Source organism: Abramis brama, assembly GCF_963993115.1.
Source record: "Abramis brama genome assembly, chromosome: 1".
NCBI lineage: Eukaryota > Metazoa > Chordata > Actinopteri > Cypriniformes > Leuciscidae > Abramis > Abramis brama.
Genome location: NC_139963.1, coordinates 64,570,083 through 64,676,484, shown reverse-complemented (window position 1 = coordinate 64,676,484; position 106,402 = coordinate 64,570,083). Strand labels below are relative to the sequence as shown.

At 37.6% G+C, this 106,402-nt stretch overlaps 4 protein-coding genes across 10 annotated transcripts; all 4 read right to left on the bottom strand.

The window, feature by feature from the left end:
• Positions 1 to 10,971: 10,971 nt before the first annotated feature.
• Positions 10,972 to 39,075, bottom strand: LOC311078396 (uncharacterized protein). 5 transcript variants are annotated; one of them, XM_084107162.1, is made up of 4 exons: positions 38,387 to 39,075; positions 17,574 to 18,921; positions 11,612 to 11,708; positions 10,972 to 11,334 (listed from the first exon to the last, which is right to left on the bottom strand). In XM_084107162.1, exons 2-3 carry the CDS (start codon positions 18,914 to 18,916, stop codon positions 11,639 to 11,641), a joined length of 1,413 nt encoding a protein of 470 aa, XP_083963288.1. In that variant the 5' UTR covers positions 18,917 to 18,921; positions 38,387 to 39,075; the 3' UTR covers positions 10,972 to 11,334; positions 11,612 to 11,638. The 5 variants fall into 5 exon arrangements, with proteins under 5 accessions (XP_083963288.1, XP_083963289.1, XP_083963286.1 ...); XM_084107163.1 differs by having other exon boundaries at positions 11,612 to 11,705; XM_084107160.1 differs by lacking the exons at positions 10,972 to 11,334; positions 11,612 to 11,708 and adding an exon at positions 16,019 to 17,418.
• A 3-nt stretch (positions 39,076 to 39,078) lies between these two features.
• Positions 39,079 to 55,116, bottom strand: LOC311078365 (uncharacterized protein). The gene is made up of 4 exons (XM_084107124.1): positions 55,007 to 55,116; positions 45,335 to 45,474; positions 42,927 to 44,490; positions 39,079 to 39,130 (listed from the first exon to the last, which is right to left on the bottom strand). The coding sequence occupies exons 2-4, from the start codon at positions 45,390 to 45,392 to the stop codon at positions 39,097 to 39,099; spliced, it is 1,656 nt and encodes a 551-aa protein (XP_083963250.1). The 5' UTR covers positions 45,393 to 45,474; positions 55,007 to 55,116; the 3' UTR covers positions 39,079 to 39,096.
• A 6,250-nt stretch (positions 55,117 to 61,366) lies between these two features.
• On the bottom strand, positions 61,367 to 76,562 carry LOC311078442 (uncharacterized protein). 3 transcript variants are annotated; one of them, XM_084107241.1, is made up of 3 exons: positions 76,002 to 76,562; positions 73,053 to 73,149; positions 72,357 to 72,568 (listed from the first exon to the last, which is right to left on the bottom strand). In XM_084107241.1, exons 1-2 carry the CDS (start codon positions 76,523 to 76,525, stop codon positions 73,080 to 73,082), a joined length of 594 nt encoding a protein of 197 aa, XP_083963367.1. In that variant the 5' UTR covers positions 76,526 to 76,562; the 3' UTR covers positions 72,357 to 72,568; positions 73,053 to 73,079. The 3 variants fall into 3 exon arrangements, 2 of the variants coding, with proteins under 2 accessions (XP_083963367.1, XP_083963368.1); XM_084107242.1 differs by having other exon boundaries at positions 73,053 to 73,146; XR_014605168.1 differs by lacking the exons at positions 72,357 to 72,568; positions 73,053 to 73,149; positions 76,002 to 76,562 and adding exons at positions 61,367 to 61,578; positions 61,852 to 61,984.
• A 98-nt stretch (positions 76,563 to 76,660) lies between these two features.
• Positions 76,661 to 91,572, bottom strand: LOC311082028 (uncharacterized protein; the record flags this gene model as incomplete). The annotated part of the gene is made up of 3 exons (XM_084112774.1): positions 76,661 to 77,751; positions 84,951 to 85,078; positions 91,505 to 91,572. The coding sequence occupies 3 exons, from the start codon at positions 91,570 to 91,572 to the stop codon at positions 76,661 to 76,663; spliced, it is 1,287 nt and encodes a 428-aa protein (XP_083968900.1).
• Between the last annotated feature and the right edge of the window lie 14,830 nt (positions 91,573 to 106,402).

Genomic DNA, 106,402 nt, shown 5'->3' with positions numbered 1-106,402 from the left:
CTCTCCCTTTTGTAACACTGGTATCAATTTTCTTTTATATACCCCTGACATTCTACGTACAGCTGACCACAAATGCCTTACTGGTGTTTCAGGACCTAACATACCACAAAACTTCCTCCAACTATTTATTTTTGCATCCTTTATAACTCGTCTTGCTACTGCCCTTAGATGTTTGTACTCTATTGCATTGACCAACATTGGATACTTTCTTAATCTTCTATATGCTTTATTCCTACTCCTTACAGCTTCATCACATTCTTTATTCCACCAAGGAACCAGCATAGGTGACCTAGGTTCCTGTTTCACAGGAATAGTATAGCAAGCAGCCTCATGTATCATGAGACTAATTTAAGTATTCCAGTTATCTACAGAACCCTCACTATCAACATTTCCAATTAAGCTTTGAGCATTCTCCTGGTATTTATCCCATTTGGCCTGAGAAAAGTTATATCTAGGGATATTCTTTTCCACTTCTCTTCTCAAATCCCTACCAAACCTGCATAAAATTGGATAATGATCAATATTGTATATGAATCTATAACTCTTCTTCTTCTTCTTTTTCATTGGCAGCTTGAATTAGCACCATCTATTGTGGGTTTTGGATCAGAGACTCATTTTACTCCTTTTTTTTCATGTGATGCATGATGAGGAAGGAAGCAGTTTTTATTTCAAAAAGTACAGCAATTACATATTTATTATATACAACTTTGTGTACAAAATATACAAAATGTATTAACAATGTGTTCAATGTCATCAGAATACAAATGAGAAAATTAGAGTGAACAGTGATTAGCTGAAAACTGAAAAATAAAAGACAAAAAAGAAGATAGAGAGAAAGTACACAAGAGTAAAATTCTTACAAATACTTGCTTTCATATTTACTGAAGATGTAGGCCTAATTTGTAGTAATATGTATTTTAAATTCTTTCAAAAACACAGAAAAAATGGTTTGTTAATGGCAAACTTACATTTATGTATATAACATTTTCCAAGAAGTCAAATTACATTTATAACAAAGCAAGTCAAATATTTCTGAGCTGAAGTCACAAGATCATCCGAAACAACAAATATGAAATGTAAATATTAAACCTCTAGTATGTCTGAAATAAAAGGCAAAGCAAACGATGAGGGAGGGAAGCACAGGCATTTGAAAATACTACAGGTTTTCTAATGATACAAAACTTAATGCTAATCGGTGAAGTATCCCTTTAAGTCTACCTTTTTCACAAGAATTTATAACTACAGATTTTCTAATATAGTGTTTATAATTTTTCCAAAAGAAATTAAATAAACATTGGTGAACTATCCTGGAAGTCTGAGCATCAACATAAAGAGATGTAGCAGAGTTAGCTAGACGTGAAAGACCATCTGTTTTGGAAAGTAAAGTTCTACCCTTGAGAGACAGATCTCTGTGTAACCAGAGATTTTGTGTCTTTCTGTTTATTTTTTTCCAGAATCAAGAGAAAAGTAATCAACACATCTGTTCATCATATCCTAGAAACGACTCTCCCAAATAAGTAACTTTCACTGGGGTGCCTTCAATGTTTGTTAAACAACAATTTTTGATTGATAAGAGTTCACATTTATGTATATTTAAAAGTAAGCCTGATGTCCTGGAAAATAACCTAATAATACTAATAGCTAAATAAACCTGAGCAGAGTTGTGTAAAACAGTGTAGTATCATCTTTGACTCAATATGATCTCTCTATCCACGATATTAATGCCCTGTATAGTACTTGTCCTAAGACGAACAGAAAGTAATTGACCAGCTTCTAAAAATAAATACGGTGAAATTGAACAGCCTTGTCTAATTCCACGTAGTAAATTAAATCTGGTGGATGAGCCCGTTTTCAATTTGATTGTAACGAAACTGAGGAAAGCAGGCGAAGACGTGGATCTAAACGCAGGGTGATTTAATAAAGTAACACATAAAACAGAGAACACAGAACTCGAAGAACAAAGGAACAAAACCGGGGGGATCACGGAGACAGAGGCAACTATTACACTCACAACAACTGACAAAGTAACAAGTGAAACACAAGGGCTATACACTCACCTAAAGGATTATTAGGAACACCATACTAATACTGTGTTTGACCCCCTTTCGCCTTCAGAACTGCCTTAATTCTACGTGGCAGTGATTCAACAAGGTGCTGAAAGCATTCTTTAGAAATGTTGGCCCATATTGATAAGATAGCATCTTGCAGTTGATGGAGATTTGTGGGATGCACATCCAGGGCACGAAGCTCCCGTTCCACCACATCCCAAAGATGCTCTATTGGGTTGAGATCTGGTGACTGTGGGGGCCATTTTAGTACAGTGAACTCATTGTCATGTTCAAGAAACCAATTTGAAATGATTCGAGCTTTGTGACATGGTGCATTATCCTGCTGGAAGTAGCCATCAGAGGATGGGTACATGGTGGTCATAAAGGGATGGACATGGTCAGAAACAATGCTCAGGTAGGCCGTGGCATTTAAACGATGCCCAATTGGCACTAAGGGGCCTAAAGTGTGCCAAGAAAACATCCCCCACACCATTACACCACCACCACCAGCCTGCACAGTGGTAACAAGGCATGATGGATCCATGTTCTCATTCTGTTTACGCCAAATTCTGACTCTACCATCTGAATGTCTCAACAGAAATCGAGACTCATCAGACCAGGCAACATTTTTCCAGTCTTCAACTGTCCAATTTTGGTGAGCTTGTGCAAATTGTAGCCTCTTTTTCCTATTTGTAGTGGAGATGAGTGGTACCCGGTGGGGTCTTCTGCTGTTGTAGCCCATCCGCCTCAAGGTTGTGCGTGTTGTGGCTTCACAAATGCTTTGCTGCATACCTCGGTTGTAACGAGTGGTTATTTCAGTCAAAGTTGCTCTTCTATCAGCTTGAATCAGTCGGCCCATTCTCCTCTGACCTCTAGCATCAACAAGGCATTTTCGCCCACAGGACTGCCGCATACTGGATGTTTTTCTCTTTTCACACCATTCTTTGTAAACCATAGAAATGGTTGTGCGTGAAAATCCCAGTAACTGAGCAGATTGTGAAATACTCAGACCGGCCCGTCTGGCACCAACAACCATGCCACGCTCAAAATTGCTTAAATCACCTTTCTTTCCCATTCTGACATTCAGTTTGGAGTTCAGGAGATTGTCTTGACCAGGACCACACCCCTAAATGCATTGAAGCAACTGCCATGTGATTGGTTGATTAGATAATTGCATTAATGAGAAATTGAACAGGTGTTCCTAATAAACCTTTAGGTGAGTGTAAATACACATGGACAAACAAGCTTAACTAAGTAATGAGGAAACAAGATACACCTGGGAACAATCATGAACTAATCAACAGGAAAAACTACAAAGGACTACAAAAACAGGAAATAATAAAAGTCCACACAAGACAAGGGGATGTAACGCAAAGAAGATGATCAGATTGTCAGCTCTCCCTCTACATGATTAAATTACTGAAATTACCCCTATTGTCTCAATATTCCGCCGCCAGGACGTGTAGACCAAATGGCGCCACAAACGGCGTAAATCAGTGACTGGCTATCTTAAAACACAGATCTCTCACTTTTGAATCAACAAAACCCTTCTGTTTCATTGCTTGGCGAACATCCGCTGACCAATAGAGCGATCTCGAAAGCACCCCCTAGGGATCTTCTTAGACACTGATTTACACGTCAGAAAACAACAAGACTTTGTTCGACCAGATGCGCCGGCTGATAATCTCATCAAATCCGACACACACACATAGGCAAGAGAGCAAAAGTTCAGCTGCGAGCGTGAACTCTCAGCCTCGGTCAGCACACACACACACACACACAGAAACACACACGGATCCTACCACGTGTGATCAAAATCATTTGGTACAATGTTTAAAATGTATTTTCTTGATGTATGCATGATCCCTTGTCCCAAATATTATGCCTATATAGCTTTATTGGTTTGTAATCAATTTGATGTGACTATAATCGCGAGAAATCATGTATCTGTGTGTAATTAGGTCATAGAATTGCCATTCGTGGTATCGTCTTGTTCCAGAAATCCCAACGGTCTTGAATTTTTAACACAACATATCAGAGGATGCATTGTTTTATTAATACCAGTGATATTAATGTTACGATCGAATCTATCGTTCCAATTTCTAAGAGTAAGGGGCGTATAGATCTCGAAACGTCAGGAGGTGGGCCCGATCCGTTGTTAAAGACGATTGGCCCACGTACGTGAGAGGGCGTGAGTTTGGCCCCTTCAAAATATCATGCTTCCCTTCTCTCTCGCTCTTCTCTCATCGATCGCTCTGACCTCCTCCTCTCCTCCCCGGCAACGCTTCTCCAGGAACCTCTGGAAAGGCTTTGGCCTTCTCCTCGGACCAACACATGTTCGAGTCGTAGCTGCCGGTCTTTGCAACTAAGCTCATCCGTGCCTTTCCCCTCCAAAAGGGAAACGATCTGAACTTTCTCGGTAACGTTAAATTCAAGTGAGCCTTTACATCGTCTTGCGAAACGACCCAGAAGACGAAGCTAGATGCAAACCAGCCGCACGCGCGCGTCCCTTTTACAGCATCGCACTGAAAGAGTACAACATCTCGCAAGTATCTCTCCATCTAAAAGCTGATTTCCTGGTGTCTATCTCTTAGGTCTGTGAATTAAGTTACCCTTTTTCCTCTTCTCTTTCTTTCTTTCTTTCTTTCTTTCTTTCATTTCATTTTATTCTGATCACGTATTTTCTTGTTTGGTTAAATGTGTGTTTGTTTTATTGTTTGCATTTTTACGTACGTTTGTATTTGTAGCTCATATAATCTCTAGTGTTACATTTATTAAAATCCATATATCCTTTTAACTGTCTCTGTATTTGAAAGCCCGCTTTTATAAAGTCAATGAAACAAAAGATCTAGCTACAAGCTCGATATTACAGACTACATTCAGTAGTTTTAATTAATAAACTCAGAAAGTTTGATGTTCGTGGCCAGAAGATAAACTTTCTTGGAGTTTGTAAAGGGATACCCCTTCTTAACTGTGATAATCTCACATTTATTCGCTGGACGAATGACTGATGACCAAACCAGTTACAGAACAAGGTAATCTCGACAATTGATAAAATAAATGTACATGCGATTTCTGAATTATTATGACCATGAGTTATAATTATTAATATTTCCAAAATTCCTTATATTCTTGAGCTAATTCACAATGACCCAGAGTCGTATTCGCTACAGGGAACACAAGGCAGGAATCATAACAGAGCCCCCCACTTAAGGAGCGGATTCCAGACGCTCCTCAGTGAACAACAGTCCAGGAGGGTGGTGGAGCAGAGACGGTCTTGGGGGAGGGATGGAGGGCCAGGTCCATGGAGAGGAAGAGGGCCTGGAGATTGCAGCAGGACGGGAGGCCAGGGCGGAGCAGGCGACATTTTATTTGTCGTTTTGATGATCTAACATAAAATAAAAAACATGAAAAGTGCTTCTCCCCATTTTTTGGACACAACTGTCTCCATTTGTTTATTATGTAACAAAGATTGCTAAAGTCAACAGATTTTACTAACAGATTTTACTAACAGGGGCCTGTACCATGATGGTAGTTGAACAAACTCGGGGTTACAGTATTGGTTTTGAGTCGACAAAACCAAACCGATGCAATCAGGCTTTATTGGTACCATGACGTAGCTCATCAACTTTCTCTGTCAACTCAGGCTTTGATCCTTAAGCTATGATTACTCCACGCGCGCGTGCACATAAAAGAGTGACGTCGACACTGAACAACCAATCGCGTTTGATATGGATAGAGCGAGAGCTATATATTTTTATTATTCTTCAGAAATACGAAGAATATAGAAGTGTTTTTCAAGCACACAGTAACACTGTATCTGCTACCAAAGCAAGAGAAAAATCTTGGAGGAAGATTGCTGATTGCGTTAAACAATTAATGTAAATTTATGTAGGCTAATCATATTAAAATTGTATTAAATGCTAAAATGAAAATGTGTGTATTCGTGTTGATATATACATACATATGTGTGTGTGTAGATGTATGTAAAATGTGAATGTATAGGCTATTACATCCTAAGAAATATTGATATTCATTGATTTTTAGATGCAACTGTCACCGCTAGGGCCGAGGACAACCACCACTCCGGAGGAGCTACACCAAGACACACCAAAAGGCAGACAACGACGTGATGTAAAAACTTGATTCTTTTTATTGAATATAAAAACACTTTAAAGGAATGTCACTGCCCCAGAACTCCTCATAAGGGCCACTCATCGGAACGGGGCTTCAGTGGAGGAAGGCTCAGGTCAGCCGCCAGTTGATCACCTCCTTGCACGGATTGGTTCAGGGGGAAGGGGAAGGGACAAGGGACGAATGCCTTCGGTTAAGCAACAGCAGGGACTGGGAAACTCTGCTCACAGGACCACAATAGAAGGGGGGAGGGGAAAAAAGGACGAGGGACAGATTGTTCCAAAGGCCAGGACCTTCAGATGGCAGACAGCAGGCCAACGTAAGTAATGAGTAGGACACAGGAGGCTACAGGTAAGGATTGACAGACGGTGGGTTTTCTCTTCTCACAGGACAGCATCAGATTACTGAGTGTCACCTCTTTCACAGGACGACGGGGATTGGTCGGAGGACCAGGACCTTTTTGGTGGGGAGCAACGAGCAGTATATGGTAGGCAGAAGGCAATAACCGTCCGATTAAATGCAGTAGTCAGCAGTAGGTGACTGGCAGGGTACAAGGGACTACAGGTGGGTGGCAACAGACAGTGGGCTTTCTCTTTTCACAGGACAGCATCAGCTAACTGGGTGTCACCTTCCTTTCACAGGCCAGCGGCAGTTGGAGTGCAGCGACGGATAATAGGATCCCTCGCAGGGCAGCGATGGCAGAATGCGGTGGCGGATAGCAGTTTCTTTATGTTCACAAAACAGCAGTGGAGAGTACAGAATCCAGCAGTTAACAACTGAGTCTTCTTACCACAGGACAGCGATGGCAGCATGCAATGGCGAATAACAGGTTCTCTATGTTCACAGAACAACAATGGTGAGTACAGAATCCAGCAGTTAACAACTGAGTCTTCTTACCACAGGACAGCGGCAGTTGGAGTGCAGCGACGGATAATAGGATCCCTCGCAGGGCAGCGATGGCAGAATGCGGTGGCGGATAGCAGTTTCTCTATGTTCACAGAACAGCAGTGGTGAGTACAGAATCCAGCAGTTAACAACTGAGTCTTCTTACCACAGGACAGCGATGGCAGCATGCGGTGGTGGATATCAGGTCCCCTATGTTCACATTAATTCTTGGTACTCCACCAGACTAGATGGTCTCCGACTAAGTTTTCAAAGTGCTGGTAACATCAAACGTTCAAACACTCGTGCATGTATCAAACCACTTTAAATATTCAACGTGCTCACTTCAATCGTCAGACACTGCAATGACACACCACTTAACAGTGAAAAGTGTACCTTCACTTCAGCTCGTCGGGGCCGGCAGATCCACTATGAGGATACTTTCAAAAGGGAGACACCGAGTTCGACCAACGAACTGCAATTCAGACCCCACTCGTTTCCCTCGCCACGCCAACCGTCTTTACTTCCGCTGCCGTCCTGCCGTCCTGCCGCCTCTGCCTCTCGTCTTCTCGTAACCTCGACTTTGATCACAACTGCTCTGCTTGCCTGCGCACTCCTCCCTTCAACCTGCCGCTTCTCTCTTTTCAAACTGCCACGCACACTCACCTGTTCCCAACACACGCTCAAATAGCCACTTGATTATCCACCGCAGCTGCTGCTCATCAATATGGGCGGCCATCACAGGCCACCAGAACCGGCCTGGTGTTACACCGGAACTGTTTCCCCAAGGGAACTCGTTCCGTTCATCGTAGTTCCTATTCGTCACCCGGTGACACAACCACAACTCCAAACGTTCTTGGCAGCAGATCAAGACAAAATATAAAAATATATAATTCAAAGTGGTGAGTATTTACCACAACCTTTTATTATTTTTGTGAACATTTAATCACAAACACTTGTTTGCAGCAAATAGAAAAAACTGTGAAATAAGGAAAACTGGGGGATTGCCACCTCCTCAAGATTACACTGTGGCGGAGGAGTTGGTGCTGAGTAACAATAAGGGGCGGCCGATTATGGATGGGATTACAGGTGCTGTACAGTCTAACCCTGGTGCTGGCTCCTCTAAGCAAGTGACACTGGGTATGTGTGTGCAATGCATTACCAATGTTTTAAAAAAAAAAGTTAAATATGGCTGACTCCGTTCTGCAGTAGAGGGAAATACAGTATCCCTGTTGAAGCCAGCACACATGCACACAGTCTCCTGCACAGAGGTCAGTATGCAGCAGACAGAACACAATGAACATAACCTGCTTTACAACAGTTATGCTTTACATTGGCCTTTTATTTATTAGGGTGAACCAAATGACGAAGACACTCTGTCTGTGTGTTCTGAGACAGTTGCTGAAGTGAATGCACTGGGCTTTTTATTATGGCACACATTTGAATGTCATAATTAAGTGACTGGCCCTTACACATCTCATTTATTGTAGGATTTTTCACAACCTGCCCCAGAAACTGAGGCCTCTACTCAATGGGCTTCAGAAGGAATGTGAACAAGGTAATGCTTTAAACCCTTGACATAAATTACAGTCAGTCCTATGTTTGTAGAAAGTCATGCCACTTTTTGTGATTTGATCAACCTCCAGAAAACGTGTAATGATTGTTTGTGGTGGAATTGTTTTTAAGGTGGAAACAGACTCAGTCAGGGCCTTTACAAAAGGAGTCTAGAACTAACCCTTTAATATGAACACTATGAATGTTTATTAATGTAATTTTTCTTGCTCTCTTTCTTCCTCCCTAGCCACATGACCAATAAAACAGTTTGAGACCTATCTGCAGTGGCAGTGTGCTTTTATTAAGTAAAATATTGTGTTGTGATTGCATCTCTGAAAGCTGCACCAGCTGGGTGGTCAAGTGTGATGGGGTCAATTTCATCAGGGAGAAGCTGGTTTTGTGGTGGTACTCGCTCCTTTCTGATAGTGGCTATATTATGCAGAATGGCACATGCATCTGTGATGCCCGCTCTGGTGACACTCTTAAACACCTAAGGCAGTTGAAACGTGCCTTTAGGATGCCAAAGGTCATCTCGATCTTGACCCTGGTTTTACTGAGGGCCACATTGAAGCGGTTTTGTGGCCCTGTCTGAGGGTCAGGATAGGGGGTTATCAAAAACCTCTGGCATGCATAACCTCTATCTCCTACCAACAGGCCATCAAAAACCCCTGTCATAGAACAAAAAAGGGGAAAATTGTGTAAGTTTTGCTATTAAAATTAAAACTTTAAAGTGTACTGTACCAAATTTAACTTGCCTTCTTCAAAGCGCTGACACAAAAATAGACTCACGGAAAATCCGTGAGTCATGCACTGAGCCAGGCCATTTGGCATCCAAAACTTGTGATCATGTCATTGGCATCCAAAACTTGTGATCATGCAACTTGTGATCATGCATTCATGATCACAAGATCACAAGATGAACTGTACAGTAAATAATTGTCCTATCTGTTAGTTAATATTTATTTAAAGATTGATCTCAATGCAAATAAAAATCATTTCACATAGGCTTTATAATAGCCCTACCTGAACATTAAGGCTGTGAAAGGACTTTCTGTTCACATAATCTGCCTCATGTTCTCCTAGAGAGCTGTGGAGATTGCAACACCTATCATAGGAATTAAAAATATACATTTAAAATCATTCTTAACAGGTAGCTACTGCAGACTATTAATAGATTTCTAAGTGTGAAATATGCTTTTTTGAAGAAGAAAAAAAATGAGTGTGAAAGGTTAAATTTGTTCATGTGATGTCACCCTATCAAGATATCTTACTGGCAATTTTAGAAAAGCCCTCTTTTATGGACATGGTCGATAAATGTCCAGGGAACACATTGAAGCTATTTATGTACCCCTGCAGAGTGAGGACCACCTTGCGAATGGCTCGACAGACCGTGTTTTCCCCTAGATTCTCTGCATCACCGACTGCATACAAAAAAACGCAACGCAATACATACCATTTGCGGTACAGTAAGGCCATGGCTTTGACGAGTCACATTTGTTATGTGCGGCTCAAGAAGTTCACAAAGATAAGACATTCCTTCCGCGGAAAATCTGTATCTTTCATACAAGTAAGTATCAGGAAAGTCAAATGGATTTTGTCTGTCCCTAAAAACTCTTTCTCTACGAAGTGCTCGTCTAACAATTTGCGCGGAGATGTCCAGAGGATTTGGGAGAAAAGGTGAAGCCATTGCAACAGAGAACAGACACTTTGGAATAAGTTACGTCACCTATGTGTTTCTTTGCTCACAGCTGATTGGTCAAACTTTCGTCTGAGATCTTGAATCCAGAACATAACTTGCCCCGGAGCAGGTTAGCCGTGCAGTGTGAGATACCATGGCGACGAACACCGATTAAAACCAAGCTACTTTCATAGTACCTAAAACCCAGGGTTGTTTAGATTTATCTAATAGCTACATTTTATTAAATACTGCATAAACTAGTTTCAGAGCTCTGTGCAGGTCAGTATACAAGAACATCTGCGTGTTTTAATTGGAAAGTTAGTTTACATATTTATATTAACAATAACCATTGGGTAACGTTCTATATTTGGTAACTATTTCTATGTTAATATTAAAAATGTCTATGTTGTTAAAAATAACTATCCTGCAACGTTTTGGGAACATTATGTTATTGTTGCAAAAAATAAATAAAAGAACATTCCTAGAACATTATTATTTAGTTCCCAAAACAATAACTAAACAGGAACCAAATACTACCATTATGGGGTCTGTTCTGTGTTTGCTGGGAAGCCCCAGGAGAAAACGTAATACTTGGCTTTCAGAACTAAAAATTATGGAATTATTCCTGAAACAAGAAGAATCAGCAGACAATAAAATTGGACAATAACAACAAGCTGTTGATAAAATTATAAGTTTAATCAATCATTACATCAAGTACAAAAATGTATAAAAATTAAAACTAATGAGACGAGTTACAATTAATATCAGATTCATGTCTCTGTTAAAAGTTTTACAGCCTCTTCTTCAGCTCCTGAATATGAAAGTGTTTTTTCCGGTGTAATTTTTCTGGTGCTCTTCTTCTGAATGAGAAGGCAGAAGTGATTTCAGAACGAAGGCCAGAGTGAAACTCTTCCCGCATTGATCACGTGTGTAAAGTTTCTCTCCGTTGTGGATCCTCATGTGAACCTTCAGAATTGATTTACATGTGAAGAGTTTTTTAGGCTTCTGTTTTTGCTTTCTCGTTCACGTCCATCAGGTCTAAAAGAAACATTAAATCAAGTGAGATTTCAAATGAGAGGCAAATGTGAAATGAAAAGTGAAGCTCAAAGTCAAGATCACTGATGAGTTCAATAGTCATTTTAATCCCATCAAATCTGGTGGACAACTGATGTGCACGATTATGATCTATTTTAATGTCATGAAGATGATTTGTGTTATAAAACACTAGTTTGGTCATGAAACAATGTAAATCTGGTGAGCATCAGCATGTTCTTCATCATGAAGAATGAATGAGGAATCAAGAATAAACACCAACCTCTTTGTTTTTCAGTATCATGATGTTTCATTCTGCAGGTTCTGGATCACTGGCGTTCTCTCTGTCCTCTCCTTCCAGATGCTTTCTGGCAGTTCTGCTAAAAACAAACAAGTTTAATTTATTACAGACATGATACGAGATGAATAATCAATATTTTAAGTACTAAGGCTAATCGCATTGTAAGAAAAAATGATGTGGACGTCGAAGATCTCAAAAATGAAGTTTATTACAGCTTAGCAGTGGCAAGGTACACAAAGCACCTTGGGTTCACCGGCGTCAGAATGAACCCAGAACATCCAAATCTCAAACCTTTTATCCTGTTACAGTTTACAACTCTTAATGTAAATGAAGTTGCTCTTATTGTAACAGCTGTGGTCTGTATGTTAATGAAGTTGAGACACCCCAATTTCTGAGAAGATTCTCTATGTCCTAAACCCATTCCCATTCTACAATTGATTACCATTTGTTCAGGATGTGTTCAACCCAAATGGTCAACTCTTAATGTAAATGAAATGTTGTTAATATGAATATGAATATGAATTGTTAATAAATTGTTAATAATGCTCTGACATTTGTGCTTATTTCTGTTACTTGTGACATTTTCATGGCTAAAGTCTAATTACACTGTATTCAGCACAAACTCTGCTACAATAATATATCAGCAGCATGTGTGTAAAAGTTTGTTGTTTTGAGATAATGACATTTATGCGTGGTTTGTGAAAATACAAAAAAAATTCTCACTGAAATAAGGTCATGAAACCCATACTGATTATTTCTTCACAAGACTTTTGAAAATTGTATGATGTAGCCTAGAATATTTGCTCTAAAACTATGTGAAAATCACCCTGACTGCTCATTCAGATAAGACAATATATTGATTTAAAAAATTTACGACATGTTTTGTGTGAAAAAGCTTTATGCGGGAGCTCATTAATATGTAAGCTTTTCACACCTGAGAAAGACAAAGACCCTTGCACAAAGAATGAGGAGATTTAAAAAAGAATGGCTTTTAGATTTTTTGGATTTATTTACAACACAACATAATCCAAAGATACAAAACAAATGACAAAAAAGAATTCATTGAAAACAATTATCCAAAGACAGAGACCTTTGTGCCATTCCTAAAAACATTGTACATACCTTTCATTTCCAAGGTGTTTGATTTTCACTTTACCATGTTCATGTACAGAGACTCATGTGAATGTTGAAGTCAGCAGGAGTGGCATCTGGGCCCTGAAAAAAAAAAAAAGTGAACATTCTGATATCAAGAGAAACTATAGGCCTGCACGATTTTGGGAATAAATTTTAGATTTTTCTGGTTAAAATTGCTTTTTAAAATTCACAGAATACACTAAGGGTGTCACGATTTCGATTTTAAATCGAAATCGATCGAAATTAATGCTCAATCTCGATCATCGAATCAAAAAATGGAATCGTCGATGCTGCCACGCCCCATATGTCACGCCAGCTCGGCTTGCCTGTAATAGGTAAAACTCCTTTTCTCGAGAATATTGAAGCCTTTATTTTAAAACGCATTGCAGCTGCACAGCGAGAGCATCATAGCTCGTCTGAGCGAGCTGTTTGCCTGTGCTGCGGCAACTGCACGAACCTATGGCAAGTTAGCAGTGGCGTGCGGTCCAACGGGAGCGCTTGGCGCCCTGCCAACCTCGAGCGCACCAATTTGGACGCGGCTGAAGTGTATACATTTAGAGAAAACTCGCCAAAGGACTTTAGGTTTAAATCGACTCAAGCGAAGTACCTGATATGAGCGAAATAGCACGGCAAGGCAACGCAGTACTCGTTCCCTTATCTCTAAGGGAACCGAGGTTACGCAAGTAACCAAGTACGTTCCCTCACGAGAACGTTCTCTCGTACTGCGATGCAAACGCTGTGGGAACCCAATTTAAAACACCGTGCTATTCGCCTGTGACTGCTCTGAGGAGTCCAGGGAGCCCCGGGACTATAGTAGGTAATAGGTTATATTGTTTAAGTTTCCAATTGACTTAAGATATAAGTTATTGTTACATTATGTTGTTAATAAACGTTTTAAATTTGACAATGTAGTGTGTGGTACATTGCGAACAAAGGTCAGATATTATTATATTGCATAAAAGTCTAAAAATGGCATAGCTTGTGCTTTCAATTTTTATTTTTTTTAAATCGAGAATCGAATCGAACCGTGACTTTAGAATCAAAAATGTAATCGAATCGAGGATTTGGAGAATCGTGACACCCTTAGAATACACACATACACACACACATAAATGTTTCCAACAATATATAATATAATGAACATCAGGTTTGTTGTGCCTTGTAGGCATTGGCTATGCACAGTGCTGCATAAAATAATAATAACAATAACCATATCAGCCTATAAATCTTCCAAAATATTTCAGTAACAACTAAGCTAGAGAAAAATATATTGATTATCATGTTACTTCAATGTTTCCATTCGTTATGATGATATGAAATGAGATAATAGTAAAAACATGAAGCCGTTTGGTGCTTTTCAAACGCGATTACGATCCAAAATATGATGCATTAAAACGCGATCACGCTCAAATATAAAACATTATGGTTACCATATACATATCTACATTTGAGCAGATATCCACAAACACAGTAACAGTAAACACGGGTCTAAATATTATAATATTCACCATATATCTAGCAACAGTTCAACTGCAATGTGAAGTTTATGCAACAATAACAAACTAATATGTAAGAATTTCTTACCTTACATCTTTCTTGTCTTCAAATCGCATTCTTCTTCTTCTGAGGTAAATCCAATGTAAGCTCACGGCGCGTCTTTCAAACTCGACGAAAAGCAGAGACTTGTGAAGTGTTTTGGTGTTTTGTTTTTGAGGTAATGAGCGCGATCGCGTTCCATGTGGAGATTTGCATGTGAATCTCTTTTGCGCTTTAAAAATAATTAGGAAGCGTTTGAGAAGCTGGACAGCTTGTTGGTTTTATACAAATTACTTAAACAGAGAATATTTGTTTTCAGTTTGAATCCGATCATTTAAAAGTACACACTTAAATGTTTATAAAGATATATGTCTCATAAATGTGTGACAAGTATTTGCTGAGTTCTGTTTCAGTTTATAGACGTGCTCAAGAAAAAAAAAAGTTCACCGCGACGGAGAGGCAGAACGCACACCCTGTTTATTTTCTTTATTTTACAAAAGCTCAATGTTTTGATTTGATTGTAAGTGGACACATACAAAAGTAAAAATATCACAGATTCTTTTTTATATTTCTTTTTTCTGTATGACCATAAATGACGGAGTAATTTAAGTTTATAGTGCTACAATGTGAAGAAAATCCAGCAAAATGCGCCGGCGCGTTTGCCGACCTCAGAGAGTTAAAATAAACTACTCGCCATGATCTAGGGGTGCACGATATATGGACTCAATATCGTTATCGCAATATCAAGTTGCCCGATATGCGTCCCGTCCGACATGCACCTCTTAAAAAATTGTTGCTTGGAGAGTGTTAACTTTTCATGCTACAGATTTCCCACAGTGGTCAGAAAGAACAGGGGATACACTTTGTTTCTCTCAATATGACTCTCGAGTCGCTACTCGCTCCAAGGCTAATCGCCATCAACAACCAGATGCATTTACACTTGTCCAGTTTCATCTGGAATGCGGCCCAGACCTCCTCCTGAAGTGGTGTGAGTGGATCGCATTCAAATCCGCCTCGAATGTGTTTCGGAGGGCACTTACACCTGGTCTTTTCACGATCGGATAGCTATCCCTTCACAGAAAACGCGTGAAGTGGCCAGGTGTAAACAGCCCCTTCCATACGGCCAAACCTCTACCTGTGAATTGCCGGGGAAAGTGCAAATTGCCTTCTAAAGGTTACACGGTTGTTTAAGGGCCCTGACTTGCTCTTTATTTATAGTTTTTATACTGTAGTGTGCATACAACCAGTAAAACATGTCCTGTTCTGTAGACATGGTTATTATGTATTTATTCATGTTGTACCAGTCCATGACTGTCAGTTGAAATAAACCTTGTGTTGTAAGAAAACTTATTTTATTTGTTATGAATCTATTTTGATGCGTTTTCCCATAACTTTTGTAATTTTACATATTCAATATTATTTAATATTATATATAATATATTTTATTATAATTTTAATGTAAGATATTTGTAATTTGTAGTGATTACAATTTAGCTCAAAGGAATTATTAATTAATTTATAGGGAATTCAAAAGAGTCACTTGTTACAACCGAGCAAATGACTCGTTCGCGGTTCATTTGAACTGGCTGCAACTATCAACTCTGCAACGGATATAAATATCCGAACTATAGTGAAACACTATATAGTTAGCAAGGTAACTTAGATCAGAAGTTTAAGACATTAAATTTTGTAAGCACAATAACACAAGTAATATTTTTCTTTAAAATACAAACAAGACTTTATTGATTATTCTAACACATAAAACTAATATCTAACACAAACACACACATACACATTCATACGCGTTGCAGAAAGAAAAGAGTAAGGAAAGATTAAGTTTTAAGAGTGAGTTTAAGAGTGAGATGATGTAATCCCAAGTTTCTATGCACTTATAAGACACAACCTGAATGAACCATCAATCATTAGTTTAACCCTTTTATCGTTTCCTAGGTTATTAAATCTGTATCAAATACACCAGTTCAGGTTAAGAGTCTGGAGGCAGTACTTGCTTGTCTTTGCTTTTGGGGATTCCCTTTGGTTGCATGAAAGGGGTTTTCCCGGTCCGTTCGCTGGTCTCCTCGTGCCTGATGTCTGGGTCACGTGGTCAGTCACGTGGCGTGCTGCCGGAATGAAAGTCTTTGTTTGAAGCTGGCTTTGCAGAAGAAACGTGGCTCGAAATATTGTCGCAAAACTTAACTTAGAACCGAGACTCACAACGGAAAAGAAAGGAAACTAAGAAAAGAAAGGAAATTGAGAGGAGTAGATGATGGCTTGAATGAAGCTGTTTAACCCATGTTCTTCAGATCTTGATTTGGGTTATTTCGTCTGCGCGTTTACATGGTTCCTAGTCTGAGAGAGCGAGAGCAGAGAGAGAGAGCTTTGTTTCTGTCTAAGATTTTTAAACTCAAAGTTTGTCCCCCCTCCTGAAGAGATCGGACCAATTAGACACTGGCTTTGTTTGCAAAGTCATAAATCATGCGTTATCTGGGATCTCCTTACTAGCAGAGAGAACAGAGGCTACAGTTTAGACATTATTACTATTATAAGAATACGAACATTTTACACAGATTTCAATCAAGCCATCTTTTGAATCATGAGCATACGATCATATTGATATGAAACACAACACACTTTCATTCAAACATCTAACAGTTATAACAATTAAATTAATTATATGGGATTAAAGCATATTAAATGGACACATGTATTGTAGAAACACCTAGAATGATGTATGATAATTTAAGTCCATTGAAAATTGTTCTTGAATGAGTTTTACGTATACTGTAGGAAGAATCTCAGTTTTCTGGTTTAGAGAGAGAAAGAACTCTGTTTGTTCGTTCAGAGGTCCTTAAGGAGGAGGGGGTCTGGAATGTTGGGGCTCGAGCAGCTTCTGCTGAATTATCTTGATCGGGCTGAATTGTGCTATCTCTGAGCCAATCATTCTTTTCCAAGCTATCTCACATTGACCAGTTCTTCCTTTAGTTGGGCTCATCTTCTTTGAAGCTTGCATGGCCATAAAGTTCTTAGCTGGGGGTTTTCGTTGGTCAGCGGAGACTGGCTGGCTGGAGCCTTCTTTTATGGCTCTGGGGTTGGTGATTTGGTGTCTGGAATGTTCAGTTCTGTGAGAAATTATGTTTGAACAATTCACCTGGAAGATTAATTTGTGTTTGTTTCACACTCAATCCTACATTAATATTATTATCATATTAAAAATATAAAAATTAATATCGATATCACAATATCACATTTGGTCAATACCATACACTACCCCTACCGTGATCTCTGACTGCGGTGATGTGGTTTCTCCACTGCATGGATCCTCATGTGTCGCTTCAGGTGAGTTTTAACAGAGAAACTCTTCCCACACTGATCACACGTGAATTGCTTCTCTCCAGTGTGGATCCTCTCATGTGTTTTCAGAGATGCTAACTGAATGAATCTCTTGTCACAGTGTGAACACTTGTAAGGTTTTTCTCCAGTGTGGATCCTCTCATGTGTTTTCAGATGTGATGACACACTGAATCTCTTGTCACAGTGTGAACACTTGTAAGGTTTTTCTCCCGTGTGGATCCTCTCATGTGTTTTCAGATGTGCTGGCTGACTGAATCTCTTGTCACAGTGTGAACACTTGTAAGGTTTTTCTCCAGTGTGAATTCTCTGGTGCTCTTTTAAACTGTCCGCTGTAATAAAAGTCTTCCCACACTCAAAGCACATGTACTCTCTCACACCAGTGTGAATTTTCTCATGTTTATGTAAATTACCCCGCTGTGAAAAACTCTTTCCACACACAGAACATGAATGCGGCTTCTCCTTCGTATGAACTGTCAGGTGTGTCTTCAGGTGTGATGCACTAAGAAATGTTTTGCCGCATTGATCACATGTGTACGGCTTCTCTCCGGTGTGGATCCTCATGTGAATCTCAAGACTTTGTTTGGTTGATAAACTCTTTTCACACTGATCACACATGAATAGCTTCTCTCCGGTGTGGATCCTCATGTGTAATTTATGGTGTGAAGATTGACTGAAATCTTTCCCACATTGATCACACTTAAATGGCTTCTCATCAGTGTGAACTCTCATGTGAACATCAAGAGTCTGTTTGGTTGTGAAACTCTTCCCGCATTGATCACATGTGAACGGTCTCTCTCCGGTGTGGCTCATCATGTGAACATCAAGGTTTGATGATTGTGTGAAACTCTTCCCACACTGATCACATGTGAACGGCTTCTCTCCAGTGTGGATCCTCATGTGAATCTCAAGACTTTGTTTGCTTGATAAACTCTTTCCACACTGAATGCAGGTGAAAGATTTATTGGCCCTTCTTTTCTTTAAAAATGTATTTTTAGTCTTTGAGCGACTCAAAGGTTTTTCTCCAGGTTTAACATGATGTCCCTCCTCCACTTCACTCAGTTCTTCTCTCTCCTCCTTCACTTCACTCAGTTCTTCACTCTCCTCCTCCACTTCACTCAGTTCTTCACTCTCCTCCTTCACTTCACTCAGTTCTTCGCTCTCCTCCTTCACTTCTCTCAGTTCTTCACTCTCCTCCTTCACTTCACTCAGTTCTTCACTCTCCTCCTTCACTTCACCCAGTTCTTCACTCTCCTCGCTCTCTTCCATCAGGTCTGACATCAAAGAAAAAAAATTTAAATTTCATTTTCAGTACATTAACATAATTAAAAGAGAAATATAATGTGAAAGGACACGAAAGTGAGCCCTGATGTAATAGTAGAAAGTAGACAACTGTTATAAAATATTATGATAATTTGATGCCTTTTTATAAATGTATTATATTTTCTTGAAACTTTTCATGAATGGGGTAAATTTATCTTCCAATTATTATTTTTAAAACATTATAGGCACAAATCCCATGTTTATTTAGCAAGACCTATTAAATATATTTGATCAATGACAATTATCTAACATAATATTAACCCTCTGAGGTCGGCAAACGCGCCGGCGCGTTTTGCTGGATTTTCTCCACATTGTAGCACTATAAACTTAAATTACTCTATCATTTATGGTCATACAGAAAAAAGAAATATGAAAAAAGAATCTGTGATATTTCTACTTTTGTATGTGTCCACTTACAATCAAATCAAAACATTGTGCTTTTGTAAAATAAAGAAAATACACAGGGTGTGCGTTCTGCCTCTCGCGGTGAACTTTTTTTTCTTGAGCACGTCTATAAACTGAAACAAAACTCAGCGAATACTTGTCACACATTTATGAGCCATATACCTTTATAAACATTTAAGTGTGTACTTTTAAATGATCGGATTCAAACTGAAAACAAATATTCTCTGCTTAAGTAATTTGTATAAAACCAACAAGATGTCCAGCTTCTCAAACGCTTGCTCATTATTTTTATTTTTATTTATTTTTATTTGACCATGGCCACGCGCGCAAAAGAGTATGCAAATTCTAGTAAAGCGCAATTCACATGCAAATCTCCACATGGAACGCGAACGCACTCATTACCTCAAAAACAAAGCACCAACAAACTTCACAAGTCTCTGCTTTTCGTCGATTTTGGAAGACACACTGTGAGCTTACATTGGATTTACCTCAGAAGAAGAAGAACGCGATTTGAAGACAAGAAAGATGTAAGGTAAGAAATTCTTACTTATTAGTTTATGTTATTGTTGCATAAACTTCACAATGCAGTTGAACTGTTTTTAGATGTATGGTAAATATTATCTTATTTAGACCCATGTTTACTGTTACTGTGTTTGTGAATATCTGCTCAAACGTAGATATGTATGATATGGTAACCATAATGTTTCATATTTTGGAGCACGCTCTGCGTTTGAATGCACCATATTTTGGAGCACGCTCTGCGTTTGAATGTATCATATTTTGGAGCACGCTCTGCGTTTGAATGAATCATATTTTGGAGCGCGCTCTGCGTTTGAATTGTTACGCTCCACGCGTGTTTTGTTTTCAAGTGGTATCAGTGATTTCAAGCCCAAAAATATTTTTATCACATTTATCTAATCTTTCCTAACGATCCGCTAGCTGCCTGCCCCATAAGCATGCCATCAAAAAAACGCGTCTCTGTAGGCAGCCTAGGATCTGAGATCTGCACACAAAAACAAATGGTTTAGCCAAACAGTGTTCCAACCAATCACCGACAGGGGGAGGGTGTTGTGAGGTTTTGTGCTTGTGCACGGCTGCACGCGAAGTCAGAACTGAAGAAAAAGCTGGCTCAAAACCTCACAACACCCTCCCCCTGTCGGTGATTGGTTGGAACACTATTTGTTTTGGTTTTGAGTGTTTGGCTAAACCATTTGTTTTTGTGTGCAGATCTCAGAGCCTAGGCTGCCTACAGAGACACGTTTTTTTGATGGCATTCTTATGGGGCGGGTAGCTAGCGGATCGTTAGGAAAGATAAGATGAATGTGATAAAAATATTTTTGGGCCTGAAATCACTGATACCACCTTTAATATATAAATGTTACGGTACATTCCCTAGACTCTAAAAGTTCGTAACAGAATGTATCATATTTTGGAGCGCGCTCTGCGTTTGAATGTATCATATTTTGGAGCAAGCTCTGCGTTTGAAAAGCAAAATGAACCAAACAATAGGCTTCATGTTTTTATTCTAATCTCATTTCATATCGTCATAACGAATGGAAACATTTGAAGTAACATATGATAATCAATATATTTTTCTCTAGCGTAGTTGTTACTAAAATCTTTTGGAAGATTTATAGGCTGCTATAGGTTATTGTTATTATTATTTTATGCAGCACTGCGCGTAGCCTATGCCTACAATGCACAACAAACCTGGTGTTTATTATATATTGTTGGAAACATTTGTGTGTGTGTGTGAGTGTGTATTCTGTGAATTTTAAAAAGCAATTTTAACCAGAAATATCTAAAAATCTATTCCCAAAATCGTGCAGCCCTATAGTTTCTCTTGATATCAGTATGTTCACAGTTTTGTTTTGTTTTTTGTTTTTTTACAGGGCCCAGATGCCCTGAGTCCTGCTGACTTCAACATTCACATGAGTCTCTGTATATGAACATGGTAAAGTGAAAATCAAACACCTTGGAAATGAAAGGTATGTACAATGTTTTTAGGAATGGCACAAAGGTCTCTGTCTTTGGATCATTGTTTTCAATAATGTGCTTTTTTGTCATTTGTTGTGTATCTTTGGATTATATTGTGTTGTAAATAAATCCAAACAATCAAAAAGCCATTCTTTTTTAAATCTCCTTATTCTTTGTGCAAGGTTGCTCAGAACGACAGGGCCTGATAGCTCCTAATAGGAGATGGTCCTCACAGCAGAACACAAAATCCAGGGGGAGGAGTTGGATCCAGATCCAACTCCTTCCACCTTACATATACCTAAACCTACCCATCTCCACCCCCTGATCCCTAAACCTACCAATCTCCACCTCTTAGATGTGGATCCAACCCCGCCCCCTGGATCTTGTGGACTGCATTGAGGTGCTACTGCCTAATAGGGCCATTAGGGGAGGGTCTTTGTCTTTCTCAGGTGTGAAAGCCATACATATTCAGGATGTGTTACGCCTCTTTGCATAAAGCTTTCTTACACAAAACACGTCTTATAAATTTTAAATCAATATATTGTCTTATCTGAATGAGCAGTCAGGGTGATTTCCACATAGTTTTGGAGCAAATATATAATCAGTATGGGTTTCATGGCCTTATTTCAGTGACAATTTTTATTTTTTTTGTATTTTCACAAACCACGCATAAAATGTAATTATCTCAAAACTACAAACTTTTACATACATGCTGCTGATATATTATTGTAGCAGAGTTTGTGAATACAGTGTAATCAGACTTTAGCCATGAAAATGTCTAGCCTGACTACGTCAGACTTCTTACTTCCGCTCAATTTCATTTCGCTTCTGTACTCAGTCTGAGACAGCGTAATAGCTTTCCGTTTTCCTCCGGCCTGAAAACAGCCGGGCCAATCAACGAACAGAGGGCAGGCTGAGAGCCGTGACGTAGACGCTGATTGTACCGTGGATGCGTAGATTTTTACTTCACATAATCTGCAAAAGTCGTTGACAGCCATGTTCACTCCGATATTTCGCTCGATGGTTTTGTTTTCGCATCATACATGTGTTTACAGTGGAAGTTAGATGCGGCTGAGCATGCGCATAACACACGCCATAACCAAACGTTATGTGATTGGCTTACGGGTAACCAATGATTTTAAACTTCAGACAGCATGTCAGAACACCTCCAGGGCCAGAAAACACCTCAGACACGAAAGGGTTAACATTAAAATATACAATACTGGCATATTTTAACACCAACTTTGAGATTGATATTTATTTTACTAAAACTTTTGAATTATTAATGGCCGTTCACACTAGACTTTTCCTTCCACTGACTTCCATTCATGCGCATGTGAAAGTGGGACACCAGAAGCACAAGCTCAAGTGAATTACCCTGTGAGAAATAACACAAACGTTTAGCATTCAAGTGGAGTGGATTGTTTATTTTTTAAATTTTTGAATTATTATTATTTGTTATATGTTGAACTTTTATCTGTAAAAAAGCTGCCGCAGAATGTGACGTCATTTCATGACTGTTGCAGTGTGTGTAGAAACTTCACATGCTCAAAGTGTTGAGTGACCGCAGCTTTAACTAGATTTAAATTAACTATTTTATTAGCATTATCTGTGTCATGTTTCACTAAACCTTGTTACTCCTGACATGATTTTCCTCCTTTTAAAAACAGAGCATTTCCTAAAACTAGGGCTGCACGATATTGAAGAAAAATGCGATATCTGATATGCGATACGATAATGCTTAAAGTGAGTAAAATAAACTTAAATTATTTTTAAAATTGATTTAAAATGATATAACCAACGAATGTGTTTCACATTATTTTTGTGACAAGAAAACATCCCTACAGCTTCAGAAAGTGAACATCAGTGGGGGGGGGGGGGGGGGGGGGTGGGGTGGGAATCCACTGCTGCTTCAATGTATATGTAATGAGTGATTATAATCAAGGTATTAATCATTATTTTTTCCTTCTAAATATCAAAAGAGTTGAATGACTTCTGTGAGGATTTTGTTATAGAAGTTACTAGTGTGATTACTGAAATGTTCTTTTCATGTATTCTCTAATGTCTGTATTTGATATCTGAATGCAGTAACAGTGCTCGCTCATTCAGCCCGGCTTCCAGAAATGAAATAGGGACATGTTTTGTGTTTGAGAAAGGTCTTCAACATGTTAAAACATACAGTGAGGAAAATAAGTATTTGAACACCCTGCTATTTTGCAAGTTCTCCCACTTGGAAATCATGGAGGGGTCTGAAATTGTCATCGTAGGTGCATGTCCACTGTGAGAGACATAATCTAAAAAAAAAAAAATCCAGAAATCACAATATATGATTTTTTAACTATTTATTTGTATGATACAGCTGCAAATAAGTATTTGAACACCTGACTATCAGCTAGAATTCTGACCCTCAAGACCTGTTAGTCTGCCTTTAAAATGTCCACCTCCACTCCATTTATTATCCTAAATTAGATGCAACTGTTTAAGGTCGTTAGCTGCATAAAGACACCCGTCCACCGCATACAATCAGTAAGAATTAAACTACTAACATGGCCAAGACCAAAGAGCTGTCCACAGACACTAGAGACAAAATTGTACACCTCCACAAGGCTGGAAAGGGCTACGGGGAAATTGCCAAGCAGCTTGGTGAAAAAAGGTCCACTGTTGGATCAATCATTAGAAAATGGAAGAAGCTAAACATGACTGTCAATCTCCCTCGGACTGGGGCTCCATGCAAGATCTCACCTCGTGGGGTCTCAATGATCCTAAGAAAGGTGAGAAATCAGCCCAGAACTACACGGGAGGAGCTGGTCAATGACCTGAAATGAGCTGGGACCACCGTTTCCAAGGTTACTGTTGGTAATACACTAAGACGTCATGGTTTTGAAATCATGCATGGCACGGAAGGTTCCCCTGCTTAAACCAGCACATGTCAAGGCCCGTCTTAAGTTTGCCAATGACCATTTGGATGATCCAGAGGAGTCATGGGAGAAAGTCATGTGGTCAGATGAGATAAAATATAACTTTTTGGTCATAATTCCACTAAACGTGTTTGGAGGAAGACGAATGATGAGTACCATCCCAAGAACACCATCCCTACTGTGAAGCATGGAGGTGGTAGCATCATGCTTTGGGGGTGTTTTTCTGCACATGGGACAGGGCGACTGCACTGTATTAAGGAGAGGATGACCGGGGCCATGTATTGCGAGATTATGGGGAACAACCTCCTTCCCTCAGTTAGAGCATTGAAGATGGGTCGAGGCTGGGTCTTCCAACATGACAATGACCCGAAGCACACAGCCAGGATAACCAAGGAGTGGCTCTGTAAGAAGCAGATCAAGGTTCTGGCGTGGCCTAGCCAGTCTCCAGACCTAAACCCAATAGAGAATCTTTGGAGGGAGCTCAAACTCCAAACTCCATGTTTCTCAGCGACAGCCCAGAAACCTGACTGATCTAGAGAAGATCTGTGTGGAGTTCTGCCGTGCAAAGGCAAAAGACCGTAACTTCGTTTTTGGTCGAAAATGAGTTATTTATATTTTTGGCACATTCAAGACCTCCTTTATCATGTGGATAAGTATCTTGAATCAATTCTGTTGTTTTTTCTAGAAAATAATGAATTGTCTTAACAGTAACTTCCAAAAGCCCATGAGAAACAAAGGCAGAACACCGTAACATCAGTTACCGCTCTTTGGCTTTGTTTTGGAACGCTCGAAATGGAGTTACGGTACTCTGCCTTTGTTTAGACGCGCGTCAATATGAAGTTACTGTGCCGGTGTTCTATCAGATAATGCTACCTACCAGATTGTACGCTTATCAGTCCCTCTAACTTCTGATGTCCTCAGAGCTTTGTCCTGCACAGTTGCGGTCAGAACATTTGGTATGGTCTGAACCCGCCGTCGACAAACGTGCGATATCGATCGCGAAGGATTATGCAGAGTTGACAGAAAAAAGTTACACATTGCCGTATCAGATGAATACAACCAAGAATTAAAGCCCCGCCTCACTCAGTTCGGGTACAGGACCTGGTTGAAACACTCATGCATCTAGCTGGCAGAGTGCCAAAACTTCGCTGGCGCCTTCAGCCCCGCCCTAAACACGGTCGAGCCAATGCTCGACTAATATCTATGGAGGTATTTTGTCATGTCAAATGTATTAATAATGCCATCAGAATGCAACCAAAGCCCATGCTAGCAATAAGTAGATTGCTATAAATAATTGTAAATCATACAAAATAAATGCCATGATCACTAAATTTTATACAGGTGTTACTATAATGATTTTGTTAATGGTGATCAGCAACCAAATATTGATAATGTGGAAGTTACTGCCTTTTGCCTTGGCATGACTTCTCACTTTTTGCTGACAATACAAGGGCAGAGTACAGTAACTTTAACCCTCTGAGGTCTGAGCTGTTTTCTGGGCCCTGGAGGTGTTCTGACATGCTCTGACATTTCTGGTTATTTCTGTTACTTGTGACATTTTCATGGCTAAAGTCTAATTACACTGTATTCAGCACAAACTCTGCTACAATAATATATCAGCAGCATGTATGTAAAAGTTTGTAGTTTTGAGATAATGACATTTATGCGTGGTTTTTGAAAATACAAAAAAAAATTCTCACTGAAATAAGGCCATGAAACCCATACTGATTATTTCTTCACAAGACTTTTGAAAATTGTATGACGTAGCCTAGAATATTTGCTGCAAAACTATGTGAAAATCACCCTGACTGCTCATTCAGATAAGACAATATATTGATTTAAAAATTTTACGACGTGTTTTGTGTGAAAAAGCCTTATGCGAGAGCTCATTAATATGTAAGCTTTTCTCACCTGAGAAAGACAAAGAACCTCCCCTAACGGCCCTATTAGGAGCTATCAGGCCCCTATCATTCTGAGCAACCTTGCACAATACTGTAAATGAGGAGATTTAAAAAATAATGGCTTTTAAATTGTTTGGATTTATTTACAACACAACATAATCCAAAGATACACAACAAATGCCAAAAAAGCACTTCAAAGACAGAGACCTTTGTGCCATTCCTAAAAACATTGTACATACCTTTCATTTCCAAGATTTTCACTTTACCATGTTCACGTACTGAGACTCATGTGAATGTTGAAGTCCTCAGTGGCATCTGGGACCTGAAAAAAAAAAAAGTGAACATACTGATATCAAGAGAAAGGCCTGCACGATTTTGGAAATAAATATTAGATTTTTCTGGTTAAAATTGCTTTTTAAAATTCACAGAATACACACACACACACACGTTTCCAACGATATATAATATAATGAACACCAGGTTTGTTGTGCCTTGTAGGCATAAGGTATATGCGCAGTGCGGATAAAATAATAATAACAATAAATAACCTATAGCAGCCTATAAATCTTCCAAAAGAAGCTAGAGAAAAATATATTGATTATCATATTACTTCAAATGTTTCCATCCGTTATGATGATATGAAATGAGATAATAATAAAAACATGAAGCCGTTTGGTGCGTTTTGCTTTCATCCAAAATATGATACATTCAAACGCGATCGCTTGCAAAATATGATACATTCAAACGCGATCGCTTGCAAAATATGATACATTCAAACGCGATCACTCTCAAATATAAAACATTATGGTTACCATAAACATATCTATGTTTGAGCAGATATCCACAAACACAGTAAACACGGGTCTAAATATTATAATATTCCCCATATATCTAGCATCAGTTCAGCTGCAACGTGACATTTATGCAACAATAACAAACTAGGCTATGTAAGAATTTCTTACCTTATCTTTCTTGTCTTCAAATCGCGTTCTTCTTCTTCTGAGGTAGCCTAAATCCAATGTAAGCTCAGGCACGTCTTTCAAACTCGACGAAAAGTGAAGTGAAGTGTTTTGTTGTTGAGGTAACGAGCGCGTTCGCGTTCCATGTGGAGATTTGCATGTGAATATCTTTTGCGCGAGTAGGCGTGGCCAAATTAACTGTAATGAGCAAGCGTTTGAGAAGCTGGACATCTTGTTGGTTTTATACAAATTACTTAAACAGAGAATATTTGTTTTCGTTTTGAATCCGATCATTTAAAAGTACACACTTAAATGTTTATAAAGGTATATGGCTCATAAATGTGTGACAAGTATTCGCTGAGTTTTGTTTCAGTTTATAGACGTGCTCAAGAAAAAAAAGTTCACCGCGACGGAGAGGCAGAAAGCACACCCTGTTTATTTTCTTTATTTTACAAAAGCACAATGTTTTGATTTGATTGTAAGTGGACACATACAAAAGGAGAAATATCACAGATTCTTTTTTTATATTTCTTTTTTCTGTATGACCATAAATGATGGAGTAATTTAAGTTTATAGTGCTACAATGTGGAGAAAATCCGGCAAAACGCGTCGGCGCGTTTGTCGACCTCAGAGGGTTAAAATAGTGGTCAAAAGTCAAGTTTGACCTCAATATTTTTTTATGTATATAATTTCCATTACTAAAACATCTATTTGCCAGATTTCCAGTGTCCTACCTATAATTAATTTGACGGGACAACTAAAAATCTTTAAAGTCATTTTTCTCAGTTCCACACTCTAGCGACTTAAGGTCTTTTACCTTTGTAGGGCAGAGTAGAGGCTGACATTTTTTCGGGAATCCCGCGGGTCTCGGGAATCCGAGAACAAAAACAAAATCACTATTAATCACGGGATTGGGACGGGACAGGAAAAAATGTCAGCGGGAGTGGGCGGGACTGGGAATCATAATAAAACTATGATACCCAACTTTATACACAAATATACAGTTTCTATAAATAAACTATATATTTAAATTTTGAACTAAATTCTATTTGCCCTTTATGCTCTCCTGTGTGCTTTGGTGTGGCTGGTAAAGTGAATGACGTGCTCCTCCACACACCCGTACCAGTTGGTGGCAATAATATATGCACAATGCCAACCACCAATAATATAAGAGAAAAGGGCTTCCCCCATACACTGTGTTGCCGCGAAAATCACAATCAAAATGGAGTCAGACATGAAAGACACACTGCTACGACTACTGTCGGAAAACAATCCATCTGTTGTGCTCACCGACATTTCAGGGTGGTCTGAAATCACCAAAAAATTTAGACGTGTTGAGAAAGACGGCGTAAAAACGCCATACGCAAGTTGCAAGACATGCAGACAAATGATTAAATACCATTCCGACTCAGGCACGAGTGGCCTTCAGTGTCACACATGTAAAGCATCCAGCTCAAGGGAACCGGCAATTTCGTCATTCATAAAGCGTAAGGTGCCAATGAATGGAAAGTCAAGATTTACAGACGCAATGGCTCGTTTGTGCAGCCAGGATCTAAGACCGTTCTCTATTGTTGAGGGACGAGGCTTCATTGAAGTCGCGAAAGAGCTCATAAATATCGGAGCTAGTAAATATGGAAGCAGCGTTGAGGTCGAAGATGTGCTACCAAGTGCACGGACTGTTTCTCGTCATGTTGAAGACGAGTACGAGAAAGTAAAGAAACATGTTATAGACGAGCTACAACAGGTATGCCTGGCTATATTGCTTCCCTTTAATGTTGGTCTCTCTCTATATATTTTTTTTTTTTTGCCATTTTTGGAGCCTACTTTTATGGGATTGTAAATTAAAAGCATATTGTCAAATGATTATCTGTTCATGTAAGATCCTGTGAAGCCTGAAATAACATTAGGCCTACATCATACTCTATTCCTTTAGTGCCCAGACTGGGCTGTGACAACTGACCTTTGGGCAGAAGAAAGGACAAACACGCACTGCATAACAGTTACAGTCCATTATATTCTTGGATGGAAATTGTTGAACCGGGTCCTGGCTACAAGGGAGATCATGGGTGTAAAAACCCATGACAATATCAGAAGGACTGTGGAGTCCATCCTTCAGGTATCTGTCTATTACCCCCAATCTCCTCCTGTGTAACATAATATGTGTGTGTAGTACATACTAAACAGTGTTATACTGTATTTATTGGCTTGTCTACATAATATGGTAATATTCAATTCAGTGTTACATTTGTTAACTGTTCTGACTAGCCCAAGCTTTAACAATAATTTACTTACAAAGTAATCATTAAGTTACATTTATTTGTGTAAATATTTGTGTAAATAATTTTATTAATATTTTATGTTTGTGCTATTTTTTTTTTATTTTTTTTATCTAACCAAACATATAGGAGTTTGGCATCTTGAGCAAGGATGTTGTTGTAGTGACCGACAATGGTTCAAATGTGGTTGCAGCTTTACAGGATTACACCAGACTGTCCTGTGCAGGCCATAATATTAACCTGATTCTTAAATACACATTTGACCATTTGGATGTGGAGAATCCACTGCACAGTCCAGTCATCAACCTGTTTTGTGATGTGAAGACTCTGGTTACCAGTGGTGTAGTGGTAAAAAAAGAGGTGGGTAAACTAAATTCTGGTGGACCACGACATGGTCACCCGGTAAGGTGGGCCACTGCCTACCGGTGTATGTGTATCCTGATGACATCGCTATAGGCTATCATTTGATGGTACTATCAAGGGTATCACTGGTTGTTCCCTCATCATAGGTCACACAATCACTATTCAATTCATGCATTAATCTAAGTTCTTGTTAAAGAGACTCAAAAAGGAATAATATGGTTGAAATCCATAAAGTTTACTAAATGACAAAACAGAGAGAACAAAAATATTTAAGAGAGATCGAGAGGGAGGCTTATATCCAGGGCTTCCAATGCAATGCACTTGTGCATAATGATTAGGGATTTGGGGTTATTATTTTCATAGTTGATTAATCTGTTGAATATTTCTTCGATTAATTGATTAGTTGTTTGTTCTATCAGAAAAATGTGGATCAGTGTTTCCCTGTAGAGGGAAAAGTTTTTTAACCTGGTGCAGGCTTGATTCCCTCTGAATCTCTTGTACAGTTGGGTTTTGACATGCTCCCTACATTAAACCAGCTGCCTGTAATGAATTTAAAAAATCACTTTTTTTGCATCGTTTTAATGATTTCCTGTTGCGGCTGCGCCTGCGATCAAGTTTCATTCTCGCGCAGCTTGTTTAGTAACTTCACGAGCGTGTGTTTTCTGCTACGTGTGTGCGCCGTTCTCTTTGTTCCATGTGTGTGTGTGTGTGTGTGTCGGCGCGCTGCGCTCTCTGCTCCATGTTTGCGCGCTGCGCGTTCTGCTCAGCCGTTAACGGCCCAAATGCTCGAATCATGTGCCGATCGGCGATCACGCACTGGAAAAGCAAAGTCCGCTCAAATAATGTGAAATTTAGAGGTGGATAAACGCAATGTAGAGGTGGATAAACGCACTTTGGAGGTGGGCAAACGTTATTTCCAAATTTTGGGAGGTGCGTAAACGGCGTTTACGTGCGTTTAGCCTCCACTACATCCCTGCTGGTTACACACTTCAAAAGAGCAGGGTAAGATATTTTACAGTCTTTTCATGCCTGTTTGGTGTAGTTTGCAGGTATTTTTATGAGTTTATACAGTTTATTTTAAAATATTATTACAAAAAAAATCAACATAAAAACAACTGCTGTAATTAATAAATTGTTTTCTTGTTCAGCAAGCTATTTTGACTCAACAATTCTGCTGTTAATCTGTTTGTAATTCTTAAAAAAAAAATATATACTTGAAAGAGATTTTATCACCTTACATAGTGTAGTGTACACTGTCTCTTTCTTGAATTTCAGATTGCAAAAAGCACTGGACAGATCACTTAAGCAAGCAGTGGATACAAGGTGGAATACCAGACTTGCAATGTTGCAATCTGTAAGGGATGCTCTGCAGTCTGGTAAGCAGCACGAGGTCCTGCTTCACCGAAATGAACTCTGTTATGTCAACAACATAGACCCAGACCTTCTTGAAGACATTATCCGCCTTATGGAAACTTTTGATGAGGCTACCAGGCACCTGTCCACTGATCAGACACCTAGTCTTCACCTAGTCCTCCCAACCAAGGCAACCCTACTGAGGGGTCTGTTGCTTCAGGATGGAGACAGTGTTATTGTGAAAGAGGTAATATAATACAGTTCTCATTTGTAATTGTTTTGTTAGTCATTTAGGTAACTAAAAGCAGGTGCCCATTATCCAATAACAATGTTGTCTATCATGTAATTGTATTTTTCCTCCTCCTAGCTGAAACGGATATTATGCCAGGCAGTGGAACTGAAATTCAAAATCCACCTTTACCACAAGATAGCCACAGCACTCTCTCCTAGTCTGAGGTGTTTCTTAAGAAAAACTCTTAACGCTGAGGAAAATGAAGAGGTTATCAACACTCTGGCAACAATCACAGAAAGAGTAGGGATAGTGGAGAGAACCAGTGTCCAACAGGGTAATTCATAGCGTTAGTACTTAGAACGAACTAAGTTAGAACGACAGTGCACTCTAAGAAAATTTTGGTAACACTTTACAATACAGGTGCACTAACTAATGTACAGTTAATGTATGACTCATGAACAACTAAACCATGAATTAATTATTACTGCATCAGCAGCTAATAAAGAGTCTATATGATTAATAGATTAAGTAATATATGAATAGTAATTAATTAAATGTGTCATAATGTATTAATTCATTAATAACATATTTTATTAATTAATAGTGTAAATTAATCCACGCAAACCTGTGAACGCCCCCATATCAGCTCGAGAAAACAAGTTTATTCAGATCATTACTTGTTTACACCGTAATCGCAGCGCTGTGAGGAATAATAATAATGGAAAATGCCTCAGAAGTGCGGGTATTTCGAGGAGCAAGGATCAGACTGAGCTGAGGAATACAGTAATACGTTTATTTTCCTTCTCACGTGAATCGGGTTTCTGTTTATGAATGAATGAGTGGCAGAGATGCGCGCTGTTTACCACAGCTCGCAAAAAGACAATTTAAATTTTAAATCGCGTTTGTGAATTAATGATGATGTTTTAGCAAACTGTATTGTTATACTGAGATGAGTAAATGATTATCGACTGAAATATGTTGAAATAAAATGTAGGCTATTTGTATAAGCAACGTATTAAACTGCAAATTAACATTTATATGCCCTAATATTTCATAAAAACAACATTACAGTCAGGCGAAATATGAAAGACAACATTTTGTTGACTAGATTTGGGTACAGGTTTTTACTGTAGAATATACTGTAAGATTACACTTGAATTGTTGTTGTAATTGTAACCTTTTTAATAAAAAAATATATTTACAAGGTAGATGTAAACAAACTATGAAAAGGTAAATATAATTTTTTTCTTTTAATAATTTGTATTGTGTTTTATTAGTAACAAATTTGGGGAGAGGATAAATATTCCAAAACTGAAAATACAGTATGATAATTAACTGCACAATTACTAGACATGTTTACCTTGGATATTATACAATTTGCAAGCACAATTTGTGAAAAAAAAATAAAAAATAAAAATTTATACAAAAAAAGTAAAATTTATATTTGTGTATAAATATATACACACACATATATTTATGAAGAGTTTGGTTCCAGCCTGAACTCGATCAATATCTTATTAACGTTACAGGCACTGGACTAAAAATACATTCAATCAGCTATCGCTAGGAAATACCTCCTGAACTTTTTTGACGGCGATCATCTGTAAAACGGCTTAGTCCTGCTCGGTTTTCGTTGACTTTGAGTAAAACAACTGAAAGTTTTTCAAAAGATCCCCTGGGTTCAACGTGTCAGCGTGACAGAAGTTTGATGCCGTCGTGTGAGAACAAGCAAAAGCCGGCATTTTTCCTCCTCTCGCGTGCCTCGTCTTCTTAATCTCCTCACGTAAATGATTAGATTTCGATGGCTTACGTTTCCCTACCGCAGAAACCACCACAGGTTCATCAATGCCGTCAAAATTATAAAAGATTTTGTTTGATTGTTGATCAAAAAGTACAAAGTAGATAGGAAAAACTAGGATGCCGGGTGTATTCAAAGCGCTGCCGTTACTGTTTACAGTGCGTGGAATGGTGCGCTGTGATTGGTTGAGAGCAGATTTATCTCATTCTGCAGAGAAAGGAGACTGGCGTTTGTCGCGGTTTGGAAAGAAAGGGAGAAAACATAACAGAATAACACGGCGGATATCACATTTTACGTAAAATTTAAAATTGACTTTTCAATACTGACCCTATACAATACAGATTTTTGCAGGAACTAAATTTTTTTTTAAATGGCGTTTATCGCGTTTTGGAACCAAACTCTTCATATGTGTGTGTGTGTGTGTGTGTGTGTGTGTGTGTGTGTGTGTATGCATATATATATGCATACACACACTAAATGCCACTGAAATTTTCTTCTAGAATGATCATTTTTATCAGGCTCGTATATTTAAGTTAGCTGTAGGTGACACACCTGAATGAATGGCTCATTAAGTATGCAGGGGCATTGTCTCATCAGGTGTGAACTACTAAATATGCATGATCGTTTACGCCCCATCCGCATATTGCCTTTCCAAACTAAAAGTGTTTCACAAAACTTAAATCAATGTATCGTTTTATGTGAATGATTAGGCAGGATGATTTTCACATCATTTTGAAGAAAAAACTCTAGGCGAAACTCCATTAGTCAAAAGTCTTATTGACATATATTTACTATGTGTTTTGTGGCCTTATTTCAGAAACTTTCATTTTTAGTTTTTTCAATAACCATGCATAAACATTATTCTCTCAAAAATGAAAACATGTACATCCATGTGGCTCACATATCATGGTAGTCCTGTTTGTGCTAAATAGAGTGTAATTTTTTTTTGCCATTGATGTTTATAAGCAACTGAAAAAAGCACAAATATCAGGGCATGTCAGAACATCTCAAGGACCCCCAAAACACCCCAGACCTCAGAGGGTTAACATTGATTTTCTCAGGTGTTCAAATACTTATTTGCAGCTGTATCAAACAAATAAATAGTTAAAAAAAATCATACATTGTGATTTCTGGATTTTTTTTTTTAGATGATGTCTCTTACAGTGGACATGCACCTACGATGACAATTTCAGACCCCTCCATGATTTCTAAGTGGGAGAACTTGCAAAATAGCAGGGTGTTTTAAACTCGAATAAGTTTCTTTCTTCTGTTGAAAATAAAAGTTATTTGGAAGATTGTGGGTAACCAAACAGTTGATGTACCCCGGTGACTACCATAGTATATTTTTCTCCTATGGAAGTCAATGGGGACCAGCTACAGTTTGGATAGCCACATTCTTCAAAATATTAAAGGTGCATTAAGCAAGTCTCTGAGTTTTTGCAGAACTATGCCCCCTCTGGCGGCAAGCGAAACTGCAACCAGAGGTGTGCACGCTCACGGACAAAAGATTTCTTTTTTTTATCTTACGTGGAGTTTGCGTTGGTGTTTGAAATGAACTATAAGCAGGTCTCTTACAATCCATCTTCTACGGAGAATGCCGGCGAATACACAAACCTGCCAGACATAGCTATGTGAGAGTGCCGTGAACGCGCATGACGTCACGCCCAGTCTAAAATTCCGGCCCGAATCCCTCTTATTTATTTTACTTTACAGGATTATAGAGGCAATCTCAGTGATTAGAGAAGGGCTCATTCAGCCCATCAGGCAATTGTTTAAGCATGTATGGGTTAGAAAACGGGTATTTTTTACATGAAAAGTTGCTTAATGCACCTTTAATATTAGAAAAATATTAGAAAATATTAGAAGGAAATTAATACAGGTTTGGAACAACATTAGAGTGCACAAATGATGAGATATTTTGTCGACACAGGACAGCGGTTAATCGCCTCAGCAACTTCACGCGTGTGAAGCGCATTATACAGGCATTTTCCTAATAGTGATCGACCGATTTATCGGTCGGTCAATAAAATCGGGCCGATATTTGCAGGTTTGATGCCGATACGATGGCCGATGCCGATACACGGCTGCTGCGTTCGCCGATAGTTTTTTTTCCCGGCATTATTTACAGACAGGCGTCCGCAGGCAGCTCTGTGTTGCTGGAGACGCTGCAGTTCACGTGCAGCCCATGCACTGCCCCTCCCACACTAGCAGAGTGCTGGAAGCCTCTTCTAGACAACGGTTAGTTTTAAAATTCCAAAGCATCTTTTTAACTGTTTGAATTAGCTGAAATACACTTTGAAAGTGGAAACACGTTGCTCTATATGTGCGTGCAACTATAGCTAAGCAAGTTTGTGGGTCCAAATGGAAAACGCGAATGCCTCATCTATAAAACTGCTTGTCATTGTATTTAGGGAGCTGCAAATAGCTAAGTTTGAGGCTGTCCATATGCATCCGGCAGCTGTTACAAACACTGGTCATAGGATTAAATAATGCCGACGTTGTTCCGTGATATTTGTGGGAGTTTTATTCAGCGACCACCTGGCTGAGGTTTGGACGTGTGCTCATAAAAGAAGTGACGCGGTTGCGACACGCATGCGATGCAGCGCGCTCGTTTGTCCAGGCGCTTCTGTGTCGTGGTGAGATGAAAAAATCTAAACTTTTCAGAATGCCGCAAGCGCACACAGGTCATGTGACAAAAAAACAACTGACCTTTCCATGACAACATCGAAAGCTCGGCCGAACAGCGGATCATAGCTTGACAGGGCGGGTTTTTATTTCTCATCTCCATAAATACATGTAGTCGTAAAGGGCAGGAAATAAATTAATCCTTACTTCCTCGTCATCATGGAGAGCAGTTCATGTTTGCATAGCAACAACAGACGCAAGCGCTTGTAGAAGCGGCGCGGCCGTGCTTTCCACACGTTTTAGACGCGATCCCTAATTCATAATAAACTTAGAATCTATTTGGTTTAAAATCGTTTTTGTTCTGTTTAAAATGGAGATCACGATTACATATATCAGACAACTACACAGAATAACATGTCCCAGTCAAATTATTTTATTTATTATGCTTAAATATTTATTTTCAGAATTTATTTTCAGAATTTGAATTATGATTAAATATTTATTTTCAGTATTTTCAGCACTGAACTTTTTTTCTGTTCTACCTCACATGTTTTTAATATTTGTCAAATACTGTTTTTTTTTTAAGTTCAATAAATGTTCCTTTCTTAATTGAGACTTGTAACAGTTGTTATCATTATATATTATACGTGTAAATTGAGTGAGCAAAAGCAGTATCGGCTCCAAATATCGGCCCAAGAAAATCGGCAACCCGTATCGGTCATCGGCTAAGGCTGATGAAAAAAATCGGTATCGGCATCAACACTTAATATCGGTCGATCCCTATTCCCTAAACAGCCACAGGTCTGATTTTCCACCAAAGTAAAGCGCTTATTAAATACGAAAACGATGATTTATTTTTGCTAATTATTATTTTATTTCAGTTAGTTTTTCAGTAACTGTTGTTAGTTTCATTTAGTTTTAGTTTTTAATTTACTATGAATTTGTAATTTTATTTCAGTTTCTTTCTACTGCATGATGGGAAGACAAGAAAATAATCTCAATCCATTGTCTCAGTTTTACACAAACTGCAGCATTGACTGTATTCATCAACCCTGTTACCAAAGTCACTGTAAGAAGAATCTCTATAACTATGAATAACTTGTATGATATTTGACAAATGCAATTTTATTAGTAACTTGGTGTTTACTGACTATTCCTAAATTATTAATTTTTTTTTTTTAAAGTGTAAACTATGTTGAAAATTACACAAATTCTGGTAATGTTGTTGTAAATTTGGAACCAGATATAAAATATATGTCAAACAAAACAGATAAAATAGTATTTAGCTTGATCTGATGTTGACAATCAATATAAAATGTCTCAAACCTCCCTTTACTGACCATTTGTTGAAGAAAACCCAGAATATTCTGTACCATTTCATAGTTGAACTGTTTATCTAAAAGCGCTTGAATGTTTCTAACATGAATGTTCTTCAGCATCAACAATGAAGCATAATAAATAAGGGTGAAATCAGGACCAATTGTAATGAAATAAAGAGTGTTTTCAGCAGATCTGTTAATATTGATGAGCCTCAGACTATCAACACTCATTCAACAAGCCATTCAGGATCATCAGCAGTAGGGCTGTGAAAAGATTCATCGCGATTAATCGCATCCAAAATAAACCTTTGTGTTTTCATAATAAATGTGTGTCTACGGTGTATCATTATTTTGTATATATAAATACACACATTTGCATGTATATATTTAAGAAAAATGTGTTATTTATATAGGCCTATACAAATATTTATATTTATATATAATATAAATTATATTTAAATATATACAGTATATACATGCAAATATTTCTTAAATAAATGCATGCATGCGTGTGTCTCTCTCTCTCTCTCTCTCTCTCTCTCTATCTATATATATATATATATATATATATATATATATATATATATATATATATATAAAATAATGATACACAGTAGACACACATTTATTATGTAAACACAAACTTTTATTTTGGATGCCATTAATCGCGATTAATCTTTTCACAGCCCTAATTAGCAGATCATCTCACTTTATTCTGAGTGTTTGCTGTTAGAAAAACATTATTTGAGTCAGGATACATGATAAAAGCCTGTAAAACTGCTCTATTGAAAGAAAATACAGTTGCTTCTCACCATATTTTTTAATAAAAACAAACCAAACTTAATTAACCAACTCATCTAAATAACTACAACAGTATAATGTCAATATCTAAAATATATTTTTATTTTCTAGTAATTACAATCATTGCACTAACGTTATTCAAAACTGACAATGATCCTAAAAAACTCATAAGCTCATCAATTCCTCTCACATATCTCAAACTGTAACTCTTGACTTGACATTCAGTAACAGTTCTCACTCCAAACATCGAGACAATCACACACACGAACACAAACTCGCTCAGGTCTTAATGAACTCAACATATTCTCCTCATGCTCGCTGCTGCTGCACTAAATGTTTATTTCAGAAGGAAGACGCCAGAAAAGACGCACAAGTATCGCTGTGATCGATGAAAACAATACAGAAATGAGCCTGTCGCTTTATCAAACTGAATAAAGTGTGTGTGATGGTTGTGTAAATATGAGAAACACCGTGAGCTGCTCTCCTCACCTCAGTTCTTCTTCTTCTTCTTCTTCTTCTTCTTCTTTCTGGTGGCCGGTTCGTGAACGAATCGTTCTTTTGAACCGCTTCTTTTCAGTGAACCGGTCGAACCAGTAGGCTACACTAAATCGGACTGAATCGTTTAAAACAGTTCGCGTCTTGGGCCAACATTATGAAGCTGCAGACTCGGAGCCTGCATCTACAGTCCCGCACCCAGAGTCCCGCATTCTCAGACCCCTCGTTTTTCGAGACAGCGCCTCCTGCTGTTCGGAAGATCGTATAACACCCTTATCCAAATGCCATTGAAAACATTATAGGATGCAATATTACGGTCTCTTTTTATTTAAAGTTATCCAAATAAATATTTGCGTTCCCTGCTTAATGCATGTGACAAAAAAAATCATTGTGTTCTCAAACTAACTAATTACCCAGTAGTTATTTTTTGAGCGTGGGTGTAATTGAAAGAAAATTACTGATGTAAGGGATACAAATACAGATTGAACTATCTTCTGAAAAATATTATGTGATATTATATTGCTACAATGTTTTAGTTTGTTTTTGTACAATGTTTCAAATTCCAATTTTTCTTTCAGTTCAACCTATAATGGTCTAATTAACATTATACCATGGTAACATTACAAAGCCTGTTTTTTGATATTTTGAATGTGAAGCAAAACTCAAATAATAGACAAAACACCAATAATAAGCAATTCTGTACATTATTTAACGATCACCTTGATCACCGTCATGTTTCTGTAAACAGGACAAAGCAAAGAAAAAAGTAAGAAAGAATTGTGTTAGTGACTTTACTTTTCGTCTTCAATTGCATTAAAAAAAACTCCTCATTTATAAGTCGCTTTGGATAAAAGCGTCTGCTAAATGAATAAATGTAAAATGTAATGTAAATGCATGAGGTAAAATAATTTTTGTGACGGGTGACGTACTAATTATCGCGAGATTCGGACTTAAGTGCGTTCGAATATGCCTACTTTCCTACTGTATAGTAGGCGAAAACAGTAGGCTACGTGAAGGAAGCAGTACGTTCGAAACATCAAAAGAGTAGGCGAGAAGTTCCCGGATGGTTTCATCTGTGGTTGACATGATCTAAATGCATGATACTGGATGACCAATGGTTAATTTTAATAAAACCCAAACAGTCAGAATATTACATTTTACAAAAAAAAAAAATTAGCACATGCAGAAACTAAGAAATTGTCCAATAAATATATTTATTTTGTTAAGGAAAAATGACAAATGTTTGAATGTTCTACCTCAGATTTGTGAAATGTTCGCCTGTTTGGCAAGTGTTTGTCATGATATGTTCTGACAATAAAGAGTAGTTTAAAACCACAGTTAATGCTCTGGTTTCTACAACTTTCACTTAGGAGCAAAAATCTGCCTATAAACTTGAAAGAAATAAAGATTTGACTTTTATCGTGATAATTATCGATATCGACTGATATAAAAAAAATTATCGTGATATTTTTTTTCATCCATATCGCCCAGCCCTATTAATACCTGACAATGGACACCTCGAAGGGCATTAACCAGCTTGGTCACTTGCCAAATAACACATTTTTAAAACATTGGTGTATATTATAATTAGGTTTACAATCGAAATCTAAAGTTTTTACAAACAGTAACTTGGTTTCGGAGATATTTATAGTCCGCTCAGCTCGTAGAACCCTTCAGTTTTGTTTTGATTACTTTGACTGCCTGTTGCTATGGTTACTCACAGCTGATGTAGCCAGCGCATTTATTTATTAATTTCGAACAGTTTCACCAGAGCTCCTTTACTAGGTGTCCTCTATCACTTTTTAACGGACACCCTGCAGCCAATCAGAATCGAGTATTTACCCAGACCATGGTGTAATATATATATATATATATATATATATATATATATATATATATATATATATATATATATATATATATATATTCCAGCGAATATTCCATTCTCTTTACTCTTAAGTATAACTGTAGTTTTAAACCTTCGGTCTACTGTTTTCCTACACTTTGAAACATTTAGTTTTACAAATGGTTTAACAATCAATGTTTAGTTTAACAGTCTTTTAAGGATGAACAAATCATGGTTTTGGTCATCACATTAAAAATAACATTAAACCTGGATAATATTAAAAAAATTGAAGAGCTGGAAAAAGTGTGAATGGCTTGAAAGTCCTTGATTAGTGCTTGAATTTTACTCTCAAAAGGATGTACGAACCCTTAAATGATTAATGTAAAAACATTTGACTATTTCTGCCACAATACCATGGTTACACTGAGCATTACTACATTAAATCCACAGGGAATATTGGTGATTTGTGGACTTAAAAGCCATATTACTTCAAACCTTATGAACTTGTTCATTCATGGCACAATGTTTCTCCTGGTTTCCAAGTCAGTGCCCATGATTTACTCACTCTCAACTCATACTAGGTGTGTATGACATTCTTCTTTTAGACGAATACTATCGGAATTATATATATTAAAAAAAATGTCCTGGCTCTTCCAAGCTTTATAATGGATTATAATTTATTTCCATTTACTTGCAGTCTAGAGCCCTGTATAGTGCTTTATTTCTGCTTTTACATGAGCGCCACCTACTGTCAGAGAGCGAAAGTTAATAGATATCAATCAATCAACAAGTGTCCTGTGCTCACCACACACGACTATAGGTGGAAAGGAGAGATTTGGCTAGAGTGATGTGTGTCTAACTCAGTGTTTCTCAACCTTTTTTCATTCAAGGCACCCTTTGAAAATTTTAAAAAATGTGTGGCACCCTACACTAGCATTGTCACGATACTACTTTGATACTATACCTTGAAATGTATCAATTTTCGATACCTCAGGGAAGAACTGCCGTATAGGCCTACTGTCATATAGATATTTTTAATATTATCCAATTTTTTTGTCCATCCATTTAAAGTCTAGGAAATCATTAATTTCTTCTGAAGAGATCACTTTACATGATGACATATTTAATTATATAGCTTTTATTTTATATAGCTTTTATTTATAGGCTATATAAACATTGTTCAGTTACCATTGCAAATCTCACCTTTAAATGTTTGCTCACTCAGTGTATTTATGTTTTTATATTGGGATCATTTTGTTATAATTGCACAAGATAGCTTGTTTTTAATATATTTTATGTAATAATTTCACAGTTAATCTCCAAATGAATGTAGAAACAACATAAATACAGTATATTTAAAATAATTGTTTAATCTTTTTATGAATGAAGTGTTATTTGATTCTGATGTCACAGCTGCACATGTGGATCCCACACGCGTCCCATTTTCTCACAACTCTTAACGTTCATTTAAGACTTTTGTAGCCGCTCAGTCTAATACTGACAGCTACTGAGGTGGTTTAACCCAGGTATGCCCTGGCTGACGCGCTGTGCCCTTGTTATTCTGTTACCATACGGATTTGGTCTTAAGAGTCTGCAAGCTTTGTTGTGTTGCTGATTATTCCGTTTATTTGTTTCACCGTGCAGAGGTAAATGTCCATTTATCCAGTTTCAACGGCAAACCATATCCGTATACATACACATACAGAAGACTTGTAAACAATCAGATCCTAGCGCCACTGCGGTCAAAAACCTTTTGCCCGTCCGGGTCAAACCCCCCTGCTCTTTGGCAGTTTGGATACTTCCTTTATAACTTTGACCTCAAGTAACTTTAGAGCGACACCCACTGTACAAACAAGAAACAACACCCAGTATCTAAATACACAAACACCACATTTGGCTTCTATAACTTTATTTAACTAATTTAAGACTGCTCTCATGAGGATACTCAAAGCGAAAGAGAAGTCGATTCTGGCGCACGTCGGTCTGTGCGTCGTCAAGTCAAGTCAAGTCAAGTTTATTTATATAGACCTTTTCACAATACAGATTGTATCAAAGCAGCTTCACAGTATTAAATTTAAATAATACATCAAAGTTTGTTTGTTCATGTCTTTGATGCTGACACACAACGTCGTGTGTGTCAGCATAACAGACAGCGCATTCTCTTTTGTATTTTCTCGCTTGCCTGGTTTAAAAGCATTTGCATTTAGAGGAACGTTAATTGCGTTATATATTTTTATAAACACATGAATCGCACGCGTTACCGTTGACTGCAGCACGTAACCGATGTGTTTATGTGAATACGCGTCAAGACGGACGTTGTGACAATGTTTTCGTATGTTTTCGACCGTAGGCACAACAATGAAAAATAGGCAGCTTTATGTGGACGCACTGGGAATGAGGCACGGGAATAAAATCACGCGCAGGCGCAACCCCCGCAATTCAACGGCGAAAACTTATGATTTTAATTTTTATTATTCATTTGTGCGCATTATTTGTTGTTATTAGAGACTTCCGACGGTCCGAGATTGATGGTAATTTTTTTTTAAACATTTTAGCAATTTTTAAATGTTTGATGGAGTTTTTACACGGCACCCCTTCTCACGCCAGAAGGCACCCCGGTTGGGAAACGCTGGTCTAACTTACACAGAAGAGACTTTGTTGCTCAGCATATGAAAATAAACTACTTACCGTGATCTCAGACTGGGGTGATGTGGTTTCTCCACTGCATGGATCTTCATATGTCGCTTCAGGTGAGTTTTAATAGAGAAACTCTTTCCGCACTGATCACACGTGTGCGGCTTCTCTCCAGTGTGGATCCTCACATGTGTTTTCAGACTTCTTGACTGACTGAATCTCTTGTCACAGTGTGAACACTTGTAAGGTTTCTCTCCAGTGTGGATCCTCACATGTGTTTTCAGACTTCTTGACTGACTGAATCTCTTGTCACAGTGTGAACACTTATAAGGTTTTTCTCCAGTGTGGATCCTCTCATGTGTTTTCAGATGTGATGACACACTGAATCTCTTGTCACAGTATGAACACTTGTAAGGTTTTTCTCCAGTGTGAATTCTCTGGTGCCGTTTTAACTTGTCCGCTGTAGTAAAAGTCTTCTCACACTCAAAGCACATGTACTCTCTCACACCAGTGTGTGTTTTCTCATGTCTATGTAAATGTTGCAGCAGTGAAAAACTCTTTCCACACACAGAACATGAATGCGGCTTCTCCTTCATATGAACTGTCAGGTGTTTCTTCAGCTCTGATGCACAGATAAATGTTTTGCCGCATTGATCACATGAGAACGGCTTCTCTCCGGTGTGGATCCTCATGTGAGCATTAAGGTGTGAAGATCGACTGAAATCTTTCCCACATTTATCACACTTAAACGGTTTCTCTCCAGTGTGGATCCTCATGTGTATCTTCAGTGTACTTTTAAAAGCAAAACTCTGTCCACACTGATCACACGTGTGCGGTTTCTCTCCAGTGTGGTTCATCTCATGTGTTTTCAGATTTGTTGATCGACTGAATCTCTTGTCACAGTGTGAACACTTGTAAGGTTTTTCTCCAGTGTGAATTCTCTGGTGCAGTTTTAACTTGGCCGCTTCAGTAAAAGTCTTCTCACACTCAAAGCACATGTACTCTCTCACACCAGTGTGAGTTTTCTGATGTACATGTAAAGTCTGACGCCATGAAAAACTCTTTCCACACACAGAACATGAATGCGGCTTCTCCTTCGTATGAACTGTCAGGTGTGACTTCAGGTCTGATGCCCTAAGAAATGTTTTGCCGCATTGATCACATGAGAACGGCTTCTCTCCAGTGTGGATCCTCATGTGAACATTAAGGTTTGAATATTGACTGAAATCTTTCCCACACTGATCACACTTAAACGGTTTCTCTCCGGTGTGGATCCTCATGTGTTCTTTAAGGTTTGAATATTGACTGAAATCTTTCCCACACTGATCACACTTAAACGGCTTCTCTCCAGTGTGGATTCTCATGTGAACATCAAGACTTTGTTTGCGTGTGAAACTCTTTCCACACTGAGTGCAGGTGAAAGATTTCTTGTCTCTTCTTTTCTTTAAAAATGTATTTTTAGTCTTTGAGCGACTCAAAGATTTTCCTCCAGGTTTGACATGATGTTCCTCCTCCACTTCACTCAGTTCTTCACTCTCCTCCTTCACTTCACTCAGTTCTTCACTCTCCTCCTCCATTTCACTCAGTTCTTCACTCTCCTCGCTCTCTTCCATCAGGTCTGACATGAAAGAAAAATTTATTAAATAAAATTCACTACATCAAAATAATTCATTGAAAGAAATATAAATTGAAAGGGCTTGAAAGTGATCCCTAAAGTAATAGTAGAAAGTAGACAACTGTTTTAAATATTATGATAATTTGATAAATTGATTATTTATCAGTTAAAATAGTATGTTGATAATCAACATAAAAAATTTCTCAAACCTCCCTTTACTGACCATTTGTTGAATAAAAAACCCAGATCATTGTGTACCATTTCATAGTTAAACTGTTTATCTAAAAGTGATGAAGTGCTTAAATGTTTCTAACATGAATGAATGTAGGGGTGGGAAATATATAGAGATATTTTTAAACACGATATGGATTTTGACATATTGTATATCGATATATTGTTTGTATTAAATTCTGATTTCGCCAATTTGTTTGTTTGCCTTCTCTGTGCTGTGCCCGCCCCCGCCTCCTTCGCGTGTTGTCTCATTCAACCAAGTCCCCCGAGGCCGGTCAGGCACATCAATCTTCCCCAAATTTATTTGCCAAAATTAGTAATGATATTTATATGCAGGTTTATTAAAAATAGTGAAATATGTATTATTTATTCCTTTATTTTACAGTTAAGTTATTATTTTTGTATACAGGGATTTAGTTTTTGTTCCATGAACTGCCTACCTATTAGCACTTCAATAAAAAATACTTTGTGGTATTTGGCATATTTGTTTTTGCAGTAGTTATTGGGGGGTTATTTTTCCTGTAAAGATATTGAGATATATATATCGTATATCGAGATATATTTTTTGCTCCATATCGCCCAGCCCTAAATGAATGAATGAAGAATAAACACCAACCTCTTTGTTCTTCAGGATCTTCAGTGTGTTTCATTCTGCAGGGTTCTGGATCACTCATGTTCTCACTGTCCTCTTTAATAAACTCAGTCTTTGCAGATTTCAGCTCTTCCTGATGCTCTGATGCTCGTCTTTACTTGCAGCTGATGGGGATTTACAGCATTTATTGGAGAATTGCTGTGGGAGGAGCTTCACTGATGATGTAATTGCTGTGGGAGGAGCTTGACTGACCATGTTATGGATGAGGGAGGAGCTTCACTGATCTGCCCAAAATCTAAAATATATCAGTTACTGAGTTTGTTTTTATACTAAATGACACTTCTATGCAACAAATAAATGGCTATTATGATCATTTGCAGAATGCATTTTTATAAATGGATTATATGTCCTTCAAATTTAAATTTAAACTTAAATTTATCTTCCAATTATTATTTTTAAAACATTATCGAATCTGAATCCAGGGACAAATCCCATTGTTGCCATAGATTGATATTGATTTTACTAAAAACGTTTTGAATTATTAATGACCGTTCACACTAGACTTTTCCTTGCACTGACTTCCATTCATACGCATGTGAAAGTGGGACACCAGAAACACAAGCTCAAGCGAATAACCCTGTGAGAAATAACAATCCATTCATTATTTGTATTGCTAATCCTAACATTATTCTGTTTCTTCATTAAAATACAGGGATCTAGAAATAAATAAAAGAATATAACTAATTTAAATTCTTCCAAATATGAATAATGGTAAGAAAAACAGTTAAACATCATAAACACAGAAATAAATGTACATATAGTAACCAGCAAATACCCTCAGTCTAGAGCCCGACCGATATATCGGCGGGCTGATATTATCGGCCGATATTAGGCATTTTCCAAACTATCGGTATCGGCATTTATAACGGCCGATAAATGAATATTTAAATAAATAAATAAAACCGGACGAAACCCCCTGCAACCATGTTATGAGTGTTGGCACTGCATAGTTTGTCCACCAAAGGGCACTCTACAAGGAAGACTGCTAACATCAATAGCCGCGTTTCCACTGTCGGGCCAGGGCCGGGCCGGGCCGTGCTAGTGCGTGACTCGCGTTTCCACTGTCACTTCTGGGGCTGGATCGGGGCTTACTCGGGGCCAACGGCCAGGATTTCTGGCTGTCGAATACCTTGGGCCAAAACGGGCCAGCTCGGGCTAGAGGAGTGTTTACGAACAGAGGCGGAGTTCACCTGAGTCGGGAGACGGCAGCGCCGGATGATTCTGTCAGCATTAAAGACTTTTAAAATAATTTAATTCGAGTTCATGTTTGAATGCCTTTTGTTTGTGATGCAAAAGACTATGCGTGCTAACCATTACCATAGTAAACATAGTAAACGCTTGAAGATACGCATAGTAAAAAAACATAGTGAACGCTTGAAGAAATCCGACCAATAATTAAGGCTATCACAGTCATGTTTTTATTTTATCTGTCAGTAGCCTACGTCTCGTCTCTTTATACCAGACTATTATAAAATAAAGCAACTTTTTTTTCCCGGGAGCTTCCTCTGTTTCTCTGACTGAAAATATCTGTCTGGGAGTCGAGAGAGTGCTAAAGCTCCTAAGGGCGTATTTTTGGTGGCATATATTTGTAGAAATTATCATTCTTTCTAGATGTGATGTGTCCTGTAACTACCAGATAAACAAAAACAGACGCGACAGAAGAAGTAAGTGTGTCCTCTTTCTTTTGTGAAATAGACCTAACGTTAACGGTAATTTATTTCTGAGTGACTAATGTGCAATTTTGACATTTCAATATTCAAGTAAACAACAAAAATAGCAGCAAACGGCCCGCTTTTCATGTTTGTTTTCAACGCTGTTTCTAGTGATTGATTTCTGATTAGTTTTCTGATAAAACGTCCATTTGATGGTGAAATGATGGCACACACACACAATAGGAGTGACCTTTGTCTTGTTTAATAATAATACAAATGATGATGATAATAATAATATCATCATTTTAAATCATTACTGTCAATATTAATAATAATAGTTGATTTTTTTTTGTTCAAAGGACTTTAAGTTTCATATCTTAAGTATTTTTTAATATACATTATATTTATCAGAACTTTAATATATTCTGTTCTGTTGTGACAATAAAACAAACAAGTTTATTGTTAAACTGCATTATCATATTATTTTAGTAAGGCTGAGGACTCTTAAATAACTACAAATAACATGTTAGGGAAATTTGTTAATGTTTTGTTGCGCGTTTCTGGATTTAATATATATATATATATATATATATATATATATATATATATATATATATATATCGGCCGATATATCGGAATATCGGATTTTTAAATCACCAAATATTTGTATCGGTATCGGCCTTAAAAATCCTTTATCGGTCGGGCTCTACCTCAGTCTGTTGACACCAATGAAATGAGCTTTAAGTGTCAATTTACAGGAGATCTGAAGACATCAGCATAATAAATGAGGTGAAAACAGGAACAATTGTCATGAAATAAAGAGTGTTTTCAACAGATCTGTTAGTATTGATGAGCCTCAGACTATCAACACTCATTCAACAAGCCATTCAGGATCATCAGCAGATCATCTCACTTTATTCTGAGTGTTTGCTGTTAGAAACACATTATGTGAGTCAGGATACATGATAAAAGCCTGTTAAACTGCACTATTGAAAGACAATACTGTAATTTCTCAAACTATGACATGGATAAAACATCAATAACACAAAACAATGGCACTCATCTTTCTCAACCACTACAGATTACAGCAGCATAATGTCCAAATTAATCTAAATATATAGTTTGATCTTATAATAATTACATTAATCACTACACAGTAAATTTGAAATCCGGAAATCAACACCAATGTACTTACCGTAAAACTTCAAATAATAGCCCGGGCTTTTATTTTCCCAAATCGCCGAACTGCACCGGCTTGTATTTGACACGAAACGAGCGGTTTGTGTGAGAAAACGAACAGTATTTATATCGTTGTTATCTCTTGAAAACAGCACACGTCCAAATGATCTGACGGCGCGGGCGGGTATAGATATATACATAGATGTCGCCTTGGCTACGGTGTCGTTCCAATGAACTGCAGTAGCGAAGGCGACATCTAGTGTATATATCTATACCCGCCCACGCCGTCAGATCATTTGGACGTGTGCTGTTTTCAAGAGATAACAACGATATAAATACTGTTCGTTTTCTCACACAAACCACTCGTTTCGTGTCTTAGGCCATCAATGTGTACTTATGTACTAATTGTTTCATTTGGACGATGGGGAATTGTTTTAATTTGGACTCTGTGCTTGTGTTTTGAGACAGTGACCATCGACCTGCATTATATGACTGACAGACAAGAACGGTTTGACCTAAAAATATCAAAATTGAAACTACTGCGGAAACAAAGACACCTACATCTTGGATGCCCTTGAGGTAAGCTAAAACATATCAAAAATTAATTTCAAAGTGAACTATCCCTTTAACGAACGCTCTGAGGTAAAGCGTTCAGACTGCAGACTAAGAAATGATAGTATTTAATTGTACATTACAATCATATCAAATCAAATCAAATCAAATCAAGTATATTTGTATAGCGCTTTTCACAATACAGATTGTATCAAAGCAGCTTCACAGTATTAAAATAAAATAATACAACAAAGTTTGTTTCTAGTGGAATTTATTGATTGATAGAATAAAATTAAATATCCCCAAAATATCCCCAACTGAGCAAGCCAAAGGCAACAGTGGCAAGGAACTGAAAAACTCCATCAAGTGACCTAATGGTGTCCTAAAACTCCATCAGGTGACCTAATGGAGAAAAAAAAACCTTGGGAGAACCCAGGCTCAGTCGGGGGCCAGTTCTCCTCTGGCATTTATGAACTAGAGGCCGGATTGTAGTTTGAAACTGTGAGATTAACAATATTATATGAATGCCTGGCTGAAAAGATGCGTCTTTAATCTAGTTTTAAACTGGGAGAGTGAGTCCGAGTAACGAACAGTATCAGGAAGGCTATTCCAGAGTTTTGGAGCCAAATGCGAAAATGCTCTCCCTCCTTTGGTTGATCTGGATATCCTAGGTATGACCAAAAGCCTCGAATTTATTGATCTTAAAGAGCGTGATGGATTATAGGGTGATAGAAGATCCGTTAAATAGACTGGAGCTAAGCAGTTTAGGGCTTTGTAAGTCAATAGCAATACCTTATAATTAATACAGAACTTTATAGGTAGCCAATGTAGTGATGATAAAATCGGTGTTATATGATCATATTTTCTTGATCTAGTAAGAACTCTAGCGGCTGCATTTTGGACTAACTGTAGCTTGTTTATTGAGGATGCAGGACAACCGGCTAATAAAGAATTACAGTAATCTAGTCTCGAGGTCATGAATGCATGAACTAACTTTTCTGCATCAGAAACTGATAGCATATTACGTAGCTTAGCAATGTTTCTAAGGTGGAAAAAGGCTGTTTTTGTAACATACGAAATATGATTTTCAAAAGACAGGTTACAATCGAGTATAACACCCAGGTCTTTTACTGTAGAGGATAAAGTAACAGGACATCCTACAATGTCAAAGTTGTATTGTGAGAGGTTCTGTGGGCGTTTTTTTGAACCGATAAGTATTACCTCTGTCTTGTCTGGATTTAATAAAAGAAAATTACGCGTCATCCAATCTTTTATATCTTTAACACACTCTGTCAATTTGGATAATTTAGCGTTTTCATCCGGCCGTGATGAAATATATATTTGAGTGTCATCAGCATAACAATGGAAACTAATTCCATGTTTCCTTATAATATTTCCAAGTGGCAGCATATATATTGAGAATAACAGAGGGCCCAACACAGATCCCTGCGGCACTCCATAGTTTACTGGAGTTATGATCGATTTTTCTCCATTTAAATAGACAAAATGGTAGCGGTCTGATAAGTATGATCTAAACCAGCTTAATGCTTGTCCTTGAACACCAGTATAATTTTGTAGTCGATCTAAGAGTATTGTATGATCTATAGTATCGAACGCAGCACTTAGATCAAGTAAAACTAGTATTGAGATGCAGCCTTGGTCAGAAGCTAAGAGTAAATCATTTGTGATTTTAACGAGCGCAGTTTCAGTGCTATGATGCGGCCTGAATCCTGACTGAAACTTTTCATAAATATCATTTTCTTGCAAGAAAGAGCCCAGTTGAGTGGACACAACTTTTTCTAGTATTTTAGACATAAAAGGTAGATTTGAAATGGGTCTATAATTTGCTAGATTATGCGGGTCTAATTGTGGTTTCTTAATGAGAGGTTTTATCATTGCCAGTTTAAATGTTCTTGGAACATGACCTAAAGATAAAGACGAGTTAATAATATTGAGGAGAGGCTCTTCCACTACAGGTAACACTTCCTTCAGTAGTTTAGTTGGTATAGGATCTAATAAACATGTTGTTGTTTTAGATGAAGTGATAAGTTTATTTAACTCTTTTTGTTCTATAGTTGTAAAGCACTGTAATTGTTCTTGCAGGGGGAAAATTGAGGCTGAATTATAAGGTGCGATTGAGGATTGAACGTTTACAATTGTGGTTCTGATGTTTTCTATTTTCTCAGTGAAGAAGTTCATGAAATCATTACTACTAAACTGTAACGGGATATTTTGTTCGGGTGACGTCTGTTTATTTGTTAGTCTAGCCACGGTGTTAAATAAAAACCTAGGATTGTTTTGGTTGTTTTCTATTAGTTTGCGGAGATGCTCAGCCCTGGCCGCTTTTAGGGCCTTTTTATAACGTGACATACTGTCTTTCCACGCGATTCTAAAGACCTCTAAATTAGTTTGTTTCCATTTACGCTCTAAATTACGGGTTTCTCTCTTTAGAACATGCGTAGTATTATTGTACCATGGTGCTTTAATTTTCTCTGTGACCTTTTTTAATCTAACGGGTGCAACAACATCCAATGTTCTAGAGAGAATGGTGCTCATAGTGCTAGTTAGTTCTTCTAGTTCATCTGTTTGTTTGGGTTCAGGCAGCAGCTGAGACAGATCAGACAAGCAACTCGAGAAAATATCTATGGTGGATGGAAGGATTGTTCTGCCTGGTCGAAAACGCAGCGCCGCATGACATATTACAGCAGTACGTAATATGCAAGTTACTAAGTAATGGTCAGTGACATCATCACTTTGTGGAATGATATCTATATCGGTTGGATCGGATCCATATGATATAATTAAATCGAGTGTGTGATTAAGACGATGAGTTGGTCCGGTGACGTTTTGTTTGACCCCAAAGGAATTTAATAAATCTTTAAACGCAGCCCCTAACGCATCATTTGGATTATCTACGTGTATGTTAAAATCTCCAACAATTAATGCTTTATCTACATTGACCAATAGATCTGAGAGAAAATCTGCAAACTCTTTTAGGAAATCAGCGTAAGGCCCAGGCGGTCTATATACGGTAGCCAAGGCTAGAGATAATATGGATTTTTTTCTAACATCTAAGAGCGTAACATTTAGTACAAGTATTTCAAACGAAATAAACTTATAACCCATTTTCTGAGTAACATTGAGAATATCTCTATAGACCGCTGCAACACCGCCACCACGACCAATCAGACGGGGTTCGTGCTTATAGGAGTATCCTAATGGAGACATAGTACAGACATAATCTTAATTCCATAATATCCTTAAACATAACAATATTGCTGGCCATAAACTGACAAAATGCGCGTCTGGTGTGCAATACCTCGAGTTGTCATAGACGCGGCGCTAACTCTCTCTGCCTGCCTTGCTTGCGCTAACAGCTCCGCCCAGATGTGCTGGGCTCTCTTGTGTGCGCAATCTGCTCCATAGAACCGGCTTAAACAGACGATCTGACGGGTTTTAGAAGATTAAATACAACCCGAAACTAAAAAAACAGACCAGGCCTCTATTTGAGACCTGCCTTTATTCATCCAAACCTGTAGCCACACCAGGCGTGTAAAAGAGACAGGCGTCTATTTGGGACTCGGCTATTATTTGAAGTTTTACAGTAATTTCAACACTTTAAAAGTGTAAATATGGGAACAACCCTCAAAGTGTTAGTTCGACACTTTCAAGAGTGTTGCCTCTCGCAACACCGACACCAGGGCCGTGCACAGACATTTTGAGGGGCAGTGGCTTAAACTAAAAAAGGGGGGCACTATAAGGAGTTTGACTCTGAGGCAGTATCATCTTAATATAGAGAATTAATAACAGCTCTTTTATAATCATGGGCAATTAGGCTAGATTACAATTAGGATTTAGTGCTAAATCAATTTATGTTGTTAGAATTATCCTTCCAATTAAATGATTAAATGTCTGTCTTTCTTATCACACTCTAGGATATTTACTTACTGTCAGCCAGTTTAACTCTGATTTGGCTGATGCTCAGTGGGCTCTCCCGCACTCTCCGAGCTGCCTCATCTTAAATGGAAGTATTAGACATTTAATTTAATATTATACAGTTACAGTATAAATTGAAATGATATTAGGTTACAACAGTTATAAAGTCACACTTAATTCTCTTTTAGACCGCTCCATGGCACAAATTCAGCTCAGCACTTTTTTTCATAAATGCTTTTGATGATGGACTTGAAAATTTGGCTGATCCTTGACTTGATCGCGGCAAAGTTGATTCTGTTCTAATTTGATCTAATATTTTATGTTTTTTTTTTAAAAATGTTTTAAACTTATGTAGCGATTTAAATACAAAGATCTCAAAAATCTTTTAGTTTTTAAAATAATTTTGTTTCTGTATTTTTCAAGTAAATGTTGATGACAGTATATTTATTGAACAAACATTATTTATTTAATTGATCAAAATAACCCCAAAAATAGTATAAACTTTACTAAAGTGATTGTTTTGAACAAGTATCAACTTATGCATTATTAAACGCTTTTTAATTTAGCTAAAGTATCAATACTGTGTGTCTTTACCGTGCTGGTTTTACCCCGTGTGTACCTCCTTGCCACCTCATACATTAATAAGATTTTTAAACTACCGGTAACAAACCACCTTTATGATTTATTTTCACACAAAATCTGTTGCTCATCAATTTTCAAACATATACTTTTCTGCAATCATACACAATGGGAGTAGTGAAAAGCAAATGTTTCTTAGGGTGTGCCTTTAGCCACCTTGTACTAAGGTACTATTCATTTATATAATTTATAGTATATTACCTTTTTATTATGCATAATGTTAATATGGTCTTATTAAAATATTAGAAATATTATGTATGTTATACATAGATACTAGTATCAACTAAGGCAATTGATTATAATGGGAAATATATTTACAGGAGTTAAAGTGTGAAAAACTGTCTGCTAAATATTCTATATATAATAATTTACCCGCTGACTTTCTAGAACTTTGAATCAATGTTTGCAATGTTGAATGGGCTTTAACCTGTCTTTGCTCTTTCTCACTCTGTCTTCTAATTTTGTGAAGGCATTGTTTTTTGTCTACAAAATCTGCCGACAACAGAAAATGTTATTTATGTATTAGTGTTTTATTTATTTATTAGTGTTATTTAGATTAGATTAGATCAGGTAAAATAATCTGATTGAACAATAATTCTAATTTTCTTCCAAGAACATGGATATTTTGCACAGGTTGTTAGCACTATTTGAAGACCAGGAGCAAAACATTACAGACAGAAATACAAAAACAAATGACCAAAATATTAATTTCGTGGATCAACCACTATCTGTAAGGGGGATTGTAATTTGTAATCGACCTGTCAATGGGATGACAATATTGTGAAACTGTCGTCGGAGAGCGGGCACATGCTTGTCTGCAAGTGATGCTGCGGAGCGAGCAGGAAAACATGGAGCGGATTAGCGGAATCAGTGGATCTTTAGCGGGCGATAACAGAACGTTTTTATGGGAATCCTCTGGACAGGGTTAGGGAGGGGGGCGATGAGGGCAGAAGGGGCCACATTTTATATGCGCAGAAACTGAAAATGATCAGATAAAGATCACCACAAAGCACTATTGTTCCAAGAGTAAAACACAATTCACTGTTCATATTTATTAGTATTGATTTAATGTCTCACGTGGCTCATCATAGGCTCAATGTAAAACAGCAGTATCTTTTGCTTTAATAAAGCATTTCTATGCATTTAAAATTAGTTTTATATTATATATCTATTAAAATTGCAGCTTAATAACATTTAGATTTTTAAATCATTTTAATCAAACACTGGGGAAACAACCACTTATGTCTGTAATGGTGACTTGATAGCTAGGACTGTAACAGTAGCTAGTTGAGTATATGTGTACATCGGTAAGAATGCAATCGAATACTCTAATGCTCTTCAATGGATTTATTGACAGCAGCAGATGATTATCTGTCTTCGTGAGTATGACGCAGCTGACATGATGCAATAAGTAAAGCTAATAAATGCTAATTAGTACAACTTTCCCTTCAAGTAACTTTAGCTGCTTATATCAAATAACCAAATAATATACCAGATAGCACACATTAGCTAATAACTACAATGTCAGGTAAGTACACACATAAACACACTAGTAGTGTAACTAGCGGACTTTATGCTAACATACTGCATTTCAACTGAGTATCCCAGAATAGACAACACTCATAAAAAACCTAAGGCACCAAAATACACATGTAAATATTAAGACCAGGGTACTCACATGTCTCTGAACGCACATGCACAGATAGCGACACAGACGACAACTATGCACTTCAGAAATATCTACGATGTGCTGCCCGTGGTCACTCTCTCTCACTACTAACTCAAAACGAAACCTATCAGTCAGCGCAAACAGATGTCCTCTCGGTGACCCCAAAACGAAAGCGCTGATTGGCTGATCCCCGAACATAAATAGCAAGTCCTTCTTTACAATGTCTATGGTGTTAACAATATTTGAAGTCAAATTTTGATTCGTTCTAATATGAGCAGACACTGAAACACTGCCTTTTAGCAGCAGTTAATCTTGCCATACCTGACAAGAGAGATGACTATGGATGTCCTATGTGTTTTATTAAAAATATAACATTTCTGGTTGTATATTGTCAGTGGAGTTACTATAAAGTCTGTGGTGTTACTAGGAAAGACAGCAACACCGCAGACAAATGAGCCTAAATCCAGACTTTTCTAAAAATGGAGGCTGCCATCATGATGATTTCAGGATCAGGGGACATTTTGGTATTTACAAAAATGTTGATTAAAATATTTAAAATCTGCAAGTTATTAACATAACACAGACACTAATAAAGTGTGACAGATGAAATTGTCAACGTCATTTTTTTTCTAACGGCAGCTGCAGTGACACGATGATGGATTAATAGCCTATGTATTTAATTTAGTCAGGACAAAATACTACCCAGTGTTACATTTGATTACTTTATTCAGTCTCTGTAGTATTTCTGAATACTAGTTTTAGACCTAAGCAAAAACCTTTCTCTTTATTTATCTTTATTGGTATCTTTATTCTACTGTATTTATTTGTGCTACTTTTTTTTTTTTTTTTTTTCAATTTAATTCAAAGATTGAAATCAAGCTTCCTTGAGTTGTGTAAATTCTTAGGAACAAAATTACCTCTCAGACAGCGCGCAAGTACCGAATAGTTTAAAATCGCGTGAATGTTTAAACTGGTGAGACTTAAAAAGACGTGCAAATGGTAAACTTTAGTTACTCATGATGCAATGCTGGCCCGATTATGCAAGTGACAATTCCGTCTATCCCGACTCCCGAAACGCGATTGGTAAGTGTATTATGGCCGCTTGCAGCGCGCTTAACGATTACCTTGTGCAACTCCTTTAGAGAGACGAGAGATAGAAGACGCAACACCGCTGAATCACTCACGCTGTTTGTGAAATTGCGTCTCGCAGACAGTTTTAAAATGACTGATTTGATTTTATAATCTGTGTGGATTCATTTATTAATACAACCTACATGCTAAAGTGAATCAATGTTTGCGGGAATTTCCCGCATTATAAATGGGAGACCTGCGGGAATGATAAAAAATATGCGCAATACCCGCAATCCCGCACTGAAATTCAAGCCCTGGTTGATTGAGAATAAATAATAAGAGTAATTCCTTGATGTTTGTTGAGGCACATTTTATTCACCTTTCTGGATTATTTTGAACAGCATGCAAATATAGAAGAAAGATTGAAGTCTGATTTTATGATAGGGAAAATGATTTAATTGTATTATTCTCAGATCATCAGAGTTATATTATTGCTGATATAGAAAAACAGAACTAGTTTGCTTTTTCCTGCAACAAAGAACTTGCTTTACTAAAATAGAATGGGGGAACTTCTGTGGTCAACCAGTGAGATTTTTTATATAAAATAACTAATAAAACGATGGTTTAAAAGTGGAATGTAGATAAAGAGCTAATAGCTTAATTGTAAAGGTTCAATATGATTCATGCAGATCTCAGAGTGTTCAAATTTCAGATGGCTTCTGTGACCCTGACGAATGGAAGCAACAAGAGGGCAAAGGGCAACGAGGCGAATGCAGAAAGAAGAAGAGAGGAGCGGGTGAGGGGTTCTCGGCTCCCCTCCTGAAGTTCAAAAAGACTCAGAAATTCTCATTTAATGCTGGAAAAGGTCTCAACTTTCACTTGAGACTTTTCCTGAGGACAAAGAGGAAATTCTGAGATGCAAAACTGTGGCAGGATCGATCAAAAGCCCAAACTAAGAAGAGGCAGAGAAACAGCAGAGCCTATTCTCCACTCTGCAACGACCTTTGAGTGACAACAAGGCTGACAAAACATGCAGAGCGACAGAACACACTGATCTAAAAACAGAAGAACAGGTGTGGCTACTTCAATCATCACTCTAGAGACTGCTTCAAATTTGGTTAATTATTATATTAACGTTATTCTTCTTGATTATTCACTCATAGCAATTACTTATATTCTCTGCTAAACTAACCCTCTCTGCTTAAGGTACAAGTCCAGGCCTATAAGAAAAAGAAAATACAGAGAGAAGTGGGAGCTCAACTCACCAAATAGTTAAAACTGAGGCTGGATTTGATATAGTGAGGGCTATTATTTTCAACAACTATGGGGCTAAAAGCATGATAGAATTATTCTCTGGCAAAGAAAAAAATAGACACAAAATGTCAAAGAATTATTATTTTTTTTTTTACAAAACAAAGATACTGGTCACTCCCATCTTGTTTTAATAATTTTCTAGAGATAGATTGGAGAAGGAAAAATAACTCCAAATGGTCCAAAATTAGGAAATGATGTCAAAACTGGGATAATGAGATGGAAACGTTATTGGCCATGGATCCAAGATTAGGTAGAGCTCTCACAAAACAAAAAGATTATGAAAAAGTAGAGCAAACAAATGACAAAATGCATTTGAGAAATTACAATTGGCTGCCTTACTCTCAACTGCACCATGCTTAGGCCTATTATTCTGAAATACTTAATCTAATTGAGTTTGAAAAAAGAAAAAGAAAGAAGGGTTAATAACAACGGTCTTTAACTAAACATTAAGATCATTGACACTTCTGAATAGTGTTTGCGTAGCTGTGTTGTGATGTTGTTTGTCTGGTTTGGTTTTGTTTTATGTCTGTCATCCTGCTGATCCTACGATGTGTTCCCTTGTCTTTTAAGCACCGCCTTTTCTTTTCTAATTAATCCTGATGTGCATTTTGAAACCCAGCGGTCTTCAGGAGCACGCCGAAAACGACTGACACTCTGGATTGATGTTTTTAGGCAATATTACTATAAAATGCAGGATATTAACACTTGGATTACAGGGACGTGCGGTCAGGGTAGGCAGTGCCTCACCAAAGGAAATGTTGACATTACATTTATTAATTCCAAGAATTTTATTAATTCACCACATTATTAATTGCATTTATTTTATTCCAAATATAAATTTTTGTAACAAAAATTTTCAGGAATACACATATAATATACTCATTTTGCCATTGTTTGCTCCTAAAACCATTGTTTCATGCAGGAAATTCAAGGCCATGGCCATTGAGGCAGAGGTTAGCAGTGCCTCTTTGGTCCATAGAACGTAGTTTACGTAGGTTTGCGCATGCGCAGTCAGTTCTCATGCTGTCTTGAATTATCAACATTGAGGCAGAGACCGAGCTTGCTTCATGTCACGTGATCCACTCGCTCTCACTCAATCCGCGCTTCCCGATCTAGCGGCACCTAGCGTTGGCTGTCAACAGGCCCGGGGTGGGTAATCGGGAGAATTCCCAGTGGGCCGCTTCACTTTTGGGCCGGTCGAGGATTTTTGTTTTTTCACATTTGTCACGTTAGTTACATTAGGCTACACACGTTCCGCATTCTGACACCGCATGCAGCGCGCAGCCTCTGCATAGGTTGTACCATGTGAGGGAGTTCTCCCCTCCCCTCCTATAGAGTTGGTTGGGTCCATAGCCCGTCTTTTCCAAAACGTTTTCTCAGTTAACTACCGCGGCACCGCCGGCGCCTACCGATAGCTGGGCCGGCCCGGTAGCTACGCATCAGGGAGGATGGATGGGAGGAAGAGGCCAGGAGGTATGGAAGCTTGTTTCCGCCACAGAATAAAACATTTTAAAAAATAATTGCGACTTTTTATCTCACAATTGCGAGTTTACATCTCGCAATTCTGTCATTATTTCTCAGAATTGCATGAAATAAAGTCGCAATTGCGTGTTATAAAGTCAGAATTGCGAGATATAAAGTCAGAATTGCGTAAAATAAAGTCGCAATTGCATGTTATAAAGTCAGAATTGCAAGATATAAAGTCAGAATTGTGTGAAATAAAGTCGCAATTGCTTTTTAAAAAGTCTTAGTGAATTATTATTTAACCTTTACATAATTTTTTGAACCATGGCATTAATACAAACTACACAATAGTGACTATAGGCAGCTTGTTGGTTCGCTGACACCGCGCCGCCTCCCTCTCTTACTGTGTCCCGCACAAAACATTAGTTTATATATATATTGTATAATATATATCTATTAGATGTGTCCATTAATTAGATTATTAGATTTGATTGTGCATTAGCCTCACATATGACTTTGCTGTATGCAGGCAGCGATGTGATGATGCCTGATATGAACTTGGGTTGCTACATTAACTGAATGAATATATGAACATGCCACATTGATAGGTCACAGCCTACCCATGACAAGATTTCACCGCACGTTACTGTTGGATTATAACTGCATTATTTGCTAAAGGACATCACAGGTATGTTTTCCGTTATTGTTAATGAACAGTTACTGAAGTAATATTACAGTGGTCAGAATGCTATAGATTTTGCACGAAATAATTTACATCCATGTTTTAATGTTGTCATATGGAAGCTTGTTTCCGCCACAGAATAAAACATTTTAAAAGAGAATTGCTACTTTTTATCTCACAATTGCGAGTTTAGAGAAATAAAGTCAGAATTGCGAGACAAAGTCAGAATTGCGAGAAAAAAAGTCAGAATTCTGACTTTATAAGACGCAATTGCAACTTTATTTCACGCAATTCTGACTTCATATCTCGCAATTCTGACTTTATTTCACACAATTGCAACTTTATTTTATGCAATTCTGACTTTATATTTTGCTATTCTGAGAATCAATGTGTGTCCGTGGGTCGTGTTCACATGCCCCTTGCCTTTTGACGATGATTCTCTTGGGATTCAGAGAGCGCCGAGAGAGACTCTGTACCCATGTGTTGCTCTATATATCTGTCTTAGTTGACTTGTATAAGTTCGAGGGTCAATTTCTTCACCATTTCATCTGCTTTTCATTAAGTGAACATCCTCATGTGCATTTCTCTAGGGAGTAAGGGGGGATATTATCGTTCCCGCTTTCTGAGGAGTGAAATGTCTTATCAGCTTGTTCTGGTGGACTGCTCTTCTGATAATGAGCTCAGGCCTTCTTCAGCCTTGAAGAGAACTGTTGTTTGTCAGTGTTGTGTGTGTGCGTTTGATATTCGTTGCAGGTTTTGAACTCTGTGATATACAACATATAGACTTGAAGACGTCTTTCTCGGACCCTGGAAGGTCACCACGGACTTAAATCTTGGAATTGGGCGACAACTATTCTGATTAACGACGATGTACCCACGTATATATCAAAAATGAATTATTGTTTAGACTTTATGTTCTCTTAGCCAATCAGAAGAGGAGGAGGGAACCTTAAGTGTCACTAGGCTGACAGCGGTGCAAGAGTCGGTGGAAGAAGGGAGTTAACAAAAGGGGTGTTGTGTGAGACGTGTGTGTGTGTGGATTGTAAGAAAAAAAGGATTGCTGGTTGGGGGAGGCAGAGCGGAGAGAGAGAAAAGGAATGCAAAGGGAACTAGCGTATAGGGCAGTAGGGCCTGATGATAACAATTTTTAGCAATGAGATAAGAGCCTCGTCACCGGAACCAGACCGTGGGCTGAAAAACAAATAAACCGAGCCATGGCCCGAAAACCAAGTGACTCAGGTGAGAAATTTGCTGAGGCGCTAACTACTTTCTGTAAAGAATTTAGTCCCACCATACAGGAGCTCAGGCCACTGTTATCTGTGAGTCTGGGAGCGAGCGACTGGCATAAAGTGAGTGGCAGAGTGCCAACATTGAACGTCAAGCGGACACATATGGACTGGGATCATGACGAGAAAGAGAGCCATTTTGTACTGCCATTATTACAATTCCTACAGAGTTGACATGCCATTCTCAGTGGGTTCTTTTTCTGGATGACCATCACTCTGTCCACATCATTATATTATTGTTGCAAAAAATAAATAAAAAGAGCATTCCTAGAACATTATGATTTAGTTCCCAAAACAAAAAAAAGAAAGGAACCAAAAAGTAACGTTAGGGGAACGTTCTGTGTTTGCTGGGAAACCCCAGAAGCAAACGTAATACTTGGCTTTCAGAACTGAAAATTATGGAATTATTCCTGAAGCAAGAAGAATCAGCAGAAAATAAAGCTGGACAAAAACAACAAGCTGTTGATAAAATTATAATGAGTTTAATCAATCATAACTTGAAGTACAAAAAAAATGTATAAAAATTAAAACTAATAAGACAGATCTCTGAAAAACAATGAGTTCAAATTAATATCACATTCACATCTCTGTTGAAAGTGTTACGGCCTCTTCTTCAGCTCCTGAACATGAAAGTGAAACCCGAGTTAAACTCTTCCCGCATTGATCACATGTAAAGTTTCTCTTTACTGTGGATCCTCATGAGATTCTTCAGACTTGATTTACATTTACACGTATTTTTCCTTTCTCGTTCGCGTCCATCAGTTCTAAAAGAAATATTAAATCAAGTGAGATTTTAAATGAGAGACAAACGTGAAATGAAAAGTGAAGCTCAAAGTCAAGATCACCGAGTTCAATAGTAATTTTAATCTCATCAAATCTGGTGAACAATGCTGTGCACGATTATGATCTATTTTAATGTCATGAAGATGATTTGTGTTAGAAATCAATAGTTTGGTAATGAAACAATGTAAATCTGGTGAGCATCAGCATGTTCTTCATCATGAAGAATGAATGAGGAATCAAGTATAAACACCAACCTCTTTGTTCTTCAGTATCTTGATGTTTCATTCTGCAGGTTCTGGATCACTGGCGTTCTCTCTGTCCTCTCCTTCCAGATGCTTTCTGGCAGTTCTGCTAAAAACAAACAAGTTTCATTTCTTACAGACATGATGCGAGAGGAATAATCAATATTTCAAGTACTAAGGCTAATCACGTTTAAAAAAATACCTTGATCATGACCTTGATCATGCAACTTAACTGTTGTTCAATAAAACCCAAATTATTACTTACTTTGATACTTTATTTGAACCAATTATTGCGTGTTATTATATATTTGTATTTTAAAGGCTGTTGTTTCACTTGGATCTATCTTTATTACCACATTTATGTTTGATTACTCGATTTATCGGTGGAATAATTCGTAAAATACTCAATTACTAAAATAATCAATAGCTGCAGCCCTACTTTACTTTTGCTTTAAAAAAGGATTTCATTGAAATTCGGATTTCATTTGGCGTTTCACTACTGAAGTCCTGTTTATTTTTTCCATCTAGCTGTGCTGAACAGAAGCCCAGAACATGTGGATATATTGACATTCAGAACATGCTGACTTTCTCAGACTTATTATTGTTTATTTTTATTTTTGTTATTTTATTTTTTTATTTTATGTTTGTATACAAATTTTTACTAAATTAGTCAATAGATTAATCAATACAAAAATAGTCGTTAGTGGCAGCCCTAGAAAAAACTATTATGGAGTGGAAATGGCTTATAAGTCAATAAGTGGTCCTCTGCCGCCATCTACTGTTTATAGTGCTAATTAAATTTTTTTAAATAAATGTTTGTTTGCCAACTATAAGTTTTCCTACACTTTGAAACATTTAGTTTTACAAATGGGGTCAATCTTTTAAGGATGAACAAATCATGGTTTTGGTCATCACATTAAAAATAACATTAAAACTGGATAATATAAAAAGAAATTGAAGAGCTGGAAAAAGTGTGATGGACTTGAAAGTCCTTGATTAGTGCTTGAATTTTACTCTCAAAAGGATGTACGAACCCTGAAATGAATAATGTAAAAAAATTGACTATTCCTGCCACAATATATACACATTGCATCTTAATGTTATCTACATTAATATTAAAATCACTAACAATTAGGACTTTATCTGCACCCAGTACTAACTCCGATAGAAAGTCAGCAAATTCTTTGATAAAGTCTGTATGGTGCCCTGGTGCCTGTAAACATTAGCCAGCACAAATCTCAAATGTATTTTTTTACACTATATTGTTACATTAAGCACCAACGGTTGCAAGGAACACATGATGAAGATGAAGATGAGGTATAACGTCTTTAAGAATCCACTCAGAAGGTAATACAAACAAGATAGGCAAATGAAAACAGACAAATGAGGACTGAAAAGACTGCCACTTAAATACAAGACATATGAGGGTAAAATGACAAACACCTGTGCAGAACAAATGAATGACCTCAACGGCATATGAGTGGTGGGAAAACTAAGACAAAGGTGAACATGTGACTGAGAAAACAAACTAAAAGTCAATAAAAATGAAACTAACTGAACAGAACTGTGACATAATTTCAGTCTATTGGTTTTGGTGACAAAAGTCTCTGGAATTTACAGCTGCAGAAAGGAGGTGTTCCTGGTTTAAGGTTTGTGCCATGGGAATGCCTTAGCATCCTTCGTTTCCTGATAAGGCTGTGAATTTATGCATCGGGGTCACCACAGGGTTTCTTGGCCATATGGTCTTAAGTTTGGGGAACAAAGAGAAATCTTTTCCTGCTGTCCTGGCATCGCTGGTATGAGATTAGACAGGCATGTGAAGGGAAAGGGGGGTGACATCTCCTTTAGCCATCTCAGCACCATGACTGTGTTTTATGACTTACAAATGGTTTGATGGGGAATCGTTCCGAACTGTGGAATGCGGTGTTGGGTTTATTTAATGAAATGGCCCGTTCACGGATAATACTACATGAATTAGAAACTTCTCATAATAACGACTTAACATCTCATAATGATAAATGTTCTCATAATAATGAGATACTTTCTTATAATTATAACTCTGTATCTCATAATAATGTAAAAAAAATGTGAAGCAGATAGCAAGCAACCACCAAGATGAGCATCATGGCTGTTAGGAAACTAACTTACACAGGAGAGACTTTAATGCTCAGCACATTAAGATGAACTACTTACTGTGATCTCAGACTGTGGTTTCTCCACTGCATGGATCTTCATGTGTCGCTTCAGGTGAGTTTTAAAAGAGAAACTCATCCCGCACTGATCACACGTGTGCGGCTTCTCTCTACCGTGGATCCTCTCATGTCTTTTATGATCTGTTGGCTGACTGAATCTCTTGTCACAGTGTGAACACTTGTAAGGTTTTTCTCCAGTGTGGTTCTTCTCATGGGTTTTCAGACTTATTGAATGACTGAATCTCTTGTCACAGTGTGAACACTTGAAAGGTTTTTCTCCAGTGTGGATCCTCTCATGTGATTTCAGATTTGATGACTGACTGAATCTCTTGTCACAGTGTGAACACATGTAAGGTTTTTCTCCAGTGTGAATTCTCTGGTGCTGTTTTAAACAGTTCGCTGAAATAAAAGTCTTCTTACACACAAAGCACATGTACTCTTTTACACCAGTGTGAGTTTTCTCATGTTTATGTAAATTTGGCAGCAGGGAAAAACTCTTTCCACACACAGAACATGAATGCGGCTTCTCCTTTGTATGAACTGTCAGGTGTCTCTTCAGGTCTGGTGCACTAAGAAATGTTTTGCTGCATTGATCACATGAATACGGCTTTTCTCCGGTGTGGATCCTCATGTGAAGATTCAGATGTTGTTTTTGTGTGAAGCTCGTCCCGCATTGATCACATGAGAACGGCTTCTCTCCGGTGTGGATCCTCATGTGAAGATCAAGATGATGTTTTTGTGTGAAGCTCGTCCCGCACTGATCACATGAGAACGGCTTCTCTCCGGTGTGGATCCTCATGTGAATCTCAATATGATGTTTGCTTGAGAAGCTCTTTTCACATTGATCACATGAGAACAGATTCTCTCCAGTGTGAAATCTCATATGAAGCTTAAGACTTTGTTTGCTTGAGAATCTCTTTTCACACTGATCACATGTGAACAGCTTCTCTCCAGTGTGAACTCTCATGTGACGCTCAAGACTATTTTTACATGTGAAACTCTTCTCACACTGATCACATGTGAACGGCTTCTCTCCTGTATGAACTCTCAAGTGGCGCTCAAGATTTCGTTTGGTTGTGACACTCTTTCCACACTGAGTGCAGGTGAAAGATTTGTTGGCTCTATTTTTCTTTAAAAATGTATTTTTATTCTTTGAGCGACGCAAGTGTTCTTCACACTCCTCGTTCTCTTCCATCAGATCTGAAGTGAAAGAAAAAAAATCATCAAAATAATACAAAGAGGAAAAAAAAACGAAGTGAAAGGACATAAAAGTAGACAACTGCTATAATATATTACCATTTTGCTGTTAAAAAAAATAAAATAAATAAAGTTAAATAAAGCGAGTTCCCCTGTGTTCCTGTGTGAGTTTGGCGAACTCAATTCCCGCTCTGCTCTTGTCCCACAGAAACGTCACACTGTGACCTTAGTTTAATTACAAGAACACAAGCTTTTTGCAGTCCAGTGGAGCAGATGGACTTGGTAATAGTGATACAGAACATTGTTCTGCTTATTTTTCAATGTATGCATATTGCTGTTCATATCCCCAGTGTATTCCCGTTGAAAACAAATGCTTACATTTATGCAAAGTTGATAGACTTCCCCGTCATTTATTTTTTATGTTCTTCATTTGAAATATATATTTCATAATGTGCCTATAGTTCATATAAATGCTGTTGTTATAAATAAAATATGCAACTGAGAACATTAAGGTACATTGAAGTAGCAATGTTTTTTATTCAAGTGGTTTAGAATAGAATATAATTAGTTTTAAATGCTTTATTTGTTATGTGTTATTTTAAAAAAGACGCTTTAGTGACCGTGCACTTAATTATTTACTCTTTCTGAATCCTATTTATAATTATAAGGGATGCACCGATACCGATACCAGGATACTGAGCTCAATATACTCATACTCGTAAAATGTTCCGATACCAACGACCGATACCAGGCCGCGTGTAAACAGTGTTTGTGTCCAGAAAAAGAAACTCTGACAACAGAGGGTATAATGGGGATAAAAAAAGAAGGCTGTCTATGAAGTAAATGTATCTTACTAGTGGAATATTAAACAAAATATAGTAACACATTGCTTTGGTGCGCGAGCTGATAAGAGAAAAACACGCAGTGGATTAAGTACGATGTACGTAAAACATGAACTGTTACCTGATTTATGTATAATGGGTTGTGGTTCCCTACATTGTTACAGCAGGACGCGTGAGCAAGTCAAGAAGTTCCATGAACGCAAACATCCAAAGCGCGCGCCCCGCAAACCAGTGTCTCAGACAGCGCGCGGATAATGAATTGAATTGTCTTTCACGTCTTGCGCTTGTACGGACGAATTCACACAAGTTTATGTAAAAACGCCCGTCTTGGCGAGTATCCCAGTAAACAAAGTCAGTTATATCTCGAGTGAACGTAGACAGTAGGCCTAGCTATATTCAAATGAGGTCCGTGCGTTCGGGCTTAAAAAGGGCAGAACTTTAATACTTTTTTTAATCAAACAATGAACAAATAAATTACTCGCTGATCTTGCTCATACTAAATATGCTACCCTTTTCAACTTTACAAAAATATACATCTATATTAAATGTATACAGTTGAGAATATGCAATTGTTTTTGTTTTTTTAACCAATCCTCAGCACTGAAACATTTCTGGAGCTGCTCTAAATATGTGCTGTAATATTAAATGAAAGATAAAATATGATAGAGCAATAGAATAGAAGGCTTAATTAAGCATGAAAATAACTGAATGTATATATATATATATATTTATATAAATATTTGATTAACAAAGTAAGCCAACTAATATGATTCTTTTGGTTTATCTCTAATATATTTAAAAATTTGAAATGCAGTGACAATACAGGCATCGGTTTTCGGTATTGGCGAGTACAAAAATGGGAGTATCGGTATATATATGTTCATTGATATGATATATCATATGATATATGTTCATTTTTTAATGTTATCGTTATCGGCCCAATAAGAAAATTTGGCCAATATATTAAAGCCGATAAATAATGGATTATTTCCTTCAGATGAGTGATGAGTTTTAAATTGCTTAAAATATGATTGGAATCACTTCCAAAAGGAAAATACAGTTCAGTGCAACATCTGCAGTGCAACTCTATCATATAGGCTACATAAAAGTATGATGAGAACATTATAATTGTGTGTTTGGGTCATGGCTTTTAATGGTGAGACTTTTGTAATCAGGCTCTCAAAATTTATAAACACATTTGGATTTAGATTAATCGGATAATATATCGGTTATCGGCTTTCAAATATAAAGAATTATCAGTTATCGGAAAAAAAATTCATATCGGTGCATTCCTAGGTATTGATCATAAAAAACAGTATTGTCGATCACTAATTATCTGGGCTCTTTTTACAGCATAACTGGAGGACAAGAAAATAATCTCAATCCATTGTCTCCTTTTTTACACAAATGCCACAGTATTGATCACATTCATCTACCCTGTTACCAAAGATATTATAAGAAGACTAATCTCTATATCTATGAATAATTAGGATTGGGTATTGTTCGGGTTTTTTACGATACCAGTGCCAAATCGATACTTTTTTAAAACGGTACCGGTGCCTGAACCGATACTTAAAAAAGAGCCACAAAACGGTGAATGACATTACATTACGCTTACAATTCTGTCTATTGCAATATGTTTATGTTTATTGCAAAAAAAAAAAAAACAAAGAAAAAGAAAAAAAGAAACAACTGTTGTAAACTATGAAAATCAAAAAATGTGAACCAGATATAAATTTAAAATAAAAGAGCTAAAATTAAATCTGGTTTGACATAATGTTGACAATAAATATGAACATTTCTCAAACCTCACTTTACTGACCATTCTTTGAAAACCAAAAATGAAACTTTTATACCCATTTCATAGTTGAACTGTTTATCTAAATGTGATGAAGTGCTTGAATGTTTCTAACATGAATGTTCTTCAGCATCATGAATGAATGAAGAATAAACACCAACCTCTTTGTTCTTCAGGATCTTCAGTGTGTTTCATTCTGCAGGGTTCTGGATCACTCATGTTCTCACTGTCCTCTTTAATAAACTCAGTCTTTGCAGATTTCAGCTCTTCCTGATGCTCTGATGCTCGTCTTCACTTGTAGCTGATGGGAATTTACAGCATTTATTGGGGAATTGCTGTGGGCAGAGCTTCACGTATGATGTGATTGCTGTGGGAGGGGCTTCAATTATGGTAAATATAAGTGGGAGGAGCTGATCTGCCCAAAATAAAATAAAAAATCAGTTACTAAGTCAACGTTAATACTTACTGATAGCCGGATTTTAAACAATGTAATAAAATTATTCCAAATATTATTAAGGTAAAAAAGACAGAAATAAATGTACATAATTGTAATCATCAAATCCCCTCAGTCTGCTGACACCAATGAAATGAGCTTTAAGTGTCAATTTACAGGAGATCTGAAGACATCAGCATAATAAATGAGGTGAAAACAGGAACTATTGTCATGAAATAAAGAGTGTTTTCAGCAGATCTGTTAATATTGATGAGCCTCAGACTATCAACACTCATTCAACAAGCCATTCAGGATCATCAGCAGATCATCTCACTTTATTCTGAGTGTTTGCTGTTAGAAACACATTATTTGAGTCAGGATACATGATAAAAGACTATAAAACTGCTCCATTGAAAGACACTGTAATTTCTCACACTATGACATGGATAAAAAAATCAATAACTCAAAAACTATCAATAATGATCTTCATCAATCACTACAGAAAAATAATTACAGCAGCATAATATGTCCAAATTAATATAGTTAGCTTGATCTTATGATAACTACATTAATCACTATAAAGTAGTTAGATCATTAAAATAATAATGCTTAGAATGTATATATTTACATCAATGTCTGTGCATGTAATTTACATGCACAGAAATTGAAAATGATCATACAACTTTCCAAATAGTTATGGGAACTAAGGGAATAGGCTAATTATGTTCCAAAGAGTTGCACTTGTTACTAGGTAAACGCTATTCATATTTATTAATATTAATTTAATGTATCACATTTCTTATTATAGGCTCAATGTAAAGCAGTCTCTGTTCCAGTATGACACTTGATTTTTGAATTATTTGATTTTCACTTGATTTATTTGAGACTGATTCCCATATCAATTTCCCTCACTGATCTTAAACTGACTTTGACTTCTGACTTGACGAAACAATCACACAAACGAACACAAAATCGCTCAGGTCTGATATTCTCCTCATGCTCGCTGCTGCTGCACTAAATGTTTATTTCAGTAGGAAGACGCCAGAAAAGACGCACAAGTATCGCTGTGATCGATGAAAACAATACAGAAATGAGTCTGTCGCTTAATCAAACTGTATAAAGTGTGTTTGATGGAGTGTAAATATGATAAATACCGTGAACTGCTCTCCTCTCCTCAGAAAACTCGACGGTGAAACTCAATGACGGATATCTCTTGGTCGTAGTAGTAGTGGGAAGTTCGGATCATTTTACTGACTCGGATCTTTTAGTCTCGTTAAGCAAAATGAACGAATCTTTTTTCGAGTCATTTCGTTCATTTCAACATAATAAAATGGCATGTTAAATATCCCAGCACATCTAGTACTTATGAAAATGTTGATTACATTTGTAAAAAGAATAAAAATAAACTATAGGGTAGGCTAATGCAGCCAAAGCCAAATTATTAGAAACCGAAATGTTTTATTAATTGATTAGTTGTTGGGTCTTAAAAGTTCGGGGATTAGTACAATTTCTCTCTACTAGTGATCTTTTAATGATCCCTTGTACATTAAACAGTCTATATACAAGCACCTTTTTGTGATATAGGCTATATATATATATATATATATGAGCAGAGTCCAAAAGTATAGGCCGAAATTTGTCTTTTTAAAAGAGTGCCTGATCCTCACTGTTTTCCTCTGGGATTGGGTCAGGAATTGACTGAATAATCTCATCAACCCTCTGCTGGTAGATGCTGGAACAACACCATCATGGCAGTAACATCATCATTGACAGCAAATGTGATAAAGCCAATGCTTCATGTAAAATGTTAGTGTTTATGTCTGTTTAAAATCTGCAAAATAAAGAGAAATAGGACTATCACATATGCAAAACCTTAAATTATCTCTTATAGATCATGTAACAGAGTTACTCAGGAGAATAGAGAAAGCTCAGATATGCAAGATTCTGAAATGGACTTCAAGTGCAGCATTCAGTGTGATTTCCAGATGATGGTGATTTTGCAGGATGATTTGAACACGTTCAGAGAATAGCTCTGTTCTCAGAACAGGTTAAAGCGCTGATAAAGCTGTGAAGCAGATTTGAGGAAGTGAAACATGGTGTCCAAATGTTCAGCGTTTCCTTGTAGCTCAGAGTGTGGTAATGGACTCTCTTGTCTAGTGTTTAGTGCTGTTATCATCCTAGGTCAATTTTTTTTTTAAATTGAAAATCAGTAATATTTTTTTCCTCAAATAGCTTTGCAGTTAAACGTACTTCTGTTTTCCACTGGCGGCTGGTGGGTTTTCAAATAAAGGGTTTTTTAAAGGAGCAAGTTTAGTTATGTCTGTTTTTACAGGAATTGAAAAGACAACAACTTTTATTTTAACAACTTTGCTTTTTATTGTCACATGTGAAAAATAGAAAGAAATAGCTAGCATTTCATTTTGTGACATATACACACTGCAAAGTCAAATTTTAGGATATTTTATGACAATATAATGTGAGCAGAAACTGATGTAATTCTCAGACGGACGTCTCTCTGTAGAAGAAACAGCTGATATACAAGCTGAAGCAAGAGGATCATTTCAGCCAGGGCCGGATTAACCATTAGGGCAACTGGTCAGTTGCCCAGGGGCCCATGACATCTAGGGGGCCCTGACAGGTAGGAAATACACAGAAATTTAATAAAGTTATCAAACTCTTTACAGTCTTCACTGCATAAAGTGCATCTACACGGGTTCACGCAGACTTTCCTCCCTCCCTGCTGAAAGCCAGCGATTACTAATTCGTGAAATGCACTCCCGCTGGTTCAGCGCGGTAAAGTTCGTTTCAGGCTCGATATTAGCCGGACATTTAGGGTCGGTAGTCTAACAAAGATATCAATAGCAAGATTAGTTTTAACATTATGTTACCATTGTATATCGACATGATGAAATATTCGTTCAAAATCATTCATGCATTAATGCTGCATAATTATACCTGAGAATGCTTTGACGCGTTTCCACAGCGCATGATGCTTAATGAATGTAATAAAGTTTGACCTAGGTTACCTAATCTGCCTTTTATTTTATAGGTAGTGCTCAAGCACCGGGTTTTTCTGGCCTCTGTCTAGTTACGGGCCATTTGCAAGGCAGCTTTTATTTGATTTCTTTTTCTAATTGTATATTGTAGTTTTTAAACTTGCCAAATTTAACACTCTCTAATGGTCATCTGCCAGCAGACAGACGGACGCTGAGGAAAAAGCATTTGTGGCCGAGTGTTCATATGGGGTTCGCCTAACACTCAGAAATGAGAGAACAATAAACGATAGCCGTTTGAACTCTTCTCCACTTTATTATATGCAACACATGAGATCACTAACTCAGAAACCCCCGCGATACTCCAGTACCAAAAGTGCACATGACCCATGCCTATCTACGGCATTTCTCGAGAGGAAAAATACATTGCATACACACACATATATATATATATATATATATATATATATATATAAAACGACCGCCAGTACATCCAGAATTAATGCATCATAACATATTCCAGAATTAATGCATCATAACATAATCCAACAAAGTCTGTTACACATTATAAATGTATTTTTATTTGTCGTTTTGTCGGTCTAACATAAAAAGTGCTTCTCCCCATTTTTTGGAAACAACTGTCTCCATTTGTTCATTATGCAACAAAGATTGCTAAAGTCAACAGATTTTACTAACAGAAAATAAATAATGATGCTGCCATCTTCCTTAAAGGAGAAGTTCACTTTTAAAATGAAAATTCTGTCATCATATAATCACCCTCATGTTGTTTCAAACCTGTATGAATTTCTTTCTTCTGCTGAACAGAAAGGAAGACATTTAGAAGAATGTCAGTAACCAGGCAGTTTTTGGGTCCCATTGACTTCCATAGTATATTTTTTTCCTACTATGGAAGTCAATGGGACCCAAAACTGGTTTGAAACAACATGAGGGTGATTATATGATGACAGAATTTTCATTTTAAAAGTGAACTTCTCCTTTAAGTAATTTAGTCCCCCTAGTAATTTGTCTCCCAGACAGCAACATAGTGTCGGCCCAGAAAGTGGGTTTTCTGGTGTAATTTTTCTGGTGCTCTTCTTCTGAATGAGAAGGCAGAAGTGATTTCAGAACGAAGGCCCGAGTGAAACTCTTCCCGCATTGATCACATGTGTAAAGTCTCTCTCTCTGTGGATCCTCATGTGAATCTTCAGACTTGATTTACATGTGAAGAGTTTTTTAGGCTTCTGTTTTTCCTTTCTCGTTCATGTCCATCGGGTCTAAAAGAAGCATTAAATCAAGTGAGATTTCAAATGAGAGACAAATGTGAAATGAAAAGTGAAGCTCAAAGTCAAGATGGTGTGTGGCGCAATGGATAAGACACATGCCTTTGGTGTGAGAGACCCGGGTTCGAATCCACTGTGAGACACCAATGTGTCCCTGAGCAAGATACTTAATCCCTAGTTGCTCCAGAGGCATGCGACCTCTAACATGTATAGCAATTGTAAGTCGCTTTGGATAAAAGCGTCAGCTGAATGAATTTACATGAAATGTAAATGTAAGATCACTGATGAGTTCAATAGTCATTTTAATCTCATCAAATCTGGTCAACAACGGCTGTGCACGATTATGATCTATTTTAATGTCATGAAGATGATTTGTGTTATAAAACACTAGTTTGGTCATGAAACAATGTAAATCTGGTGAGCATCAGCATGTTCTTCATCATGAAGAATGAATGAGGAATCAAGAATAAACACCAACCTCTTTGTTCTTCAGTATCATGATGTTTCATTCTGCAGGTTCTGGATCACTGGCGTTCTCTCCGTCCTCTTCTTCCAGATGCTTTCTGGCAGTTCTGCTAAAAACAAACAAGTTTCATTTCTTACAGACATAATGCGAGAGGAATAATAAATATTTCAAGTACGAAGGCTAATCACATGTTAAAAAAAATAGTGATCTTGATCATATAACCTAACAGTGTTGTTCAATAAAACCCAAATTATTACTTACTTTGATACTTTATTTGAACCAATTATTGCTTTTTATTATATATTTGTATTTTAATGGCTGTTGTTTCACTTGGATCTATCTTTATTACTGTTACGTCTTGGTTGAAGCAGAGGAGGAAGCAGGATTCAAGTGCAGTAGACTTTTATTAAATAAACTCAAAACTTCACATTTATAAACTCAGGACTAAGACTCAGGAACAGAACAGAACAACTACCATGGTGCAACAATCTACAAGAACTGACAAAGACCGAACTAAACACAGGGCTTAAATACACAGACAGACAAGCTAAACAAGATAACAAGGGGACGTGGTTAATCAGAGACACCTGGAAAGACTAATCAACATAACAGGAGACAGCTAAACATGAAAAGACAGGGGAACACATGACAGACAAGGACAAGACACAAAACCCACACCGTGACATAGCAGCCCCCCCCCCCCCCCTCCCCCCTCCCCCCTCCCCCCCCTCTATGGGCGGCTCCCAACGCCCATCAAAACAAAAAACAATAGTTCAGGAGGGTGGTGGAGCGGAGGCGGACCTGGGGGCGGGATGGAGGGCCAGGCCCGTGGGGCGGCAGAGGACCTGGAGACTGCGGCAGGATGGAAGGCAAGGGCGGAGCAGGCAGTGCAGGTGACCAGGGTGGAGCAGGCAGTCCATCGGGCGGCCATGGTGGAGACGACCCCTCGGGCGGCCATGGTGGAGACGACCCCTCGGGCGGCCATGGTGGAGACTTCCCCTCGGGCGGCCATGGTGGAGACGACCCCTCGGGCGGCCATGGTGGAGACTTCCCCTCGGGCGGCCATGGTGGATACGACCCCTCGGGCGGCCATGGTGGAGACTTCCCCTCGGGCGGCCATGGTGGAGACTTCCCCTCGGGCGGCCATGGTGGATACGACCCCTCGGGCGGCCATGGTGGAGACGACCCCTCGGGCGGCCATTGTGGAGACTTCCCCTCGGGCGGCAGGGCAGAGCAGACAGTCCATCTGGCGGCCAGGGCGGAGACGACCCCTCAGGGGGCCATGGCACAGGAACAAACACCGGCTCAGGAACTGGAACAGACACCACCGGCTCAGGAACTGGAACAGACACCACCGGCTCAGGAACTGGGACAGACACCACCGGCTCAGGAACTGGGACAGACACCACCGGCTCAGGAACTGGGACAGACACCACCGGCTCAGGAACTGGGACAGACACCACCGGCTCAGGAACTGGAACAGACACCGGCTCAGGAACTGGAACAGACACCGCCTCAGGAACAGGAACAGACACCGGCTCAGGAACCGACACCACCGGCTCGGCGGTGGCCATCTTGTCCGAAGACACAGGCTCTGTGGCGGCCATCTTGTCCGAAGACAAAGGCTCGGCGGCGGCCATCTTGTCCGAAGACACAGGCTCGACAGACGTGATGTGAACAGGCTCTGCGGCGGCCATCTTGTCCGAAGACACAGGCTCGACAGACGTGATGTGAACAGGTTTGGCGGCGTCCATCTTGTCTGCAGACAATGGATCCGACTCAGCGGCGGCCATCCTGTCCGAAGACACAGGCTCGGTGGCGACCACCTTGTCCGAAGACACAAGCTCGACAGACGTGACGTGAACAAGCTCGGCGGCGGCCATCTTGTCCGAAGACACAGGCTCGGTGGCGGGCATGACGCTCTCAGTCTCGGCTGGACTGGCGTGAAGTGCAGGCTCGGCTGGACTGGCATGAAGTGCAGGCTCGGCTGGACTGTCTTGAAGTGCAGGCTCGGCAGGAAGATACTCAGGCAGGAAGGTCTCGGCGAAACATGATTTAGGCAGGATAGTCTCGGCGGGACAAGACTCATGCACTATGGCCCTTATGGCAACAAGTACTGACCTCAGCGGGGAATCGGCCATGCTGGATACCAGTCCTGGACGGTAATAGACCGATTCGGTGACTAGCTTGATGGTTGGCATGATGAGAAGCCTCTCAGGCTGGACGGACGGGACGTGAACTGACTCAAGCTCCGGTAATACTGTGAGCTTGCGGGGTTCCCCATTTGTAAAGCCCACAGTAACTGATGAACCACTCCAAAAAAGGGCAAAGTAAATAAATCTTGCAAGCGAGCTTCGAGGACCATCACGAACCAGTTTTGACTGGTAATATTTATTGAGCCCATAACAATAAAAATCAATGAGTGCGTAATCTTCATAGAACCCGGAAATCATCCGACCGGTTTTACAAGGAGGGACAGAGCAGTGTAGAATAATGGTTAAATATGTGAAAAATAATGCAAATTTTTAAAAACGAAGCATGAACACAGTTACAGTGCACCCCACAAACACAATCAAGCCTTCGAAAAAAAGGTGTTTTACCACCCCTTTAAAAAAGGTTGCAAAATGTGACCATTTATTCTCAGTCTAGAGCCCTGTATAGTGCTTTACCGTCCACTCTAGTAAAAGTCTTCTCACACTCAAAGCACTCTTCTCACACATTCTTTTTACTTGTTTTTTAGATTTATTTTGATTGTTTCTAACATGTCCTGTTCTGTAGACTTGCTCTTTATTTATAGTTTTTATACTTATAACTTTTGTAATTTTACATATGAAATATTATTTAATATTATATATATTATATATTTTATTATAATTTTAATATTATTATCATATTAAAAATATCAAAATTAATATCAATATCACAATATCACATTTGGTCAATATCGTACACTACCCCTACCGTGATCTCTGACTGCGGTGATGTGGTTTCTCCACTGCATGGATCTTCATGTGTCGCTTCAGGCGAGTTTTAATAGTGAAACTCTTCCCACACTGATCACACGTGTGCGGCTTCTCTCCAGTGTGGTTCATCTCGTGTGTTTTTAAAGTTGTTGAGTGACTGAATCTCTTGTCACAGTGTGAACACTTGTAAGGTTTTTCTCCAGTGTGAATTCTCTGGTGCTGTTTTAAACCGTCCACTCTAGTAAAAGTCTTCTCACACTCAAAGCACATGTACTCTCTCACACCACTGTGAATTTTCTCATGTGCATATAAAGTTTGCAGCAGTGAAAAACTCTTTCCACACTGATCACACGTGTGCGGCTTCTCTCCAGTGTGGATGCTCTCGTGTATTTTCAGAGATGATGAGTGACTGAATCTCTTGTCACATTGTGAACACTTGTAAGGTTTTTCTCCAGTGTGAATTCTCTGGTGCTGTTTTAAACTGTCCGCTCTAGTAAAAGTCTTCTCACACTCAAAGCACATGTACTCTCTCACACCAGTATGAATTTTCTGATGGTCATGTAAAGTATGCAGCAGTGAAAAACTCTTTCCACACACAGAACATGAATGCGGCTTCTCCTTCGTATGAACTGTCAGGTGTGCCTTCAGGTTTGATGCTCAGGTTTTGCCGCATTGATCACATGTGTACGGCTTCTCTCCGGTGTGAACTCTCATGTGAAGTTTAAGAGTTTGTTTGTTTGAGAATCTCTTTTTACACTGATCACACATGAATGGCTTCTCTCCGGTGTGGAACCTCATGTGAAGATTAAGACTGTTTTTGTTTGAGAAACTCTTCCCACACTGATCACAAGGGAATGGTTTCTCTCCAGTGTGGATCCTCTCGTGTGTTTTTTTATCTGCCAACTGAATGAATCTCTTGTCACAGTGTGAACACTTGTAAGGTTTTTCTCCAGTGTGGATCCTCTCATGTGTTTTCAGATTTGCTGACTGACTGAATCTCTTGTCACAGTGTGAACACTTGTAAGGTTTTTCTCCAGTGTGAATTCTCTGGTGCAGTTTTAAACTGTCCGCTCTAGTAAAAGTCTTCTCACACTCAAAGCACATGTACTCTCTCACACCAGTATGAATTTTCTGATGGTCATGTAAAGTATGCAGCAGTGAAAAACTCTTTCCACACACAGAACATGAATGCGGCTTCTCCTTCGTATGAACTGTCAGGTGTGTCTTCAGGTGTGATGCACAGACAAATGATTTGCTGCATTGATCACATGTGTACGGCTTCACTCCAGTGTGGATCCTCATGTGAATCTTAAGATAACTTTTGTATGAGAATCTCTTTTCACACAGATCACACATGAATGGCTTCTCTCCAGTGTGGATCCTCATGTGTAATTTATGGTGTGAAGATTGACTGAAATCTTTCCCACATTGATCACACTTATACGGCTTCTCTCCTGTATGAACTCTCATGTGAACATCAAGTTCATGTTTGACTGTGAAACTCTTCCCACACTGATCACATGTGAACGGCTTCTCTCCGGTGTGGATCCTCATGTGATGCTCAAAAATTTGTTTGCTTGATAAACTGTTTCCACACTGAGTGCAGGTGAACGATTTCTTGGCTCTTCTTTTCTTTAAAAATTTATTTTTAGTCTCTGAGCGACTCAAAGGTTTTTTTCCAGGTTTGACATGATGTTCCTCCTTCACTTCACTCAGTTCTTCTATCTCCTCGCTCTCTTCCATCAGGTCTGACATGAAAGAAAAAAAAAATATTACATTTCAAGAGAGAAATATAATGTGAAAGGACATGAAATTGAACCCTAATGTAATAGTAGAAAGTAGACAACTGCTATAAAATATTATGATAATTTGATGCCTTTTATAAATTGATTATATGTCCTTGAAACTTTCCATGAATGAGGTAAATTTATCTTCCAATTATTATTTTTAAAACATTGTAGGCACGAATCCCATGTTTCTTTAGGGACCGTTCTGTATTTATGGAAAAAAACCACCGGAGGAAAATAGGGGAGGGTCATGTCTTTTTATTCTTTGTTGAGGGGAGGGTCATCCAACTTTTTTTAGTCTAGGGGGAGGGTCACCCAACTTTTATATTCATGAAAACAGCAACATTTCAAAGTGGCTTGTTTGCTGCATATCTTTTACATGTAGCTCCATGTTGCTCTCGCGGTATCAGCCCCCCACATCTATATCAGATGGGTCTGACCCAACACAAATCCAGTTTGGGTCTGTTTGACAGTGCGCGCGCACTTCTGTACGCGCTCAGAAAAAGTGCATCATGTCAGAACAGTAGCAGGTTTAATATTAAGTGGCATGGCATCTGACGCACAGAAGCCAATGGCACATGTCACTATGCGTATTGGCACATCCGGTCTTCATTGGCATGTGCCAGTGGATAGTGGCATGTGTCACTGACATTATTGGCATGTGCCAGTGGTGGATAGTGGCATGTGTCACTGACATGGCGACACACTGACATGTCACCTGACTGACACCGAGTCGCGGAACATGTCACTGTGTTGCGACACCTCCAGTAGCGACTGAGAGATTAATCGAACACCTATAGCCTACTGACGTAATTGTGGCACAAAATCATAAATAAATAGCCTAATTTTGTGATATTTAAAAGATCAGTTAAACGAATTAAAGTGCATTAATATTTTTTCAAATGTGTTCAAATGCCCTTTTCTGAATGTTTTGTAATACCAGTGCTACTCTATGTTGTTTATCTCGCAAAGTCACAAACTGTCCATTCTAGGAAAGACACGAAATAAATCTATCATGGGTCACTACGAATAAGGTATTAACAGTCGCGTCCGTTACTGTAAACCTTTATTTTTGCGTGATGCTGCACAGACGCACGCCAGTAAGTGTCAGTATAAGTGAGTGTAACACTAGCCAGCGCAAGATTCTCATCTGTGGCTTTAATATTTCAAAAATAATTGTATCGAATTATGTAGCCTATGTTGTAGGCAACACATTAACTTAGCGATGTTATAAATCATATTTTTTGACAGCATAAAGCAAATTGTTATGCAAGTGGCATATGACACAATCCATTGGCACATCTCACGTTTTAGTGACACATGCCAATATCCACTGGTACATGCCAGTTGGCTTGTGTCACTAAAACTGACATGTCTCTTTATGTTGTGGCACCTCCAGTAGTGACACCTGCAGCTGTCTGCCGGAGTATAATGTAGATTATGTAACATATGCACATAGTTAATTTGTACAACAAAAAATTATTTTATTTATTGAATAATTCCATAAAATTATTTTTGAAATATTAAAGGTATGCTACTGAGGAAGGTCCTGCGCGACCAAACATTTGTTGAATTTTTAAAATGCACTGAGCACTTTTTTGCACTTGTATAAATAAAGAATATTGCTAGTAGCTCGGTCTACTTCTTTTCAGATATATAGCCTAACAAACAAATGATTTTTAATAATGAATTTTTTTACACTTTTTGTAAAGACTTGAAATATTAAAGCCACAGATGAGAATCTTGCGCTGGCCAGTGTTACACTCACTTATACTGACACTTACTGGCGTGTGTCTGTGCAGCATCACACAAAAATAAAGGTTTACAGTAACGGACACGACTGTTAATACGTTATTCGTAGTGACCCATGATAGATTTATTTCTTGTCTTTCCTAGAATGGGCAGTTTGTGACTTTGCGTGATAAACAACATAGAGTAGCACTGGTATTACAAAATATTCAGTGGCACATACCAATCAAATACAGACGTGACAAATAACACGTTTGAAAAAATATTAATGCACTTTAATTCATTTAATTGATCTTTTAAATATCACAAAATTAGGCTATTTATTTATGATTTTGTGCCACAATTACATCAGTAGGCTATAGGTGTTCGATTAATCTGTCACACATTGACATGTTCCGCGACTCGGTGTCAGAACTGCAGCTGATAGAATGTGCACTGTTGCGCGATACTAGCCTACCATATATAAATTTCCATCCTAATATTGTTTCCACAATAATGTTAGTGAGTAAATCTACTGAAATTTCCACCATAACAGTGGAGTGTGATGTGTAAGATGTAGGGCTACCACATCTTTAAATTACTATTAGTATTATTTAAGTTAACATAATAAAATACGTAGACCTACACCAAAAAACTAGTTGAGGATAAATTCGTTAAAATTGGGCAATTCCAGCGTTATGGACGTGACCTTTGCAGTCAAAACTTGAAATATAAATTCTCAGAAAATGCATTTAATATTGAAACGTCTGTTAATATATCCATACTCCCTTAATAAAGGAGTCAAGACATTAGGAAAATATCAGTCTACACATGCGTTTTATATTTAATATGAGGGAAATACACATTTGACGTGACACAAAAAAATCTTTAACTTTTAGGTGGCAAAATATTTTTTAGTAATTCTATGAATTACACTGCGCAAACCAAAAGATATATACCCACCGGATGAAGAAAGGTCAGCCTCCACAGAACATAAAATATTTGTTTTATTTTATTTTTCGTGTTCGCATTTATGTGAAAAAAGAAAAAAAACAATGTTAAGGGCGTGACATGACTTCTCCAGTTCTCCATTACGGACATGACTGCTCTGAAAGCGACTTTAAAAAAAATCACACAGACCTCAAACACAAAGCACAAAGCCTGTCTTTAAAGTGAATTTCGTTTTTTATTAATTGTATCTTAATTTTAATCAATGTTTCATCAACCAATTGCCTGGATTTAATAAATAAGAAGTAAATAAATATAGTAGAAAATAGATAATCATGACACGGAGGCGCCGGCGAGTGAACTGGACTCTCGTCTCATAAATGAACCGAAACTCAGCGTAAGGTAGGCTACTTGCCTCACAGACCTGAGAAATATATAGAAAGCTTGAAATGTTTACTTTTAAACAGAACTGTTTTAAAACAGACTGCTCTCCTATGTAATCCGTATGAAATGTGCATTTCTCTCTGGCGCGTTCTGCGAAGATCACGACGCATCGTCAACTTCATCTTTGCAGTCGACACAAAAAACACTTGTTTATTAATTAAACAATTAAAATGTCTCCTTGCTATATTTGACATATTCATAATCATTACTTTTGCTGGTTCTTTGTGACAGCTTTTAGATGCTTTATTGGCAGCGCCACCCACATGTTGAACGAGTCACACCGAAAACATGATTTTTTTTCAAAAATCGTGATACCAACCGAATCGTAGGTTTGGTCTATCGTTACAGCCCTAGTAAGATGAGAAAGCAAAAGTTTATGGTTGCAAAAAAAAACAATGGCTATCTGAACATCTTTGCCAAGCGCAAACCAGTACAGAAGTAGGCCAATCAATAAATTATCAGGGAGGGTCATGCCTTTTTTCACAATCATTTTGGAGGGTCATAGAAAAATGTATTGCTGGCGAAGGGAGGGTCATGTATTTTTTGATTACAGATCTCAAAACTCCTCTGGTGGCCCCTTAAATAAAAAACGAACAGTCCCTTAGCAAAAACTATTAAATATATTTGATAAATTACAATTATCTAACATGATATTAACATAAAAATATACAATACTGCCATATTTTGAGATTGATATTTATTTTACTAAAAACGTTTTGAATTATTAATGGCCGTTCACACTAGACTTTTCCTTGAACTGACTTCCATTCATGCACATGTGAAAGTGGGACACCAGAAACACAAGCTCAAGTGAATAACCATGTGAGAAATAACACAAACGTTCAGCATTCAAGTGGAGTGGATTGTTTATTTTTATTATTATTATTATTATTTGTTATATGTTGAACTTGTGTTTGTAAAAAAGCTGCCGCAGAATGTGACGTCATTTCACAACCGTTGCAGTGTCTGTAGAAACTTCACAAGCTCAAAGTGTAGAGTGACCGCAGCTAGATTTAACTAGATTTAAATTAACTATTTTATTATATTTATCTGTGTCCTACATGTTTCACTCAACCCTGTTACTCCTGACATGATTTTCCTCCTTTCAAAAACTGAGGAAAAACAGCAAAACACTGCTGCTTCAGTGTATATGTAATGAGTGATTATAATCAAGGTATTCATCAATATTTTTTCCTTCTAAATATCAAATAAGTTGAATGACTTCTGTGAGGATTTTACTTTGTTATAGAAGTTACAAGTGTGATTACTGAAATGTTCTTTTCATGTATTCTCTAATGTCTGTATTTGATATCTGGATGCAGTAACAGTGCTTGCGTATAACTCGGCTTCAAGAAATTAAATATGGAAATGTTTTGTGTTTAAGAAAGGTCTTCAACGTGTTAAAACATATAGGGGTCATTGAAGTCTATAGTTTAAGGGCCCATTTCTCAGTTAAAGCCTTACTTTCCATTTAAACTAAAGTTTCCTATCCTGAGAGAAAGAACTTGTTATCTTGATGTTTTGAGACGAGACTCTCCTGTTTATAGTTAGAGCCTGGCCGAATCCAACCTTGGAAAAGCTGTGCGTCGGTGTGTGTGTTAGTCTTCTTGCTTACAGGTTAAGAAACCACTGGCATTGTTGGAGATTGACTGAGTTGTTGTTCGGGACATGCTGGCGCCCAACAATGCAAATCTGAGAACTGGAAGGTCACGATGTGCCTAACTTCAGAGGTCTGAGTGTCAGATGCATAATCGATGGAGATGTGATTCAGTCTATCTGTATATGTGTGGAAAATTACTATGTTTATCTATTTCTTAGACAATGAGAATCATTTAACCTGTAAGCAATGACGTAGCTTAGACCTTGGAAATGGTATATCTGCTGTGTGTGTGTGTGTGTGTAACTGCTGTGATCTGTGTAACTGTATGTAAGCGGGGCGTCCATACGAACTCCTGTGTGAGTCTTGAAGATGAACTTCTGCTGATGAAACTGCAAACTATTTTCAGTAAAACTTTTCTTCAATTTATTATAATTCTGACTCTGGGTCTTCTTTCAAACATCTGGTCATTGGGTCCTAAACTGTTAACCCCTAACAATGGTTTCAGGTTATCCTACACTGAATAATCAAATGTAAAAATAAAACACGGCTTATTAATTCTGATTCCTAATAAAGCTACAAAAGTTATTCAGCCAAGAGCAGGGAGTGATTTTCTATTTATCTTTTGTTTATGACCCCAGTTATTACAAGCCGTTTCGATACGCATATCGCCATATATGCCTCTGCGATAGGGCTGAACGATTAATTGCATTTGCGATAATATCGCAATATGATGAAACGCGATTTTTGTAACCGCAATTAGATTATTTTCCAAAATCGTTCAGCCCTACTTTGCGATATTTCGATATTCAATATATTGTGCAGCCCTACTTAAAACTGTGACACCCAGGAAGTGACATCATCTGGGGTCTTTCTACTGCATGATGGGAAGGCAAGTAAATAATCTCAATCCATTGTCTCAGTTTTGACACAAACTGTAGCATTGACTGTATCCATCAACCCTGTTACCAAAGTTACTGTAAGAAGAATCTCTATAACTATGAATAACTTGTATGATATTTGACAAATACAACTTTATCAGTAACTTGGTGTTTACTGATTATTCCTAAAGAAGTAACAATTTTGTAAACAATTTTGAAAATGACAAAAATTCTGGTAACATTGTTGCAACATTTTATTTCTCCATTTAATAAACGAACCATTCAGTCAGCTAGGTTTTTGTTATGAAAGAAATACAGTTACAATTTCAAGCATTTTATCCAAAATGTAAGCACTTTTCAAACCTTGAAAACACAACATCAAAATTCAAGCACTTTCAAGGATTTCAAGCACCCGTACGAACCCTGCTCATAATTTGGCCTTTTCCTTGCATTGCAGTTTTTTTCTTATTCTTAATGCGATCAACATTTGATGTGTTTGAGGAATTTGACTAACATGTAACATTTTACATGCATTCTGCTGAAATGAACGAAATGACTCGAAAAAAGATTCAACGATCCGAGTCAGTAAAATGATCCGAACTTCCCTCTACTAGAAGTGACACTGGGCTCTTTCTACTGCATGATGGGAAGACAAGGAAATAATCTCAATCCATTGTCTCAGTTTTGACACAAACTGTAGCATTGACTGTATCCATCAACCCTGTTACCAAAGTTACTGTAAGAAGAATCTCTATAACTATGAATAACTTGTATGATAATTGACAAATACAATTTGTTAGAAATGAAGAATTCCAACACGAAAGTGCCTTTGGTCTTCGTCTTGAATCAGGCATATGAATGAACAATTAACCAGCACTGGTGGAGCATAGCTCAAACTCAAAAAACTCTAAATATGAATATATAGCAAGAATATGAAGGGAGTATTTGGCTTTAGCCAATCAAACCATACATGACATCATGTACATTGTATAACAAATCTATATATGGTCAATATCCGGCTAGATATCCTTCTGTGCCTTGTGGTCCAGAAGGCTATATAATGCTTATAATAGGTTGCTCTCCTCCAGTGAAACAATGCAGTCCACAGTAATGGATAACAGATGTGCATTACATACATAGAAAGGAATCCAAGCTTCTGCATGCTAAACTATTCTATGGACAAAGCTGAGATTTCAGATAGTAACACTATAACTTCTAACACAATTTTATCAGTAACTTGGTGTTTAAGTTTTAAGTCTTGGTGTTTATTCCTTAAAAAAAGTGTAAACTATGTTGAAAATGAATAAAATCTGGTAATGTTGTTGCAAATAGGGAACCAGATATAAAATAAATGTCAAATAAAACAAAGTAGTATTTAGCTTGATCTGATGTTGACAATCAATATACAAATGTCTCAAACCTCCCTTTACTGACCATTTGTTGAAAACAAACAAAAAACATTCTGTAACGTTTCATAGTTGAACTGTTTATCTAAATGTGCTTGAATGTTTCTAACATGAATGTTCTTCAGCATCATGAATGAATGAAGAATAAACACCAACCTCTTTGTTCTTCAGGATCTTCAGTGTGTTTCATTCTGCAGGGTTCTGGATCACTCATGCTCTCACTGTCCTCTTTAATAAACTCAGTCTTTGCAGATTTCAGCTCTTCCTGATGCTCTGATGCTCGTCTTCACTTGTAGCCGATGGGAATTTACAGCATTTATTGGAGAATTGCTGTGGGAAGAGCTTCACTGATGATGTAACTGCAGTGGGAGGAACTTATCTGACAAAATAAAAAATAGTATCAGTTCCTGAATTTGTTTTTATACTAAATATCACATGTTAGCATGTCTGTCTGTCTGAAGTAAAGTAACATGTGAATGTATAACTTATTTTATAGCTAACCTTAAAGCTCATTTCATTGTCAACAGACTGTATTTGTTTGTGTCAATTTACAGGAGATCTGAAGACATCAGCATCATAAATAAGGTGAAAACAGAAACTATTATCATGAAATAAAGAGTGTTTTCAGCAGATCTGTTAATATTGATGAGCCTCAGACTATCAACACTCATTCAACAAGCCATTCAGGGTCATCAGCAGATCATCTCACTTTATTCTGAGTGTTTGCTGTTAGAAACACATTATTTGAGTCAGGATACATGATAAAAGTCTGTGAAACTGATCTATTGAAAGAAAATACTGTTGCTTCTCACCATCTGACACAAATAAAACATAAAACCAAACCAAACTTAATTAACCACCTCATCTAAATAACTACAACAGCATAATGTTAATATCTAAAATATATTTTGATTTTCTAGTAATTACAATCATTGCAATAATGTTCAAAACTGACAATGATCCTAAAAAAACTCATGCTCGCTGCTGCTGCACTAAATGTTTATTTCAGAAGGAAGACGCCAGAAAAGACGCACAAGTATCGCTGTGATCGATGAAAACAATACAGAAATGAGTCTGTCGCTTAATCAAACTCTATAAAGTGTGTGTGATGGTTGTGTAAATATGAGAAATACCGTGAACTGCTCTCCTCAGGACTACTTCTTCTTCTTCTTCTTTCTAGTGATGGCCGGATCGTGCCTGAAATGTAGTCGAGAGTAGGAGCTGCAGTGAGGGGAGGAGGAGTGAAAAAAGTGGAGGCAAGCCGGACAGTTCTCTCTTCTCGTAGTGAATCTGACACCTGTGAGATCACAGATGAATATCACTGGATTCACGCTCGTGAACAGTGTTGGTAAAACTGGATGTAATTTAAGTTCTGTTGCTTTATATGAACAAGACACCCAAAGAACTTGTTATTTAATTCCATTCCAGATACTTGTTTATCCATAATTTTTACTTTAATACAGACATATGTTTATATTTTTTTATAAAATGACATCACATAACCCATAGAGATCACACTGTCAGAAAGTTTGGGTATATTCCCTTATAATGTATACACATAAAAACATGATATCAGAGTTTTAAAATAAAGGAGCGAGGAAACGAGGATATTGAGAAGCACCCAGAGGTTCTCGAAAGAGGCGTGTTCGTCTCGGTCGGTGTATGACATAAAAGTATTGCGAGAGCGATTACAGAACTGATGGCTCCATATGCTTTCTAATCGCTCTCGCTGTATTTTCTGCGTAGCGCCGGCGCCGCCTCTTACAATGCAGGCTGCAGCGCCCCCTGACGACAGCGGTTTCACTACATTGGAATTTAAGATGACATGACTTTTAAATAACTTTTTGTTTTTCAACCTGTTTTGGTTTTATGACTAAAATAAATTAATATATCATAAGGCCAGGCCTAGAGTGGGTAATCGGGAGAGTCGGGAGAATTCCCGTTGGGCCGCGGGAGAGTCGGGAGAATCCCGGTGGGCCGCTTCACTTTTGGGCCGGTCGAGGAAATTTTATTTATTTTTTTTCACATTTCAGTGTCACGTTAGTTACATTAGGCTACACACATTCCGCATTCTGACAGCGCAGTGCGCAGCCTCTGCATGGGTTGTACCATGTGATAGATTTCTCCCCTCCCCTCCTATAGAGTTGGTTGGGTCCATAGCCCGTCTTTTCCAAAACGTTTTCTCAGGTGGGCTACCGCGGCACCGCCGGCGCCTACCGATAGCTGAGTCGGCCCTACCGTAACGGTAGCTACGCGTCAGGGAGGATGGATGGGAGGAAGAGGCCAGGAGGTATGGAAGCTTTGTTTCCGCCACAGAATAAAACATTTTAAAAGATAATTGTGACTTTTTATCTCACAATTGCGAGTTTACATCTCGTAATTCTGACTTTATTTCTCAGAATTGCGTGATATAAAGTCAGAATTGCGAGATATAAAGTCAGAATTGCGTGAAATAAAGTCGCAATTGCATGTTATAAAGTCAGAATTGCGAGATATAGAGTCAGAATTGCGTGATATAAAGTTGCAATTGTGTGTTATAAAGTCAGAATTGCAAGATATAAAGTCAGAATTGTGTGATATAAAGTCGCAATTGCGTGTTATAAAGTCAGAATTGTGAAATATAAAGTCAGAATTGTGTGAAATAAAGTCACAATTGCTTAAAGGTGCATTAAGCAACTTTTCATGTTAAAAATACCTGTTTTCTAACCCATACATGCTTAAACAATTGCCTGATGGGCTGAATGAGCCCTTCTCTGATCACTGAGATTGTCTCTATAATCCTGTAAAGTAAAATAAATACGAGGGATTCGGGCCGGAATTTTAGACTGGGCGTGACGTCATGCGCGTTCACGGCACTCTCACATAGCTATGTCTGGCAGGTTTGTGTATTCGCCGGCATTCTCCGTAGAAGATGGATTGTAAGAGACCTGCTTATAGTTCATTTCAAACACCAACGCAAACTCCACGTAAGATAAAAAAAAGAAAACTTTTGTCCGTGAGCGTGCACACCTCTGGTTGCAGTTTCGCTTGCCGCCAGAGGGGGCATAGTTCTGCAAAAACTCAGAGACTTGCTTAATGCACCTTTAAAGTCTAAGTGAATTATTATTTAACCTTTAGGCTACATTATTTGTTAACCCATGGTATTAATACAAACTACACAATAGTACGAGTTGAACTGTTGCTTCATTTATCCAATTTAGAAAAAGTGCTAATTTGGAATTCCACCATGGAAAAAGTGGGCCGGTCTTGGGCCTGAAACTCCCGGGCTGAAAAGAGGCCCCACTCCGGCCCTGCATAAGGCAATAAGCTGATCTCGCATGGAGTGAGTGATGTGACATTCATTTAATGCATGTGAAAAAAACTAAATATAGACATACTGACTAAATCATTAATCAGCATTAGGGGCTGTTCACACAGAACGTCAATCATTCCACTCTGCTTCTTTTCCATTGTTTTTCAGTGTGAACGCACTACTCGTGTTTAACTGTTGTGCTCGAGTCTCACGCATGACATAGCATTCAAAACACAGCACTCAAGTTTAAATAAGTTCAACTAAAACGTGCCTCGAGACCTTGTGGTTTCCCCCCGTTCCACTGCCCGCGTTTGGCGTCTTGCGTTTTCGCTTTGAAAGATTATGTTTTTGTGTGATAAGGTAATATGCAGATTTGTGTGCTGTGCTTTTTAAAATGTATCATGAGTTCTGAGCTTTCTCTCATTCATTTGTATGTTCATCTTTTTGTTTGGGCTGTTTAATATTAGGATTTTGTTTAAAATAACTCTACCATAGCACCGCCCCGCAATATCAAGCCCCGCCCATTAAGCCCCGCCCCCAGCATCCGCCTGATAAAATATGTTCCAGCGGCTCTGCCGAAAACTGTTTCTTTCAGACGCATCCGACATACTGAGAATTGATGAGATGGAGATACTGAGCTTGCGTGTAATTATTTTCCCCGGACGAAATACATGCTACTTTATTATTTTGTTGCAAACCAAAAAGGGTTACAAAATAAAACATATAGGCCTTTATCGCATCACGATAGAACGCCGGAAATAGCCGCGAGAAATTGCTGAAGCAGTGTACTGCGTCTTCCGGTTATTGCATTCACCATGGCTGCCTGTTAATTATCACTGGTCACGATTTTATTAAGCTTACTGACCTACTTTTCATCTAAAGGTAACCAAGTAACCACCGAAAGTGCGAGTACACTGCTTCGCGATTTCGAACATTCCGAAACCAGGAAATGAGATAAAGGCCTATTGGAAATGTTTATGACTTAATTACTGTATTATCACTGTATGAGTTTTTGAAACAACTGGTGGACGAAAGTATTAAATTGTTTGTTTTTTTTAAAATCTTGTCTTAAATGACTGTGCATTGTTTTAGTTGAAGATGTTGTTGAAGGCTAAATGAAGGGTGTTTTATGATCTCAATAAGGGATTTTGGACAAAAACAACTGAGTTACAGTAGGCTGTTTTAACAGGAAGCAAGGGTGATTTATGAAATTCCAGTACTGTAATTATAGTTAATGACACATTCACAAATTTAGTTTGTATTAAATAAACTGTTTTAATAAACTGTCAAAGTGTTTCAAACAATACACCATTAAAATTGAACGAAGAAGAATTGTTGAAAACTAGTGCACTTGCACACTACACTGTATTTAACTCAGGCAATGCCTGTTATTATCTTGCATTATCAAAAAAAGTGCACTTGCACATTTAACTCTTCAGGCAATACCTGTTGTTATCTGTAAATAACAAATGTCATCTTGCATTATAAAAAAAAGTGCAAAGACAGTTTTAAGCCAGTGAAGTGAAAATACAATAAAAGATACAAAGTAACAATATGCAACTTAGTCATTTGACCCTCTCTTTGGTGCGTTGTCTTACAAGGGCAGGTTTGCATTCAGAAAAACAATCTGCCTAACTTTGTTTGGACTCAGTCTGTTTCGTCTTTCTGAAATAATCTGACTTGTTTTGGAAAACACTCTCTCTGAATGGCACAGAGGTAGCTACTATACAAAGTCTCCTTCTCATCACTGCTGTTAATGTAGCACACGTGAACTAAAGTCTGCATAAAGCACTTTCTAATACTTTGGACCAGATCAGAAGTCTATGTTCGCTCTTGAGCCAGCGTTGCAGCAAGACAAGGGAAATGACGACAAGAGACAGAACTACGGTTTGAAAAGTGAGTATTTTTTTATAATTTCTTGAATTAACCGGTTTCTTGTAAAGGGAAAAGGGGGAAAAAAAAAAAGAAAAGGTAAAATTTGACAGCAATGGAATAAAACAAAAAAACAATATAATTCACACAACAGTCCCCTTTCTTTTTTGTGTTAAACTTGAAATAAAGCTGTATAATTCAATGACTCCTTGTGTGTTATTTAATTCTGTAGTTATGCATACAATATATTTATATATATATTATATTTAATACTGTTTATATTTTATTTATTTAGTCTGTTATCCCTCAATTAACCTTAGTATTCCTATTTTACTCAGTTTAACTTCCTAGCTTGGTTTGGTTAGTTGTATACCTTTAAACAACCTTTCCTTTTACATATTTGTGGTATAACCCATTTACACAACTCACAGTTTAATAACAGCTTGTGTTCTCTTTTCAGAACCAAAGAACAACCTTTCAAATAAAAAAAAAATATATATATATATAAAGCAAAGATAACAAAATAACAGCAAATGAGACAATGCTCAAGAAAATGTCAGATGACACCGAATCAGAGTCCTTTCCAATTGATTGTCTTTGAAGCAAATAACTCAAGCAATTCAACAGGAGTTTAGCACAGTTCAATGTTCTTTCGTACTCCTGTTCCTGTGCTCTGTTAGTGTAAAGAGCGCAGATACTCAACTCCAAGATGCAAAATGGAAAAAAAAAAAAAAAAGGAAAAAAAAATTGTTCTTGTTCACAGAATAAGTGAGATCCTACCACCTCGAAGAAACAATGATATGTTGTTCAAGCTCGGGAAAACCAGGTTGGCTCGCCAGTCTCCACCAACGCTGAGCACTCCTCATTGTTGACAGAAACAGTTCTAACTAAGAACTCCTCGTTCAAGAATAAATCAACAACGATCAGAAATTATCTCGATGTATCAAGGGAATCTGTTTTATGCAGTTTTGTCAGACGAATTCGCTCAACTTCTCACTTAATCTTTCTTGACTTTAGAACTGCGATCGACATGCATCACTGCTCAGACAGCCATTTCACTTCACTCCGTGATGAGAGACTGTTTACGGAGACAGATGACGCAACACCCTAAGGGCGGAGATATTCCTAATTGTTTAAATATTTTCAATTTGCGACATTTTCTACATTCGTTCAAAAAATATTTAATTTTTTAAACATTAAAATAAATCAATAAATTTGTTTATGCGAATTTCAATTCTTTTCTCTTTTTTTTTTTTATAGGTTTGACATGGGCTATAGTAACCTAGGTTACATTAACCCTTAATGGTTAGACACAGCACCCCGCAATCGCTGGACAACTTTTTGCAGTCCCCTCGCAATCAAAATGACCTTGGATGCAGTCACAAATGTTTTTCAATAAAAACACAATAAAACTAAGTCAGATCTAATAAGTTATCATTGTTTATGAGAAGGGAAAAAAAGAGGATTGAAATGTGGCAAAATCATTCACTTATTTCAAATATTTCACTAGTGGAAGCAGTTCTATGTTAAATTAAATTATACATACCTTTCACCACTAATTTCAACAGTGACTTCTTCAGAGGGCTTCAAAATCTCACAAACATCCTTAATCATGTCCCATTCCCCTGCTGAAAAAAACAATAGAAACCATTACAGAATTGCTAATGGTTTCCACTACAAAACCATTACAAACCATCAGCCGTTAACCATTACAAAGTGGAGTCCATTACGTAGTGTGTTTTGGGCCATATTCCATTAGGATTTATTGGTTTTAAGGGTTTCCATTACAAATTTGTATTGGTCTGAATTTTAATGGTTTCCATTACAGTTTTGTATTGGTTCTGATGGTTTCATTACAAATTTGTATTGGTCTTGAATTGCACATATTTAATGGTTTCCATTACAGTTTTGTATTGGTTCTGATGGTTTCATTACAAATTTGTATTGGTCTTGAATTGCACATATTTAATGGTTTCCATTACAGTTTTGTATTGGTTCTGATGGTTTCATTACAAATTTGTATTGGTCTTGAATTGCACATATTTAATGGTTTCCATTACAGTTTTGTATTGGTTCTGATGGTTTCATTACAAATTTGTATTGGTCTTGATGTGCACATTTAATGGTTTCCATTACAGTTTTGTATTGGTTAAGATTTGTAGGTTTAATGCTTTTAGCTGTTAATAATTAGGACATTAATTATGTTTTTAATAAATTAATTTGAATGATAACTACTATTATTATACACAATTGATATAAACTTCACACCAACTTTTCAATAGCTTACAGCTCAGGTTTTGTTTAGCAAAGAATGAAGAACTTGCACCTGGAATAAAAATTATAGTATTAAGACCTGCTTTTTTACTCAACCCAGCTGGAAATAAACATCTGACACAAAACATTAATATTACATTTTTATTATTTGATTCAGTTATTATTTTACATTGTGTGGCTTCACTGGGGCTGACTGATTAGACCTGCAAAAAGAAGGAGAATTCATTAGGACAATGTACCTCTTAAACCACATTACCAGTACATAAGATTATCCATACATTATATATTTAAATGTATTCATCCAACATCTTTGGGCATACTTTGATACCCATTTTTCTGTGGGTATCATGACTCCATGTCCTAGATCCTTAAAAAAAAAAAAAAAAACATTAATATGCAGAATAAGACCATTTTAGCTAATTTAAAAGTAGAGGTCGACCATTATATTGGTTTTACTGATTACTTGTCACCAACAGGTAGCAGGCAGGCTCGGCAGAGTTACTTTAAAAATGTATTCCGTTAGTTACAAATTACTTTTAAAAAAAGTATTCAGTAACATAATCCAACTACCACAATATGAAAGTAATGTAATCTGGTTACTTTTGGATTACTTTAAGGTCACATATATAAATGAAGTCAAGCAAGAAGAAATATTATATAAAAAAAATGCTTTTATTTATTAAGAATTTGGTCCAGTGTACAATATTTGCAAAATATAAACTATTTAAGAAAATGTCATATAGCTAACTATGTTGTAGCTAAATGCTGAGTTAATATGAAACCATAATTTACACAGAAAACAGAAATGTTTCTTCAGCAGGAACTGAACTGCACTGACTCGCTGCACATAAAATTATTGCAGCCTTTGCTAAATCGCGTGCTGTTTCATTTTGATTAATCGTGCAGCCCTAGTTTTTCCTCTTTGTCGCCATCTCTGTTCGAAATCTGCAATTGCAGTTATTCGCGGAATTATCAACTGTATTATCAGTGTGTTGTGTTAGTTTGACAGAATCCTGGTCTATGAGGACACCGTTTTACTGGGACACTGGTAACTGGATACATTTGGATGGCACCCTGAGTTCAAGTGTGTGTATGTATGAGAGTGATACGAGACATTGCGCCTGTGCTAGATGTACAGTAGGATGTACAGTAGGTGATTGTGACTTACTGACTTACACACACAATCCTAATTCAGTGACTGATAACTGTGGCAAATAATCTGTTTCTGAGGAACACTGAAATCTGTTCTATTCTTTAAGGAATAACTCAATTATTACATTAACTTCTTAGATACCTTTAGAGTTGCTGTATCTTGTTCAGGTTTCATCTGATTATTTTCAGTTATCATCTGTAAAAAAAGAAAGAAGAGCAAATAAAAAATATATAAAAAAGACAAATAAATACTAATTTTAGTATACTTATTGAAAACCAATTTCAACAGAGGTTACTAATTTTTACCAACTTCTTCAATGATTATATTTAATCTAACAAGCACAAATAGTTTTCGATATTGGTATTAGCAACAATGAGCTGTGAATTATGGGTTATCAGTATCAATCCTCCTAATATTCCATATGTGTGTCCCCGTAAAACGGTGTCCTCATAGACCAGGATTCTGTCAAACTAACACAACACACTGAGATTCTCTAGTCAAGTTAAACATCAGGAACATGTTCTTATGATGTCCCCAAAATGTGTCCTCATAAAACAGATGTTAGACACACACAACCTGACATAATAAACACGCATATTATGTGATGCATTAAAGGCCTGAAAACATATTGTTTTATCATTCATACCCTGTGGTAGTGACATTGCAGTATAGGCCTCTGTGAAGCCAGGCTATGTAAAGACTATGCCGTGTTATTTTACAGTTGTTTACTCAATTTCTGTACCTAAATTAGACTTACCTGGAATATATGAGGCAAAGTTTATTTCACATCTTTGTTACATTTTTTTACCTATGCTTGCAAATTTATTATTTTCTATGCAGATGCAAACCCCTACAAAATCACATCAATCATTCTAGAATGATTAATTATTTCCAAATAGAGCTATTTAAGTCATTTGATGAAATAGTTTTTATTGAAATATTGCATTATATATTGCAGAAAAAATGAAATATTGCAATATCGTGCAGGTCTATTACCGTGGGTCATTTTTAACCTTTAATATTACCTTATAATAATAAAACAAGTAAAATCATCACTGTAAATAACACATAATGTACCTCCTTTATTAAACAGTGTCACTGAAGCATGGAAACACTGAACTCACCTTTATAATGATTGCTGAATCTGCCCTGGAGATCTTTGGGGCAGAAAGATCTGCCATCTTTGTCTTTCTCCCGAAGTGTAAACTGTATGTCCTCCTCCAGAGGCTTGATCTTCTCCTTCACTGACTCACTTCAGGCATTATCTCATGTGTCTGCTGTCATAGAAAAAGGCTCTAAATAATCCAGACCATTGCATTTCTTTTGACATATTATTCAACAAGCTTAAACTTAAGACATAAACTGTGTTTAAGTGAATACTCTCCAAGCTCCGAGGAATATATCGTAAATGAAATTCGGGAGAACAGACCACAAATGTGCAGCATATGTTGTCCTTTTTCATACTCTTACAGCGGATTGCAAAGAAAAAAAAAAGAAAATGATCACGAGGAAAAGAAAGCAGCGACTGAAAAGAGCTCTTGCCATAGATATTCTTGTTATAACATGTCAGGTTAAAATACCAAGTATAACGTTATTCTCATGATGTCTGAAAATAAATCATGAAGGAAAATTGACAGCTCATCCAGTCAAACTGACGGATCAGCTTTATCTGTAGGGCTACCTTATGATTTGAAGTGATTCGTTTCAGCCTTTTTGAATGAAAGTTCCCCAAACAAAATAAAATAAAATGAATATTATAATGTTTTTTTGTTGGGTCAGACAATGATTACCAAATTTCTCTCTCATATTGCTCCTCATAACCACTGAAAACGGTCAAAAAAATTGAACCAAAAGTCAAATTAATATCGGTTAATTTGTGTGTTTCATACCATGTAAAGGGAAACATGACAATATAAAAAAGTACTGTACAGTAATGCAGAAAAACGCATTACAACCATGTTAAAGCTATTAAAAACGTTCAGATGCAAAAAGGAACTAAATGTAAAATTAGATAAACTAGTTAATGATATTGCGCAAATGCTCGGTCTCTTCAAAGGTCTTCGCGAATTATTGTGTTATAAGACTCAGTTATCAGAGCAGAAATGAATGAGAAACACCCAGAAACACATCAAATGTGTAAGTAAGGGTCTTTCCTTGCTATTAATGCTTGGATAACAAGCATACGTTTCCTTCCATTAATAATAATAATGTTTAGTGCTGTACGTGGCTGTGATATATATAAACCTACCAACATCCGTTGCCATGATTTTTGGAATGACTTATCGTGAGAGGAAAAAATGACGCTGTAGTCGCATAACATCGGTTAATGGAAACACCGTCATTTCGCAATAGTTTTTTATCGATATTTTAAAAAAATCACAAAAGTTTTGCGCAAATCTGTAATGGAAACGCGCCTAGTATGGCCTACATGAAACACGACTGCCATCTACAGGTTTTAGTTATTCCTGCGTCCAACACCTAATCCCCCTTCTGCAGGATCCCGCAGAATTTCTGAAGTGCTCCAGCATTCTTCTCTCTGAGACGCGAATTTTTAAAGGCCACATCTGTATGGGTGTGTTCATATGGATGAAAGCCTGTTGTGTTTGGTCTCTTGATTTGTGATAGTGGCAGCTATTGTGAAACTCACCTTCTTCATCTACTGAGTGTAGATGGCATCAAGGTCTTGTCCTGAAGAATCACAGGGCCAAACGCTAGGGATTATGTCTCATCTGATAACAAGAGCATAGCCATAAGTTTAAGAACTCTAATGGTATCTTTACCCCCTGATATTGCATTGGGGATATAAATTCAAACATTTTAAAGGCTAAGAGTATGAGTCACAGCTGGCCAGATATCTGTGAAAAATAACTTGCGTGCCTGAACCACATTTAGCATTTAAAAGTAAAAAGAATTTCAGTATTTATCAGTAAAAAATACATACAAAATAAATACCCCTGAGTTGGACAGTATGGTGTCAGTCTCATTAGCCAACATAATTCAAAACAGACCTAGAGAAATAAAATAAAATATACCAATGACCATGATATCCTGTTATCATAATAGTTTAATTATTATAACTACAACCAATTATTTAGCTGATTATTTAGCCTACAGGCTTCTCAAGGACAATCTGACATGGGGTTAATGATTTTAAAATGTGAGACTTCTTTCAAAAGCATAAATCTTACAGATCCCAGACTTTTGAACAGTAGTTCATTTGAGTTGTTTGAGGTGGTTTTGCTTACTAGTCATATGGTTCATAGCTGTGGAGATTTTCTTGGACGGAGGTGCAGCAGGCCTTCAGCATGATGATCTAGATAGAACATAACATGCAATTTGTCACAGAGCCAACAATGTTACATAGGATTTACAATAGAACATTTACAAGCTAGAGCAGAGGTGAAATGCAGAAAAGAGAAAGAATTGTATATATAATTCTTAATGTATTGTGAAATAAATGCATATGAAATTAGTATCATGATTAATCAATAATTCACCCTTTGTTGTAGAGGTTTTTTTTCTGATGCTCCTGAAATCACATTTTTTATCACTATTTGTAAGTGACGTCACTGATTAACAGTACATTCTTTCAGGTTAAATAAATTAGCTTACTTCCAATCACCCATTGACAAATTACCAGCAAAACAAAACTATCAAAAATTGTTATCTACACAAAGATGAGGTTAAAACCCCAAATTTTCATAAACAAGAGCTCCAGTCTATAGTTAGCCTTAACGTAAATTAGGCCTTTAACGTTACCTCTTCTGAAAACGGTTGAGATGCTAACGGACTTTTTTGAAGACACAAAACCATTTCTATAAAGTAAATATTCAACAGAAGCGTGTCAATTACACGTAATAAAGGTGTCAGGGACGTTTGTATGTATTATTTGTGTGAATTTGTTGACTAAACTCACCTGAAAGCAGTGAAAACAACAGCGAGAGACGCGAGTTTTGCTGTTTGTCAGTTGATGACGTTTCCCCGTTTCCATCTGCTCTCGCGCAGCGCGCTCGCTCCAGTGTTTGAACTATGGTTTGAATGCGACATGCGACTCGAATGTTCACGCGCACGCGCATTAAAACACTTAAAAGTCACGCAGCGCTTAAATAAACATCTAGAATTAAAACATATAACATCATTTAAAATACTATTAATATTAAATCATGAATTTTAAACTCATTGTATATATATATATATATATATATATATATATATATATATATATATATATATATATGTGTATATATATATATACTGTATATATACTGTATACCGGTGTAAGATGTTCATCAGCTTGGCCAGGCTGGGAGACCAGCTAAAACCAGCTGACCACCAAATTGTCCTGGTTGATCATATGTGCCAGGCTGGGAGACCAACTAAAGCCAGTTACTTCCATCTTAAACCAGCTAAGACCAGCCAAACAGCTTAGGCTGGTTTTAGCTGGATTTTTCAGCAGGGAGGCCAGGTGTTGATGTTGACAAGGAAGAGAGCCAAACAGCCAATGTAACGGGTAACGTTAGGCTATCGAGCTTATTATACAGTAGGATTGTCTCGATTATTTGAATAAATTTGATTATTAAAAAAGAAAAAGAAAAACTTTAGTAGCCTACATACGGCAGAGGTGATCCAGCAAAGTCTGACATATTTATTGAAGAATAAAGTTAGAGAAATAAATAAAAACCCAGAGAAAATGAGACGAATTCTCATTGGATATCAATATAAAAGTCTTCACACAACATATACCTGTTAAATAAAAGTATTACAGTGAAACAGATGAGACAGTGGCCATAAGTTTCATATTTCTTTGTCATTTTATTTTTTGTAGAGCCTATTTTTAAAAGGTTATTTAAAACCTTTAAGAAAAGCATTTTGAATAGCTTGTAGCAGTGTGCTACATATACTGTTGTTAAACTGCCTAGTGTTCAAAGATACATTTCAATATTATAAAATACATTATTTGTGATATATATACCTACGTGAATATGTGTATGAGCAGACACACAACCATACCTTAAACAGAGATGTTGCTTTTTTAAAGACATGCATGCAGTGGAACAGAGTCAGAGTCTGAGATAGACCATAGGACAGGCAGCATGAAGCAGAACACTCCTGATCCACTGTCAGTGATTGACCTACAGCCTGACATGGACACTGCTTTGACTGCCACAGGAACTACCACAAAAGCTGAGGCAATGCGCATGATTATGAGCCATGCAGCAAAGCATAAAATAACTGGCTGCCAGTTACATGATTTACTGCAGTTGATAAATAAATTGTTTGGGCAAGAGGTTGTACCTCGATCCAAGTATCTTTTTAACAGAGTGTTTAAAAACAGTTGTGAGAAAGTAGAATTTCAGTTCTACTGTGAAAGTTTTCACTTAAACATGAACAGTCCAGGAAATCAGTGACAAACAAAGTAAATATTAATATCATCCAACCAAAGAAAACACTAAATTTGTTGGAGACTTAATGGTTCGTATTGGTGTCCAGTAGATACCAACATGTAACCTATAAGTTGCCAAAGGTGTTCTATTGGTCCTTAATGGTATCCAATAGAAAAAACATGCCACCAATAGAAAAAAGCAAATTACCAATAGAGACATACTAGGACCATTACAGTTTCCATTAAAACCAATACAGACAGATAGACAAAACATGCCACCAATAGAAGAAAACAAATTACCAATAGAGACCCACTAGAACCATTACGGTTTCCATCAAACCCAATACAGTTTCCAATACAACCATTAAAACCATTAGCAATTCTGTAATGGTTTCTATTGTTTTTTTCAGCAGGGTCGTCAAGGGTCAGGGTTGGAAGGCTGGGGTTTACCAGTGCAATTGTAGCCAAAATCTGTTTAGCATGTAATGCGTGGAGTTCCATCTTGTAATTACATCCGGCTTGAGCCTCAGCTCTTCAAGGCCCATTTGTTTTGTGTTGCCTTTAGTCTTTCTGTTGCAACAGTGCATCTGTTGACATAATCAACAACACTCTTGACTTTTGTCACTGTCCCTTGAATGTGTTTTAAGCTTTCCCTCACAATCAGAATCAATGTGTGGGCAAAGCATGGCAAGTGCTTCCATTCAGCTTTCCGGAAAGCTGCTTTCATGTTGCTGGCATTGTCAGTAACACAAGCAACCACTTTGTTTGTGATTCCCTACTCTTCACTTATCTTTTTAAGTTTGGCTGCCAGATTGTCAGCAGTATGTCGGTCAGTGAATGAAAAGCAGTCAAGAAGAGGTGATGAAAGAGTAAAATGTTCATCGATAAAATGTTAAGTGACTGCCATAAAACTTGTAGTTGTCCGTGACGTCCAGGTATCAGTCGCCAGACACACAGCAGAGGCATTGCTGACTTTCACCTTCACCTCTTCTTTAATTCTGCTGTAGAGCTGTGGCATCAGAGTGTTTGATGGATCAATTGCCTTCAAGAATCTTCTAAATCCAGTGTCACCGACGATTTAAAAGGTTGAAAATCCATAGCTATCATTTTAACTAACTCCTCATCCACTTTGCTTTCTTTGACAGGGCCAATTGGTGTTCTCACAAAGCTTGTCATCTGACTTTGTCTTGTCCTTTGGACACTGATGCCAGATGAGGACGCAGTAGAGGCAGTAACAGAGGACACAGCAGCCGTAGAAGCACAACTACCTGATTCTGATGCAGATTCTGTAGATTCTTGCCTTACTTGCACAAGCAATGCAGCTGGATGTTTTGTCTGAAGATGTCTTCTGAAATCTGAAGTTGTTCCTCCTTGGCCTGACAAAATATTGTTGCAAAGCTTGCACTTTGCTATTGCTCCTCTTTCTGGAGGTCATCTTCAAAAATGGCTTCTTTTTCTACCTGTCTCTGCCTTGTTGTTAGTGAACTCTGGAGTCAGAGGTGTCAAAAGAGGTGTGGCTTAAAGGGATACTTCACCTCTGGGAAGATGAATGTGTATTTAAAATAGGTCATTTAAGTAGAAGAAATGTGAGGAAATTTTTGAATTTGGAGCTTTCTAGACTGAGAAAAGCCAGAAAATGTATTTTTGGCTTATGTGGATGAAAGACAACAACTCCCAGAATGCACTTGCTTCGCTGCCTTAGGAGGCCACGCCTACCGGTAAGAGTGCTCAGTTGAAAACAACAAGGCTAGCCTACGTGATGAGTTTGCCAGGTATTTACAGAGCACCCAAAATGTCCAGGATTCGGCTTTTGCGTTTTACAGTCGCCATTCATTCATCATGTTTACTGTGGCGAGCAGGACGAGGCTGACGGCCGCAGGAGAACAGCGCGAGGCCGGTGGCGTCATTACTAAGACGCGCCGGTCTCGCTCGCATCTCTCACGGAGGAGCGGGAATTTTCTTAGAAATGGTAAAACGCACATCAACCGATCACTTGTTTAGCATTCATGTAAACACTACATTCAGATTCACCGATCGGAATGAATTCAGTTAGATTGAAACAAAAGGTGTGCATGTTACAATGAATGGCGACTACAGAACGCAAAAGCTGAATCCCGGACATTTGTAACAGTCTCGCTCGCCGGACAAGTCCGGGAAAAAGAGGATGGTAATGGTAACCCCTACTTACTCAGCTTTCTCCTACTATTCACCTTTCTCCACAGAACAAGAGCCTGCTAGCTTAGCTTCCAAAGAAAGGCGGCTGACACTTTGTACATTCTGTGAGTGAGATCCCACCTCCTATGGGCGGGTTGAAAACATGCGGAACAACGCCATCTACTGGCTGTAGTCTTTAGCCTCTGGCCAGAAAATCCTCCGATGACGCAAAATGACGATTTTTGCGTCATCGGAGGATTTTTTCCAGACAAAAAATACATAAATCTCTCCTCTCAGGGGAATATGAGGGTGGAAAGCATGGTAATTCGAAAATACTACAGGTTTTATACTAATACAAAGCTTAATGCTAAATCCTGAAGTATCCCTTTAAGGTACCCTAAGTTCCAGTAGTACCTCAATGCAGAACACGAGATCCGGGGGGCGGAGTTGGATCCAGATATAAGGGGTGGAGATTGGTAGGTTTAGGGGTGGGTTTAGGGATTAAGGGGTGGATATGGGTAGATTTAGGGGTGGGTTTAGGGATCAGGGGGTGGAGACGGGTAGGTTTAGGTATATGTAAGGTGGGAGGAGTTGGATTTTATCCGACTCCTCCCCGTGGATTTCATGTTCCGCAGTGAGGACCATCTCCTAAGTTCTGTAACAGTATACAGCAGCTGTGGGGGAAGGGGTAGTTCATGCCCTTTGACTTGAGGTAACACCCAGTCTCCCTTGGCAACAGAGGAGAGCCTTTAGTAGAATAAAAAGCCTAGCCAAGAGATAATAGTTTGCTCTATATTCCTCTTAATATATCCTTTTAATTTATAATTATTTATAATTTATCCTTGCAAGTATTTTTATGCATTTACTGTAATACTGTAAAGAAAAAAACAAAATGTAAAATACAAAAAAAAGTTTATTGTGCTTTTCCAAATATACACACAAATAGCATAATAGCAAACAGAATATATACTGTACACACAAGAAGCTACATATGCAACATGAACATAAATAATTAAACACAGATTTAATTAGGCTATCTAACTTTGAGAAATATTAATGTTGTTTATAAAGCATTACAGCAAAATAATTAACATGAAAGCACAACTGCTACATTTTAAAGGTTTGAAAAAATTAATGTTTTGTAAAACTGTCAAACTAAACATTTAGGCTATTTGTGTTAACATTAATGCATGATATTTTCAGGAACAGCTTATTTCTAAATAAGTTAAAGTACAGCGAGAGCGGTTCGCAAGCATATGGAGGCGCCAGCTCTCTCGCGCGAACAGTGCCATTTTGCTACAGCGATTCTCAAGAATTGTTGCAGTTTCAAATCACCAGTACACTGAACCGAAAACTGTTTCTTTCGGACACGTCCGACCATCTAAGAAACCAATGATCATGAGTTTATCCTGACTGAGCATGCGTGAACATAGTACCACAGTACGCAGACAGGCACTGGCAGGCAGGCACACACAGATTATGACAGTGACAGACAGCACTGCTGAACAGAACTGTTTATTTTGGATAACTATTTTATTTTGGACAACTGATGCTGTGCTGCTGAATAGCCATGTAAGTTTATTTAATAACAAATAAAACATAGTGGGGTAGGCTATGCATAGAAAGTTATAGGCTATTAAACAATTAAGCCAAACATGAAAATGAATTGTACTATTGTGAATGCAGGTTATATTGTAAGTTTTGTATGAGCTCCATCCTGGTTTCTGTAAAAAGTTGATTAAGACTAGTTTATTAACTATCATTAATATATGTAAAACATCCACGTTTGAACATTAGTGCCTGTATTGGACAATTTAGTTGCTAAACTTAAATGAAACTTATCCAAGATGATTATTGTTATTATTTAACTACGTAATTTACAAATTACTTTATTTAAATGTGTTTAAAGGGATACTTCACTTTAAAATTAAAATTCTATCATCATTTACTCACCCTCAAGTTGTTTCAAACCTGTATGAATTTCTTTCTTCTGCTGCAAAGAAAGATAGATATTTTGAAGAATGTCAGTAACCAGACAGTTAACTGGAACCATTGACTTCCATAGTAGGAAAAAAAATGTACTATGGAAGTCAATGGTTCCAGTTAACTGGTTGGTTACTGACATTCTTCAAAATATCTATCTTCCCATTGGGCTAAAAAAACTAGTTTCAGAGCTCTGTACAGGTCATTATACAAAAACATCTGCAGCGTTTTAATTGGAAAGTTAGTTTACATATTTATATAAATAATAACCATTGGGGAACGTTCTATATTTGGTAACTATTTCTATGTTAATATAAAAAATGTCTATGTTGTTAAAAATAACTATCCTGCAATGTTTTGGGAACATTATATTATTGTTGCAAAAAAATAAAAAGAGCATTCCTAGAACATTATTATTTAGTTCCCAAAACAATAACCAAACAGGAACCAAATACCAATGTTAGGGGAACGTTCTGTGTTTGCTGGGAAGCCCCAGAAGCAAACGTATTAGTTGGCTTTCAGAACTGAAAATTATGGAATTATTCCTAAAGCAAGAAGAATCTGCAGACAATAAAATTGGACAATAACAACAAGCTGTTGATAAAATTATAATGGGTTTAATCAATCATTACTTGAAGTACAAACATTTATAAAAATTAAAACTAATCAGACAGATCTTAAACAATGAACAAGTTAATAGCAGATTCATGTCTCTGTTAAAAGTGTTATGGCCTCTTCTTCAGCTCCCTTCATTCTGCAGGTTCTGGATCACTGGCGTTCTCTCGGTCCTCTCCTTCCAGATGCTTTCTGGCAGTTCTGCTAAAAACAAACAAGTTTAATTTCTTACAGACATGATGCGAGAGGAATAATCAATATTTCAAGTACTAAGGCTAATCACATGTAATCACAAAAATAATAGTGATCTTGATCATGTAACCTAACAGTGTTGTTCAATAAAACCCAAATTATGACTTACTTTGATACTTTATTTGAACCAATTATTGCTTGTTATTATATATTTGTATTTTAATGGCTGTTTTTTTCACTTGGATCTATCTTTATTACCATATTTTTGTTCGATTACTTGATTTATCGGTGGAATAATTGCAGGACCGGCGAGTGCACTTCTGCCGCTCTAGGCGAAACACAATTGTGCCACCCCTCTATTTGCAACATATACCAGCAACAACACACAAAGACCAATATGCCATACATAGCCTATAATGCAAAACCAGCAACAACAAAGACCAATAGTCTATGCTATGCCATACATATAACGCAAAACCAGCAACAACACACAAAGACCAATAAGCCATAGGCCTACATATAACGCAAATAGTGCACAACGCGAGTGTGCCCAAAATGTCAACAATATTAAAGTTTATGCAGGAGGCAATGCCTGCTGGCATTTTTCTTTAAGCAGTCATGACAGCACTTTTCCAAATAATCACATTTCAGCTCCTCAAATTACCGTTGCAAATCTCTTTACACCAGGGGTCCCCAACCCCTGGGACATTTGGTACCGGGCCGCACAGAAAGAATAAATAACTTACCGTATTTTCCGGACTATAAGTCGCTCCAGAGTATAAGTCTCATCAGTCAAAAAATGCGTCATGAAGAAGAAAAAACATATACAGCCAAAGTTGCATTTATTTAGAAATTTATTTCGCAAAAAAAAACAAAAAAACAATGTTACAGATGGGACAGTTCTCTGTTACGGACGCGAGCGCTCTGAAAGCGGCACTAAAAGACTGCTTTAAAACTTTCACTGAGACCTCAAACAGAGAGCACAAAGCCTGTCTTTAAATTTAATTTCGTTTTGAATTAATTGTATCTTAATTTTAATCAATGTTTCATCAACCAATTGTCTGGATTTAATAAATAAGTAGTAAATATATTAGAAAATAGATAATCACGACACGGAGGAGCCGGCGCGTGAACTGGAGCTGATCTCATAAATTAACCGAAACTATAAGGTAGCCTATAGTTGCCTCACAGACCTGAGACATATAGAAAGCTTGAAATGTCTACTTTTAAACAGAACAATTCAAAACGAAAGAAAACAGACTGTTGCTTGTATAATCCGTGTGAAAGAGAGTCAGTAAAATTATCCGAACTTCCAATTACTCAGTCATGATGACTCATGTCTCACTCGTGAGAGCAGGGAGCGTGGGGTGGGGCGGTGCAGCTCAGCAAATCATATAGCCTATTTTGTGAATTGTTCATTCCCGGTTGGCACACATTTTGCCACCCTTACAAAAGTGCCGCTCTAGGTAATTGCCTAGTTCACCCCATATGGACGTGCCGGCCCTGAATAATTGGTAAAATACTTCATTACTAAAATAATCGATAGCTGCAGCCCTACTTTACTTTTGCTTTAAAAAAGGATTTCATAGAAATTTGGATTTTATTTGGAGTTTCACTACTGAAGTCCTGTTTATTTGTCAATATGTCCCAGAACATGTGGACATATTGACATTCAGAACATGCTGACTTTCTCAGACTTATTATTGTTTTTCACTAATATTTACTGTTAATAGTTAATAGATATCAATCAATCAACAAAGTGTCCTGTGCTCACCACACACCGGATATAGGTGGAGAGGAGAGATTTGGCTATAGAGTAATGTGTGTCTAACTTACACAGAAGAGACTGTGTTGCTCAGCACATTAAAATAAACTACTCGCCGCAATCTAGGGGTGCACAATATATCGACTCAATATCGTTATCACGATATCACGTTGCCCGATATTATATCGAAAGTCTCCCGATAATTATGCTATATTTAGTTTATGATGCGTCCCGTCCGACATGCACCTCTCGAAAAATACACGTCGCTTGGAGAGGGTTAACTTTTCATGCTACAGATTTCCCACAGTGGTCAGAAAGAACAAGGGAGACACTTTGTTTCTCTCAATATGACTCTAGAGTCGCTTCTCGTTCCAAAGCTAATCGCCGTCAACAACCAGATGCATTTACACTTGTCCAGTTTCGTCTGGAATGTGGCCCAGACCGCCTCCTGAAGTGGTTTGAGTGCGATCGGATTCAAATCTGCCTCGAATGTTTCTCGGAGGGCACTTACACCTGGTCTTTTCACGATCGGATAGCTATCCCTTCACAGAAAATGCATGAAGTGGCCAGGTGTAAACAGCCCCTTCCATACGGCCAAACCTCTACCTGTGAGTTGCCGGGGAAAAGTGTAAATTGCCTTCTAAAGGTTACACGGTTGTTGATGGACCCTGTTTATCATGACATTTTCTTTTTACTTGTTTTTTTTTAGATTTATGTTGATTGTTTCTAACATGTCCTGTTCTGTAGACTTGCTCTTTATTTATAGTTTGTATACTGTAGTGTACATACAACCAGTAAAACATGTCCTGTTCTGTAGACATGGTTATGTATTTATTCATGTTGTACCAGTCCAATAAGACTGTCAGTTGAAATAAACCTTGTGTTGTAAGAAAACATGTTATTTGTTATGAGTCTATTTTGATGC

Excerpts from the sequence above, each read along its gene's own strand:
- LOC311078396 (XM_084107160.1), bottom strand. The coding sequence starts at position 18,916 with ATGGAAGAGAGCGAGGAGAGTGAAGAACTGGGTGAAGTGAAGGAGGAG. Across the intron at positions 17,419-17,573 it reads CACCGCAGTCAGAGATCACG|AACTGAACATTCCAGACACC; the intron begins GTAGGGGTAGTG and ends AATTTCTCACAG.
- LOC311078365 (XM_084107124.1), bottom strand. The coding sequence starts at position 45,392 with ATGAGTGATCCAGAACCCTGCAGAATGAAACACACTGAAGATCCTGAA. Across the intron at positions 44,491-45,334 it reads AGATCCTGAAGAACAAAGAG|ACCTGATGGAAGAGAGCGAG; the intron begins GTTGGTGTTTAT and ends CTTTCATGTCAG. Across the intron at positions 39,131-42,926 it reads CACCCCAGTCTGAGATCACG|AAACATGACGGTGATCAAGG; the intron begins GTAAGTAGTTTA and ends TCCTGTTTACAG.
- LOC311078442 (XM_084107241.1), bottom strand. The coding sequence starts at position 76,525 with ATGTGCTTTGAGTGTGAGAAGACTTTTACTAGAGCGGACAGTTTAAAA. Across the intron at positions 73,150-76,001 it reads CACCGCAGTCAGAGATCACG|CAGAACTGCCAGAAAGCATC; the intron begins GTAGGGGTAGTG and ends GTTTGTTTTTAG.